This window comes from Capra hircus, chromosome 29 (genome assembly GCF_001704415.2).
Source record: "Capra hircus breed San Clemente chromosome 29, ASM170441v1, whole genome shotgun sequence".
In the NCBI taxonomy this organism is placed as follows: domain Eukaryota; kingdom Metazoa; phylum Chordata; class Mammalia; order Artiodactyla; family Bovidae; genus Capra; species Capra hircus.
The window spans coordinates 42,579,889-42,716,449 of NC_030836.1; the positions used below are offsets into that span (position 1 = coordinate 42,579,889).

Sequence of the window (136,561 nt, forward strand, 5' to 3'; positions counted from 1 at the left end):
AAGCTGCCTAATTGAGGAGCCCACACACTGCAACTAGAGAAAGCCCACGTGGCAACAGCCCCTCGCACCGCAATGAAGACCCGGCACAGCGTGTCCAAAAATAAATAAATGTTTTTTTAAAAAGAACTCTCATCCCATCCCTTCCTGGCCTAATCGCCTCCCAGAGGCCACACCTCAATTACCATCACCTCAGGGGTACTGTTCAGTCGTGCCTGACTCTCTGCAACCCCACGGACTGTAGCACGCCAGGCTGAGGGACGTTACCTAATGACTCACCTGATTCATCAGTGAAAGAACTGGGGCCAGGATGGGCTCTCTCACATCTGATTCAGGGTTGCTGTTCTGGGAGGTGGGGAGAATACAGTAGAGAGATTGAATAGAAGCCTCGGGAGGCGAGCTAGAGTCTGCCTAGTAACGACAGCAGCCCACACACAGCACTGGCTGTCCACCCGGCTCTGTCCAGGCATGTTTCATGTATTACCTCATTATTGCCTCACAAGTCAACCCTGTGAGGTAGGTACTTTTATTATCCCCATTTAACAGATGGGAAAATTAAGGCAGAGCAAGGTTGAGAGGCTTACCTAAGATTACACAGCCGCTAAAGAGCAGCCTGGCAGCAGGGGCTATGCGTTTGCTCACTACCCCCACACAACCTGCCTCTCATGGACTCAGAAGACTGAAGTCCATTCCCGTGTTCCTACTCCCACTGGCAAGGGACCAAGCTTCTCTAGGCTTCGATTTCCTTCTGAGTAAACCTGAGGAAATAATAGTGCCTCTCGCTTGTAAATGTGATTAAATCCACATAGGACCCAGTGTGGGTTAGCCCTGAGAAAAGGCAAGGCGCCTGGGAGTTCCTGTCCGTGTGTAGCTCACATCCTGGTGGAATAATGGATGTATTCTATTCCATCAGTTCTAAGATGCACATTTCTCCATACTCTAATCTCTGAAGTGTCCTAAATTCAATATGAAAAGTGAAAGTCACTCAGTTGTGGCCGACTCTTTTTGACCCCAGGGACTGTAGCCCACCAGGCTCCTCTGTGCATGGAATTCTCCAGGCAAGAATACTGGAGTGGGTAAGCCGTTCCCTTCTCCAGGGGACCCTCCCAACCCAGGGATCAAACCCAGGTCTCCCACATTGCAGGCAGATTCTTTATCAGCTGAGCCACCAGGGAAGCCCCAAATTCAATATGGTGTATGATAATAATGCTTCCCTGATAGCTCAGCTGGTAACGAATCAGCCTGGAATGTGGGATACCTGGGTTCGATCCCTGGGTTGGGAAGATCCCCTGGAGAAGGGAACGGCTACCTACTCCAGTATTCTGGCCTGGAGAATTCCATGGACAGAGGAGCTTGGCGGGCTACACTCTATGGTGTCGCAGAGTCGGACACGACTGAGCAACTTTCATTTCACTTTCAATAATGATAAAGTGCATGATGAAAGATCAGAGAAATCGAGAGAGTAAAGTTCAGTGAGATGGGAGGATCTCTGGTGAGTCAGAGGGCATGCATAGGTCTTGCCACATCCTGTCATCTGACTCTTGACCAGAAGGTAATTCTGGGCTGCTCTCCTCACCCACAAGGTGGCCTGCCTGGAATGGACAAGTTCTGGCTCCCCTGATTGGGAAGAGAAGATGGAGAACAGTTGCAACGGTTCACAGGGGTGAGAATGCAACTCTCCATCCAGCACTTTGGGCTCCCCTTGGCTTTTCCTCTCCTGGCCGTGAGAGGAACTGCTACTCTAAGCCGCTGTGACTCTGCAGCCGGGAATCTGTAATCCTCGCCTTCTCCAGTGGGCATCACAGCGGCCCTGGAGCCCTGCTCCTGTTGGCTGACTTCTACCTGGTCTGGGGCCTGTGGGAGATGCCTTTATTCTTGCATTGGTTTTCACTTGTTCAGGTTGGAAAGTCTGGAATTATCCTTAGCTCTTCTCTCTCACATATCTCCTAAACCAATCCGTCAAAAAAATCCTTTTGGGGACCGCCCTGGTGGTCCAGTGATTAAGGCCCCAGCTCCCAACGCAGGGGGCCTGGGTTCAAGCCCTGGTCAGGGAACTGGACCGCACATGCTGCAGCTGAAGATCCCGCATGCCTGCCGCAACGGAAAGTTGAAGACCTTAAATAAATAAGTTGTTTTTTTTTTTAATTTAAAAAGAAAGAAATCCTGTCGGCTCTATCAATCTTATTAATAAACCACTACTTCACTGCTGCTGCCTTGCTCCGAGCCATGGTTATTCCTCACCTGAATTATCCTAAAAGCCTCCTTCAGGGTTTCCAAATTTCTGCTCCTGCTTTGGCCCTCTACTCTATTCATTTTTTTAATAATTAATTTTTTTAATAATTAATATTTCTTTATTTGGCTGTGCCAGGTTTTAGTTGCTGCTCTTAAGATCTTTAGTTGCAGGACTTGAACTTTTAGTTCTGGCATGTGGGATCTAGTTCTCCGACCAGGGATCAAAGCCCGGTCCCCTGCACTGGAGGCTCAGAGTCTCAGCCACTGGACCCCCAGGGAAGTCCCCCTCACTCTACCAGCAATCTGGCAACCAGTCAGATTGAGTCACTACAGCGGCTCCCCACCTCACTCCAAGGGAAAGTCAAAGCAGCGGCCCACCAGGTCTGGCTCCACATCACCTTTGACAAACCTGGACATCGTATTAAACAGCAGAGACATCACTTGGCTGACAAAGGTCCATCTAGTCAAAGCTACGGTTTTTCCAGTAGTCATGTATGGATGTGAGAATTGGACCACAAAGAAGGCTGATCACTGAAGAATTGATGCTTTTGAACTGCGGTGTTGGAGAAGACTCTTGAGAGTCCTCTGGACAGCAAGATCAAGCAGTCAATCCTGAAGGAAATCAATCCTGAATATTCATTGGAAGGACTGATGCTGAAGTTGAAGCTCCAATACTTTGGCCACCTGATGTGAAGAGCCAACTCATTGGAAGAAGACTCTCCTGCTGGGAAAGACTGAAGGCAAAAGGAAAAGGTGGCTGCATAGGATGAGATGCTTAGACAGAATCACCGACTCAACGGACATGAACTTGAGCAAACTCTGGGAGATAGTGGAGGACAGAGGAGCCTGTCATGTTGCAGCCCATGGGATCACAAAAAGTCAGACATGACTTAGCAACTGGACAACCACAACCTCCTACTCACCCTCATGCTCACTCTGCATCAGTCTCACTGGCCTCCTTGTTCTTCAAACAGCAAGGCCTGCTCCTGCCTCAGGGCCTTTGCATCCTCTGCTCAGAATGCTCTTCCCCCAGATAGCTGCAGAACTCCCTTTCTCCCCTCCTCCAAGTCAGCTCAAATGTCACCTTCTCAGTGAAGCCTGCTGCTGCTGCTACTAAGTCGCTTCAGTCGTGTCCGACTCTGTGCGACCCCACAGATGGCAGCCCACCAGGCTCCCCAGTCCCTGGGATTCTCTAGGCAAGAACACTGGAGTGGGTTGCCATTTCCTTCTCCGATGCATGAAAGTGAAAAGTGAAACTGAAGTCGTTCAGTCATGTCCGACTCTTAGCGACTCCATGGACTACAGCCCACCAGGCTTCTCCATCCATGGGAGTTTCCAGGCAAGAGTACTGGAGTGGGGTGCCATCGCCTTCTCCGAGTGAAGCCTGCACTGAGCGCCTAATTCTGCAACTTGCTTTTCATTGATCCCCCTTAGCTGACTCGAGTTCCTTTTTTTGGCGGGGGGAAGCACTTAATATTAACTACTATGTTTGTTGTCTTTCTTTCCCCAGTGGAGATGTAAGTTCCCCAAAGGTGGAGATCTTCGACTATTTTGTTCACTGATACACCTGAAGAGCTTAGAACTGTGCCTTGCACATATTAGGTGCTCAGCAGAGATTTGTGAATGAGTGAATTTGCAGATTAGAGAGAGGTAAATGTGTGGCAATAATTAATCTCTGAGGAGGTTAGGTGGGTTCAGGGATATGAGAAGATGATATTTGAACTGGATCTTGAAGTATCAATACATCCTGAATTCCAGATGACATAGGTGATGGGCAATTGATCAGCCTGAACTGACTGGCAATTGAGCGGAATGAAGGTGAGAGAGCTCAGTGGCAGGGCACGAATTACAGGGAGGTGTCAACCAGTGATATGTAATTAGAGAGGATATTTACAAGGTTGAGGTCAGATTGTATAAAGTTTTCTTTTACTTTCTTTTTTTTGGTTGTGCCACTTGGCATGTGGAAACTTAGTTCTCCACCCAGAGATCAAACCCATATCCATTGCAGTAGAAGCAGTCTTAACCCCTGGACCGCCAGAAGTCTTGGGCAAAGTTTTCAACGCAGGCTAAAGTCTTTTCCTACTGCCAGGACCAGCTACAAAATCTGTGGGGCCCAGGGCAATTTGAATAGGCAGGGGCCCCTTGGTAAAAATTTCAAGAGGGATAACAGTAGAGCATTATATCAAGCTTCCTGCTTAAGGCCCTTCTAAGAGTGACTTTGTGAGACTGCACAGGTCATAGGCCCACAAAGTCAGCCTGCCTAGCCCACAAGGGAGCTGGTGAGAGCCTTCTAGCAGCAGAGCTGTAATTGGAGCTGGACTTCAGGAAGATTATTCTGGCTTGTCTGGTGGGGCAGGTTGGAGGGAGTCTAGGCAGGGAGACCGGTTAGGCAGCCTTGTGAGGAAGAGGAGAGAATGTAGGATGGGGGCAGGGGCCAAGGGGCAGAATACAGGGATGAGAACTCAAGGGGAACGGAAGCATGCAAGAGGCAGAGCGAGCGTAGTCAAGTCTCCCTGGACAGGGGCCAGGGAAGCCCGCTGAGGGCAGCTCCATTTACTGCTCCAACCCTTTCCCCTTTTTCCTTACTGCAGGGACCCCAGCCTTTGAGGCTATTTCCCCGCCCAGGATTCAGCGGTGAGTCTCCCTTTGGCCACCAGAGGGCAGACTATTCTCATGGATTTTCCGGATGAATTTGGGGTGGGGGTGTGTCCTCCGGCTTTACCTCTTCCTCTTTTTCCCTCTCACCTCCTTCTGTGTTTCTTAATCAGCTTCTTCCTCAAGGGCTGGGTGCCTGAATGGAGCCGAGGTGGAGCATGGAGCGGTGTCCTGGAGTCCCACGCATTTATTAGGACTGTAAGTCATACCTGTTGCCTTAGGAAGTGCGTTCATAGCTACCTCTCATTGCTCTGTCTGGCTGCCTGTTTCTCTGGTTGACTTAGCCAAGGGTTCTGCTCAAAATGCTGGAGCTGGAGTTGGAAGTCAAGTGTCAGAGGTCCAATCCACACTCTTTTCCTGCAAGCTCTTGGGCCTCTCTCTGTACCTTCTGCAGACTCGCTGCTTGAGGTTGGTCTTTGGGTCTTGTGGGGATTCTGGCTTCTGTCTACCTTAAACTGCTGTTGAACCTAGGGTAGGTTTGAGGGGATGGTTTTCCAACATGTCTGGGGTACAATGGGTGGGGACAGCCAGAGGAATCACACCTGCCAGTCTATTCACTGTCCTTGGTGAGGTAGCCTAGGGGGAAGTGAAGAGTGAACTTGGATTGCCACATGGACTTCCTGTTAAAGTAAGGGGCTCTCCAGAGATGAGAGGGACCTCAAGCTTATGAATAGTGACCTCTCTTCATTAATAGGAAAACAGGCCCGTAAAGGGAAGGAACGTCTCCAGTTGTTCATTCTTTGTGCCATCCTGAAGAATCCTCATTTTTCAACCAGTTTCTCTCTTTTATTTTCCCCATGAGTTTCCTTGTTTTAGAAGGGATAAGTGAAATGTGATTAAAGATGAGAATGTCTCTCCTGCCCAACCTCAGAGGGATATTTAAAAAGGGAACTGGCATGACTCAATATTGCCATAGTGCAATGCCGTTTCGTGCTATTTTGAACAATTAGAAGACCTTTTTTGAAAGCAAAAAATAAAAAAGGTACAAATCCAAAGATATTATTTAGAATGTCATCGTGGGAACAAAGGCACGGATTCTTTCAAGATAGGGACATTGAGGAGCTAAACAGAGATATTATGTGATTTTTTTCCCCAAGATCCCATTGCATTTTCACTGCAAAGAGCTAGAGGTAGAATGCAGGGTTGAGGGAATCTCTGAAGACTTTGGCAGCTGGGAGCCAAGGACGTTTACCTGGTGTTTGCCAGGGACCTTGAGAAGCCCTGTGGATTAGATGTGGGGTACACGGATAGACAGAAGCCACGATGGACGACAACAGGAGATGAACGGTAGGTAGACAGGTAATAGACTAACGCTGCATCTGACAGGTGACTCACATGTTGATAGATAGGCTGGATGATAAACGAGATGTATTTAATGAGCTGACTAAGAGGAACGGACACACAGATAGGAAGTTGCTTTAGAACCAAACGATGTCAATACCAGGGCTTAACAGTTTTATTTTCTACTTAGTCAAATAGTAACACGCACACGTGATCTACGCTCCCTGGTCAAGATTTGCAAATACCCGAAAACTGACGGAAAGAAACGAAGAGTCAGACTTTGGGTACCATCCGAGGGAATGACCCGAGGCTCGCCCGATCTCGGGTGTTGCCGGAAATGGCCGACGACTGCCGTCCGCGGCGGGGCGGGATGGGGGCGTGGCCCGCTCCCGGCGCGCGGAGAGGCTTCGGGTGTTTCCGGAGACTGCCGAAAACCTGCTTGAAGTGGGCGGGGAAAGGCCTGTAGGCGTGGCTGGAGTACCCGGAGTCTCTTCGTAGATTTCCGTAAACAGAGCCGAAGCTTGGTCTTCGGAATCGCGGAGCAGCGCGCGTCCCCAGGATTACCTTCTTCGGGTGTTTCCGGAATTCACCAGTAGTCGGTGGCTGGGAGGAGAAGGCGCGCCTCCCTCCCGTTTCTAGCCGCTTCGGATGTTTCCGGCTGCTGCCGGCGGAAAGAGCCGAGGACCGGCGGTGGTGGCGGCCATGTTGGGAGCAGCAGGTCCGGCGGCGGCTGCCTGTGTGCCGGGCGCGGAGCAGTGCCGCTGAGGGCAGGGGAGGAGCGAGGCAGGCGGCCGGCTGCGGCGGCAGAGAGTAGGCGGAGCGGCGCGGCCCGGCCGAAAGGCGGCACGGCCCAGCCGGGGGTCGGGGGGGTGCGGTCCGGAGCTGCTCGGAGCCGGCGCGGCCTAGCCCGAGCGGCGCATCCCCGGGCTGGCGTGAACGGCAGCCCGGCCTCCCCGCACCCCCGGCCGGGGCCCATGCGGCGGGTGCTCCTGCTGTGAGAAGCCCCGCCCGGCCGGGCTCCGCGCCTTCCCTTCCCTCCCTTCCTCCAAGCTTCTCGGTTTCCCTCCCTTGAGATACCGGCGCCATGTCCAGCGCTCGGACCCCCCTACCCACGCTGAACGAGAGGGACACCGAGCAGGTAAGGAGCCCGGAGGGCTCCCCACATTCTTTGGCTGGGCCCCTGCACCTTGCAGAGCCTCCTCCCTCCTCAGCTCTCTTCGTGCCCCGGCTGCCAGCCTGTAAGCCTCGGCTGCCCTGTCATCTGGCTCCTGGCCCCGTACACCTCCCTTCCGCGTCCTGTCCGGGGACCCACCTCGTCCGGACTCCAAGCTGCACACTTGTCTTTCTGCCGACCACCCCCCTTCCCCCGGCCCTTCTCCCTTCACCGCCCTCCTGCGCTCTTCCGTGTTACCTCCCCAGCTTCCTCTTCTCTTCCCTTTTTCTCTCAGGGGCCTTTTTGGTCTTCCTCCACCCACGCTGAAAGCAGCCACCTTCCTGCTCCTAGACCAGCACCCTGCGATTCGCCCCAGATCGTTGTCCACCTCTTCCTCCATCCCTTCAGCCTCGCTTCCCCTCTGCCCGCACCGGTTCTCCCAGTCCCAGTTATCACCCTCAGGGTCCTTGCCCCGGACTGTGACCTCGATCCCTGTCCCCTGTCAGTTCCCCGGCTTTTTACCCTGCCTCCTCCTGTTCCACATTGTGCTCCCCCTCTTGCTTGCAACCCACCAGCTCCACCCTCATCACCTTTCCAAATCTCTCGCCTACTCTTTGCTCATCACTTTCCCTTCTCTTCTCCAGGAGCTCCCTGGTGCCTCGCGCTGGCATTTGTTGCTTCCGTGTTTCCCCGTACAGCTGTCATGCGCATAGTTTTCCCACAGGTTGTCTTCGGGGTTCCAGTCTTCACTCCCTTCACGCTCCCAGATCCCTCATGTTCTCTTCCCCTGGGGCTTGTTTTTTTAAGTTTTGGCTTGGCCTCCTGTTTCTCACTGCAAGTGCTGTACCAAGCCTTCTCCCTGGGCTCTTCCTGCGGAGGGAAAGACTCTCTATTTCAGCCCTGCTCCATTGACACCACCTGTTGCGCGGTCCTTTCCCAGGCCTCGCTTCATCCTGGTCCTCCCGGTTCTGTCTTCTTACACCATAACACAAGCCGGGCGTTATGCTTTCCTGTTTCTTCACTCAGGACCCTGTCTCTTAGTATCTTCCCCTTTGCTTGTTGCCTTCCCGTTTCTCTGCGCTCACCCCATCTTTCTTAGTACCATTCCTCTTGATCAGGATTGCCTTTCATCTCCGTACTCTTTGCCAGCCTTCTTCACATCATATTTATTCCCCCCACGTATGCTCCTGTCCATCCGCTTGTGGTCGGCTAGCCTTTGTGACTCCCGGGGCCAGGAATTTTGCATGCTGTTTTCTTGAGCTGCTCCCTCTCCCCTCATCCTGGCAATCACTGCTATCATTTGTCACCCAAGCCTTACCCTTTTCTGTGTCATCTCACCTTGCAGCCGAGAGGCGTCCACTTTCCACCCCTCCCCTTTCTTTCACCATCTCTGGTGTCCCTTGCTGCCTGCTCTGGAGAGTCCTCTGCCTGTCACACCTTTCCTGGTGGAGAACTTTACTAGGCAAAAGAAAAAATTAACTTGAAAAAAGAGCTCTTCACCCCTGGGGCTTGCAGTGCTCTTTTGCGTCCTTTTCTCTTGTTGCATCCATTATGTTTTCCTCTTGTTCCCTTCTTTCTGGCTAGCGCAATAGAACCATTGTTATATTCTCTTGCATATTAATGCCTCTTGCATATTAACATTAACATCTTAAAATAAATCTTTCCGCTTTTCATTTTTCCAGTGTTTTTCTCTTTTGTTAGCCCCTCAGTGTCTGTCATCTGGACAGTCAGGACCTTAAGAGGAGTTCTGGATAAGTTTTTTCTGCAGTGGTTGACCCTTTCATAACCTGTGGACGGACGGACTGCTTCTAGGGGGTGAAACAGGTTGAGAGGGAGAGATGGTTGAGTTCCACTGTATCACTGGGTTTGGCGTGGGACTGCGGTCTTTAGAAACAGGAGCATGGTCTCCATCTCAGTCTTGCCCTCAGATGCCAGCTGTTTCTCTTCTTGCTGGGAACCACTTTCTCAAGGCCCTCTCGAGGTTACCTGTTCCATTCCTTCTCCTATCACAACCTTTATTTAGCACGTAAACCCTGCTTAACCAGAGGGCTTTCCCAGACTGCTGAGTCTGAGCTGGGAGGAGGAAGCCAAGTGGCTGACGGGCACCCGCAGGCATCTGGGGCGTGGCGGTGGAGCGCCCGCTCTCGGCAGGGCTGCGGGGGCACTGTGCTCAGCAGAGCAGAGTAGCTGAGTGCCTCAGTGCGCTTTCTTTGTGTTGTTTACTCAGTGTACATGTATTCTTGCCACGGTCTTCTTGTGATGTGTGCATTGATTTCCTCTCTTCCCTTCAAGCCTCACACACACCTGAGCATGTTGCAGGAACCTGGTGCTTGCCTCCCACCGATTTTATGATAGCCGAACCCTGTGAACCATTTGGGAATGTAAGCTGCTACTTGATAACTTTGTCCAGAGAACTGGCTGCATACGGTGTCATCTTGCTCCAAATTATGAATTACTCATCCTGTTTCCAGTCTGTGGATTTAGGTTCCCCCAAGCCACTTCATTGCTTCTGCTGTTATTCTCAGGGTAGTCCCACTACGGACTTGATATTAAGTCTTCGCCTTGACAAAACATAGATTTTGAAAAACCTTACAAGCAGATGTGGTATTTTTGAAAACAAGAAAAAAATATGTAACAGCTCTTCGGGTCATAAGGCCAGAGAGGCCTGAAGCACCGGCCTCTTTTGGACTAGATCATGCTACCAGGTGAGACCAGTAAGCTCTCCTTGGTCGTGTTGCAAGTTTAACTAAAGTGGTTGTGGTAGAAGCCTTAATGTTGCGAGATAAAAAGCAAGGGATGTGGTTGGGTTGGTTTCTTCCCCCCAAAGGTCCTCTGTTACCTTACTTAGATTTAAATTATTTAAATTGGTTTCACTGAAAAACAGGTAAACAAACTCTACTGGTTGTCTTCAAACTCCAGTCTCTTCTCGCTCTTTCTCTCCCCCTTTCTTTAAAACATGTGGCTGATGAGAACCTGTTTCTAGGAGCTCTTTGATCACATCTGAATTAAACACACATAGACCCAGAGAGAGAAAATGCTGAAGCATAAAAATAAACCTGGTGTTGCAGAGACATTGCCTGCTTGCTGTCGACTCTGCTTCTAACAGTGAAAGGAGGAGATGAAAGTTAAGCCCTGCCGTTATTGTGATTTTTGTGGCACCTGATTGCAGATATGCTTTTTCACAGTCATAGACTCTTCTGTTTGCAGAAGGAGGGTTGTAACCTGGGACTGGTAGTTTGGGGCATCTGAATCTGTGAGCTGAGCTTTCTGTTCACTTTTCCAAATGGCTCTGTTGGCCTGGAGGCTTGGCAGCAGTGGAAGCAATCAGCAGGATGACTGTTTGTCTTCCAGCCAGCAGCAGCAGAAACAGGCAAGTGCAGAGGGGTCCAGCGTGCAGTGTCCACCTGCCGCTGGCGAGAGCTTTCTGGAATGCCTGGTGGAGGCCTGCATGGCCCCAGGCCTCCCCCGCCTCTGGGCCTCGGGAACCACAAGGGAGAGCTCCTGCAAGAAAGAAGGAGGCTTTCACTGCCAGCCCTGCCTCTGCCTCTGCGCCTGCCCCTCTGCGGTGGGCGAGGGTGGGGGCTTCTGTCGTCCTTCCAGGGAGTGAGTGGCATTGTTTATTCTCTCAGATGATTCTGGGAAGAGGAGTTTGGAAGTCTGGGTGAGAGAGCAAATCTAACTTTGAGGATCCTGTAAAGAACCACTGAGCCACTCCAAACACACATAGCTAGCTCACGGCTCCCAGGGTTGATTCTGCCTGAACGTTTCACTGAATAATCTGGTTTTAGTGTTGTCTCGGCGAGAGCTTGGTCCCCTCTCGTTTCACTCCCTGTCCTGCAAGCTGTGCGGCAAGACCTGTGCTCTGGGTGATGGCTCTGACCTCTGCCCTTTGACTCTGGCGGGGGCCCTTGGTGTTGCTGCCTTCTGGCTAGAGGTGTGGGTGCATTTCAGACCATATAGTCTTTACTTTCTGCTTTACCCCTGGAATGCGGAAAGAGGCCTGGTTAGAGCAAGGACACCAGTGGACCCTGGAGTTCACAGAGCTGCCATACTACAGCCTTCGCGCCTGGCCAAGGCAACTCCCTGGTAAACTAATAATTTCTCTCTAGTCTGTGGACTTTGGGAAGCAGCTAAGAAGAGGGATACAAGGCAGTCATTGAGATTTGCCCTGCTTCAGATTACACGGTGACCAAAGATTGGGCCTGATTTTTTTTTTTTTTTTCCCCAGCATAAATGTCTTAAATAGAGTTGGTGCCTGTGAGGTAGGGAGAGACTGAGAATTTGTTTTCTGAGAGGTTTGCATGGTTAGAGGTCTTGGGAGTCAAAAACCTTCAGACTATACTGCTTCCCCTTTGGACAGAACAACCTCATTCTCAGTGGGCACTTGACCAGGACTAAGCCATGCCTTCATGAACTCTTTCCCACTGAGCGCTTAGCCACCTGGCTGGCATTTCTCTTCTCCCAGGAGCTTCCATGACTCTCCTACATATGTATTATGTCGACCTGAATGAATATTTTATGCCTAAAGTGCAGCTAAGCCTCAGACTTTGTGGCCCATTATCGACAAGCGAGGTGGGGGCTGGGCGCCACCCTTGGCCCCGTGATAGCGTCTCTGCTAAGTGGACTCCCCCCAGCAGCACTTTGAAGCCCATTAATGGATTGGGATGAGGCAGCCTCAGCAGATGGAGAGCGCGAGGAGGGCGGTCATCCTTCATTCTCCGAGGCTGCCTGATGAGGCTCTCCTGCAGCCAATCAGGTCTGGCCCCAGCTCCCTCCGCTTGGTTAAGCTGAAGACTGACCACTGGGCCTCTTCTTTGAGAGGAGTTATGGAAAGCCTTTGGTTCTCTCTTCGTCATGGTGATGCTGCCATTATTTGCCACTTTCCTGTCAAAGCCAAAATTGAGAGGGATGTGGAAAGGGTGGGTGGAGTTTAAACCTGGCCCTTCCTCCTTCAGCAGAAGTTCAGCAAAATAACAAACCAGATAGGTGGCTGGGTTTCCTTTTCTTCATGGTAGATTCCAGCATTTGTACATTTTGCACTTGAAGCTTGGATTCTCTGGGCCTTCTCCCAGCCTTCATCAAACAGGCGTGAGTCACTGAAGTGTTATCTATGCAGGTTCCCTTTCAGTCTCAGCAATGGGAAGAGTAAACCTTTACAAACCCGGTGGGGGAGGAAGCCACCCATTTCCCACTTGTGGCCTGGGAGGAGGCCGTCTGTCCCCATGTTAACTCTGAAAGTTCCCGTCACTCCCCCACCACAGCCCTCTCAGTGTGGGGTATGGAGTTTCCTTGCTTTTTTTTTAGACTTTAAGATGGTACCTCTGGTTCTGAAAAACCACCAGGAGGAAATCTGGCCCATTGATTTCCAGTTATCAGTTGGAGGAGGAGGAATCCCCGGTCCTTCCCTTCACTAGACCTGCCTCTGCGTTGGGCCGTGTGAATAAGCTGGCTCCCTTCATCTGAACTTCTAGAGGGTTTGAAGCTTCCTTGGCCCCTGTGGGGAGTGCTCCTCTCATTCCCCCTTATTTCATTGATTCTCTCTCATTAGAAAAGGGTGAGTGCTCCCTAAGTTGCTTCAGTCGTGTTCTACTCTTTGCGACCCTGTGGACTGTAACCCGCTGGGCGCCTCTGTCCATAGGACTTCCCAGTTAAGAATACTGGAGTGGATTGTCATGCCCTCTAGGGGATCTTCCCGATCCAGGGATTGAACCTGAATCTCCTGCATTGGCAGTTCTTTACCTCTAGTGCAACCTGGGAAGCCCAGGAGAGGGCAAAAACGTGTATCAGTATATTTCATCTTGTGCAGCAAACTAGTGACTTTAGGCTTACAGAGTCATGAGAGTCACAAGTAGGTAGGAGGGAGGGTGAGGTGGACCCTTGGCTCGGTGGATCCTGGGGACAGTGGGGGAGGGGAGGGGTGGGTTCAGTGACTGGCTGCAAGCCACGTTTTTCTTTTTAACATACGGAAGGCGGAGCAGACCAGCGACTTCTCTGTAGAACCAGTCAAGCTGGTTTTGAACTACCTCGGCCTGTTTTCCTCTTTGCTGTTTGGGAAGTTGGCAATTCAAAGATCTGCCTCCTCTGGGCTCTGCTCACTGAGGCATGAGTTTGGGTGATGTCTGTAAACAACCCCCTTCCCTGCCCTGGTCTCTGAGCTGGGCCTCTCCAGTGAGTGGGCTTTCTCCACACGCCATGCTGCTTTCTCTTGGGCACCTTTCACCAGCATCTCGAAGGTACAGCTCCTTTCCTTTGCAGTTCACAGATTGGCAGAAGGCCCTCCACCTGGCCAGGAGGTCTGTGCTTGGCTCCCGGTCTGTGGACCTGGAAGGGAATCTGGACTCCTGCCTCCTGGCTCCTGTGACCTGGCTGCTAAATCCAACCAGACCCCAGACCTTTTGGATTGGTGCATAGGAACTGTCTGTCCAAGCCCACTGGAGAAGAAAAAAGGAGAGAGAATAGGTTTTGGTCTTTGGCAGTTCGACAGGTACTTCAGCCATGGGGAACCGTTTGGTTGTCCTTGGTGGAGGTACCTATAGGAAGCGTGTGAGACTTCAGTCACCATGTGCTGGCATTTCCTGAGCACAGGAGGGAATCCGTCTCAGGGAGGAGACAGTGCGGCTGGACCGCCAGTGCCGCCGATGTGGCGGGATCGTGTCCTCAGTCTCCCACTGAGACAGCCCCCAGGCCACGCCTGCTGGTTGGCGAGTGAAGCCACCTGCAGGCAGTGCTCTAGCGTCTGGCCTTGGCGTGGCTGCAGTGGTCTCGTGGTCTCTCCCAAGCACCGTATGACTGAAGGGTTTTGTTGTGGGTGCTGATGATCCAGTATGCAGGGCACCCCCTTTTTCTCACCTCTTTAGACCTTAGGGCCTGCAGGCTTTCCCTCACCCCCTCACATCCCCGCCTCCTTTCCACAGATGGCCGCGTCTTTGCACGTAGCTTTGGCAGTGTCTGTGGCTTGCTGCTTTGCTTTGCCCACAAAAGTTTGAGGTACTGTTTCTCCAGTCACAGGAAGTGGGGCCCCTCGGGCCCGTTTGGTCTAGCGTAGCATTCTGATTGAGTTGACTTTATGGCAGAGTTGAAAGGGGATCCCAGCGCCTTTGGATTTCCAATAAATGGTGTCGCTGTGGTCAGATTGGGTGCTACGGCTAGAGTTCCTGAGCTGGAATCTTGGGATAGGTCTCGCTGTGACCTTGAGCTTACTCTGTCCCTGTGCGGCTGTTTGTTCTTCTGTAAAGAAAAAGGAGTTATAATAGTACTGTCTTAGAGGTATAGCTGTTGTGAGCATTAAAAGAATTAATGAGTATAAAGCACTTAGAATAGGGCCTGACAGGATATAAAAATTATTGTCATCATTGTTTCAGTTGACCAACTTAATGAATTTTGTCCGTGTGTGTTGTGTGTGAAGTCACTCATTTGTGTCTGACTCTTTGCGACCCCATGGACTGTAGCCCGCCAGGCTCCTCTGTCCATGGGATTCTCCAGGCAAGAATACTGGAGTGGGTTGCCATTTCCTTCTCCAGGGGGGTCTTCCCGACCCAGGGATCGAACCCAGGTCTGCCGCATTGCAGGCAGACGCTTTATCCTCTGAGCCACCAGGGAAGCCTGGTCTGAGCGCCATGCAACTCTAGGTCGCTAGAAGGGAAATACTTTGGATTATCTCTGTGTTGACTGGGGTTCCGTAGGTGCTTTTCTTAGGATTTCTGAGTTAAAAAAATTTTTTTTTTATTTTTAATTTTACCAGTCAGCTATCTGAAAGAAAATAGGATGCAGTTGGAGAGATTTAGGAGGAGAAGGGGATGTCAGAGGTTGAGATGGTTGGCTGGCACCACTGACTCGATGGACCTGGGTTTGCGAAGGCTCAGGGAGTTGGTGATGGACAGGGAAGCCTGACGAGCTGCAGTCCGTGGGGTCACAAAGAGTTGGAGCGATTGAACTGACCGATTGGAGAGGTTTATATACTTTTGAAAGCACTTTTTTTAAAGTTCATGTATTGACAAGATACCAATATTAGGCAGCTTTATTGATTAAAGGAAAAAGAAACACACGACCCTCTGCTGGTCCGTACTTCTGTGTTGTGAGTCGTGGTGGTGGTGGTGGTGGGTGTGCAGTCTCTTCATTGGCTGGAAGGCCAGATCTAGCCCCTGGAACCCCGGCTTTTCTGAGTTGCTGGGATCTGGGTGTTAGAGGAGGCCCCACCTGGTGCCTGGATTGGATTTCTTTCCTCATGTTCCTTTCTTCACGAGCTGTGTCTACCCTTTGGCAGCAGGAGAAAGCTCCCTGTTTCTCTTGAAGACCACATGGGAACCTAGCAGCTGGTGATTTTAGGTTCCTTTTCCACTAGCCGAGGGGCCTGCAAGGGCAGGTTCTTGTTACCTTTGTTGGCTTTTATGAAGTGAGAAGAAAGCCTCCCTTTGGGAACCCTGGGAGGGTGACAGCCATTTCTCAGCCATTCCTGTAGATTTGTGGACTTTGAGTCTTGAGCCGAGGTTTTGGTCTCAGTTGGCTCCTGTTGATGTTCCTCGCTTGCGCCTCTAGAGCCTAAATGCCTTATCAAAGCAGCAGGTTGCTTAGTTCTTTCACATTGCCACTGTGGCGGGGAAGAAAGGTAAGTGTCTCTGCTGCAGGGCTCATCTCAGAATATGTCTTTCACTGCATTTTCCGCTTCCTTTTGACCCTCTGCTGGCTTGTCTCACTTCCTTTTTTTCTGTTCGGTTGCTTTGAACTCTGTCTCTTCCTTGTCACTGTCCTTCCTGGGTTTTCATCTCCGTGTCGCTCTGCCTCACCTGTTTGTACGCCTCTTTTGCGGCCTGGCTCAGAAGGGGAATTTTGATAGTCTGAGATTGCCTTCATGTGTAGAATCCCAGAACCACCCCATCCTTTCTTTCTCCTATTCCTCTGATTTGTGTAAAGTTAAGAGCTCCCTGCTTTGGAAAACATTTTCTTTTTTTGTCTCTGGAGCCACTTTCCTCAGTGAAGCCTGACTTGGCATCCCAGTTTCCCTGGTGAAGGGGTCTAAGCTAGTTCTGGGCAATCAGGAATGCCAAAACTCTAGACCATGTCTTGGGAGAGATCTGAGGAGGCACTTAATACTTTTGGTAACACTGTGTTGGTTCTCAAAGTGTAGTCTGGGGACCCTTGGGGTCCCTAAGACCTGTTTGTTGCTATACAAAACCCAAATAATTTTCCTTGTAACATTAATGCTATATTTGCTCGTTTCACTCTCATTCTCTCCCCAGTAGACAGTGTTTTCCAGAGGCTAAGTGATGTGTATTGACGTTATCACTCTTGGCTAAAAGAGTAGGTGCTGCTTTTCTTTTTTTTTTCAATGTGTGCTGCTGTATTTTTGTTTTTCCTAGAGTTTTTAAGTAAGTTTTAAGGTAGTTCTTTACGGTGTAAATATGGAAGTTTTTGGGGATGAATTCATCACTTCTTCTGTGCTGTTACTAGCTGTCTGTCTGCAGTATACCTGTTGTAATTTCTGTAAACCTCATTACTGTCCAATAAATAGTTATTTTAAAATCCCAACATTTTCCTAGCACCTTTGAAGAAACATGAGAAGTAAGGATAACTTCCAGCACCTACTTGTAAAAACTTTGGGGGAAACTAATAATTCTTAAAATTATAACTTACTTTAGGCTTAATTCTGTTTTATTCTAAAATAGAGGAAAATTCATAGTATTTTTCTTACACTTAAGGATGAATTGTTGGCTTAAAAAAGAAACGTTGGAAGTTTTGCTTTCTCAAACACAGCTGCTAGCTCTGTTTACTGCAGTTAGAAATGTATCAACAAGTGAAAGGGAGGGATCTACTCTGAAGAAACTTGGCAAAACTGTAAACAAGAAATGAAAAAAAATTTAAAAGAAATGAAATCATAATGAAAGATATCTTCTCATCTTTATAGACACTAATAATGTAGCTTATTGTGTGTGCTTTATTCTTAGTGTTTTCATGTAGTATTAGAGTGCCGGTTGGCTTTCCCTGGTGGCTCAGACAGTACAGAATCTCCCTGCAATGCAGGAGACCAGGGTTTGATCCCTGGGTTAGGAACATCCCTTGGAGAAGGAAATGGCAACCCACTCCAGTATTCTTGCCTGGAGAATCCCATGGACAGGGAAACCTGGCAGGCTACAGTCCACGGGGCTGCAAAGAGTCAGACACAACTGAGCAACTTCACACTGCAGCTGCCACTAGAAGGGTACCAGTTACGTTGCAGCTTCATTCAGGAGCAGTCGTCAGAGATTAAAGAGAAAGAAATTACGCGTTTTAAGTGTACATACCACAGTCTCTTTAAAATCCAAAACTTGTTCCAGCGTTTCCAGCTAGAAATGCCAAAGTCACTGAAGCCTCTTACAGGATGAGGTATTGCTTTGTCCAGAGAAGCCCACTCAGTAGCTGAGAGACTGATAAGTTTTGAACAGCTGGGATTCCTGAATGCACACTGGATGAAAAGTCGGTAAAGTTCGGGGCAGTGCCACTTCATGGTACTGTGTTGTTGAATTAAAGATTCAGCTGCAAACATGAAGACTGAGTTAATGTCTTGTTTATAGAGTTTTACTTTCACCTTAGAAATGAGCAGATATATAGGCATGGCTCAACTCGTATCACCACCACCTATACTTCAAAAAATATTTTCTCTTGTGGGAATGCTCAGCAACAAAACACAAGTTGTGGTAAATATGCAAAGGGTTGAATGACTTTTTGGCTCTCACAGTTTTTCCTGGAGCAGCTTTGTTTCCAGGTGCATTGTTGGTACAGAAGCAGCGAGCAGCAGTGAGAACTGCTGGCGCCGTAACATGAATCAGGGTAGGGGCACCAAACTCTGCTGGTGGTAGTCATGGACTTCACTCTATGCGCTTGTGGTTTAAAAAAAAACAAAACTCATTGTCACTGAAGAATGTCCTGGATGAAGCACTGAAAATTGTGTGTTTGGTGTTTTGTTTTGTTTTTAATTAAATCTCAGTCCTCCAGTAAAGGTCTCTGATATTCCAAGTGATGAAATGCAGAGTATCCATGGAGCATTACTGCTCTTTACCGCAGTCCAGCTGTCTGGGGAAAATGCTCTTGTGTGTTGGAGCCAGCCCAGCTGAGCAGATCATTTTTACTTGAAATAACAATTGATGGACAAACTATAGTTATTCATGCGTCAGTGTTTAGTGGACATCTTGAAATTGAACAGAGTGAGCTGTCATCATTGCCGGTGATAAAATTCAAGTTTTCAAGCAAAAATTAGAATTTTGGAAAACTTGGATTTGTCACACTTTTTTTTGATGAGATTGGTGGTAAGATTAATGGAGTATGATTTTTTGATATTGTATGAAATCCCAGTATTTGGAAATTCTGCATAGTCAGTGAAGGAATATTTCCTTGGTTCAGTTCAGTTCAGTCACTCCGTCGTGTCCGACTCTTTGTGACCCCATGGACTGTGACCCCCAGGCCTCCCTGTCCATCACCAATTCCCTGAATTTACTCAAACCCATGTCCATCGAGTCAATGATGCCATCCGACCATCTCATCCTCTGTTGTCCCCTTCACCTCCCACCTTCAATCGTTCCCAGCATCTGAGTCTTTTCCAGTGAGTCTCCTCTTTGAATCAGGTGGCCAAATTATTGGAGTTTCAGCTTCAGCACCAGTCCTTCTAATGAATATTCAGGACTGATTTCCTTTAGGATGGACTGGTTGGATCTCCTTGTTACTTCCTTGGTTATCAGTTATAAGTAGGTAAAAGAGCAACTCAGTGCAAGGTAACCAGTGGATTTTAATGTAAAAGTACACGAAAGATTCATTTGATAAAATCTCAGATTGCACATTGCAACTAGCCTTTAAAAACAACCACTTGTGGAGTTTTGGTCTAGTATCAAAGAAGAAAATCCTCAATATTTGAAAGGCTATTAAACTTCATTTTCCAACTACACATCTGTGTGAAATGAGATTTTTGTATCTTTCACCCAACCTACGGAAACACGCTGAATGCAGAAGCAGATACAAGAAATCTCTTTCGTTAAGCTTGACATTAAAGAGATATCTTGGAGTACAAAACAGTGCAACTGTTGTTATGAATTTCATTTTGTTTTAGAATAGTTTCTGCATTTAAAAAATGGGTTATTTGTGTAAACAGGTAATGGGTTTGTTGTTATTTTAAATGAATAAAAATACTTTAAAAATCAGTTTCAGTTTTTAATAAGGTTACTGTTGATAGCTATGACCCACATAAACAAAAGATCTTTGCAGTCCTCCATACATTTTTTAAGAATGTGAAGAGTTCTTGAGACCAAAAAGTGAGAGAAACCTTTGTTGTAGACAAAACCTGAGGTGACTGTCCCCAGTCTTGGGCTGGCTATCTGCGATGACTTCATAGGGAGCCCTTGTTTGCAGTTCCCAGCCCCTGTAATCATGCCTGCCTGGGCCGCAGAGACTTTGACCCGAGTGAGCTTATTTCTTCCTCCTCCTTTTTTTTTTTTTAAATAAATTTATGTATTTTAATTGGAGGCTAATTACTTTACAATATTCTATTGGTTTTGCCATACATCAACATGAATCCTCCACGGGTGCACACATGTTCCCCATCCTGAGCCCCCCTCCCCCCTCCCTTCCCATTCCATCCCTCTGGGTCATCCCAGTGCACCAGCCCCGAGCATCCTGTATCATGCATTGAACCTGGACTGGCGATTCGTTTCACATATGATGATATACACGTTTCAGTGTCATTCTCCCAAATCATCCCACCCTCGCCCTCCCCCACAGAGTCCGTAAGACTGTTCTATACATCTGTGTCTCTTTTGCTGTCTCGCATACACGGTTATCCTTATCATCTTTCTAAATTCCATATATATGCATTAGTATACTGTATTGGTGTTTTTCTTTCTGGCTTACTTCACTCTGTATAATAGGCTCCAGGTTCATCCACCTCATTGGAACTGATTCAAATGTATTCTTTTTAATGGCTGAGTAATACTCCATTGTGTATATGTACCACAGCTTTCTTATCCATTCGTCTGCTGATGGACATCTAGGTTGCTTCCATGTCCTGGCTATTATAAACAGTGCTGTGATGAACATTGGGGTACGTGTGTCTCTTTCATTTTCCTTCTTCTAATATATACAGCATTGGCCCTGTCAGGTTTTTGATTGTTGTTTTATCTGTGGTTTGTTTATTTCCCCCATTTTTTTCTCTTCATTCCCTGACTTTTTTCTTTTTCTCATTTTCCCTTTCTCTTATTTGTAATTTTTCTCATTTTTTCTTTTTCTGTTCTTTAGTTTGTTAGGTTTTTTGGGGGGGAGGTCTGCCATTGTGTTTTGATTGCATTATAAAAATCAGTTCATCAAGTGGACTTCCTTCAGTCTGTGTGAAGTTGTGGCTTGGAAAATACATTTTTTTTTTTTTCGTTAAAATTAAGTAAGTAATGTTTACATGTAATGAGTTTATTAATGTTCTTTAATTAAATGAATGGAGACATTGGTAGGTATGATTCATATAAACAGACTCTTTTGGGAGATTCAGGTTATTTTTAATACTGCAAAGACTTTCTGAAACCAAGAAGTGTAAGAACCACCGTTGTAGACAAACCAAGTTAATTCTTCCTGGCTTTGTTCGGTTGATTTCTTGGTAATATCATAATTCCCAGAACCTTTTTAGCCCTCACTGGACTCACAAAGGCACTTGCTGCCTTGATTTGCTGTCGTTCTACCTGAGAAAGCTGGTTCTCTGTGACCAGAGGGATTTTGACTCAAGTTGGCTCGTCTCCTCCTATGAATACATAACTTTGACCTTATGAGGGTTTTTAAACAGTTAAATTTTATTTCTTTTAAATTTTGAACTTTGAAGAGTTAACAAAAATAATCCAAAGTTTTTGTATGTTCTTCACCCAGCTTCCCCTTATGTTCAGTTCAGTTCAGTCACTCAGTCGTGTCCGACTCTTTGTGACCCCATGAATCAGCACACCAGGCCTCCCTGTCCATCACCAACTCCCGGAGTTCACTCAGACTCACGTCTATCGAGTCAGTGATGCCATCCAGCCATCTCATCCTCTGTCGTCCCGTTCTCCTCCTGCCCCCAATCCCTCCAGCATCAGAGTCTTTTCCAGTGAGTCAACTCTTCACATGAGGTGGCCAAAGTACTGGAGCTTCAGCTTTAGCATCATTCCTTCCAAAGAAATCCCAGGGCTGATCTCCTTCAGAATGGACTGGTTGAATCTCCTTGCAGTCCAAGGGACTCTCAAGAGTCTTCTCCAACACCACAGCTCAGAAGCATCAGTTCTTCAGCGCTCAGCCTTCTTCACAGTCCAACTCCCCCATCCATACATGACTACTGGAAAAACCATATGTCGACATCTGATATAACCATAGAACATGTATCAAAACTGTTAGTCAGTCTTGGTATCCTTCTGTTAACCAGACAGCTTCAGATCTCATCAGTTTTCCTGCTGGTGTCTTTTTCCTGTCGAGGATCCAGCCCAGGAACCCATGCTGCATTCAGCTGCCACGCCTCCATAGCCGCCTGTCCTTTCACGTCTTCCGTGACGTTGGCAGCTTTGGGGAATGCTGGTCAGTGCTCCTCATTTATGGCAGTGCTCATAGCCTGGTGCTTTGTGTTTTCATTGTGGTCAGCTATGGGTACCAATTTACATTTTTAAGTATATAGTCCAGTGGCATGAAATCCATTAACAATGTAGCCAGCACCAGTATTTGTAGAACTTTTTGGTCATCCCAAACAGAAAATCTGTATCGATAAACAGTAACTCCCCATCTTTCCCTCCCCCAGCCTTCGGTAGCCTTTTTCCTACTTTCTCTGTGAATCTGTTTGCTCTGAACACTTCATATAAGTAGAGTCACACAGTACTTGTCTTTTTGTTTCTGTCTCATGTCACTTAGCATAATGTGTTCAGGGTTTCATCCTTGTTGTAGATTTAATAATTAAGTTTTAAAAGTTAACCTAGATTTTACTATGATGATATGTATTAACTTGATACGTTGGAAGGTAGTTATTAATACACAGTTGTAATGAGTTCAGTACTATATTTTAAATGAATTAATAGATTAACGTTTTCTCAGTTGAAGTTATAATACAGTAGCTCTAATCCGCATCAACAAAAGCTATTTGAGGCCCTTAGTAATAAGAGCATGAAGGGTTTTCCAGGAGTGTGAGAATTGCTGTTGTAGACAAGTAGGGAGTTGACCATCCCTGTGCTTGATTGGCTGGTTACTGCCGATGACCTCATAATGAGCCTTTGTTTTGCAGTTCCCAGAGTCCTGGCTGAAATGCAGGAAGGCACTTGCTGCCTTGGTTTGCAGTGTATCTAGCTAAGGAAGCTAGACTTTAACCAAGTTTGGCTCGTTTCCTCCTCCTAATAGGGGCATTTTCCTTTTTTTTTTTTTCCATTAAAAAAATAATTTGGCTTACTCATTATGACAGTAGTTTGTGTATTTTAAGCTTATATATTGGCTATTGGTCAATTCCAGATTTGAAAAGTGCAAAGCTTGCATAGCCTCTATCCTTGAAAAACCTTGGTACCCCTAATAGCTGAAGGCTGGTCGGCTCCAGGCACCCACTAGGGCCAGAACACCCAACAGTCTGTCCTCAGGGTGGCTGCCGAGCCTCCACACTCGGTTCCTGGTTCTTCGTAGCTTAACTCTTTGTTGGCCCTGTTTCTTAGTGAACCTTGCCTGCCAAACCCCACTTCCATGAAAGTGCTTGGCTTTCCCTTGGAAGAGGTTAAGCGGATTTATGTATGTGACAGCGTGTGGACTTTTATCTTTGCTTGATGAATCTTTAAGAGATACAGTTGCAGTAAATATATTTCTAAACTACTTTATTGTTTTCCACCTTGTTCTTTTGTTTGTATTCATTCTCTCAATAAAGCACCTCTCACTTTTAAAAGCTTCTCTTAGTACCACTAATAGTAGACCTTTGGGCCTCCTCTAATAGTCACTTGGATCAGCTTTAAGCAAATCTGCTTATACTCATCTCATTTGCCCAGGATCACTACTCATCAGAATCATTAAAAAAGTTTAATCAAGTGATTACCTTATATCAGTTTGTGTCTACATATAGACTTGTGGGATTATAGCTCTATTTCCCATCACTCAGCAAGTCCCATAATCCTCTGCTTTTTACACAAAGCATATTTCTTTTTGGATACACATATGGCTTTCACTTCAATTCCCAAAGTGAACTTGATGTGCTTTTTTTCTCTCTCTTCAGCCCCTGGTCTGTATGGAAGACAGACTTTTGCTTTCAAAGGAGATTTGTTCACTCGGCTAGCTAAGGCAGTGACTCAGTGATGGTGCCTCCTGGATGGCCCTCTAAGTACATGAGTCTGTTCCAAGTGGTTGGGAAACTCTTAAAGGCAATAGACTGAGTCTTAAAGAGGAGACAGTGCCCCCACCCATTCCCGCGAGGTGCCGTTTGCTCTGAGGCTAGTGTCTTCAGCTGCCATATCATAACAGCCAGCATTTATTGAGCACTTTGTCCCAGACGCTTGTTTAACTAGCTGTTTTACATTCATTAACTCATTCAATCTTTGTAAGATAGTAGATCTTATTATTTTCCCCACTTTGCAGATGAGGAAACAGAGGCCCAGAAATGTTGAGTAACTCTGTTTAAGGTAACAGACTCATGTAGCCCAGAGTGTTTGTTGGTGTTAGAACAAGACTTTCCTGACCATGAAGAGCACTTTGGCTCTGGCTTCACTTGTGTCCAGGAGTGGAAGATAGATACCTCCGGACTAGCTTCCAGCCGGGGTGGGGCAGAGCACGCCTCCCCCTCCGGCTTCAGAGTCCTGCGTGGTCTCTCTGCCCTCTGAGGCCTGTTGTAGAGATGGCATGGTGTGGAGGTGCAGCTCTCTGGGTTTAGCTCCCTTGTCTTAACAGCTTATGGGAAACTTTTTTTTAACCTTACGATTTAATCCTGGCTTCCGATTTTCCTGTTCATCTCTTCTCGTCTTCTAGAATTCCAAGAACCTCTAGAAAAACCGGAGTCTTAAGACCTTAAATTGGTGACCAGCAAGTAAGTAGCCTAGGACAGTTTGGATTCTTAGATTTGCCTGTCCTGCTTGGTAGCACCTCGCTCCCGCTGCCCCCACCCCCACAAGAAAACTTTTGTTTGTGGACCTTAACTCTGTTTTATCCTTACGAAACTAATATCTTCTTTTTACATGCCATTATGTACCAGCTCCACACGCAGAGGCCCAGAGCTGCTTGCGTTTGGCCTTGACTGCCAAGGTCATGGAGTGCTGTGGCTGGCAGTGCCAGGACCCGTGTGTGTGTGGGACTTGCCGGTTCAGTCCTGGGAGCTGAACTCTGGCCGTCCCGCTGTGTCTCTATCCCGTGGCTTGTGTAATATGCCGCTACTTCCTGTTTGCCTTTGTCAGTCTTTGGATCACTCCTGTCTCCTGAAACTCTGCCTGTGGTCCTCCTAGATTTTAGGAGCTGTTTCTCAGTGAGAGTGAGTCTCTGGGATTTCAGTTAACTTGAGTTTGTAAGTTTGTGGTATGATTTACTTGCATGTCACTCCTGGTATGATAGTGCCTTTTCTTTTATCTTATTAAAGGTTTTGATTTTATTAACTAAATTCTGAAATTTTGAGCTGATTTTTTAAGATCCCAGCATGGGGCAAGGGTAAAGGGGTGGACTGCTGCCTTTGATTCAAGCATCACACTTCCCCACTTGCGCCCCTCTTGCTGCCCCTAGTAGAAGGAGTTCAGCTGTGTGATTGTATTTGTGTTCAAACCTGTTTCACTTTTCTAAGATCATGGTTATGTGCCATTTCTGCGTTATTTTAGAATCCATCCTTTTGTTACAGGGAGAAACCGCGGTCCATGTGAATTATGGTAAGACGCGCGCCCTGTTAAATTTTTGAGTGGCTCTCCCCTGCCCCTCTTCCCGCCGCCAGCACGTTTTTATCTGTCCGCAGAGGTGGCTGCTGTTCACACACAGGTGTTCTGTAGTGATGCGGGCCACTGCTTCCTTGGAGAGCGCATGGCGGTGTTCTCTCGCTAATGAAAAGGCTGTCATAATGGGTTAGGTCCTTAGGGGCTCTGCCCTTCTGCACTTGTATTCCCAGGGAGAAGAGTCTCTCCCTTAATTACCGCACCACGATGGGCAGAGAGGTGTGGCTGCTAATTGATTAGATGGCCATCGTTGGCGTTGGTGTGGAACTGTTGGGTGGTTTTGTTTTTAAATGAAACAGGTGTGAGTCAGGTAAGCGTGTTTTGAAGAGACGGAGATGTCCTTTTATCAGCCTCGTGTCTTTGGTGCCATCCTTATTTTTTAACTTGGTCATGAGAAGTGCTGCACTGACTTTTCTTGGCGCGTTGCTGCTGGTGGCAAACAGTGTCTTCTCCTCTCCTGCACCTCTGGTGTGCTCCCTTCATGTTTGGTGCCATCAGAATCCTTTATTTGGTTCAGTTTTCATTCCCTCCTTCTGTCTTGGAGTGGTTGAACTCTGTTCTGAAATATATTTTTTAAGATAGTGTTTAAAAGCAAACCCCCTGCCTTTCTTGAAACCTCAGAAGCTGGTTGTGAAACAGCCAATAGGGCAAGCTGCCAAATCTACAGTTAAAACCGATCCCTTAATGACAGAATGTCAGACATTGATGTGAAACCTTCATTATGATTGTGGTGTGAGAATTTTTCTCATTAATAAATGTTTAGGTGCTGAGCTCCCAGTTTCACATTTGGAATGCTTTCTGTTCTAAAATTCTGCATAGTAAACCATCCCAAAAGAATCTCATGTGGCTAATCTGCTATCAGCTGTGGGAAAGATTTTCAGCAAGCCAATCCCCATTCTCCTTCACCTATTTACTTATTTTTTTAATTTCGGGAAATGATTTTCTTTTGAGTGAAGTGGACCAAGTCTCACTAGCTTTATCATTTTTAAGATGGAACTATATATAAAATATATAAACAAAAAGGACCTACTGTAGAGCAGAGGGAACAATATAACTGTGTTCAGTGTCTTGCAATAACCTATCACAGAAAAGAATATGAAAAAGAATCTGCACGTGTTTGTGTACACACACACATTTAACTGAATCACTTTCTGTACACCTGAAATATTGTTAAGTCAACTAAACTTCAGGGTTTTTTTTTTCTTTTTTTAATTTATTTTAATTGGAGGATAATTACATTACAATATTGTGGTGGTTTTGCCAGACACCGACATGAATCAGCCAGAGGGGCCCACGTGTCCCCCCGATCCTGAACCCCCTTCCCACCTCCCTCCTCTCAACTTCAGTTTAACAAAACAAAAAGAACTAGCTTCAGAATTATTTTTCTCCCAACAGAGGAGGACTGGGGCTTTAATCTTTATTCCCAGGCCCTGAATTAACTTTGTTTTTTGTTTGTTTCATTTTTAAGACGATACAGAATCTTCTGTTTGTCTAGGGAATTTCTAAGTACTTTCAGGAGTGAGTATTCATTCCTTCTTAGAACCTTCCAGAAGAATTCTGATGTTGCTGGTAGCCTGCTGATTAAGAATACAATTTAAAAACTGATATTAGTGTACAGCAAGCTATAACACTGAATGAACGAATTGATGAGGGAGACCAGGCTTGACAACTGATAACTGGGAGAGAAAAGGATAAATATGTTAACGGGTCTCCTCGGTCACAGCTGGCACTGAGATTCGGGGCTCTGGATACAGAGCTTTAGGAAGTCCTTCCACACTTTCACCGAGAGCACCCTATTCTGTTCTAATGCCAGGGGCATTTTTTTACTTGATTCTCATGACCTTAGCCCCGAACAACTTTTTTGACTTTGTGCTTAAGCCTTTCCTGTATCATCTTTGCTTGTATATTGGGCCTGTCTCTGGTTTCTAGTTGGGGATGAGACAAGGAAGACTGAATGACTGACTGTTCAGTGCATCTCTCCGAGTTGATTTCCTCTTAATCAGCATCTCACGGCTCTCATCTCAGCCCACTCTGTGGGCAGGCCTCCCCATTCATTGGCGTCTCAGGGTTTAGATAGATCCTGGCAGAACTCATGGTCCTAGCTAGAAGCAGGACCTGGGGATCTCTAAATCTCTGAAAAATAACAAAGTCCTGACTGAAATTGCTCTGTGTTCTTGCTACCAGAGGGGCTTCCCTGGTGGCTCAGTGGGAAAGAATCTGCCTGCAATGCGGGAGAGGCAGGTTCAATCCCTGGGTCAGGGAAGATCCCCTAGAGAAGGAAATGGCCACCCACTCCAGTATTTTTGCCTGGAAAATCCCATGGACAGAGGAGCCTGGTGGGCTACAGTCCACGTGGTTGCAAGGAGTTGGACACAACTTGGTGATTAAACAACAAGAAGCTTCTAGTAAACTGGAGGGCATAGGCAGACTGTAACTCTGGTTCCTGGATTTGGTCCTGTGTTAGGTAGTGTGATTTGTGCTTCCCTCTCCTGTTAGATAGGCAGCTTTATTGAAGGCTGGGCCATATTTTATCCTTCCCCGCATCCCTTTCTTCCCTAGAGTCTATTAGAGTGCTTTGCACGTGATCGTCTCTCAATGAATTACTTGTGAAATAAAAAAGAAAAATTACAACATGGGTAGTATTCTTCACTTATTACCGCCCTTGGGAGAGTGTGTCTGTATTGATTTGTGAATCAGACATCTGCCTGTTCAGTTTTTGACCATGTAAGTCACAGGTCTTAATAGGTTCACCTTAATAGGTTCAATAATGACAAAAAAGAACAGCTTTTTCAGGATGAGAGGCTAAGGAGGATGTTTTCCCCTATCACTGGATTGTCTTAAGAACCCAGAGAGGAGACCACAGGGAGGGCGTGCACTGAGTGAGGCCTGTGTGGCTTCCTGAAGTAGGGAGTGGAGCCGAGAGAGCCCTCCCAGCTTTGCTGAGTTGTCTTCTTGCCCCGGACACACAGCATCTCTGGCTGCGTTGTTGTCTCCGGTTATAAATTGGCCTCATCTTCCCCGCTTTTGCAATGGGTGAACAGAGGGACACCGTTGGGAGTTTAGTCCAGGGTTGGAGAGGCTGTGGGGTCTATATCAGAAGACTGTGCAGTTATCTTTAGTGGGAGAGCCGCTCGGGAGCATGGCACTGAAGAACTGGATTCACAGCACCTCGGCACCTTTCTGTGAGCGTCTTAGGGGAGATAGTTACCTTTCGGAACTGACCGAGACCTGTGAAGTCAGGGACTGCGTTTCCCGGCCTCTTGCAGATAGGGCAAGAATGAGATGGCCATTTTCTATTTTCTTCTTGATTCCTTCATCTTTGTGACTCAGGGTGTGAGAGCGCTGACGTCTGCGGCTCCTGGTTTTGAAGCAGTGCGGAGGAGACCAGCTGTGTAGGGTGGTGGGAAAAGGACCTGTTGGACTAGTCTGCTTGGACCCGCCTCCCCTCCCCCCACACTGGGCAGGGAGGGTGAAACTGCTGCTTGCCGGCTTTGCCAAATGGGTTTCTCCTCATGGGTGGGATACCGTGGCGGGCAGGTGGGCAAGCAGGCAGCTCCCCGCCAGGAGCCCTCCACGGAGCCGGGCTGCTAGGGAGTCGTGCTGAGAGGGGCGGGGGGCAGGTGCTGGGCCCTGGGTGTGCCATCTGCCCTGCCAGGGGCTCACCTACTCAGAGCTGCTGAGGCTGAGGCTGCAGGGCCCTCGGGCCTCCTGGGAGGACTGTGGGTCACTGTGGCCACATTCGTGGTGTGCGGAGAGGCAGGGAGTGGTGAGGAGCTGGTAAATTGTGGGTAAGTGAAGTCTCGCGAGGAAGAGGATTCTGGCCTAGGGCACACTGAGTTCAGGGTGGTAGTGTTTCTAAGTCCAGAGTTGTCACCTAGCTTAACTTGAATTTTCTCAGCCCTGGGAGGAAAAGGTTTTCCAGTGTGCAAGCTTGGTGTCCAAGACACGTTAGGTGAGGGTTAGTTACGGACCCAGGCTCTTAGGCAGGCTGACGCAGTGTCAAGACAGGGTCAGGATGTGGTCTTCAGAGCGCGCAGACCGTGCCCACTCCCTGCTGGAAGGCTTGCGAGCACAGAGACACTGCGGGCCCTCACGCCCGCCAAGGACAGGCCCTCCGAGCTCACCGCCGGCCCCTTATGTGCAAGTGGGGAAACAGGTCCCAGGAGGGTCAACGACTGGCTCGAGCGATACAGCCTGTTTGGGTGGTGCTGGATCTAGACTCGCTCTCTCTTGGGGACTTGGAGCTGTACCCCCATTGCTTCACTGCAGAAGCAGTCTTCTTGCTCAGCAGGCCTGTGCAGGGTCTCCCTGCAGCCCTCAGAGCAGAGGGGAGGCTGGGAAAGGACAGGTGGAAGGGCAGTCGGCCCCAGCTCCACATACTGGCCACGAGCTCTGAAATCCTGCCAGAGACTGCGTCTGTAGAGGCACCAGAAGGCCCTGGAGAATGGATTGAAAGCCACGGGCGCCAGCTCTCCAGCCCTGGCCTAGGTTGAAGCAGTCACGTGGAGCAGAGATGTGCTAAGAGTTGTCAGGTGAAGAGTCACTCTGAAAAAGGCAGGAAGACCCTGCCCTTGGCTTTCTCTCATGGATTAGAAGAGCATTTCTTGAAAGCATGTGAGGTGCTGGGCACTGAGGACACGGGGTTGGCTGAAGCCCTGGAACTTCCCTTAAGTCGCGCCCAGTCTCGCACCGGAGAAGGCGATGGCACCCCACTCCAGTACTCTTGCCTGGAAACTCCCGTGGACGGAGGAGCCTGGTGGGCTGCAGTCCATGGGGTTGCTAGGAGTCGGGCAAGACTGAGCAACTTCACTTTCACTTTTCACTTTCATGCACTGGAGAAGGAAACGGCAACCCGCTCCAGTGTCCTTGCCTGGAAAATCCCAGGGACGGGGGAGCCTGGCGGGCTGCCATCTATGGGGTCGCACACAGTCGGACACGACTGAGGCGACTCAGCAGCAGCAGCTGCAGTCTCGCACAGTGGTGAACAAGACAGCAACCTAGAGTTGTGAAGGAGGCCGGCCGTTCCTCAGGAGCCACGTCCCAGTGCAAGAAGGCTGCTGTCCTCAGGACGCCCGGAGTGACGGGCCAGGACCCTGTGAGGGCAGGGAAAACTTCCCGGAGGATGCAATGTCTGAGCTGAGGCTGCCCAGGAAGGAGACTGGGAGCAGAGGATAGAGGCAGTGTTCCAGGCAGGAGGAGGTGGTGGCAGAGGCTGGAGGGCTGGAAGGACAAGAGGAGACAGGTGGCAGGAGCGCAGGGTGAGACTCCCAGAAGGGACAAGGGCAGGGCTGGAGCTGCGCGCAGGGAAGGGAGCCAGCCAGACGAAGGGAAAGTCGGAAACGGTGGGTGGCTCGGAAAACCAGTTTTACATGTGTGTGTGTCCTTCGTGTGTGTGTGTGTGTGTGTGTGTGTGTGTGTGTGCGCGCTTAAGGGGAGCTGTGACCAGGAAGCCGCGCAGTGAGGTTCCTGGTGCTGGTGTCCTGCAGTGATGACTTTGATGTCCCCCACTTGCAGAGTTGAGGAGGGACTGGTGTTTCTACACGCAGCTGTGGGTGGAGGGCAGGCCGTCCAAGGCTTCAGCTTGGGGGCCGGGCTGGCTCAGGACACTGGGGCTTCTTCAGGCTCAGGGCTCAGCCCCCATTTCCCTCTTCTGGTAGGGGAGTGACTCATGGGTCGGCCCTGCCACCGCGTGGGGAGGGGGCTCTGCAGGCTTTTCGGAGGCAACCTGTGGCGGCCGAGGCTCGAGGCTGGTGAGAAAGCGGAAGTACCCGGCGGCCATTTCTCCTGCCCCTCCTGACGGGTGTTTCTGTCGCCCCCGTGTGGCAGCCTTGGGCTCTGCTCCCGCCACGGAGGCGCGTTTCCTGTCCGTGAGAGGGGCCCTCCTCTGTGGCTGAGGCTCTGCCCGCTGCAGCCCGGCCCGCGAGAGGCCCCCCGCCCTCCTGTCCTTGGCAGTCGGGCACAGGCACTTGCGTGGTGGGCCCTAATTTTCAGGGTCGTGGAGATGACCGTGCTGCAAACTAGAGTTCAGGGCATGGCCGGCAAAGTGTGTGAAAGCCGACCTAAGGTTAGCGTGGCCCTCGTCTGCCTCCAGAAGGTGTAATGGGACAGCGTTTCACTTGCTGACATGGTGGCCGTGGCCTTGCAGGCAGCCGGGCTGTCTGCTCTCCTGCCAGGGAGCAAGTTTCGTTCCCAGGCTAGTCCGGCTTTTACTGTTTCCCCTCCTGCCTTTCCCCAGAGACCTTAAACCTGCCTACCTCCTGTTATGTTCTAGTTCTGATAGGAGTACCATTCAGAGTTCTTGGCAGGATACCAGCCCACTTCTCCCCGGGTTGGTCTCCCCTCCTCTTCCCAGCGTGTCAGATGTGTTCGCTCCCCAGAGTTCTCTTATGCAGCTGGCTGGCCCCGTAGTGCCCAGAGATTGGAGCGCTCCTGCAGCGGGAGCCCAGCTGCTTCCCTCCCCAGTTTTAGGGGCTGGGCTTGAAAATAGAGACTCATAATCTCCCTTCCTCCTCCTTCCCCTCCGCCTCCCCCACCACACACTGAGCGCAGAGTGGGACTCAGCCCGCCTCACCGCTCTGCATGGCATGACAGCAGCAATCTGGAGGAAGATTAATGGACGCGTGAGTGTGTGAACTCTGGGGCACGTTACCATCTCAGACTGGCCCTTGGTGGCAGGTGTGGACTCATTCTGGTGTTAGGGAGACCAGGACTCCTTCGGGGAGACGATGACCCAACCAGGTGTGTGTCTGCCAAGGCCACCACCCTTTCTCGTGCGTGGGGAAATGGAAAGTGCTTCTAAATACCCCTGCTCTCCAGAAGAGCTAGGTGGGTGGTTTGGAGAGTTTATTCTTGGAATCCCTTGCAGCACAATATCCCTTTCTTCCCTTAGCCGTGTCCTTAGCTCCTAAGCTGGACTTCCTACCTTCACTTCTCATAGGATGGGCCTATGTCCCTGGCCTGGGTAAACCGTGGGTGGAAGGTTAGTGAAGGAGTCCCTGCTCTTTTGCTAGAAGGAGGAGGTGGGGGAGGGAGCCCAGGTTGCCAGCAAGTGTTTCGTGTCCCTCTCTGGCTGGCTGGAGAAGGGTGCCCCCCTAGCTCCAGTCTGCCCACCTCTTCGGACAGCCAGGAGAGCACCCAAATGGAGACCATCCTCTTGCTGCTGAGGCCCGAGTGCCCAAGGCAGAGAGCAGATGGTAGCCGCCCAGGCCTGCTAAGAGGGGAAGATTGGTTATTTCGGGGCTGTGACAAGCAGCTTCATAGACGAGCACCAGCCAGGGGCCAGTTTCTGCAGTAACCCTGTGGAGAGCCCGGACGGCTGGGAGCTGCGGGGCCACAGGCGCTGGGGCTGACGCCGTCCCCTTCCTGTGTGTGGTGGCTAGTGATGTCGTTGTGAAGGTAACCCCCTGGTCGGAGAGGACAGCCCTGACACCCTGCTGCCGGAGCCCCTGTGCCCTGGAGTTACTGGTCTCCCAATTCTAACTTTGATTCGGGCAAGAAGTGGTCATGCAGGAAGTTCTGTTTTGATAGTTTGACTTCTGATTGGGCATTTAGGCATCTGAGAACTGAGTGCTTTCTTGATGCAAAAGTACCCTGGAAGGCCCTTACTTAAGCCCCATGCTACATAGATCTTGGTTAGACAGAAAGCCTTTGCTTGGACATTAATTTGGGACTGTTAATGGGGTCCTCTGTTGCTCATCCCTCTAATCTCCCTGACTCTTCCCAACCCCCTGCCCCAAAAGCCAAACCTTTTATGCGAAGAACTTCGGGAAAATGGAGCAGTGTCTCAAGGTCACTGGATCATAAGTGGTATTTGGCATAGTGAGCGGGTTTGGTGTTTGGTGAGAGATTTATGCTTTTTATTTGAGCAAAAGATTTTTTTGCGGGAGGCCTCTGTGTTGTATTCCCAGTGCTTGCCCTGTGCACAAGGTTTGCCCCCTTTCCTCCCGGACAGGTCGTTTTAATCCTCTTGCCCATAAACAAGTGCAGCAGAACGTGTTGGGCCAGCTCACATGACCTCGGTTATCTCTTCATGGGCTAGCCAGCATCAGCTTTGGATACCACAGTCACTTGACGTGGTAGAGCTGTCAGGGTCAAGAGGTGGAGATGCCAGGAGAAAGCCTGGGTCTTCCAGGAACGGGAACCAGGAGTGCCTGTGATTCCTTAGGACCAGGTAGGAGAAGTCAGCTCTCATGGCACAGGAGTGCGAAAAGGACAGCCAGACCGTTTCACCCCATCTTGCCTTTCTCATCCCCGGATCCCTACTTCTGGTGTCTCATTTCTCTTTCTCCTGTGTCTCAGATCCTGTCTGCAGGGGCCCAGGACATGCAGCTGTGTCAGGAAACTGCCCCTGAGGCAGACACATGCCAGCTGTAAGATACAAAACCCGAGCCTGAGAACCCCATCTTCCCAAACAGTGATCTTGTTCTGTGTGTGAGGACAGCTGGCGGCAGGAGCCTGGCTGCCACCGAAGGCTGCTGCGTCTTCAGACCAGCGCCGCTCAGGAGCTGGCCGTGTGGCTAGGTTTTCACCCCCACTGCCACTGCTCTGCGCTTCCGTGTCTCACCACGGAAGAGGCGGGGCTCTTGGTACATAACAGTCAGGGGCTCTAGCCACACCGTGTGAGTGTGTGTGTGTGGTTCTTAAATACTGGTCACATTTCCCATTGTGACTGTTAATTTGTAACATTTCCAGTTCCATATACCTGGAAAATCTTGGCAAGATTGTTGACATTGTGTATTTCAAAGCTCTGGTGTACACTCTGGGTTTTCCTAGGGTTGGATGTGTGTGCATTTCAAGTGCTTTTGATCGGGGCAAGTAGAGTGGCCTTTTATGGAAGGGATAAAACAGTTGAGCTGCTGGAGCCCTTTCTGGCTCTGCCAGAAAGCCACGTCCAAGTCCAAGCTGTGCAACTAGATGACCAGAATTTGGTCTTCGACTCCAGCACTCCTAGGCCAGTTCAAAAGATCCATCTCCTTTTTTTTTGGAAAATAGAGAATTTGTGGTAAGCATTGGGTAAAAAGTTAAAACCAAAAGCCATGTCTTTTTCTGGCAACGTGCAGACTAAGTTAGGAAAGCATGTGGAATTACAGTAATAGTAGCTAGCCTGTCATGAGCATTGAGTATATGCCAGGAATTGTTCTAAGTGTTTTGGATGGTGTTGGATGATCCTGACTTTAGCCCTCCGTCTTTTCTTGATAGAACCCCCTTTATGCCTGTGGGTTCTTTGTCCTTGTCCTGGTGGTGGCGTGGACCAGAGAGAACAACAAGCTGGGGAGCAGTGTCCTCCCGCAGCCAGGCATATTCTTCTAACCGGAGGTATCCCAGCAAGGGGGTTGGGGGGGGGTGGGTTGCACTCAGTCTTCAGGTTTTTATTTAAGCCAGCATGCCGATTGGCAGTTAGAGCTGCCCTTCAGGATTTGTTGGGGGAGGATCTGTATCTCTTTTGCAGCCATCCTTTCTTCCCTGCCCTCTCTGAGTGAATTTGGAGGTGGAAAGCTAGAAACTTGGCTGCTTGCCTCCTTCAGAACAGCCAGCATCCTCTTGTCTGCAGTCTGTGTAATAAATAGTGCATCTCACAACGCCCTGCAGTGGCCCCCTTCCTCCCCAGCACCACCTGTCGGTTGATGGCTCTAGTTCCTGAGGGCTTCCACCAGCACAGGAGTCCACCTGCACCAGAGGACCTTGCTCCCAGGTTCGCGCCACAGACGTCGGAAAGCTCAGCACCTCCAGCAGCGTCCTCTGGACCCACATCTGCCTGCCGCCTTGGCCAGGGCTGAACTGGCCTTCTCTGGACTACTCCTTTCTCTTAGAACCAGCACAGAGTCTCTTTCTTGGATTCTGTCTCTGAAAAGATGAATTAACTATTAAAATGCTTTTTAAGAAGGCACTTACAGTGGAAAATGACTGTCACCTCATTTACCGTACTCTCTGCTCCTGGGCCGTGCACACGGATGGCTGGAGCACCCTGGAGTAGGACCGTTGTTGCTGGCAGAAAACAAACGGTTTGGCTTCCCAGGCAGACCCAGGCTCGGTGTCAGCAGCTGTCTTGTGCTTGGTCCCAGGGAGAAACTTGTGCTTTCCAGTCTTCTCCACCAAGCTCCTGACAAATGAGCCCTCCTCTGTTTATCCAGCATGCTAACTAAGGCACCAGCCCAGGCCATGGCCACGCCATGTAGCAGAATTCAGCAGCCTCTGCCCTTGGCCTTGGTTGAGACTGCAGGGGTAGTGATGGGCCCAGTGAGGTAGAAAAGAGGTGTGTCTGTGACTTCAGTTACCAAGCAGGGAAGACAGTTCTAAAAAGTGTTTGCCCCAGCTATGTCAGGGACTGTCCCAGGCTCCCTTCTACCCGCCCTCTCTGGAAGTTCTGCTTGGTCTTCCTTCAGTAGCCCTTCTGTTCCTTTCCTCCAGCCTTGTTCTTCATTTCCACCTGGATTTCTGTTTCCTTAGACCCTCCCTCCTGCCCAGCCACCCCAGATGTTCAAGTCCTCTTATATCAAGCCCTCACTGAGAGTTTGAAGGTTAAGAAACCTCAGTCTCTACTGCCCATGCTCCTTGGAGAGCAAAGATACGTTCCTGTCCCATGTTGGAACACTGAATTCACTTTCCAATTCCGGACTCTGGTTTAAGTGTCATGTTACTTGCTCATTTGTGTCCGACTCTTTGGGACTCGTTGGACTATCGCCCACCAGACTCTGTCCATGGAATTCTCCAGGCACGAATACTGGAGTGGGTATGAATTCTTTCTCCAGGAGATCTTCCCAACCCAGGGACTGAACCCAGGTCTGCATTGCAGGTAGATTCTTTACCATCTGAGCCACCGGGTTTAGGTGTTAAGTATGGTTAATATAGTACTTCAGAGACCGTGTTGGGCCCTGACAGGATGGGCTGGCCTCGTTTGTAACATGTTCCTATGGGAAAAGCTTCCTCCTCGGAATGGAACTTTGGGTAAGTTGGGGGTTTCTTGACTAATACGCTACAGCAGGTTTGTGTGTGCCATGTGGGAGCATTCTCATTACTTGTAGTCACAGCGCTATCTATCACAAAAGTAAGTTGTCTTTCTAGATGCCAAACGCCAAAGATGAACGTGCCCACACCGCTCCCTACCTAGAAAGTGTTCTGGAGAGCTGTGCTCAGCCCCTGCAGTTGTTCTGAGTTCTCCATCCCGACTGATTCGACCCATTGTCAGTTAGCACCAGTTCGGGGGAGCCCTCACTGCTCAGCTTGTTTGTCCTTGCCTGCTTGGGTTTCTAGTGACCTGCTGAAGGAGGACGATAGCCCCTCGACCTGCAGGAACAGCCCTGTGGGCAGCTAATCACGGGAAGAGCAGCTAGTTGGAGTTCAGTGGTCACTTAAGTGGAGCAGCCACCTTGCAGCCTGGCCAGGTGGGGATGGGTGCTGCGAGAGCTGGTGCTGGCTTGGCGGTTTCTGCCCTTGTCCCACTTGAGCTCTGAGCTTGTGGCCACGGCGGCTTCTGGGCAGCAGACTTTAGGCCCAATCTTCTTTCTGACGTTTCCTCCTCCTCCTCTGACTCCCTCGCTGAAACTGGAGGAGTCGGGAGGTAGTAGTTTTTCCACTTTCAGAGGAAGGTGCAGTGGGAAGAGGCACTTGTCTTGTTCAGCACCTTCCAGTGTAGAGCTGGGACCAGATAGAACCCAGAAGGCCTGTTTCCGAGCCTCATGAAGACATTTGAAGGAAACTGCATGGGAAGGGCAGAGAAGCGGGCTTAAATCTGCACCCAGGTAGAAAGGCTGTTGCATAAACGCTGAGAGGGGGTTGGTTTTGTTTTAAGATCTCGTGCTTCCTTTTCACTTTGTGTTGGCAAAAGCCCCAGGAGAAGATGGGGGATTCTGGGAGGAGATGATTATGCTGGTGGTGAGTCAGCTGAGCTCCCCAGCTGCCGTTTTCCGTTCCTCTGCTCTTCTGGAGCAGGAGGCAGTTTGAGGAGGGGTGGGAGGCAGGGTGGGGACGCTGACTTTTACACAGAAATGAGGCAGGCGTGTGTGGATGATCTCTAGGGCCGACTCAGTTTATTGGTTCAAGGAGGGAATACTGAAGCAGAGCTCTCAGTGTGGCAAGCACCAAGGAACTGTCTCCTGAAGTCTCTGTCACGTCCCCAAATCAGTGGCTCTTGGAGTGGCCTCGGCTGCCTTACATTGTCACAGCAGGACACCATGGTTTTGACAGCAGGGCAGTGGAGGGATTGAACGTGGAGAGGCAGAGAGAGCCGTGTGAAGCGGGAGGGCCTGGGGGTTGTGGGGCAGCAGGAAGTTCAAGGAGAGGGAGCCCCCTCTGGGATGACTGGGGGTTGTGGGGCAGCAGGGAGTTCAAGGAGAGGGAGCCCCCTCTGGGATGAAAGGAGCCGGGGGTGGGAATGGGGGGCAGCTGCTGCTCGGCTCCGCCTGCATTCCGAGTCCGTCTCCGGCTCTCCTTGATGACCACCCCGGCCTCGAGCTTCGTGAGAGATGGCGCACCAAGGGCCCTGTCTCCCCTGGAGAGGAGGCTTGTTAGTGAGACTGATGCTCCACGGGTGTCACCCACCTTTGGGGCACCCAGTCTGTGGCCCACTGCCTGCTGGGATGTTGTCTGCAGAGTACACTGATGCGGGTTACTGGTGTAGATCCCAGAAACTGTCAGGAAGGTGCCCCAGCATGTTTTCTTACTTATTCATTCGTACGCATTTATTCACTCATTACCTTACTGCATACTTGCGCTCTGTGCTATAGGCGTTGTTGTGGGCCATGAATCAGACAGACCAAGGGCCTTCCCTGTACGGTGTAGTCTAGTGAGAAGGACGGACAGTAACCAGTCAACTTCAAAGGGCAGTAAACGCCCTGAAAGAGGGGAGAGGGATCTTGCAGCCAGAAGCTTTGATCTTCCTTCCTCTGCCCTTGCTTATCTCCTTGAGGGAGGACGGGAGCAACTTTAGGGATCATAAAGCGGTACCGCTTTTATTCTGTGTAATTTCCACAAGTATTATAAAGCAGGGGAGCTAGGTGCGCTCCCTGTTAGGCACTCAGGGCACACAAGGGTGACCTCTGACTTCTCAGAGCACAAAGAGCGGGGTTAAGGCGTAGAAGCCCAAAGTCAGAAGAGCTGAGTGGGCACAGACAGGGCGCTGTGAGAGAGAGGGAGAGGTCACTCTCAGCTAAGAAGGTGTCTGGATAACTTTGAATAAAGGGATTTGGGATAAACAAGGGATAAGAGGGTTACTTAGATGGACCACTTAAAAGAAGGCGTCACGTGAGAGCCGGAGCCTTTCAGTGTGTGTATCTGTAGCTCTCCACACCACCATTCTGATCCGTTCCAATCCGTTCCCTACATAGCAACCAGGGTGGTAGAGCTGGGGTCCTACCACAGGTCTGTCTGACTCCGGAGGGACACCCCGCACCACTTTTACAACCAGACAGCGTGCTCAAGACAAACTGCTGGGCAAAGAAAAGGCACTTAGGGCTGCCAGGGCACCTCGGCTACCCTGGCTCTTCTCCATCAGCTCCCCACGATCCTATGTCAGGAGAGCCAGACCTTTCTGCTGCAGACTGCCTTCTGCCTCCCCTAGAGCCCTGGGCTGCTGGCAGGCTGGCTCTCCTGTGATATGGAGGAACTAGCTGGTCTCCATGGTTACAGTAACCCACTGGTACAGGAGGAGCCGAATGGAGCGCGAGGCTGGCAGTGTGCGCTCCCCCCAGCCCGTGGCACCGTGTGGCACTGATAAGTTGGCTGTCTCTTGGGCCTCTTCGGAAAGGAAGGGGTTAAGGAGCTGACAAGGACGGGAAGAGCGGGCACACCTTCCTCCTCTGGGCTGCTCTGAGGGCAGAGGCGTGGCTGCCTTCTCATTCACCCACTTCTCCTGGCAGGAGTGGTTTTATGTTAGGAAGGAGGGTCCTTTTTGTCTGACAGCCTGGCCGCGGTAGGAATTTAACTTTTCCTCATTCTAGAAGGAATACCAGCTTTGCCGCACTTGTAATCAAGTTCTTAGAGATTAGAGCTCTTCTCAGAGCTCAGAGAACCCCTGTAGATGGGAAACAAAAGTTCCTGCCTGAAAGTGAAGCGAGATCACAGAAAACATGGCGGACACCTTGCTGCTCACCAGGCTCCATGGCCAACACTGGCGTGGACTTTCTTATCTCCTCTTCACACTAATCCTGTGAAGTGGGAGCAGCTAGAATCCTCATGTCTAGAGGTCTGGCGGCTCCGAGTGTTCTCGCTGGTGGTGGTCTGAGCTGGTAAGGAGCAAAGCAGGGCTCCCAGCAGGCCCGGCGCCCCCCGAGCTCTGCCTTGCCGTCCACGGGTGCATCGTGAGTCTCATGTACAGTCCCCGTCCTCTCAGTCTCTTGGAGGCAGAAGCCAAATCTCTCTGGACTTTGTAAACGGGCTCCAGCGGTGGGCGCTCATTGAAGGTGTGCTCAACAGGCAACAGTAGTTGGAGACTGAGACAGAGACCAGGCCCCAGGCGAGCGGATGCCCAGGGATGAAGTGGTAGGGAAACTTCTAAAGCTCTGGTTGCTCCGTAGAATGAATCCGCCGTGTTTGAAGAGGAGCCCAGCGTTTCAAGTGACTCAGAAGACAGGAGATTTGAGGGGTGCTCCTGGCACGCTGGCTTCTGTGCATGAAGGGGTGTGAGCTGGAGGGTGGCTCAGCTCGGCACTCACTGTGGTCAGTTCTTGCCCACCAGACTTCCAGGCAGACCCTGGCTCTGCCGTGGCTGCCGGGAGGTGCATGGACCCCTTGTGCGGCCTGGGCTGCAGTGCCCGTCTCCCACCCTTGGGGTGAGACTTGCAGCTCAGACAGCCAGACGACAGCCAGCCGCCTTCCTTTTGGCTTCGCCTTGGTCGCAGGCTCTGCTGGCCTCCTTTGTTGGGGAGACATCTACCCTGGCTCGGAGAAGGGAGCGGTTTCATACAAACCCACCTCCCCTCTGCAGTGGAGTGTTAGGGGATTGCAGGGGTTCCTCAGGCGGAGGGTCGCAGTTCACGGTGGGGGTGCATCCAGGCCCTCCACCCGTCCGTGCTTGCCAGCCTTCCCAGAGCTCTCCTACCCAGCACGCTCCGCTGGCTTATTGACTCTTGGCAGTTGAGAGGGACAGTTGCTTAGGCTGAAAGGGTGCAGAGAAGGCTCTTGGGTGCCGTGAAGGAGGAAGGGTGAAAGAGCTCGTGCTTTGCCCCATGGCGTGTCAGCTCAGTCCTCCCGTCTCTCCCACGCGTCTCTGAGGTCAGTGCTCGGTACCTCCTCAGTTTACAAAACTGTCACTGCCTCCCACAAATGCAGTCAAGGAAACGATCCCTGCGTCACATCGCAGAACCCTGGAGGCTAGAAAATGAAGCTGTTTGACCCCACTCTGGCATCTGAGCGGAGGGGCAGGCCTGACAGCCCAGGGTCTGGAATAAAGCCTAATCTCTTCCACTGAGTTGAGTGCCCACTTTGAAGGAGTGAGAGGAGGGGGTGCTGTGAAACAGTCCCCAGCCCCCAAACTGGCCTTAACCAGACATTGGCGCTCCTGCTGTCCCAAGCACCTTTCCTGAATCTTCGTATCTCTCCCTCCTCTTAGTCTGTGAACAAAGAACCAGAGACTTCTGCTGCTTTGGGGAAAAATAAGAGCAGATTAGTCTTCAGGAAGGGTTGAAGGGAAGCTGATAAATGCAGCCGTGAGGAACAGCAGAGTGCTGGAGTGGGCACGAAAGCACTGGGCCCCAGGCCCAGCTCTGCACTGGCAGGCTGGCCTTGGGCAAGTCTCTTAACTTCTGTGCTTAAATTTCTCATATGTAAAATGAACATGCTAGGTTTATGGTGTGGAGAACACAGGATGTACGTGCCAGCAGACGGTAGTACCAGGGATGTCGAATCTGTTGACCAGGGCTATGCAGAAGGTGAACACGGAGTAGCGCCGTCTGCCATGTGTCTGTGCCAGGTGCTGTGAGGGCACCGGGAGCTCTGCCCTTGCCTGGAGGAGTTTATGGCCTCCTGGCATGAGCGCTTTAGAAAGAGTTGCCTAATGGGAAAGATGCTGGCCTAGAGTAGTGGAATGAATGCGAAGTAGATCTGGCAGCCAGAGGAAAAGTCAGCACCGGAACCCAGAACACGGCAAGGAGGGCTCAGCAGGCGCCTGGACCGCTGGGGCTTGGCCAGAGGAAGGTGTGAGGAATGGCTGCCCCTGCTGCGCCCGGGCCTGGGGGAGCCTGGAGACGGTCTTCCAGAATCGGGGCTGGAAGGAATTAGAGAAACGTTTGGTTTGTACCCAACCTTTGGGCAAGATTTAAGATGAAACATCTCATTGTCTATCAGTGATGAAGCTGCTTCATCTAGAATCCATAGACCTAAGGGGCTTCCTAGGGTTCCTGAATCTCCTGTTACGATGTCCATATCGCTCCATACAAGTGGAGTGTGCATTTTTCTAAGGGTGAATGCTGCATTTTGTGAAGTAGGACGTCCATCTGCCACTGTTGGACAGCTGGTCCTGCTCCCCCCCCACCCCCACCCTTGGTCCTGATGGCGGGTTTGCCGCCGCTCTCTGGGGCAGCCTGTCTGATTCACACGGAAGCCCCCCCTCTGCTCGCAGATGTGAGCCCCTACCCAGGTCTCACCTGCTGCAGGTGCACTAATGGCTTTATGACAGCCTGGGCTGGAGTAAGTCTGCTCCTCACCCTCTCCCAGCTGTTACCCAGCAGAGCACCTTGGGGAGGGTGGGGCAGCCCACTTCCGGGGAGGGGGAGGGAGGAGGAAGTGGATCTAAACCCGCCTCTTTCTCTCTCTGTCTCCCTCCCTTCCCGTTCCCCTCGGGCCCCTTTCCTCCCACCTGGCTCCTGGGTAGTGTCCGAGGACTGCGTGGGCTTCCTGGCCACCAGGCCCCGGCCTGCACGAAGCCACGGGACTCTGTCCCCATCCCTCTCCTTGCCAAGCCCGGGCTTTCTCTGCTAGTGGTGGTTTCGGTTGCGACACAGTCCGGGTTCCCAGAGCCGCTCGGCCTGGCTGCTGCGCTCTTTTTCATTGAGGAGGTGGTGGAAGGTGTCGCCTGCTTCAGCTGAGTAAGGGTGGCTGGCGGCGCCAGCAGCCCCCGCCCTGGGCCTGGCTCTTCCCGGCCTCTGTACTTTGCCCTCGCTGCCTGACAGGTTCTGCTCTGGGCTCTGCTGAATGGAAGTCGCTGGTAGTCCTTGTCCCTTTCTCCAGCCGGGTATGTTGCCCCCTGTTTTTGTTTTGGTTTTTTGCTGTGGAATTGCCCCCTCCTCTTTCATCCCTCCCACCCCACACACAGCACCTTTGAGGAATTGCTAAATGGAGCCGGGCACTAACTAGTGCAAGGCACCTTCCTGGGAAGAGGCACGGGCTAAGAAACGAAGAGGGGGAATCCCCAGGGAAGAGTCGACCCTCAGGTGGAGTCAGCAGGCCTGGCCAGAGTGAAAGGAGCGAACGAGACAGGCCGAGGCCCCGGGTGGGCGCACGAGTGCCACGGTGAGGGGAGACGGTGCGGGGACGGCCCCCGGGGCCAGTGCCCAAGGGGCGGGTTTCCTCCGTTCCGCAGGGCCCAGGCGCACTCTGCCTCTGGCCCAGGAGCGCCTGTCGCCCTTCCCAGCTTGGCCCCTTCCCGGCCCTGGGGAAGTCTCGGGACACTCGAGGCCAGCCCTGAGTGCAAGGCCCCAAAGCGTGAGGTTTTCTCGGGAGGAACTGCTGGTCAGAGCCTCCAGCGTTAGGGAAGGGGCCCTGCCTACCTGAGTCAGCGCCGGGCCGCTCAGGGTGGAGGCTGTCTTCCGGGCGAGTCTGGCAACACGCCTAGGCTGGGTTCTGAGATCCCAGGTTGAAGGGCCCAATGGATAGAAGATTGTTTTTCTTCATCTTCATGCCCTGAATTCTGCCCTCTTCTCGAATGAGGACCCCAAAGCTGCTTAGGCCCAACTTCTCAGTCAGGCCTGCTAAGTAACCTGCGTGTTTTGCTATTTGGTTCCAAATCCTACCGCCCAGGGTGACCCCTCGTTCTTTCTGAAAGCTGCCTGAGGGCCATGGTGTCCACTTTCAGCGGACTTCTGAGACCTTTGGGGCCTGCCCATTCTGTGGTGTGGGCCAGAGCTTGCAGGATGTCGTGTTCCATGTCTGTGCACAAGGAGGATGGAGGTGGGGGGCAGAGCGTGGTTCTGGCCAGATCCTGTTTAGTTGGCCCAGAAGGACAGCCAGTCGTCAGCCTCCCACCTTGTTGGTGAGATCTGTGTCCAGGTTACATGGGCCTAGTCAGAGCCGTGGAAGGGGCCCTGTCTCCATGGTCGCACCTGCACCCCTGCCTCTACTTCAGCCTCCGAAGAGGCCACCGGGCTCAGGGCCCTGGTCCAAGGAACGTTTCCTACTGAGGACTTTTCTCTTCTCCCCCCCTGCACCCTCTCCTCACTCTGTCCCTCATCCTTGCTGTGGGAACTGTGTCTCAACATGGAAGAGGGAGAGGGGTGAGAGAAGGACTGTGTCCTTGGCATCCGAGAGTTGAGTGGTTTTGTCAGAAAGGGGAACGTGTGGCCTGTAGAGCAGGGGAATCAAAGAACACACCCCAGCGTTTTCTGCTTGTTTGGGACCCAGACAGGCGGAACCTTCTCTTTGAGTGTCCTGGAGACCTCGCTTGGAACTAACCCTTTGCAGCTGCCCTGGCGAGTCCCCTCCTGTGAAGGCAAAGTGGCTGATGCCCAGCTGGGACCTCTCCCCAGCAGGGACATCTCCCCAGCGGGGGGACCCTACATCTCTTGGCCTCCATCTGAGCTGCAGCTGGATCAGGAGGACTTGACTTAGATGTGAAAGTCTTGTTGACCATGAGACTTCTGGCTCTGCAGACAGGCTGGGTAGCATTTGAAGTGAAGTGAAAATCGCTCAGTTGTGTCTGACTCTCTGCGACCCCATGGACCGTAGCCTTCCAGGCTCCTCTGTCCATGGAATTCTCCAGGCCAGAATACTGGAGTGGGTCACCCAGCTGTTCCTTTCTCCAGGGGATCTTCCCAACCCAGGAATTGAACCCACATCTCTCTCATTTCAGGCGGATTCTTTACTGTCTGAGCTACCAGGGAACCAAAAATAATGGTAATCGTGGTGGTTCTTTATTAAGCATTGGCTAAGGCATTTTACCTGTTTTTCGGAAGGACTGATGCTAAAGCTGAAAATCCAGTACTTTGGCCACCTCATGCGAAGAGTTGACTCATTGGAAAAGACTCTGATGCTGGGAGGGATTGGGGGCAGGAGGAAAAGGGGACGACAGAGGATGAGATGGCTGGATGGCATCACTGACTCGATGGACGTGAGCCTGGGTGAACTCCGGGAGTTGGTGATGGACAGGGAGGCCTGGCGTGCTGCGATTCATGGGGTCGCAAAGAGTCGGACACAACTGAGCGACTGAACTGACTGAACTGAAGGCATTTTACATGTTTTCTGTCACTTAATGAATGTGAAATAGGACTGTTTTATCACCACTTTACAGATAAGAAACTAATGCTCGTAAACGGGGGGAGCCTGACCTAGACCCTTGGCCTGTGGGACGGAGCTCCTCGGCACCCACTAGACCATCTACTGGTACCCGCGCGTGGGAGCATCCCGTGTCGGTCATCTTTTAGGATTTCTTCCTGCCTTGTAGTAATGTCATCTCCCTCTTAAGGACGTTGTTGATGATAGTAAAGTTGACGTGTTGAGTGAGAGGCAGATTTGGGACCTGGACCCTGGTGGTCTGTCTCTCCTCCTGTACTCTTAGTCACGCCTCTCTGTCCCAGTGTGGAGGGCGTTTGTTGCCATTCTGTGAAGATAGTGTGCTGCTGAGCCTGGGAGTGAGGAGTGGGGAGAGGGTGCTGGCCAGCTGTGCCACGCAGAGCAGCCCCAGGGCTGAGAAGCATGGAGGCAGAGGGGCCGAGCTCAGGATGGGCAGTTGGACGCCCAGATTAGCTTCAGGGAGCGAAGGACCCAGACCCTCAGGTCGACACTAAATGCTCATTCCAAACTCTGAGGACTTGGTGACTGCCAGACTCCTGCTGCCTTTGGCTCATATCCTCAGAAAATAGGGGCGTGACCAGAAACTTAGGAGGTGAATTAGAGGTTGCCAAGGAAACTTTTCCACCCATCTTCCTCTCTCGGAAGTGGGGGCAGAGGGAGGGTTTTCCTTGTTCGTGGCCGCTTAGGGCTGAAAAGCAGCTGGCTGGGGAAGCATGCTCCTTGCTGAGGAACCCTGGACAGTTCCTTGGGTGGTAACAAGTCATTTCTTTGTGGTTTTTGAGGGTTTCACCGAGAGCCAGAAAGGACTGTGAAAGAAAGAACTTTGAGGCATGCTTCTTTGGTCCCCCTGCTTGCTTCCAGACTGTATCCTCGAAGCTTCCAGGGCAGCTCTGGACGGCTCTGGGACAGGGCTCTGGCTGCCCTTGACCCGCGTGGTGCTGGAGTGGTGGCACCGGGTTCTCTGAAGAGGCAGATCAGGGCTCTTGACCAGCGTTACACCAGACTCTCAACAGTTTGATTGAGATGTAACTCACATCCCATACAGTTCACCCTTTAAAGTGTACGCTTAAGGGGATTTGAGTAAATTCATGGAGCTGTGTATCCATCACCACAGTCAGCATTTTATTTAGAATTTTTTTCATTACCGCAGAAAGAAACCTCAGCCCATAGCTGTCATCCCTAAGGCCCCTCCCCTTAGGGAAGGCCCCTCCCCTTAGGGGAGTCCCCTCAGCCCTAGACTCATCTCTTTTTTCTGTCTTTCTGGATTTGCCTACTCCAGAGTAGGCATTTCATATAAAGCGAATTGCACAGCCTGCAGCCCCTCGTGGCCAGCCTTGCTTGCTTAGCATAACGTTCTCGAGGTTCATCCCTGGGGTAGCATAGGTCGGTGCTCCTCCTTCTTTCTTTGACTGCCCATGAATATTCCACTGTGTGGATATTTCACAGTTTGTACGTCCATTTGTCAGTTGAGGGGCATTTGCGTTGTTTCCACTGTTTGGCAGTTGTGAATGTGGGATATTATGAACGTCCATGGGTGTACAAGTTGTTCTTGGGTGTGTAGCTAGGAGTGGATCACTTGGAACTCTACATTTAGCCCTCTGAGGACCGTACAGGTGTTCATACAGATGGATGTTTTCATCTGGACGGTGCCTTTTTTGTGTTATGTGTATGTGCCTGTTGGTGCCAATTGTTGTCATTTCTGCTTCCGCACACCCTTATTTGAGCTAGGGGATATCTAAGGAGGGCCTTGCTCAGATCATCATTCCATGTTTTCATTGCACAAGTGTTCATTGAGCATCTACCATAATCCAGTCTACCTAGGTGCTGGGTTGTATCAGTGAATAAATGATACGTGCCCGCCCTCGTGAGCTTCCATTCTTGCAAGATAGACAACAAATCAACACAAAGTCGTACGCAGTAAAGACGAATGTAAAGCCCTGGGTGCCGAGTGCCTTGCAGTAATTTTGACCACATTGCCCCTTCGAGTGTTCAGTTTGGGCCTGATTAAAGTGTGAGCAGGCCACAGGGAGGGCAGTAGGCGGCGCTCCCCTACACGAGGAGGAGGAACTGTTGGGCTATTCACGGGGGACGTAGTCCAGAGAGTGGAGCCGGGGATGGGATGGCTCGTGGTAGGATGTCAGCACTGGACCCTGGGCTGTGCTCGTTTGGAGTGGAGCGGGGCTCGCTCTCCCTCTCCTCTTACTCCCCTGCCTTATGACTTGCTCTCTGCATGCCTCCCTGCCCCCCTACCCCAGCCTCTTAACAATTTTTTGCAGAGAGCTAAGGGCCAGGGTATGGGGATCTGAAGGGTGGCACACTTCAAGGTGTGCGTGTTTCTACCCGGCAGCCCCCCTTGGGACACCTTGACAAGCCCAGCAGTAAGTCCAACATGCTGCGGGGCCGCAACTCAGCCACCTCTGCTGACGAGCAGCCCCATATCGGCAACTACCGGCTCCTCAAGACCATCGGCAAGGGTAACTTCGCCAAGGTGAAGCTGGCTCGGCATATCCTGACTGGGAAAGAGGTGAGCGCCGGACCTGGGGACACGGCAGCATCTCCCACTGTTGATACCCCAGCAGTAGCGGTAGGGCTACTCCCCAAGGCAGCCTTCTGTTTATCAGGCAGAAACGAGATCTGAAAAGAGAGGCATGCTCAGAGGGATAGGCTACGAAGATGGCGGAAATATGGAGGGAGAAGCAGATTCGAATCCTGACCTTAGCGTGGCCAGAGAGATAATCGTGGGCTTTCTTGTCTCTTGTGCAGGTGGCTGTAAAGATCATTGACAAGACTCAGCTGAATTCCTCCAGTCTCCAGAAAGTAAGCTCACAGTGCACCCTGTCCCTCGCTAAGCCTTTGTCAGGGGTCGCTCGTCTGCTGATCCCATTTGGACCTCCTCCTGCACCCCTGGGCTTCCCAGGTGGCACGGTGTAGGAAATTTGGATTCAGTCTCTGGGTCGGGAAGATCCCCTGGGGAAGGAAATGGCAACCCACTCCAGCATTCTTGCCTGGGAAATGCCAGGACAGAGGAGCCTGGCGGGCTGTGGTCTGTGGGGTCCCCGAGTCAGACATTATTGAGCACACGCGGGCGCGCGGAGCCCTGGTTCAGAGTCTCCAGTTATTTCGTTGCCCCCGCCCTCCGTCTCCATGGCTCTGCTCTCTTCAGGGTTTTGTAGGATCCTCTGTGCTGACTTCTGCTTGGGCTTCCTGGCCTCAGACACTGGCTCGATAGAAGTCTTTCTGCCTCTTCCCAGCCCCTCAGCCTACCTGTCTGACCTACCTCCTGCATCTTGTTATTTTCTGGCTTGTGACCAGCCTGTATGCACAAACGCGTGTATACAGCTATTACTCGAAACATAAGCAGTTGCTTTAACATCTGGAATGATGCAGGGGAGTGGCTCTAAGAAGTACAGGGATAAGAGGAGGCAGAGAACCTGCCCCTGGATTCTGGGCCAGCTCCATTTCAGAGAATGGGGATGGAGGGCTGGGGTTTCTAGAAACTGAACTCCAGTTTCAAGCCTCTGATAATACATGCAGATTAAGGACAGGTACTCCCAGTTTTCCTTCTCACTTTTAGGCTCCTCCTGACTAACAGTTGGCAAAGTAATTTGCATGTAGTCTTTTGCTTCCCTTGATGTACAGTGGAAACTGAAGTCTTTCTAGCTGGTCAAGGAACCCTCCAGGTGGCACCACATATGTAGGAGTGAGGAAAGAAGGCTTTCATTTGCAGAGGAGGGACAGCTTACCAGTGACTGTCGGTGCAGAGCCAGGAACAGCCCCCCCGCGCGCCCCCCCCCCCCCCCACCGCCTGGGCTCAGGCAGTTTAGAGGAAGGAAGAAGTCTCCCATCGGGCTCCCAGGAAGCAGCCCCTTTTCAGCTCAGTCAGATTTGCTCATTCTCCAGATGACCCTGGCTCAGATTTTCTGACCTTGATTAACCCAGATCTTTTGATCTCATGGCAGATTGAGCTTTCCTTTTCATGAGCACATTGTGTTAGTTGGGTTAGGAGAGGGTATAACCTCATGCTAACAGAGCCAACTACAGCGAGATTGGGAAGCTTGGGGCTCGGGGTTGGGAGTTGTTACTAAGAGAGACACTCACAAAATTAGTGTGGGTTGAGGCGCCATGACACACTGACGGCCAAAACCAAGGTGTTTCCTATTGTTTTTGGTACCCCTGGGATCCCCTCACAGTTCTTTGAGTCAGAGGAAATGTGGCTGTCATCACCAGGGCTTCCCTGCTGGGAGCTTTCCGGAAGGAAGGGAAAGAGGGCTACTCTGGACACGTTGGCTCAGACCCCACAGAGCAGAAGCCAGCCTGGTGTGGGCCATTCGGTCCTTGGAGCATCTCAGGCTGCCCGCGTCGGCTCGGCCGTCCTGTCTCCCACTTGTCTCTTCTCCCTGCCTCTTCCTGACTGGCTGGAAGACACCAGCACCAGACAGATGTCCCTTCTAACCCACTCCATGGCCAAGGCCAGACTGACTCTGGCCAGATCTCTCTGTTTAAATTTGATCCCAGCAGCAATCCCTAAACGACACACCTTGAAGAAGCTGGCCTCTTCAGGGCTCTAACCAAGCTCAGAAAAGTCCACGCTCTCCTAGGAGGGCACTCTGCAGGCCCAGCGAGTGCCCTCAGCCCCATTTCAGTGTTGCTCCCCACTCCTGCCACTGAGCTGGTGTCCAGGACTTCTTGCCTCTTCATCCGCTTTATCTCCTGGGCCAGAGAAGAAAGCAAGGAAAAACCTGGGCTCTAACAGGAAAGGGGAGTGAAGGTCAGAATCAGGTTTTCAAGAGTTGGAAAACCTCTCCCATTTCCTTTCCAGCTCAGGAAAGCTCTGGGACTTCATCAAAGGGGAAAACAAGATAGGTTCACTTTCTCCCCATAAAATACAGCCTAAATCAGGTCTCCATACCTCCCCTCAAAAAACAAAAACAAAAACGCAGAACAGCCAGTTCCGCCCCTTGTGCAAGTGGGAAGGCCTAGAAGTTACCGAAACCCCACCCCCAATTTTCTGGCCCCCGCAGAGGGGATGGGGTTCATTTCTGTCATTTTTCTTTATGGAAATGTATGGTTTGGAGTCCCTGATTTTGTTTCACAAAGAGAGCGTGAGTGTGTGTAGGTGGATTTGATTAAAATTGGCATCAGCTATATATAGGAGTGGCTTCTTCTGTCACCACCCTGAGGCCCAGGAGAGAAAGGCGTACCCACGAGTGCCGAGCCCTCTGACTTCTGTAAGTCAGAAGACAGTAGGGTCCCCCTTCAGAGCTCCCTGCCCTTTCACGCAGACCACACTGGAGTCTGCTTTGTCTGTGAACTGTAGAAGCAGCTCAGGTTCTAAATATTCATGTCCATGGGCTCACACTCCCTCCTTCGGAGGCACCCAGCCAAAACCGTCTGCTGCTGGGGGGCTGGATCTGAGTAGACAGCGCCTGAGGGCACAGCTGGCTCGTCCGGATGCTGCCCCTGAGGGTGCAGGTCGGGAGAGCCCCGCTGGCCTTGTGCTGACCCTTCTTGCTCTCCTCCCGCCTCGGGTCCTTCTCAGCCCCTGGGAACGGGCGTGGAAGAGGTGGACTGCCAAACTGTTTCTTCACCCTGCCTCTTTGCTTTTTCGGAAAAAGCATCCTAGTGATGGATCTGTTTGGAGGGGACCTGAGGGGAGCAAGCTGAGCAGGCATGACCCCTGATGCTATTTTATTTTCCAGCTGTTCCGTGAAGTAAGAATAATGAAGGTTCTGAACCACCCCAACATAGGTGAGGACCGTCGTTGTTCCTCTCCCCCACCGCGCGACTCCAGTTCCCACATGTAGTCCTCCTCTGCAGTCCTCCTCCCGGAGGCGTGGTGCCAGCCGGAGTCCGGAGTCTTCCAGGACGCCTCTGGGGAGGCCCGGCTCAGTCCGGCTCTGCCCCTGGAGCTCAGGGCTGTCCTTAGCGGTGTGGCTGCCACGAGGGGAGCTTGTCCTCGGGAGAGTAGGAATGAGAGGGGAGGAAACGTTTGTTCTGAGGATGCCCCTGTGCATGTCGGGGCTCGACCTGTGACCCCCTGCTGCTGCTCTGACTCAGAGCTTGGCCCTTGCTCTTGCAGTTAAGTTATTCGAAGTGATCGAGACTGAGAAAACGCTCTACCTGGTCATGGAGTACGCCAGTGGAGGTAGGTATGGAATTGCCTCTTGCTCCTGTGTCCCTGCCTTCCCCAGCTCCAGCCAGCTCTGATGTAGACCCCACTCCTGTCACTTGCAGGAGAGGTGTTTGATTACCTAGTGGCTCATGGCAGGATGAAAGAAAAAGAGGCTCGAGCCAAATTCCGCCAGGTGGGTGTGACTCCCTCCCTGGGCTGTGGGCCCAACCTCTGCTCGGGGGGTTGGCATGCAGGGAGTAGCTGCCATCTCTCAGCAGCCTCGGAGGGTCGTTTGGGCCCTGCTTATCAGCGTGGCGGGCTGGAAGCCGGTCGCCGGGTGGCAGCTCCGCCAGCCCGTGCGGCCGCCTCCGGGCTGACCCCTCTTCCTTCCTTTCAGATAGTGTCTGCTGTGCAGTACTGCCACCAGAAGTTCATTGTCCACAGAGACCTGAAGGTAAGGCACGCTCTCGCCTCCCGTGTCTGAGTCAGGGCTGGGCCGTTCACCTCTGTGGACAGTGGCAGAACCGTGACACCCGGATGTTCAGGGAAGCTCTAGCCTGTAATTTTTTTGGAGATGATGAGGAAACCCCTAGGGCTGCTTCTGACACAGGCCTGTGTGACTGGACTTGGGCTTCCATTCCCGCCAGCGAGTAGAGAGCCTCTGCCATTCCACCTCTTCCGGTGTTGCCAGGCCTGGCAGCCAGCCGAGGAAACAGGGTTGACTGTCCCACGGCTGCATCACAGGTGCTTTGCAGATGTGAGCACTCCCATCTCTGTCCCTCAGACGTTAGTGTGTGGGAGACTACCTCTGGGTCTTCCCTGCCCAAGTCCTCGCAGGTGACCACGATTAACCCAGGCCTGACAGGGACGCTTTCCACAGCTCACAGCCCTCAGCCTTCAGATCCCAGCCTTCATACAGCTGTCTGTGTGAGGAGCGGGCTTTGCCACCCTCCTCCAACCCAGCCCAGAGTCTTCACACATCTTGGAGGCCGCCCTGGAGTTGGTGGGAACAGTACTAAGATTGAAGATGACTTCCTGTTTTTTTCCTTCCGTTCCCCTCAGCTCCTTCCTGTCTGGTGCCTTGGTGTGGTCCACTTGGTTCCCTGACATTTTCCTTCTTACCTCCCAGGCAGAAAACCTGCTCTTGGATGCTGATATGAACATCAAGATCGCAGACTTCGGCTTCAGCAATGAATTCACCTTTGGGAACAAGCTAGATACCTTCTGTGGCAGTCCTCCTTATGCTGCCCCAGAGCTCTTCCAGGGCAAAAAGTACGATGGACCCGAGGTGGATGTATGGAGCCTGGGAGTTATCCTGTACACACTGGTCAGCGGATCCCTGCCTTTTGATGGACAGAACCTCAAGGTGGAGTGAAGTGCAGGCTTAGATCATTTGAATTCTCATTTCTTCTCTTGGCCGCTGGTCTTGTCCCCGACCTCTCACCTTCACTGCTTTTCCACATTTTTCCTGAGCCAGAGCTTCAAAGGGCTTACAGAAGGTAGCAGCTATTAAAAGGCACTATATACCCAGCATCATAATCTCAGCTCTTCTCTTGAGAGCTGGGATAAATTGTATGTTTGTTCACCTCTCCAAGGCACTCAGGATTGCAAGCCTCCGGCTCCTGAAGCCCGAGGGCGTGGGGTGTCTGACAGCACCGCCTCTCTAGTGAGGGGCCTTGTCCCAGGCCCTCTGCCTCTTTTCATATTTCGTTTCTATCTGCCTGGACAGTCAGACTCTCAGGAGCCTGGATGTTAGGTTTCTTAAACCCTTGTCCTTGGGTGATTTAAATTTCCCTCCTACAGGAGCTGCGGGAGCGGGTACTGAGGGGGAAATACCGTATTCCGTTCTACATGTCCACAGACTGTGAAAACCTGCTCAAGAAATTTCTCATTCTCAATCCCAGCAAGAGAGGCACTTTAGAGGTGAGCAGCCTGAGACCGTCTGGCCAGGTCCTGGGTCCCAAGGAAACCTCCAGGCTGAGTTCTCCCCCTCTGCCCTTCTCCTTCCCTTTGCTCCCCAGCAAATCATGAAAGATCGGTGGATGAATGTGGGTCACGAAGATGATGAATTAAAGCCTTATGTGGAGCCACTCCCTGACTACAAGGACCCCCGACGGACAGGTGAGGCTGTGCTGGGCAGTGAGGTTGAGGCTGCCTGGGACTCAGGACCTGCCTTAATTGTGTGCCCTCCCGTGCAGAATTGATGGTGTCCATGGGTTACACGCGGGAAGAGATCCAGGACTCACTGGTGGGCCAGAGGTACAACGAGGTGATGGCCACCTATCTGCTCCTGGGCTACAAGAGCTCCGAGGTGCGTGCCCCCGCTCCATCCCCGTGTGTGCTGTCCTCTGTCAGCAGCAGCCCCTTGCTTCTAGTGGCTATTGAGGGCAGACCTCATCTCCGAGTAGCTGTGTGGCTGTACTCTCTACTGACTGATTTTAAGCCCCACCTCTGGGGTGGCGCTAAGGCCCCTCTGGCCTTTGCTTTCTCTGATCGCCATCAGTGGTTCAATAGGAAAGCTGATGGGGTCGGGCCTGGGTCTGGGTTACCACACGGTGAGTATATTTGGTTCATTCTGTGTTGGTTAGACAGGGTCTCGGTCCATCTGGGTCAGTTCTTTGTTGCCCCCAGGCGTGTTTCCATATGTTTTGTGTCTGTGTCGAGAAGTCTTGGGATTCCTGGGTGCTTTGTGTCTTCCAGGAGCCGTGAGTCTGTGTTACTTCTGCTCTGTGCTCATGTCTGGGAGTGTGTATCTGGGGGCCTATACGTCCATCCTTCACATCTGTCCATCTGGAGGCCTCGTGATTGTTGCTCTGCTTGTCTGGGTCACCATGTCTGCACCTGAACCCATGGGTCTCTGTGGGAGTCGGGTCCTGCTTACCATCTGTGTGTCCCACTTGCACGCACGTGTGGCCTCCCTGTCCCCCTGGTGGTGTCAGACTCCTTTTCTTTTTTTTTTTTTTTTTTTTTTAATTTTAAAATCTTTAATTCTTACATGCGTTCCCAAACATGAACCCCCCTCCCACCTCCCTCCCCATAACATCTCTCTGGGTCATCCCCATGCACCAGCTCCAAGCATGCTGTATCCTGCATCAGACATAGACTGGCGATTCAATTCTTACATGATAGTATACATGTTAGAATGCCATTCTCCCAAATCATCCCACCCTCTCCCTCTCCCTCTGAGTCCAAAAGTCCATTATACACATCTGTGTCTCTTTCCCTGTCTTGCATACAGGGTCGTCATTGCCATCTTCCTAAATTCCATATATATGTGTTAGTATCAGACTCCTTTTCTTGATTCTTAGCCTGCTCAGGAGGTATTGGGGGATGTCTCTGAGCCTGAATGCTTCTTTTTGCGTGCGCGCGCGTGCCCGAGTGTGTGTGTGTATATGTGTCCGTGTCCTTCTCTGAGAGCGGGGGTCTTTGTGGGGAGGTTGGTGTGTCTTTGGCTGTTTGTCAGGGTCTGCATTGCTACTTGTTTTTCTCTGTGTTTATCTAAACGCACTTTGATCTTGCAGTGGGTATGTCTCACGGGAGCCCAGGTGGATTTGTGTCAGGCAGGAACGTGGCGTGGAGGTGGGCTTGTCCACAAGCAGCTCTTCATCCCTCCCTCTTGTGTTTTCGCAGCTGGAGGGCGACACCATCACCTTGAAGCCCCGGCCTTCAGCTGATCTGACCAATAGCAGTGCCCCTTCCCCCTCCCACAAGGTACAGCGCAGCGTCTCCGCCAACCCCAAGCAGCGGCGCTTCAGCGACCAGGGTGAGTACTTCCGAGAGTGGCAGGTGTGGGGCACACCCCTCTCCGGTGGGTTCTGGGGGCTTCGGGTGGCACAGCCGAGTTTCAGTCCTGTTCAGCCCTTACTAGCATGTCCTTGGGCAGGTCACTGCAGTACACTTCCCTCACCCTGTGAAACGGGGTTGCTGGCCACACGGTAGGAAGCATGAAGCGCACGGTGGGTGTTCGGCGGGCCGCCCTCGCCCTTACGCGTTCCCACCGTCCCTCTGGCCCAGCAGCTGGCCCTGCCATCCCCACCTCCAATTCCTACTCTAAGAAGACTCAGAGCAACAACGCAGAAAACAAGCGGCCTGAGGAGGACCGGGAGTCAGGACGGAAGGCCAGCAGCACAGCCAAAGTGCCTGCCAGCCCCCTGCCTGGCCTGGAGAGGAAGAAGACCACCCCCACGCCCTCCACGGTGAGCCACGCCCCTCCCCCTCCTGGCCAGCCCCGCCCCCTCTCCCAGGCCCCCACCCTGCCTTCTTGCTGTGGGGCCTGCCCTCTCCAGGCAGCTCCTTCCTTAACCAGACCCGGCTTCCTTTGGCTGCCTACCTGACCTTCCCTCCTGGGCCACTTGTGCTTACCGTAGAAAACCCTGCCCCCCAGAGTCAAAGCAACATCCTTTCTCCCCGCCACGCCCCCCACCATTGCTCATGGTAGAAAGGGGAGAAGGGAGCTGGATTTGTGACCACTTTGGTTTTCTGTGATATAGCTCTTCCCCTTCTTCCCCACAGAACAGCGTCCTCTCCACCAGCACAAACCGAAGCAGGAATTCCCCACTCCTGGAGAGGGCCAGCCTTGGCCAGGCCTCCATCCAGAATGGCAAAGACAGGTGAGCAGGCCTGGGCCCTGCCTGCCGTGCCCCCCGGAGCCGCTCCCCCAGCGGTGACGTCTGTCAGCAGCACCCTCCCCTCCCGCTCCCTGGAGTCCCGTCCTGGCTCTGTCCAGTCCAGCCGTACACACGCCAGCACCTCCCTGCTCCCCCCTCCATCTCCTCCTCCCTGTGCTCCTGTGACCGCTTCTTGCGGGGTACCCAGTGTGACTCCATGACCATCTCAGCCACCTTCTTGCTCCTTGACCGCAGCCAGGGCATGGCAACTGTGCTGTTCTGGGCATCAGTGCCCCAGGGACCCCGGCTCAGGGAAGAACCCAGAGATGCCCACTTGAAGGGCGCACACACTGAGGGTGACTCCAGCCGGGCCTGTGAGAGCAGAAGCCCCTGACCTTGACCGTCGGTGTTGATCTCCTGGCTCCTTGTCTTCTGAGCTTAAGGAAAACTCCCCTTAGCAGCACCCTGCTCTTTCTGGCGACAGCACGTCCTTGTTCTTGGAATTCCTAGGAGACCAGTGCAGCCCGGGGGCAGTGGCCTCCTGTCGGCTTTCACGCCCTGCCCTCCGCTCCGCAGCCTTGCCTCCCTGGGCTCTGACTTGTGCCCCATTGCTGCTTCTGGGCCTGACATGCATCCTGCCGAGGCTCCCCTCTGGCCCTTCCCGCCCCGCCCTTGCTTCCTAACCAAGCCTCCTGCCCCCGCCCGCCCCTAACCCAGGCCTCTCCGCTGCTTTTGTCTCCTAGCCTAACCATGCCAGGGTCCCGGGCCTCCACGGCTTCTGCTTCCGCCGCGGTCTCTGCGGCCCGGCCCCGCCAGCACCAGAAATCCATGTCGGCCTCCGTGCACCCCAACAAGGCCACTGGGCTGCCCCCCACGGACAGTAACTGTGAGGTGCCGCGGCCCAGGCAAGTGTGGTGGGGCAGCTGACGCACCGCTGCCCTCAGCCTGTCCCCCTCCGCCCCCCACAATTTCTTCCCACCTGGGGGTCCTGCTTTGTTCTTATCATCTTAGCCGCAAGAGGCGGCTGTCTGCTGCAGCCGGGAGGTCGAGGGAAGCAAAGTAGCTTACGGCCCTCTTCTCCTCCAGTTCTCCCTCTCAGAACAGACATGCCCGAAGCCGCCCCGAGGCTCCAGAAGGAAGCCTTTTTGTTCTGAGCCTTCCTGGACTTCCCTAGGACCCGGGGACAGTCAGCATCACAGGGACTCAGCCCTTGAGGGTTGGTCAGCATTGTCCCCTGGAGGTTCCAGTCTGCCGAGCTCCCAGGGAGCTGCTCCTCTCCAGCCTGTACTGCTCTCCACACACGAATCCTTCCCTGCCTCCCTCCCTCCCCGAAACCATCTCCTCCCCACTCCCCCTTACTGGCGTCCTCAGTGGTCCCTTCCTTCTGTGTCCTCTGTGGTGGCTGCCTCCCTCTGCCCTAGCTTCCCCTTCCCTTTTCCCACCCCAGGGCGCTCCAGCCACTGGCGGGGCCGCCGCCTTGTGCCCTGATGCATTTCCCCCACCCCCACCTCTTTTCCCACAGCACAGCCCCCCAGCGTGTCCCTGTCGCCTCCCCCTCCGCCCACAACATCAGCAGCAGTGGTGGAGCCCCAGACCGAACTAATTTCCCCCGGGGTGTGTCCAGTCGAAGCACCTTCCACGCTGGACAGCTCCGGCAGGTGCGGGACCAGCAGAATTTGCCCTACGGTGTCACCCCAGCCTCTCCCTCTGGCAACAGCCAGGGCCGGCGGGGGGCCTCGGGGAGCATCTTCAGCAAATTCACCTCCAAGTTTGTACGCAGGTGAGTAGGGGGCCTAGGGCAGCAGAGAGGGTGAGGCCAGGCCCTGCACCTGCCTGGGGGAGGGGATGAGAACACCTGGGGTTAGAGCTGGGAGTAGGTCCCTAGGGGGTTAGAAGCAGCCTCAGGAAGCCTAAGAAAGTGAGTCTTGTTGGCACCTGAGGCGCTCAGACCTGTCCATCCCTCTCAGGCCTTCCCAGCTCCTCATACACACCCCTTGTTCTCTGGCCCAAGCAGATGGCCGATGCCGCCTCCTCTCTAGGAGAGTGTGAACTCAGATGCTAAAATAAAAGCCCCCCTCTTCTCTCCTGGGTTCCCATGGAAACTTATATTTGGTGACGCAGCTGCAAAGTCATGAGGCCTGAGCCAGGCTGGGCCGGCAAGGAGAGTTTCTCCTGGTCTCTTGTCTCCCCCCGTTTGACCTCCTTGCTCCCCACCCAGTTGGTTTTGTCTGTCGCAGCCATATTCGTCTGCTGGGCTGGACGGGGTGGGGTGGGGGTGGAGCAGTGTGCCAGGATGAAGGCCACGATTTAAGTGACTGCTGGGGGCCCAGGGTGGCTCCCACGCAGCCTGCTGCACTCTGAGGCTTTCCAGTGTGGGAACCAGGGTGGAGATCCTCTTCATGAGGTTTCTCACTCCTGGCCCCTGATGACCCATAGAAGCAGCGTTCCTCCTTGAGGTGCATCCAGCAGCCGGCCTCGCGGGGTGCTCCCTGTCTCCATCTCCCTGCTTCCTCAGCCATCTTAGCGAAGCTCAGGATACAGCAAGCAGGAGGCTTGGAGAGAGTGGGTTTGCCTGCCCTTCCTCCGTACTTTGTTCCACTCAGCTAGCGCAGCCAGGCTGGGCCCCTTTCCACCTCGGCATACAGCTGTGGGGCTGCAGGGTGGGGCATGAGCAGATGGGGGTGTCTGGGACTCTAGTCTCGCTGAGCGGCTCTTCAGAAAGTGGGGGTGACCCTTGAACCTGTAAAGCCCACTCCCCACCTGCTTATCCACATACCGTCTTGTTGGTTTTTTTTTTTATTTCTTTTTTTATTTTGTCTTTTTTTGTTTGTTTTTTTAGAAATCTGTCTTTCAGGTTTGCCAGAAGGTAGGCGTTGAGCCCGCTGTGTGTGTGTGTCTGTGTCCTGCCTCCATCACTAACGCCCCTCTTTGGCTCTTGCGCCCTTCTCCATCTGCTAACCATGTCCGTGTAGCACTGTCTCTGCCATCTTAAAGGGAAGACGACGGCCTCTGACAGGGTGGCCCACGAGGCCACGTTTGCCCACTGAGGGCAAATGGCTCTGAAAACAATGGGCCTGTCCCCCAGCGAGGGGGACCTTCTCAGGGAATTCTCCCTTTAAGATTGTCTCCTCCCCCTGGCCCCCTACCCCGGGTTTTGGTCACAAATTGTGATGGGCTCCTCTTCCGGCCGTTTCCCGTGTCTGTGCATGCGCTCTGAAGAAGCTCCACCCGGGTCAGAAGTGTGTCTGGGATGGTGTCTCACTCTGGGTCTCCTGGGCCTCCTCTTCCCTGGTGCCCTGAACTGCAGGTCCTCTGGGATGGCAGGACTTCAGGGGCGCTGCAGGGACACCAGGGTGTCCAGGCTTCTGCCTGACGCCTCAGGCCGGAGAAGCCTTTGCCTCTCGAGCGGGGCACAGCACCCCCTTCTGGCGGCTCCGTGGAACAAGCCCAGCCCTCCCCCACCCCAGCAGGCCTCGGGCCTCCAGCCTTTGCTGGGCGGCTGGAGCTGAACATCCTCTCTGGGCTGTGTTCTCCAGTTTCGGCCTGTGGCTTCCTACAAGCCAGGAGCTGGGCCGTCCTACCCCTGCGCCCTGGCAGCAGAGGGAGATCCCCCCGCACTCAGGCACCTGCCTTCCTGGGCCAACTCCTGGCTCTGTCGCCCCCAGCCCTGCCTTCGTCCTGTCTGGAGGCCTGGGTGGGCCGCATACCAAGCTGAGGAGCAGGTTGGAGCCCTGGTTCCCCAAGGCCGGCAGCCCAGGCCCTGCCCTGGGGCGGGGACACCTGACAGGCACCCGGTGCCCGGCTGACAGACGGCCGAGACAGGGTCTCCAGGCTTTCCCCCTTCCGCCCGCCGCTCCCCACCCAGCTCTTCAGTGCATGGCTGGCTGTTGACTCATGGGGCCCCAGTGGGGGCCTCCACCCCCGGGGCAGGAGCCAGTGGGGGCCTCCACCCCCGGGGCAGGAGCCAGTGGGGGCCTCCACCCCCGGGGCAGGAGCCAGGTGGGGCCCGAGAGCGCAGCCAGGCTCCTTCCCCTGCTCGGCGCAGGCGCCTGCTCGCCGCGCTGGTTGCGTTCGTGCGTCTCGTCTCTGTGTCCTTTTACATGTACCGCTGCTGCGCGCTCTCTCCTCCGTCCTTGCTCTCCTCCGCACCCCCAGTTCCCCGGCTCCAGGCACCCATCTTCCAGCCAGGAGCTGGAGAAGCCGCTCAGCGGGGCCAGACCTCTTCCCCACCCACCCTCCCAAGGTGTCTGCCCTGCCCTGCCCTGCCCTCCGTCTCCCTTCTGTATCAGCAGATGGCCTGGCAGGCAGGGGAGTTATAAAAGAAAGAGGGAGGCAGGCCTGTCTCCAGCAGGCCTCAGGGCCCTTCTCCCCCCAATCCAGCCCCAGACACTGAGCCCCAGGCACACTCCCAGCAGGTCTTAGCCCTTTGAGCCTCCTGAGATAGGCCTCTATTTATCCCCTCGCCCCTTCCCTCTAAGAGGACCGCGGTTCTGAGACCCAGCCGTGGGCCCCTAGAGCAGGAACCCCCTCCCCAGAGCCCTGCCTGTGGACTGTGTGCTCCATGAGCGCCCGCACGCCCACACCCTCCTCCCCGGCTCCTCGCTGGCACAGATCTCCGTGTGGGGAGGGCCAGCCCCCCCCCACCGTGCTGGGCTCCCTGTGGGAGAGGGACGGTCAAGCTGCCAGCTTAAGGGGCCACGGGCCACCGAGCCTCACGGCCTGCCAGTGATGGGCAAGTGGCCTTCTGGGCTGGGGTCCCGCCCACCCACCGGTGGCACCTCCCCGGACCCGCCCTCACAGAGGTCCCAGCACTAAACTCTCCCTCGCTCTGTTTTTTGAGGAACCTGAATGAACCTGAAAGCAAAGACCGAGTGGAGACGCTCAGGTGAGAGAGGGCTGGAGCCAGCGCCGGCCCCGCGCGGGCCACCGGGCTCGCCGCGAGCCTCCTGCTCCTCTCTTCCTTCTGCCACACGGCTCTTCCTCCCGTGCTTCTGCCCTGGCCCCACCCTTGTGGGGCCTCCCTCTCCTCAGAGCACCCCTCACCCCTACTGCAGCAGGTGTGGGCCCTTCTCCTGAGATCCGGTGGATTCTGGAAGCAGGAGCCTCAGGTCGGGTGGTTGGGGCTACAGACTCCCACCCACGGACAAGGTCAGCTCTCGTGAAGCAGCCACTTCTCTCTGTCCGGTCTGTGAACTGCTCAGGGCTGCTGTGCAGTGCGCCCCATTCTTCCCCGACCCAATCCTCTTCGAAGGAAAGCATGGAGCTGTCAGCTCATCACCCCTGGCCAGGGGCTGGCTTCTCCTCCCTGCTCTGCCCTGAGACGGGGGTGCAGGACTGCCCATGCTCCTCGCCCCGCTCTGCTCCCCGGGCCAGCTCTAACGCTCCCTCTTCCAGCACCGCTGCCTCCGGGGCACCCTCCCGCTGTCCTCTCTGGTCTCAGGGTCCATCTACCAGGGGGGTGCTCCCGTGGGTGGGACACCGCAGCCCCCGCCTGACGCCCACCTCTGCCCTCTCAGCAGACCTCACGTGGTGGGCAGCGGCGGCAACGACAAAGAGAAGGAAGAGTTTCGGGAGGCCAAGCCCCGCTCACTGCGCTTCACGTGGAGCATGAAGACCACGAGCTCCATGGAGCCCAACGAGATGATGCGGGAGATCCGCAAGGTGCTGGACGCCAACAGCTGCCAGAGCGAGCTACACGAGAAGTACATGCTGCTGTGCATGCACGGCACGCCCGGCCACGAGAACTTTGTGCAGTGGGAGATGGAGGTGTGCAAACTGCCGCGGCTGTCTCTCAACGGTGTTCGGTTTAAGCGGATATCGGGCACCTCCATGGCCTTCAAAAACATTGCCTCCAAAATAGCCAACGAGCTTAAGCTTTAATAGGCTGCCAGGAGTGGGGGGCGCGGAGGCGGCCAGCTGGACTTCGCTGCTGGGGCCGGCGCTCCGCCCGCCCGGGCCAGACTGCAGAGATGGGTCGGTGTGTCTCCCCTGCTGGCACTTCCCCCCTCCCCGCCCTTCTCAGTTTTTTCTTCCATGTTTGTGGGGGATGGGAGATGGTTCTCTCCCCCTCCCCACAGCTACCCCTGCCCATAGAGCCCCCCTTCCCCCCTCTCTCCCACAGGAGGCAAAGGAAGGGGAGGGAGGGGGTGGGGGGGGCAGGGCTCCCCCTCGGTACTGCGGTTGCACAGAGTATTTCGCCTAAACCAAGAAATTTTTTATTACCAAAAAGAAAAAAGAAAAAAAAAAAATTTCCCAGCGGCCACCTTTCCTCCCTGCCCCATTGGGACAGTCGAGACTGGATCTGTGGGGTTTCCCGGGAGGGTGGCTCAGGGCTGGAACACTCTCAGGCAAGAGTGGTGGAGTTCCCTGTCAGGCCCTCCGCCAGGCCCACTTTGGGCTTCTCCCCTCTCCTCTCCTCCTTCCCCTCCAAGCAAACCACCAGAGGTGGCCTTCCCCTGACCTCAGGCCCCTGGGCTGGAGGCCTGGGCGGCTGGGGGCTGGGGCGGGGGTGCCGCGCAGCCCAGAAGCGGGGGGCTGGCGGCGGCCTGGGGCTGGCAGGCTAGGCGTGGGGCTCGGCCTCCCTCCACACTGTATCCTCTGCCCCTCCTTCCCCAGAGGCTGGGCATTTCCTTCCACAAGCTGCTGTGGGGACATTTGTTCCCCTCCTCAAAAAGTCTGTGCCATCTTCTCCCACCCCCTCCTGGGTAGAAGGCGGGGCTGACCCCAGGGCTGGGAGGGGAGGGGACCGCAGGGCAGATGGGCTCCCGGCCCCCAGGGGCCGCCCGGGCTGCTAGTCTCCGGAATAGGGACGACGGCATCCTCCTTTCTGGGAGGGCCTTTGTCTGAAAGCACAGCCCCCTCGCCGGTCCTCTCCCCACTGCCCCTCTTCACTGGCATTAATCTGGGCACCAGCTAGCTCCGTAGCAGTGACTTCCCTCGCCACTCATCTCGGCCTTGCCTTCTCTTCCTCACACTGTCGCCCCTCCTCTCAGGAGACACTGCCCCGGGCCTCCAGGGCCGCCTGGCCGAGGCTTCGGAGGGCAGCAGGGCCGGGAGCCTCTGCCCTCCATGGGGTCGGGGGGCAGGTAGGCCACGGGCCTCGCAGCTCGCTGACCCCCGCAGCCAGGGTGGGAGTGGCTGGTTACGGGCGCTTGGCTGGTGGCAGCCGCTGCTTCCCTTAATTTATTTCTCTGCTGTTTCTGTTCTTGAGAAATTGGGGGAGGGGGTCCTAACCAGAGGCTGCCTCTACCCTCACCTGAGTTGTACATTTTTTGTGATGGGTTTTATTTTTTATTTTATTATTTTATTTTTTTTTTGATTTATGATGACTCCACCCCTACTCATCACCCCACTCCCAGGCCTGGCTCCATGGCAAGTCAAGCCCTTGGGTCCCAGGAAGGGGCCTTGCCAACCTCAGCCCTCCCGCCCCAAGCCCTGACCGTGGGCTTCGGCTCCTACCAAGGGCTCCCCCTCCCTCCTTCCCTCCCCCTTCCTGCCCTATGGAACAGCCCGGGTGCTCCCAGGGGCCCGGAGGGCAAGGCTTGGCTCCCAAAGGGGGTGGTGGCTGGCGGTGGGGGGGTGGCTCCCAGGCAAGGTGGCCCCTCCCCACCCAGCCCCCCTTCCTGCACTTAGTTTCTCCTCTGGATCAAACACGTAATAAAGAGAATGTTTGGAATCTGAGCTGCCTCCTCCTGTTTCTCATCCCAACTGGGCAGGGACCCAGTCCCCATGGGCAAGATATGGCCCAGCCCACCTGCCTTGCTGGGGAGAACTGATCGCTGTTTGGGCCCTGGAGAAGGGACAGCGCTGGGTGGACCCATGGCCCTGACAAAGACACTAAGCCTGGGACCCTTAAACCAAAAGAAGATTCAGTGAGCTTGAAGGTTTTATTTTTAAAAAACATTGAAAAATAAACCCATGTCTGCATATGTTCCCAACCCTCCTTACTCTATCTAGGCTGGTGGGCAGGGGGGCACCCTCAGAGCTCCTCAGCATCCCCACCCGGCTCCTGAAGACAGGAGAGCTAGCTCTCTGGCCCCAAGGGACCTCTCTGCCCACCTCCCCCCTCCAGTGCCCTCCCCGCCTCACCCAGACTTATTGCTACAAGAAGAGAAAGAGGAAGAACAGCCAACACGTGAAACTGTCCTCGCCCCCAGCCCCACGCTATGGTCTCTACCCCCTACACGAAGGGCAGGACCAAAGGCCAAGCCCTGGCCGCTAAGAGGCGGCCATTCCAGTCCCAGCCAGGAAAAGAAAGTACCCTCAGGCCAGCTCACAAGGCCCCAGACCCTGGCCGGGCTTGGCCACCGGAAACAACGTGCAGAACCCACGGGGCCAGCTGTGCCAGGCGCGGCAGCCCTGGGTCCTGAAAGACCTGGCGCGACCTCTAGTCCCTTCTGTCCTTGGTGAAGCCGGAGGTCCCCAGGGACGCCCAGCGGAGGGCTTCTGGAGCCTCTGGTTGGCGGAGAGCCTCGGGGCTCAGAGCGAGGGTGCCGGAGGCTCCAGTGGGGCTCCAGTCAGGGTGGGTGGGGGCTGAGGGCCAGGGCGGGCACTGTGGCGGGAGGCAGCCAGGGCAGGGCGGATGAGAGGTGGTGGCGGCTGGTTGGGGGCCAGCCGGGGCTGAAGGAAACGGCCCTGCTGGAGTGGGGGTGGCTGGCGTAGCAGGGTGGGGGCCGTGGGCAAGGGTGGCCTCAGCAGTGGGGGTGGCTGGGACAGCGAGGTGGGAGGTGGAGGAGGGGGCGGTGCAGGGGGCCCCGATCGGGGTCCCGACGTGGAGACGGATGTGATCTGGACCTGAGAGGAGACAGAAGGGTGAGAAACCGGGTTCGAGCACACCCTCAGCCCATCTTTAAGGACGGAGGTGGTGGTTCCTCTCCTCTCTCCTCGCAGCACTTCTCTCTCCCCTTCTCACCTCATCATCTTCCTCTAGGGCTGGGGCTGGCAAGGGAGCCCCTCTCCTAGCCTCCTCCATGGGGACCGGGGCTCCAGGGGCCCCATCCTGCTCGGCCTCCCACTCCTGCAGCACCTCCTCCAGATTGAAGCGGCGCCGGTAGCTCACAAAGAAGGTCTTCACCTGGGTCAGAGTCTTGTTCCCAATCACCTCTGCAATAGCCCCAAAGTCTTTGCCATACCTACGGATGGCTGCAAGGGTCAAAAGGGCAGCAGAGTGTGAATACCGCCTTAGATCTAGTTACTTCCCTGATCCTTCCCCTCTGCCCCAGCTCCCTGGGGGGAAGGAGACACTCCTGGGGCCCTCTGTTCTCTCCAGAGCCTCACCCACCTTGTACAGCCAAGAGCTGCTCATCCGTGGTCCAGCGGGAGTTGAACTTGGTATTGGCCTGCAGAGCAAGGGATGGATCCTTGAGACTCAAAAACAGGGGAACAGAGGGCCTGCTCTCCAAACAAAACTCCCCTTTCTTGCTCTGCCACCAGACAGAGTCCCTCCTGCCCCCCAAACTTGAAAGAGCAGCCTCACCTCAGGGGGGCGGAGTGGATCAATACCGCCCTCCAGGGCTTGGCGGAGGCTGCTATTGGTCTGCTTCATGCTTTGCACCTGGGAAGGTAAGTCAAGAGAGGGCCGTCAAACTCCACGCCAGGAGGCCATCAATAGCAACCCTCACCCAGCCATCTACCTCATCTCATCGCTCACAACCATTCAGTAGGGGAGACACTGGGGTTTGCCCCTTTTCAAAGACCAGCGTTATTTATTTATTTATTAGTGACCAAAACAGAACATCAAGTTACCCAGAAACCCAGAGGATGGAGAAAATGCAGGCTTGGCAACCACACAACCTCCCTTACAGCTCAGCTGCCCCCAGTTAAGAGTCCCCAGCTGCCAACTGTCCCCTCTCACAGCTCCTCCTTCCCCTGGGCCCCCTACCTGGCGCTTGAGGGAGATGAGCTGGGAGTCAAGGCCTCGAAGCGTGAGGTTGGCAAGGTCCGGGCTCCCTGACACTGCGGTGAGGCCCTCAGGGCTCAGGTACATGCCTTTGGGCGGGCGCCTCCGAGTTCTCAGCGGATGGTGGCGGTACTGGGAGCCCTGGGCCTCCTTCTTTCCTGGGCCCGGCCGGGCATTCAGGGGCCGAGAGGGCAGAGGCTGCCAGGGAAGAAAGAGGAGGTGAGCAGTGCAGAGCCCAAGGAGAGGGTGGGCCAGCGGGCAGGCCAGCAGAGCTCTGCACCCTCACCTCTCTCTTGGGGTCTCCAGCGTCCGGCTCCCCCTCACTCACGGCTCCTCGTCCCTCTTCAAGCTCATCGCTGCTTACAGGGGGGCCAAGGAGTGGGTGAGGGAGGGGCTAGGGGCTGCAGGAGCGCTGTCTACCCCCACCCACAGCTTCCCCAGGCCCCGACCTATCTTCCTTGTCCTTTCGGCCCCCAAGCCGCCGAGCCTGTCTGTCCATCACACTGGTCCGGCTGCGGGTCTTCTTCCAAGAGTAGTAATACTTCACCAGGCTAGGAATCAGCTTGTCAGGCAGCTGGGGGCAGGGGGCAACGCCAGAGGCTGGAGCCCACCTAAGACTCCAGGCCCCGGGAAGGCTTATCAGAAAGAAGGGCCCGAGGAGTGCCGACAGGGGTGGAGGGCTTTACCATCTGCTGGATCCGCTGGAAGCACTTGCCATGGAAGCCAAAGGCCTGTTCAAATAGGACCTTGTCCTCCACCGTCCACTCATCCGGGAATGGGGTGAAGTTGGCCAGGTCAGCCAGCGACTTCTCTACGTCGTGTTTATGCCACAGGAGCATGCCCAGTGCCTGGCCCAGGAGAGAGGAGGACTCGGGCTCAGCCGCCCTCAGCACCGTGCTGTCTCCTCCCTGAATCCCTGCGGGGCCGAGGCTCACCTGCTCGATGTTGTAACCGTGCTTCTCCTTGGCCATCGCAATGTACTTGTCAACTGCAGAAGCGGGAGGAGCCAGCTCTTGGAGGAGGGGTTACAACTCCTAACCCAGGCCTGTCCAGACAGGGGTATGCCCCCAGGGACTAGGCCCCTGACCCTGAGCCCCAGGGCAGGGGTTGAACCCACATGTCTCAGCCTCTAGCCCACTTCTGAGAAGAGCTGGCCGGCAGCGGATAGGAGAACCAGGCCCCCAGCTCCCAAGGGTATGCATGAACCCAGGATCCCACCCCACTCACGCTTGGCATCTGACACACAGTGGTTGGGGGACCACACCAACATCCCCTTCAGCTCCTTGTTACTGTAGCGTGCGGGGCTCTCTGAAAGGCAGAGGACAGAGGACACCATCACCCAGGTGGCCCTGGCCTGGACCCAAGGCCAGAGGGCAGCGGAGTGAGGCCTGTGAGGTGAGGCCCAGAGGGAAAGGAGGCGCAGAGGACCAGACAGGAAGGCAGAGCAGGAAAACTAGCCATGCCACAGGGCCGGCCACCCACCCCCGCCTGTCCCACCAGTGGGCGCCAGGCAAGGGCTCCCTCAGGTGGGGCCCAGGGCCAAGCCACGGGCCCCCAAGTCCCCTCCCTTCACAGCCTGTCCTGCCACTCACCAGGCTTGCACTCCGGAATTACGGCCTGGTAATTGGTTCCAACGCGGATCATGCTGTCTGTGGAGCCAGGGGGAGGCAGTCAGGACTCCAGGGAGGGAGGATGGGAGGATGGGAGGATGTGGCGGGGGAGGTGGCTGGCCTGGAGTTCTTCCTGACCACCCAGGGCCCCCATCTTCCAGGAGGCTCACTTTTCCCTGATCATCTCCTCAGTTACCCTCAGTCACAGAAGCAACTGGAAAAAGGAGAGACCTTGCCTAGCTATAGCCCTGGGGCGGGGGGAGGGGGGGGGCGGAATACGGGCCAGTTTTAAAGCCCAGGTCCAGCAGAGCCCTTTGTTCTGACTTAGTGGGGGGGCGAGGGGGGTTGGAGGGCTGCCCCTAGACCTGGACCACAGCCCTGCAGGGAATCCAAGGCTCCTCCCCACCACATGAGCCTCAGGGCTTGGTGTGGAGGTGTCTTTCCAGCTCCTGCCCCGGCCAGACCTCACTCCTCTGCAAGGTGGTAAGGTATGAGGAGCCTAAGCTGTGAAAGGGAGGGACGCCTGAGTACCTCGGGGGCTGAGGGCAGGGAGGGGGCAGGCAGGACTGCCTCCCCGGCAGCGAGGGGCCCAGCCTCCAGATTCCCTGTGCCGGCTTGGGGAGAGCAAAGCAGAGGCTCCGATTCAAGGAGGGCAGGAGCCATGCCTAACAGTACCCCTGGGGTCGGCAACTCTCCCCCGCGCGCCTCCCCCCGCCCCGGGCCGGTGCGCCTTTAACCCCAGGCTGCCGGGCTCACCGTGCGAGTGCTCCTCCTCGCTGCTGTCATCCTCCGAGTGCGGCTGTCCGCCGTTGGGCGCCGTCTTGGCCCGGCTGCGGGACAGGATCCCGGAGCCCGCGCTCGGCTTCTCCATCACCGAGGGCATTACCCCCGCCCAGCCGCCCCGGGGGGCGCGGGAGCCTTCGCAGAGCCGCGGTGGTTGCCGCGCTCGCCCGGAGTGCCGCGCCCGGCCCGGCCTGGAGGGGTCGCCACTGAGGCTACGAGAGCCAGGAGGTCAAGCGTGGCTAGGGTCCGGCGGAGCAGAAGCCCAGCGGGCAGCCCGGCGCTCTCCGCGACCCCCAGAGGTGAGGGCTTCAGAAAAGTTTGTGTAGAAGTGGGGTACGCGGGGGAAGAGCCGCAAGGTCCGGTGCGGCTGCGGCGCGCTCGCTCTGTACGCCCCCACGGAATTGGGGGCTCCCCGGAGAAGTCGGGGCAACCTGCCCTCGGGGCGCCGTGGAGCCCCAATTGCCCGCCTGCCCACGCAGTTCAGCGAGCGGGCGCTGCGGCGCAACTGCCGCCCGCCCCCGCCCCTCCCCGCGAGCTCCGCGTCTCTCGGCTGCACCAGGATGCCCCAGTCCCCGGGCGGGGACCCCTGTCCGGACCAGACCCCCGCCTGCGACGGCAGCCGGCGGCGGCGGGACGGCGCGCACGGCGCGCGGCGCTGGGGCAGAGTTGCCGGGAGGCGGGGGAGCGCAGCCGCGGGCGCCGCCTCGCACCCTAGCCGGCGCGCTCGCTCGCTCGCTCTCCCCGGCGCGCTCGGGCTGCTCGCTCGCCCGCCCGCTCTCCGCCGCCGCTCGCTCCTCGCGCACACAATGAAGCTGCTGGCAGGGAAGTAGTGCCGGCTGCGGCCTCAGCACCCCTCCCCCAGCCGATGCCTCCGCCAGCTGAACATCTGGCCCTGGGGTGGGAGGCAGGGCCCGGGGGGCGGGGCCTGGGGGCCGGGGCTAGACCTCCGGGGGGTGGGGTCAGGACCCGGGTGGCGCGCGCTTCCCTCTGCCTGCCCCCGGGACTTGCAGACTTGCCCCCCAGGGGGAGACCCTCTGCCCCCCCCCCCACTCCCAGGAGTAGCCAGGGGTCAGCCCCACCCACGCGCACACCAGCCCCACACGGCAGCGGGTTCGGGTTACCGCCGCCTGCCCCGGGGGCCCTGAGGCCGCCTGCCCGCCCGCCCGCCCGGGTGGAGCCCAGCTTTTCCTTCCATTTCCCTTCCTGCCAAGGAACTCCCCGCCCCCCCCTTCCGCAGAGGGGACCCCCCCACGCACACACACATCATGCGCCCTTGGGGGCCAGAGCGGATGGGAGGCCGGACAGGCGAGGATTGAATTCCTCCAAGAGCTACCGGGCCAAGGAGCCTGGCTTCTGGTGTGCATCTGTGGGTCCCCAGGGGTCACCTCAGTTCCCTTAAACGGCTGCAGTGCGCACCCCAAAACAGTGGCCCATGGGGTTGCGGGATGGGGCGTGGGAAGTGCAGGGGAAGACCTGGACTGCAGAGTGGGGGGGAAGCTGGGGGTCTGTCCTCCCCGCCCCCTCCCACGCCCGCCTCGAGTTCACTGTCATCCCAGCTGGGAGGAGAGCCCCCTCCCCCAGGACGAGCACGGGCAGAGTGACAGACCGGGAAGCGGGTAGCGCGGCACAGACGGAGAGGGGGGAGGGGGTGGGCAGAGACTTTCAAAGCCAGACCCAGCCACCCTGCCAGGCACACAAAGAGCCAGCACACACACCGGCGGCGGCGGCTCGGAGCCTGCGAGCCGCGCCGGTGCCCGTCCCCGCCGCCCCAGGCACGTGCTGCGGCGCACACAGGCCGAGGCCCCCTCCCGCCCGCGGCCCCTCCCACCCGAACCCCGGACTCCCAGACGCACCTCCGCCCGGGCACACCCCGCTGTGCCCAGGCTGAGCCGAGCCGGCGCTCGCACCCTCCTCTCCCTTCCCTTCCCTTCCTCGGCCACTCTGTAATCAGATTCCTAAATTTAGAAGCAACCCCGGGCCCAGCCAGGGGTCCCCGCCCCCACACGCTGCCTGCGGCCAGCCGGCCGGGGTCCTGCGGTCGGGCCACGACCCGGCCGGGGCCTCCAGGTCCCGGGGGCTTCTGAGGGCGGCTGGGCAGAGGCAGGCCCGACCCCACCCGGCTGCGGTGCTGTCGGGCCACAACTGGGGCCACCCAGCCGGCGGCCACGTTGCCCGCCACACCTCCGGCCAGAGCGCTGGGGCCTTTTTCCTCCTCTTAAATCATGGGTTGGGCACCAAGCCCCAGGGTGGGGAGGTCTGGATAGAGGAGAATGAATAGGCCGAGGGCAGGTCTGAGCTGTGAGGTAGGCTACAAATGAAAAGAGCCTCCTCAGCCTAAGCCCTCCTGAGTGGCAGGGTGCCACCCCACCCCCAGCACCTCCAATCTTTAGGGAGCCTCTCCTCTCTGTCCCCTCCCGCCTGGCAGGCAGCCAGGGCTGCTCACAGCTCTCTCCTATGATGGAGTCTTCCATTTTGCCCACAGCAGCCCCCCATTAAGCAGGGCCTCGGCTGAGTCCCCTAATTCCCCCTTGCCTCTTTTCCATGCTCATACTCAGGGTCCAGGGCCCAGCATCTCACCTCACCCCCAGACCTCAGCATCATGCTCTTTCTGGCCTCCCTCCTCCCAGGCTGCCCCAGGTACCCCCAGCCACCAGCATCCTGCCATCCTTTGCACCCTGCCCCCCATAAGGAGGTAGCTGTATTCTCACTTCTCCCTGGAGCCTGGAGCTCAGGGCCAGAGAAGATTCTACTCTGGAGGTGGGGGCAGGGAGAGAAGGCTTATGCCTTGGAGTTGCAGAGGAGTGGGGGAGTCTGCAGACCCTGGTGTGATGAGGCTTCTGCCTAGGAGGTGGGACACCACATGGGAAGGGTATCCTAGGAATTTGGGGATGATGGTGGGGGCCACGATGTCCAGAGAGGAGGTGCATTCCTAGTGAGCAAACCTCCCCAAGGGGCATCCTTGCAGGCTTAGGAGGGGGAGGGGCAAGGCCCCACCCTCCCACCTGCTGCAGCCGCCCCCCCTCCCCAGCTGGCCCCCTCTTTTGTGCAAAGCCACACAAAGGACAAGGGGCCCCGGCCGGCCTGGCCATCTGCTCCCAGCAGCCAGAAGGCTCTTAAAGAGACAGCACCCCCTCCCTGCCCCGGGGCTGTAGGGTGCGATAGAGCGGGTGCTCCAATGGAGCCTGGTCTCAGCAGTACCCCACATGCCGCCCACTTTTCCCTGGCTCCCCCAGCCCCAGGTGAGAAATCCTCCTCTCCCAGAGCACCGAGGTGCCACGTGGCTTAGAACGCAGGGGTGTGGGAGGGGGAGCAAGGAGGCAGCCAGGGACCAGCGCCTCCTCTCCTGCCTTAGGCGGAGGGGCTGGGGGAGCTCAGCACTGGGGTCCCTCGGCTCCCTGAGGCCACCTCGGAGCTTTGTGAGGGCCACCCGTCTCCTGGAGTGCCCTCCCCGCCGGGGAGCTCCCCTAGCCCTTCCTCAGGGAGGATGCTGGTGCTTGCATTTTGAGGCCTGCAGGCCGCTGGGCAGGAGCCCAGTGATCTGATCCGGGCACATTTGTTTCCTGCGTTTTCCAGTTGAGGAAACTGAGGCTTGGCACAGCCCCCACAGGGGCCTCCACGAAACTAAAGCCACAGGCTGTGTCTGAAGGCGGCCTCCTGCCACCCACCCAGGCCAGATAAGGCTCCTCACCCTGAGATCTCCAAGAAGCCAGAGCCTTTGCCACACTGCTAGGGATACAAGTTTACAATATTTGTGTGATTGTTTATTTCTCCACTGTTTCCCTGCTGAGCCACCGGCAGGGATTAGGTCCCCTGTGTTCACTGCTGTGTTCTCAGCGCCTGGTATATAGTAGGCACTCAATATTTGCTGAATAAATGCCAGAAGCCCCCAAATCCTTCCTCTTCACTGTTCCTCTGTCCTCTGCGTGTTAGGCATCTCACCCTCTCCCTCCTCCTCGAGGTGAGGCAGAGGGGACAAAGGTCGAAGCGGGATGCTGGGAAAGAAAAGGAGGGTGACCTTGAACAAGCCATCAGCCTCCCCTCTCCCTCCTCCCAAAGGCGGGGGCAGCTCCAGCCAATCCTGAACCCCTAGCCCTGCCAGACAGACTGGGACTGTCCTGAGCTCTGGCCAGGCCAGCCTGGCCGCTGCGGCGTGGTGCCTGGGACCCTGGCCAGGCCCTCGGTGGCCACAGCCAAGGGGCTCCGCTTGGGGAGGGTGGCAGGCAGGCGGGCCCTTGGGTGGGGGAGGGAGGGTGGCAAGATCTCAGGAAAAACCTGGCTGAGCAGCCGGGGGAGTTGGACAGGAGGCCAAGGGAGATGAAGCTGGGGAAATGGAGAAGGTGGGCTATAGTGCTGAAGGAGCATGGGGGTGGGGGTGGGGCTCCCTCCAGGGCCCCTATCCCCTCAACCTGCCCAGACAGGACCTTGGTTCCTCCGTCCCTCCCAGGGGGCCCCCTGCCCCCCTGGGCCCACTGGCAGGCTGTGTGCCCCAGGCACTGCCCTCCTCCTCTCTCGGTCCTGGTAGTAACCCCCTGAACAGGCCCACACTCCCACCCGGGGTTGTGAAGAGACTGGGAGGTGACAGAGGTGACAGTCCGGTGCTTGGCACCGCCTCGGCACTGTGGCCGCGTGAGGAGGGCAGGGAAAGGAGACCGGCCGGCGCATCTGTGAGCAGCGCTCACCGAAGCAGGAGCAGGCAGGAGGTCAGCAAGGAGAGACCCCAGGCTTCCTGACACCTGCGCCGAGGAAATCTGACTCCCCCCAAGCAGAGCAGGGATGAGGGTGGAAGATCAGAGAGACAAGAGCAGGCGATGGGACCCACGAGGGGCAGCTTCCAGACCTGGGAGCCACCCCTGTTCCTCTGGAAGCCGGGAAAGGAGCCTCCTCCCCTCACCCTAACCTGGGCCACAGCTGGCGCCCTCTGGCGGTGACAGCGTGGACCAAGGGGGCCCACCTCAGCCAGGCCACAAATGTCTTCCCAGGGAGTCTGAACACCAGCCCCCTGAGAAGCCCACTCTCCGGGGTACAAGGGCATGGGGTTAAGATCCTCCAGGACTGACTGAGCTTTCTATCCAATCCCCAGGACCTCCCCGTGGCCCATACCCCCTAGAACCACCCAGAACAAAGTGGGGTGGAGCCGAAACCCCTGGAGAAATGGCCAAGGAGAGGCAAATCGCAGGGAAAGTGCAGGAGCTCCCTGCCAGCCAGGAAGCTCAGACCCAGGGTGAGTCCTGGCTCTGCTTCTTGCTTGCTGTGTGGCCCGGGGTGAGTTACTTGGCCTTTCTGAGCCTCAGGTCCTCCATCTCTCTGAGGGAACAGTAACTCTGACCTCATCTGATTGTTGGGAAGATCCAACAAGCATCATCTCAGATGGCATGTCATTCAAGTCTCCATCAATGCTGGTTTCCTTCTGAAACAAGGGTCCCCTCTTGAACAGGCCCCAGCAGAGCTGGAGAAGCCCCTCACTGCTCTGTGAGGCAGCCCGTGCCCTGTGGACCAGCTGAAGGCCATTGCTATGTGGCATTCCTAGGCCTCTGAACTAAAAGCTCTTCCTCTGTGACATTTGACCCTTGACAGCCTCCCTCTGACTGCTCTTCCGTTCCAGATTCCTACCTTCAATGTGATCTCTCCATGGAAATAGAGCTGGAGAAAGATCCTCCGATACTGCTTTGGTCAGGCCCCACTCTTGCTCAATAACTTTCCATGGTTCCCTATTGCCTTCTGGGCAAAGTGGAAACTTCTCTCCCAACCCAGTACTCAAGGCCTTTCCAGCCTGTATCTGATCCAGCTGAACAGGTCTGCTCACTACTTGCTGAACCCTACCCAGAATACCCCATCGCCCCTGCAGACCCTGGCCCACTCACTTGCACAGCCCCTGCCTGGCCGGTCCCTCAGAACTGCTGGCTCCTGGTGGCCAGCTCTGCTCTGACATGGCCCATCCAGGGCTCCTGGCTTAGCTGTGAGCACCCCTCCTGCCCCTGCTCAACCTCCCCTGTTCATGCTCCCCTTCCACCACCCCAGCCACTGCATGGCTATTAGCCCATGACCTGGCCTCCAGCTTCCAGAGGGCATTGAGGCCTCTGGGAGAAACCCACTCCAAGGCCTTGCCTTTGTACCCCAAGATTCTACTCCTTTCCTCTGACCTCCAGTTGCTGGTGTACCTTCTCCCTTCAAAGCCAGCCTGCCTCCCAGGCTCTGCATCTCCCAGACACACACATACACACACACATACACACACACTCACACACACACTCCTGTGAGTACTCGGGGCCTAGTGCCTAGGTTTCATTTGGCCCTCGTGGTTTCGGCTTCACCCCACTTTGTTCTGGGAGGTTCTGGGGATTGAATAGGGCTAAGGCCCTTCATCCCAAGACATTCCCATCGCCCGTGTACACCAACATGCTAACACACAATCATCCCTTCAACCCAAGTTCACCTTTAGCTACCTTCAACTGGGCTTCCCTGGTGGCTCAGCTGGCAAAGAATCCGCCTGCAATGTGTGAGACCTGGGTTCAATCCCTGGGTTGGGAAGATCCCCTGGAGAAGGGAAAGGCTACCCACCTCAGTATTCTGGCCTAGAGAATTCCTTGGACTGCATGGTCAATGGGGTCACAAAGAGTTGGACACGACTGAGTGACTTTCACTTTCAGCTAAAGCTATTGCTGCCTTTTTGCTCTTTTAAAAGCTGGGCTTCCTAAAAAAGGCTGTTCACAACCCTCCATCCTTGTCCTCACCTCCCACTCAATCCGCAGCCTGCTGCAGGGTTCTGTACCCCTTGACCACTCCACAGAGACTGCTCCTGCCAAGGTCACTAGTGGCTGTCACCTGTAAATCCAAAGGACTTTGATGGGCCTGGACTCAGTCCACCTCTGGGCCAGACAGACAGAGAGGACACGAGCTCCCAATTGACTCCCATCCTCTCTGCTGCCAAACCCTTGCTGGTGAGCATTTGGTCCCAGGCCACACCCTTAACCCCCTGGGCTGTGGACACTGCAGCCTCCATCTCTAGCCCTGGCCTCTGCCCCTGGCTCTGGACCCCATACCCTACCAGCTTCCTTCTGGACTTCTGGGCTCAGTTTTCTCTTAGACACCACAAGTTCAACCTGCCCAAAATAGATTTGAACTGTGGTGTTGGAGAAGACTCTTGAGAGTCCCTTGGCCTGCAAGGAGATCCAACCAGTCCATTCTGAAGGAGATCAGCCCTGGGATTTCTTTGGAAGGAATGATGCTAAAGCTGAAGCTCCAGTACTTTGGCCACCTTATGTGAAGAGTTGACTCATTGGAAAAGACTGTGATGCTGGGAGGGATTGGGGGCAGGAGGAGAAGGGGACGACCGAGGATGAGATGGATGGATGGCATCACGGACTCGATGGACGTGAGTCTGAGGGAACTCTGGGAGTTGGTGATGGACAGGGAGGCCTGGTGTGCTGCAATTCATGGGGTCGCAAAGAGTCGGACACGACTGAGCGACTGAACTGAATCTTTCTTGAGTCCAATCTAATCAAGTCAGCCCTCTGCTTTTCCATATCCTTTGATAATCTCCTTCAAAACCGGGCCTCCTGACATCCCTTTCCCTTTTGCCTTTCTCCTTTGGGGATCCATGTGGTCCTGTGGAGTTGATCCCACCCCAGTGTCATCCCTGGGTATCATGATTGGTTCCAAAGTGGACTAGAGACCTAAGCTGGCCCAAACAGCGTGTTACAAATATGGACGAAGGCCAGGAAGCTGAGTCAAGAGGGCACCAGGAAGAGATGGGGAAAAACTGGTTTCTCAGTGACTTCAACTTCACCTGAAGCCATGGTACCGCTGAACTTTTTAGTCACGCGAGCCAATACCTTCCCTTGATTGTCTGAACCTGGTCAATTTCAGTTTCCCATCACTTGCAACCACAGCTTCTGAAATAACACATCTCTCCAGATCACCCTGCTTGGACTTACAAGCCAGCCACGCCCAGCCACCTGCAGTTCCCTTGGAGTCTGTAGATTCGAGTCCTGACACCAGGCTTGCTGCTGCTTTCCTTGTTGACTCATTCTCATTTGCCTTGTAAAATGAAGCTCAATTTCACCCAGTCTAGGTCATCTGCCCCTCCCCATCTCAGCACTGATCACACTCTAATGTAATCACACACCTGTTTTCCTGTCTGTCCCCTCCTTGAGGTTGCGAGTCCTGAGAGGGCAGAGCATCTGTCTTACTCACCTGTGGCCCTCTCACTGCACAGGTGCCTACACTGCCAGGTCCCAAGAAACCACTCCTGTCAAATTTCCCCTAATTTTACCGACCTATTAGGAGCCCCTTATAGGCAAAGATTTAAAATAACAATAGAAAGCGCCAACTTTTGTGAGTACCTATTATTTCTATTTTCACAGCTATATTCCCCAGACCCTAGATTACAAGTACATAGTAGATTCTTGATAACTATTGTTGAATAAATTAGTGGATGAATAACAAACAAATGGAATGCTCATAGGTACCAACCGCCGTGTGCAAAACGCTTGTCTAACTTGTCTCATTTTCCCCTACAGTAACCCTATGAGGAAGGTATTCTAATTATCTTCATTTTGCAGATAAGGAGCTGAGGCTTCAGAAGATCACACAGCTTGAAAGTGGCAGAAATGGGGCTGGTTTCAAGTCAACTGATGCCGCAGCCCTGTTTTTCATATCCCTGAGTCCACATCGTTCCAGTTACCATGCATTTGGCTGTGCCTGGGGGACCCGCCACTTAATAGTGCTTTGAGCAAAGTAGTGCATGCATGAACGCTAAGTTGCTTCAGTCGCGTCAGATGCTTTGCGACCCTGTGGAGTGCAGCCCACCAGGCTCCTCTGTCCATGGGATTCTCCAGTGAAGAATACTGAAGTGGGTTGCCATGCCCTCCTCCAGGGGCTCTTCCAGACCCAAGGATCGAACCCATGTCTCTTATGTCTCCTGCCTTGGCAAGAGGGTTTGAACAAAGCAGATATTTTATTATTATTTCTCCTAAGAAGTGTGGAGGTCAGTGTCACCACTGACAGTACTCAATGGTTGCCAAGGCCTCAGGAGTTTCTCATCCCTCAGCTTTGCCTCTTCCACACATCAGAGGATTTCCCCTTATGGTCACCAGCTGGCTGCACCTGCTCCGGGCATCTCACCCTCAGAGGATGCTTTCCAGAGAAGGAGGGGAGGGACACACAGCAGGGGCTTTCTCCTTGGCATGTGTCTTTTATCAGGGAGAAAAGCCTTTTTCAGGAATTCCTGAGCATCCCTGTGCCCCTTAAACCAATCCTGGGCAAAGGGGCATAGGAGTCCCATGCGTGGACCAGACCCATTACGTTTGTGTATGATGTTTGTACCCATCGTGGTACAGCTGCCATGAGATCCAGAGAGCTCCACCCATCACCTCAGCAGTCAGCAGTCAGGCTCTATTAGCAAGAAGGAAGCATGGCTGTTGGATGGACAGGCAATCTCGCCCCCTGCCCCTCTCCCTATACCCCAGACACAGCTCTCTCCATGCCTTGGAGCATTCGGAACTGCAAAAGGAGGAGGGGGTTGCGGTTCTCTTCCTCAGCAGCAGACATGGATTATGGCCCTAAAGTCACAGCCTCCGGGTGCCCGCATTTCTGAGGATGAAAACCAGCAAAGAGGACTGCAGTTTCTGGTGGAGAGCAGGGTCAGTGGACCCAGTGGTGAGTCAGCAGAGATGGATAACCTGAAACAGACAGACAAGTTGATGGATTTTGAACTGTTTGTAGGTTAGATGTGTGCGACCACGCATTCAGCAAGTGTTCATTGTCCATCGTCTCTTCTGACTCTCCCTTCTCCGCAAAGTCTTAACTGGCCCAGGTTGTCTGGGGGCTGCTGATGAGGACTCTGAGTCTACACCTGGCTGCACAGACAGGATCCCAGAGGGGATTAGTAATGTTTGCCATGGGCACGGGATGGGTGGCTGGGACGCAGAGAGAAGGAGAGAGTCCAGGAAACAATGAATTATGGAAAGACTGTGACCCTAGAAAGGGGGCCCTAGGGCTTTATAGGTTTAGTTGTTGTTCAGTCGCTAAGTCGTGTCCGACTCTTTGTGACCCCATGGACTGCGGCACAGCAGGCCTCCCTGTCTTTCACCATTTCCCAGAGTTTGCTCAAACTCATGTCCACTGAGCTGGTGAGGCTGTCCAGCCGTCTCATCCTCTGTTGTTCCCTTCTCCTGTTCTCAGGCTTTCCTAGCATCAGGGTCTTTTCCAATGACTCAGTTCTTTGCATCAGGTGGCCACAGTATCTTTATAGAAATAATCAAAATGAGGTCCATTGCACCTGAAAATATGTGAGTTATTTTCAAATGTCTTTTGATATCGATCTCTAACATAACTCCACCGTGATAAGAAACAGTCTCTGTATGATTTCAATACCTTTAGACACTCAAATTTTTGCACCTCGTCTTACGTCCCTGAATAGGTTCTAGTGTTTCCTATAATCTATGGGAACTTGAATAGAATGTGTATCCTACTGTTGTGTGAAAATTGTTTAAATCTTAATTATGTTAAATTGGTTCATAGTGATTTTCAGGTTTACTATATCCTTCTCTTGTTGCTCAGTTGCCCATCTGTGCCTGACTCTTTGTGACCCCATGGACTGCAGCACGCCAGGCCTCCCTGTCCCTCACCATCTTCCAGAGTTTGCCCAAATTCATGTTCATTGCATTGGTGATGCCATCCAGCCATCTCATCCTCTGACGCCCTCTTCTCCCTCTGCCCTCAATTTTTCCCAGCATCAGGAACTTTTCCAATGAGCTGTCTGTTTATATCACATGACCAAAATCTTGGAGCTTCAGCTTCAGCATCAGTTCTTCCAGTGAATATTCAGGACTGATTTCCCTTAAGATTGACTGGTTTGATCTCCTTGCTCTCCAGGGGACTTTCAGGAGTCCTCTCTAGCACCACAGTTTGAAGGCATCGGTTCTTTGGAATTCTGCCTTCTTTACAGGTCCAGCTCTCACGACAGTAAATGACCGATGGGAAGACAATATATCTTGACTAGATCCTTCCACTACTCTGTATATTCATTCTATTAATTTTTGAGAGCTTGATATTGAAACTCCAACTAAAAATCTTAATTTATCTACTTAAAAAATAATTGTAATATACAGCGGAACTATATGTAACCTTGTTCTGTATTTTCCAAATCTCCTGTAAATGTGTTATCATATTTTCATAATTAAAAAAATTAACATTTAGAAAAGGTTTATTAAAGTAAATGATAAAATTATGGATAAAAATTAAAATGAGGTCAACAGGGTGGGCTCTAATTCAAGATGACTGGTGTCCTTATTAAGAATGGAGAATTTGGAACAGATAGCCACATATAGGAACAGCATGTGATCACGAAGATGGCCATCTACAAGGGAGAGAGGCTTGGACATCTTCTCACAGTCCTCAGAAGGAACCAACTAACTCTGGGACATCCCTGGTGGTCCAGTGCTTAAGGCTCCACGCTCTCAATGCGTGGGGCTGGGGTACAATCCTTGATCAGGGAACTGGGTCCCACATGCAGCAACTGAGTCCACAGCACAGCCAAATAAATAAAAAAATAAATCTCTTTTTTTATTTTAAAAAGAAGAAATGAACCCTGCCAACACCTTGATTTTGGACTTCTGGCCTCCAGAAATGTGAGACAATAGACTTCTGTTATCTCAACCACCCAGTCTGGGGTGCCTTATTACAGCAGCCCTGGAGAGCTGCTAAATGGGGCAATGGCCTCTGGGCTCAGAGGTGTCGACAAAGACCTGAAGAGGCTGTAGGCCTCCAAGTCAGGACATCTCACCTGCTTTCCACCTGTACATCCCTCTCTGGCCTTGGCCTCTTTGACTATCAAAACTTGATGACTGCCTGGCCCTCTCCCAGCCTTAAATCTAGCTACCAGTTGTTGCCTCTTGTTGACTTCTAATGCCAAGGGTGGGGCCTGTGGACCTCAAGTTGAGAGCGACAAGCATGACATTTAACTGCCTTGTATTAGTCAGGCCACAATAGTGCTGTGTAACAAGTGACCCAAAGCTTCTGGGAGTCAGAACCTCAGAAGTGACTGACTGTACTGGGTGGTTTTAACTCTGGGTCTCCCATGGGGTTGCTACCAAGAGGTTGGCTGGACTTCAGTCTTCTGAAGTCTTGACTAGTGTGGGACAATCCTCTTCAAGGTGGCCCACTCACTTGCCCAGCAGCTGAGAGTTGGCTGTTGGTGAGAAGCGTCAGCTCCTCACCTCCATGTTACTGCTTGAGCATCCCGACAGCATGGTGGTTGGCCTCCCCAGAGGGAGCCATGCGAGAGGCCAAGGCAGAAGCTTGGTCTTGAGTTTCATAACCTGGTCTTGGGAATGACACAGTGTCACTTCCGAAGTTCAGTGTTGGAGAGGCCTATGTAAGGGTATGAATACGAGAAAGTAACGATCACCAGGGGCTTCCCTGGTGGCTCTCAAATTAAGAATCTGCCTGGAAATCAGGAGACCTGGGTTCGATCCTTGGGTTGGGAAGATCCCCTGGAGAAGAGAATGGCTACCCACTCCAGCATTCTTGCCTGGAAAATCCCATGGACAGAGGAGCCTAGTGGGCGACAGCAGTGGATGGGGCTGCAAAGAGTTGGACACAACAGAGCTATTAACACTGCTGCTACTAAGGATCACCGGGGCCATCAGAGTGCCTGGCAGGATAAGAGATCTGGTACTAGACAGGATTCTGGGGGCAAAGGGTTGTGAAGGAAGAGTCTTACAGATTGAATTTGGGAAAGATGGAGCCTTGGGAGTACATTTGTGTCCCACATACCACAAACTGGATGGCTTAAAAACAGTAGCAGTTGATTTCGGCCAGGGACTTCCCTGGTGGTGCAGCGGTTGGGAGTCTGCCTGCCGACGCAGGAGACACAAATTCAATCCCTGGTCCAGGAAGATTCCACATGCTGCACAGTAATTAAGCCCGTGGGCCGCAACTATGGAAGCCCATGCTCAGCGACACGAGAAGCCCCTGCACCTCAGCTGGAGAGTGCGCCCTGCTCATCGCAACGAGGGAAAGCCAGGACCCAGCCCCAAAGACGCAACGCTGCTGCTGCTGCTGCTAAGTCACTTCAGTCATGTCCGACTCTGTGCGACCCCATAGACGGAAGCCCACCAGGCTCCCCAATCCCTGAGATTCTCCAGGCAAGAACACTGGAGTGGGTTGCTATTTCCTTCTCCAAGGCATGAAAGTGAAAAGTCAAAGTGAAGTCGCTCAGTCACGCAACGCAGCCATAAGTAAATAAATAAGAAATAAATTTAAAACTTTAAAAGGTTTTTGGCCAAAAGTCCGAAATCAGGGTGTTGGCTCAGTTGGTTCCTATTAGAGGCTCTGAGAGGGAATCCATCCCATACCTCTCTTCCAGCTTCTGATGACTCCTGGAAACCCCTGGTGCCTTTGGCTTGCAGCTGCTTCCCACCACTCTCTGCTTCTGTCTTCATATGGGCATCTTCCCTCTGTATGTACGCCTCAACTCTTCCTCTCTTCTCTGTTGCAAGGACACTAGTCCTTGGATTTAGAGCCAATCCTGGATCCGGGATGATCTCATCCTGAGATCTTTAACTACATTACATCTGAAAACATCCTATTTCCAAACAGGGTCACATTCGCAGGTGCTAGGAGTGGACTTGGATGCATCTTTTTGGGGACTTTATTCGATGCACTTTGCTTCCCAGGTGGTCCAGTGGTAAAGAATCCGCCTGACAATGCAGGAGATGCAGATTCCATCCCTGGATCGGGGAAGATCCCTTGGAGTAGGAAATGGCAGCTTACTCCAGTATTATTGCCTGGAGAATCCCAGGGACAGAGGAGCAGGGCGGGCTACAGTCCTTGGGGTCACAGAGTCAGACACGACTGAGTGCCTGAGCACACACATTCAACCCACTACAGGAGGCCTCTCCACGGAGGGGCTGATTGATGCCATGAGTTAGTAGCTCCATCTGCTTTGGCTCACGTGTCACCTCTAGGGAGCCTGCTATCTCTCCTTTGTGCCCCACGGCGCCTGTGCCTGCCACCAGCGCTGCACCATTATTCCTTCAATGAACATTTACTGAGCACCTGCTCTCTATCAGGCACTGAGCTGGGTGCCAGAGGTTCACAAGCTCAGGTTGCCAAATTTAGCATGCGAAAACCTGGAACACACAGAAATCTGAATTTCAGATGCAGAGTGAGTTTAAGTTTGCCCCCATATTGCATCTGGCAACGCTGACAGCAGCAGAGGAGAGAAACCCAGCCTTCAAACTGCAGGAAGTTACCATCTTATAGAGGAGATGGCAGGGTGCAATGGGGAAGAACAAGGCATCAGGAGACCCAGGGAGTGCGCCGGGCCGGCGGGAGTGAGGGCAGCGAGAGAAGCCTTCCCGCCTGCAAGCTGGGACCCGGGCTGAGGAAAAAAGAGGGTTTCCCCAGGTGGAGAACGGGACCCTGGCCGAACATGGAGATGGCCATCTCCAAGGGCTTTCACTGGCCCACCAGCTGCTCATTTTTGTTTTTAAAGGGTGATGTGCGGTGGCACAGATGCCAAAGAAGAGTGTTTCAAGGAGAGGGGGTGAAGGATACACCAGATGTTGCCTGGACGTCCAGCAAGATAAGGACTGAGACGTGTCGCTTGGAGATAGCAGGGCTGCTGGAAAACGTCCCCTGGGAGAGGCTTCCGTGGAGTGGCGGGAGCAGAAGTCAGGCTGTGACGGGGAGAGTGAGCAGTGTGAGGAGAGGAGACGTAGAGACAGGGAAGGCCACTTTCTGCGGAGGTGTTTGGGTGGAGGGAGGCAGAGAGCAGGGTTGAAGAGGGCTGGGGGAGGGACGGGTGACTGAAGGGAAGGACCCTGAGGGGAGGAGGCTCAGCTCTCAGGTGGCAGGGAGGGGAGGGTGGAGCACCTTCAGATTCTTTTCTGGTCTTTTTTGGTGGGGGGGTGGGGGGGAAATGAGAGATTCTCCTTGACAGGGTAAATAAATAGATGGGGACAAAAACGGAAACAGTGACAGACTTTATTTTCTTGGGCTCCAAAATCACTGTGGATGAAGAATGCAGCCATGAAATTAAAAGACACTTGCTCCTTGGAAGAAAAGCTATGACAAACCTCGACAGCATTATTAAAAGCATAGACATCACTTTGCCAACAAAGGTCCATACAGTCAAACCTATGGTTTTCCCAGGAGTCATGTAGGGATGGGAAATTTGGACCATAAAGAAGCTGAGTGCCGAAGAACTGATGCTTTCGAACTGTGGTGTTGGAGAAGACTTTTGAGAGTCCCTTGGATAGCAGGGAGGGAGATCCAACCAGTCAGTCCTACAGGAAATACACCCTGAATATTGGAAGGACTGATGCTGAAGCTGAAGCTCTGGTAGTTTGGCCACTGATTCAAAAAGCTGACTCATTGGGAAAGACCTTGATGCTGGAAAAGATTGAGGGCAAGGGGAGAAGAGGGTAATAGAGGATGAGATGGTTGGATGAAATCACCATCTCAATGGGCATGAGTTTGAGTAAACTCTGAGAGTTAGTGAAGGACAGGGAAGCCTGGCGTGCTGCAGTCCACGGAGTTGCAAAGAGCTGGATTTGACTTAGCGACTGAACAACAACTCTTTGACCAGCTGATCACCAGGTGCAAAGTCTGCCCGTCCATCTCCCACTGGGCTGTGGGGGCTGTGACGGCTGCCCTCTGGGTAGGGCTGTCTTTCAAGGCTGTTCCCCAGCATAGAAGACTACAGTCTAGGGCAGCCCCCAAGCCTCCATTAAGCACCTGAGCGAATGAATAGCTGGGGGCAGTTGAGGGCTGTGAGTGAGGAGGGCAAGCGGCTGTCTTGGGAGGAAGGGGAGTCCAGGAAGGAGGTGGGAGGGGTGCAGGGCCTGGGAGACAGTACGTCCATCCTGAAGGTCAGAGGAGGGTGAAGGAGGTGGCCCAGGCTCCCTGGTGAGAGCTGGAGGGTGTGAATAAGAGCTTAGACAACAGCCTGGTCCCTAGGGGCAGAGGTTTGGCAGTGAAGGGCAGGAGGTTGGGAGAGATGGACTTTTGTGGCGATTCCTCTCTTGCCCCAGGCCATGCCAGATGCCTTGCAACCTCTCATCTTGTTTAATCTCATTAATTCTCACCAGTAGCCCTGGAAGATGATGTTGATGATGATGACTGCTGTTGGTGGTCTCACTTTATAAATAAGGAAACTGGAGTCACTGTACCTGTCAGCTACCAATTGGCACTTACCAAGAGCATTGCCAATGACCGAAGGACAAAGGCATTTGCCCTCCGCCTCGACAGAGATTCCCTGTAGCTCAAACGGTAAGGAATCTACTTGTGAGGCAGGAGACCAGGAATCGATCCCTGGGTTGGGAAGTTCCTCTGGAGAAGGGAATGGCAACCCACTCCAGTATTCTTGCCTGGAGAACTCCAAGGACAGAGAAGGCTGGCAGGCCACAGTCCGCTCGGTTGCAAAGAGTCAGACTCATACTGAGCGACTAACACACACCTCTACCTGTGCTGGTATAGCCGTTGACCTTCAACAACCCCCGAGGGAGTTCAGGGTGGAGTGAGGCGCTCTGTGCTCCAGGGAATCTGGTGGGACAGGTCTTTAGACAGTTGGATGTTTTTCGAAACAGATTTTATGATCTCAATCCTTGCAGTCTCCTCATTTTTAGAGAAGCACTAAATCCTTTCATGGTGACGTCAGATCCTCATGAATAACAACAAACCTTTTGAAAATGGGTGCTTCATGGTATTGATCCCCCCTTCACCAAACTCTTGTATATTGACCTTCCCCCACCGCCACCATGGAGCAGCCTCTCAGAGCTAAGATGCTGCCTCCAGGGTTGCAGTCCTCATTTTGACCCAAATAAAACTTAATTCACAACTCTCAACTTGTACAACTGTACTTCCCTGGTGGCTCAGATGGTAAAGCATCTGCCTACAATGCAGGAGACCCAGGTTCGATCCCTGGGTTGGAAAGATCCTCTGGAGAAGGCAATGGCGACCCACTCCAGTACTCTTGTCTGGAAAATCCCATGGATGGAGGAGCGTGGTATGCTACAGTCCATGGGGTCGCAAAGAGTTGGACGTGACTGAGCGACTTCACTTTTCTTTCTTTCTTTCTAAAGTCACAAAAGATGGAAGTAGCAGAGAGGATGTTTAAACCCAGGCCAGTCCGATTCCAAAGCAAGCTCTGTCCACCACCCAGGGAGACCAAGGAAGCTCTGAGCAGGAGAGAGCCTATAATTGGGGCAGCCCCCAGGGAGAAGGACACTGCTGTGGGGCAGGAATAGGGCACCGGGCCTTCTCAGGTCTCCTGAGGGCCTAGGTGATATCACCTCCCCAAGGGACTACTGGGCTCACCTCCCAGGCCTGGTCTGGTGTCCAGCAATCTCCGGCAGCCTGGAGCGGATGGACCCAAGAGTGAGGAGTGGCCAAAGAGACAGGGCATGGGGTATCATGGTGGCGGGGATCCCTGAAAGAGCTGACCGTGAAGTTCAATGTGGGTGAGGACACAGAGAAGCCAAAATAGGCTGGGGGGTTGCACTCTGCCCTTCCTCCCTCTGTGGATCCCCTTACCCCACCCCTGCAGGCGTCCTTGGCTGGCAAATACTCTTTCCTCCCCCGGAAACCTCCTTACCTCCTCCTCCTTCAAGGGCAAGTTCAGAAGCCCCCTCTATCTACCTTGACCACCCTTCCTCCCACCCTTAGTTCCCTCTCTGGTCCCTAGAGTGCTAGAAACCAGATTTTCTGACCCAGGAATGGGATGCAGGCCTAAGATTTGTTCATTCTAGTTTACTGACATTCCCTCTACGGTCTCACCCAGTCTCATCCAGCTTTAAATACCATTCATACCTGACGCGCTGAAATTGATATCTTCAGGCTGGACCTCTCCCCTGAGTTCCAGCCTCTGATTACTCCACATCTCCTTGTGAATGTCTAAAAAGACATCTCAAACCTGACGTGGCCAAAACTGAAGTCCTGGTCTTCCCCTTCCCCATCCACCTTCCTCCTTTCAAAGTTGTCTGCATCTCAGTCGAAGGCACTCCATTTTTCCAGGAGCACAAGCTAAAAACCTTGAAGATGTCTTGGTTCTTCTCTTTCCCCCACACCCCATATCCAGTCCATCGGGAAGTCCTTGGATCTTCCTTTAACATGCGTCCATGTCCTGAGCCCTTCTCCCACCTCCACTGCCACTCAGCTGGGGCAAGCACCATCACTCTTGTATGGATTACAGCGGTGGCCTCTGCACTGCCCTGCCGTTGACCTGGCCCCTACACTCTTCTCAACCCAGCAGCCAGGCGGTCTTATGAGCACATAACCCAGGCCTTCTACTCCTTCCAGACTCTCTAATAGCTCACTCTAATTCCAGCCAAAGTGTTTTAAAATCTACAAGCCTGGGCTTCCCTAGTAGCTAAGTAGTCAAGAATCTATCTGCCTGGAGACACAGGTTTGAGCCCTGATCTGGGAAGCTCCCACATGCTTCAGGGAACTAAACCCACGCAGCACAACTACCGAGCCTTTGCCCTAGAGCCGGGGAACCGCAACCCCTGAAGCCTGCGTGCCTCGAGCCTATGTTCTGCAACGAGAGAAGCCACTGCCGTGAGAAGCCCGCACACTGCAACTGGAGAGTAGCCCCCGCTTGCCGCGACTAGAGGACAGCCTGAGATTCAAAAAGGCTCAGCATAGCCCAAAGTCAAGAAATAAGTAACATTATCTTTAAAAAAACCCCTACAAGCCCTAAAGAATCCACCTCTAACTTGTCTGATTTTCACTTCCCACCCTTCTCCCGCTGGCCCACTTTGCTCCAGCCTGCTGTGCGGCTTGAAGTTAGTTCCTCAAACATTCCAATCGTGCTCCTGCTGGGGAGTTTTGGACTACCTGCACCCCCCAGCCTGGAATGCCCTTCCCCTAGATGGCCTCCGGACTTTCTGCCTCCCCTCCTTCAGATCTTGACTCGAATGTCACTTCTTGTTTGCCTTCTCCGAACGTTTTAGTTAAAACTATAAGCCTGGGGACTTCTCTGCTGGTCCACTGGCTAAGATTCTGTGCTCCCAAAGCAGGGGGCTCAGGTTCCACCCCTGGTCATCGAACTTGATCCCACTAAGCGTTCACATGCTACAACTAAAGATCTTGCAAGTCAGGACTAAAGATCCCGTGTACCACAGCTAAGACCTGATGCAGTCAAATAATAATAAATATTAAACAAAATAAAAACAAATTTTGACTTTCCACATCTGTCTTCCCTGTTTCGTTTTCCTGCATATAATGTGTATCATCCAACATGATATGTATGTTACTGGTTCACTCATTTCGTTTATAATTTTCCTATTCCTTCTAGAATACAGTTTCTATGAGGGCAGTGCCTTTTCTGTTTGTTGTTTTCTTTGCTGCCTGCAACAGTGCCTAGCACATGATGGGCACTCAACAAATGCTGCTTGAGTGGCTGTTTGGGGGCCACCCCTGTGCTGTGCTGAGGGAAGGACAGGGAGTAAGACCTGACAAAGCTTATGAGGCTTGTCTTGGGTGGTGGTTTTCTGATTTCCATGAGTATGACCCTATCTGGGGAGCTCTTAGAAGCAAATATTCTGGCTCCAGCCCTGGAGATTCTGGGGTAGGCCCCAGGGCCTGCACAGTGCACAGGTTCCCCAGGTGATGGTGATGCGGGTCAAGCGGTGGTCACACTGGTCTGCTGGGATAGACTGAAATGAACGAAGTCCAGGACGCCGGATGTCTCAATTTCACATTACCTTCCACTCCCCAGTAAACATGCCCACCTCCCCTCTGAAGTGTAAGTTCTGGACTGGGACGGCACGTTGTTTCTTTCTGCATCCCCTGGGCTCCGCATAGCCTTAGTAGAGTCCTGTGCTGTGCTTAGTTGCTCAGTCGTGTCCGACACTTCGCGACCCCATGGACCATACCGGCCGGGGTTCTCTGTCCATGGGGATTCTCTGGGAGCAATATTGGAGGGAGTAGCCATGCCCCCCTCAGGTATGGTCCTGCTGCTGCTGCTGCTGCTGCTAAGTCGCTTCAGTCGTGTCCGACTCTGTGCGATCCCATAGACAGCAGCCCACCAAGCTCCGCGGTCCCTGGGATTCTCCAGGCAAGAACACTGGAGTGGGTTGCCATTTCCTTCTCCAATGCATGAAAATGAAAAGTGAAAGTGCAGTTGTTCAGTCATGTCCGTCTCTTCGCGACCCCATGGACTACAATCTACCAGGCTCCTCCATCCATGGGGTTTTCCAGGTAAGGGTACTGCAGTGTGTTGCCATTGCCTTCTCCGGTATGGTCCTAGTCAGTGTTTATTGAGAGAGCGAATGAATGGAGGATGAATGAATGCTTAGAAGATAGATATACAGATGAATTAAAAAGAAAAAAAAGTTAGATGGATGAATGACTCTGGTTAGAAAAGGGATTTCAAGAGTTCACGATCTAGAAGGTGGAAAATGTTCCAAACACCTCTCCTATGCCCGAGGGTTGTAGGAGGGGCAGGTATTTCAGAGGTCTTGACGTGTTTGGTCGGCTGGGAAGGTGGCTGCTCAGCGGATGACCGGGTCAGGCGGAGGAAACGCGCAGGCAAGCGCAGGGGCGGCGTTGCCACTCACCAGGCTGCCCAGCAGCGCGCTGCCCCGAGGGCTGTGAAGCCGTTGCCATGGTTACAGACACAGCCAGGAGAGAAGGGGGCGGGCCCGGGCTTACGTCATTCCCAGCGCGACGCTTGCTCCGCGCCTCCCGCCTCTTTCTGGAGTGCTAGACCCTCGGCCCGCCTCCCAGGCTCTCCACCTGCGCGCCTTACCCCAGCCCGTCCCTTCGCGGGGCTCTGCGCCGGCGCGGTTCCCGCCGGGGCGCGCTGGGGAGCCCGCGAGGCGCATGCGCAGTAAGGGCCCGCCGCCGCTCCAGTGTCGCCGCTACCGCCGCCTCCCAGCCGGCAAGTGTGGGAAGGAGGAGCTGAGCGCCACCGCCGCCGTTGTCGCCATGGGGGTGAGTGAGGCAGGGAGAGGAGACGCCAGGGCTGGGAGGGCTCCCCGTTCCCCTTGCCACCCCCGTGCGCCCCCATTGTTCCTTGAACCCCCTCTCACGTGACCCTGACCCCCTCCGGCCTCACGTGACCCCCCCTCCCAGCCCCCACATGACTCGACTACCTCAGTCGAGGTGTCCCCACGCCCGGCCCAGCCCTGGAAATCTCCTGGGGAGCCCCCTCTCCGGGCCCCACCCCCTACGGTGCCCCCCGTCTCTCGCGTCGCGCCCGCCCCTGCCTTCCTCTAGGATCTGTTATCTTCTTGGCTCCCACCCCCCATCCCCGAGCAGTCCCTGGGTATCCCCTACGCCCCCGGGGGTCACCCGTCATCCGGCTGTCACTAGCTTCGTGGCTTCCCATATCCTAGGCCTGCACTGGCTCGGAGGGAACCGAGGCCCAAAGGAAACGAGGCACCCAGCCAAGGTCACAGACAGTGACTGGGGGCCAGACCCTGACTCAGGGCTCTCGAATCCCCGGCCTCAGCGCTTCCCGCTACTCGGTGAAGCTGGTTTCCCCAGGATCTTTCGAATGTCTCCACCAGGTTCCTCTTGCTCCAGAAACATTCTTTTCCTTATCGACAGAGGCTTGCCTTCAGGGGCTTCCCAGATGCACGCAAGTGGGTCTTATTAGTTGGGTTGCTAGTGGTATTCACACCGCAGGTGGTTTTGCATGGGGAAGCTGTGCAGAAGCTGAGCAGGGGGCGGTGGAAGGGCCCTGGTGATGGCCCCAGCCCCGGATGGATAGTGACCACCTGTTCCGCAGAAGGCAGTCTAGAGGTGCGTTTTATGCCTTTCCCGGGCATGTGCTGATAGAAGGTTGGGCAGAAGTTACTCGCGTGTTTCTGTGAGTTCACCTTCCTGAAGTCCTAGTTTGAGCAGCACTGGTCACTCTCCTGAATAAGTAACTGGCCCTCCCTGGCACCACGTATCTTATTAGTTTTTACACTAAATTTCCACCACCTTTAGTGAGTCTTCACTCTGGAGCCAGAGAAACTCCAGTTCCAGCCTGATCTTCCTGGCAGCATGATGTTGTGCCAGTGACCTGGCCTTTGTGGATTTGAATTTCCTCATGGATGTGATGAGGATGATACCTTCCCTTTGAGACAGATGTGAGGATTAAATGAGATAGTAAATGTAAATAATCACATGGCTGCCTCTTAAATAAGGGCTGTTATTTTCCCCTGTATTCTCAGCCTTCAGTTTTCTAAAATAGATTTGTGCTATTTTTAACCCATTGGGTTTGTCCCTACAGTTATTAACCTAGATTTTTATCCTCTCCACTCAAATAGTTATTGACTGAATAAATCAACTTGTTAGACAGAAATGGTTGTCTTACCCATGTCAGAGCACTTTATGTAATCCATGTCAAAACCTATTCATTGTGTTTCAGCAAGGACTTTTGGACACTGTGCTTCATGTGTAGAAAATCAAGTCTGGAGGCCTTAGGCATCTTTAACCTAGATTTTAGTGAAAGGTCCCAGGCCCCATCTTCTGTTGAAACTGAGTAAAATCTTGTGTCCCTGGTATTACTTGGTGAATCTGCCCAGCATCAGCCATTCCAGACTGAGCAGAAAGCAGCAAGCATAACATGCCATTCTGTTCAACACTTCCTCATTGGCTGAGTTGAAACAGCGGGCCTCAGAGATCCTGAGATCCTGCTGCTTCCTCTAGGGCCCCAGTCTTATTACTCATACGTTACAGATGTGTTTCTCAGAACAGCCCCTACCTGGTTGGTCTCTTCCGGCCTAAAGCTCACTACAAAAGAGAGATTTGAATTTTCCTCCCTGATGCAGAACCAGAACCCTCTCGTTATCCTCATTCTTTATGAGTGGGGGGCTGTAGACTCCCCACCTCATGTCGGAAGGGTCATGGTTCCTAGTCATCGCCCTCCAGCAGAGCGCCTTGCTCCATATGGCGGTCTGGCTGCTGGCTGAGGGAGAGGGGGCCTCAGGTGGAGCGCCGTTCTCTTCATAGTTCTCTCGCCCTTGCTGCCACACAGGTGGTGTCTGAGGAATTAGAATTTAGAGCTCTGTCTCGGGCTTCCCTGGTGGCTCAGCTGGCAAAGAATCCACCTGCAATGCAGGAGACCCTGGTTTGACTCCTGGGTTGGGAAGATCCCCTGGAGACGGGAACGGCTACCCACTCCAGTCTTCTGGCCTGGAGAATTCCATGGACTGTATAGTCCGTGGAGTTGTAAAGCGTCAGACACGACTAAGCAACTTTCACTCACTCTCTTTGCCAGAAACAAGTTTTTTTTCTGGATTCCTTGTGGGATGGAAGCCTTAATACTGAAAACCTAAAGGGTACCAAGGCTTTTTTCTGAAAGGTGCCTCCTGCCCCCATGTTGGTGTTTTTTAATTTCACTCTGTGACCCCTCACAGTCAGAGAGCTACTATTATGCCCAGCAGTCTTAGAAATGCCACTTTGAGGGACTTACAGGTGGTCCAGTGGTTAGGACTGTGTTCTCACTGCCAAGGGTGCAGGTTCAAGCCCTAGTGAGGGGATTAAGATCCCACAAGCTGCAAGGTGTGGCCAAAAGAGAGAGAGAGAGACTGCTTTGATAGAAATAGCAAGGGGAGGAGTTTGACGGCTGCATGTGAAAACAGCACTTGCATCAGTTTATTACAGCAAGCATCATTTACGTTTAATTGATGGACGGAGCATGGACTTTGGGGTTCAGACCTGGCTTTGAATCTTGGAGGATTTATTCAGCAGGTGTTTATGGGTACTAGGTACTTGTGAACAGAAATCCTTACAATAAAGAATTTTTGTATCTGGTATAGTATATCCTTTTTTTCCATCGCAACAGCCCCGTGAGGTAAAGGAATCGTTAGCCCCGTTTTATGGATAAACTCTGGGAGTTGGTGATGGAGAGGGAGACCTGGCATGCTGCAGTCCATGGGGCTGCAAAGAGTCAGACACAACTGAGCAACCGAACTGAACTGATTGATAAGGAAACTGTGGTTCAGGGGAACTGAGTGACTTGTTGGAAAGAGAGTAAATAACTTGCCCAAAGTCACACAGCTATTAAGTAAGTGGGAGGGCTGAGAATCAAATCTGGGTCTCTTGACTCAAAATCCCACACTCTTTATTATGTAAAGCTCCCTTGGGAAAGACACTTAACCACAAGGAGCTTTACTGTTCACTGTGCTTATTTCCCATTTTAATTAGGAGACTTTTCCTGTGTCCCCGCAGGATAGTCTTACCTCCACAAGGCAGGACAAAGCTAATTGGAACAGTAGGAGACCACTTTTCCTTGCATGTGCTCGTTTCGGGGGAGGGCTCTGCCTGTCTGGCCCAGCCGGCCGTAGCTTGTCTCATACCTGGTGTGCAGGCAGCGAAGCGCTTAAGGGGCACTTTCTTTATCCACAGTCTTGGGCCACAGCGGCCTGGAGCTCCAAGAGCCGCCTGGCTCACCTGTTCCCCTGTGTGAATGAGCCCATAAATCTGGAGGCCCAGACCTGGCCCTCCTGCTGCTTGTGCTTAGGAATTGCTTACTTTTGGCGCTTAAGAATGAGACGCTATGGAGGGAACCTAGATTTCATTGCCTTCTGGGTTCTGGACGTCACACGTGCAGTACCTCTGATCCTTCAGCTCTGTATCACTCTGGGAGAGAGCTAGCGTGCAGGGTGAAGGCAGGGAGCTGGCCTCGACGGTGAAGGTGTGTGGACTTCTGGCCTAGCCTTGCAGCTGTTCCGTTAGGCCGGCAGTCAAGTCCCCATTTTCCTGGAGGTGGAGTTCCTTTCTCAGTTGCCTGGCCTGTTTGATGCCAAAGCGCATGTCCTTTCTGCCCCATCGCACAGCCCTGGTGATCTTCAGCCTCAGGTTTCCCTGTTCTTTATCCCTACCTCAGTGTGGAGGTGGGGTCTGGGGTGGTACTGTGTGGGCATGTCACGTCAGCTGCCACGATGCCAGAAGGGTAATGAGGAATGCGTCACCAACCCAGCGGCTGCTTTGGGGGCTCCCGAGGTCTCATCTTGACCTTATCCGAACAGAGCCGAGAAGGTCCTGGCCACGGGTAGGCTCTCCCAGTGGGAGACAGCGTGGCTGGGGGGACAGATGCTAACTCTGCAGCCCAGCCCCTGGGATTGAGTCTCCCTTTTGCCATTTGCTCTCTGGGGAACTCTGAACAAGTCACGACATCCCTTTGAGCCTCAGTTTCTTCTTGTGAAAGTGTTCTGCAAGATGAGTATCTCAGTGTTGTCTTGAAACTCAGATTCCCAGAGGGGAAAAAAAAAGGATGCTCTAAAACCTCTCTGTGGTAGAGAGGGGCTAGTTCATCCCCAGATCCCAGCGTCATGAAGACAGTCTGCTCTCTTGTTTGTTCCTTCCTCCAGGGAGGTAAGAAAGGGGCTCCAGCCCGGCTTCCTGCAGTGCCCAGCCTGCAGCTGGTCCACAGCCGGTGCTGGGCGAGGCTGAACCTAAGAGAGCCACCCCTGTGAGCTGGTATCGGAACTCGTGCCTCCTGCTTGCTTGTGCAGGAGTTAAGCACTCATTCCTGGAGGAACCGAGGGTAGAGTTTATCTGGCAGTTGGGTTTTTCAGCTCACCCTTTCCTGGGCTGTGTCCCAGCTAAGGTGGAATTGGAAGTAGCAAAATGTCTCACTGGTGAGGTCAGGAAGTGAGGGGTGGGGTCAGACGAGGCCATGTGGCTGGTGAAAAGCTGAGCCGTCTTCCCAGTGCCTTGGGGTGATTGAGGAGGTGCCTGTGCTGCTCTGCCCCTCCTTGGAAGTGAGAATGGGAGGTGTCGCTTATTGGTCACAGGCCGCAGTAACCCTCACGGGCTTAATACTTTAAAGGAGGTATTCAGGACCGTGCTCATCAGTTGAGGGAAGGAGGCTCCAAGAATGGCTGTGGCTTGTCCTAAGACCTGAAGGGAGTACAGGGCAGAAAGAGGCTTTGGACAAGGGCTGTTGAGCTTTGGGCTCTTCTCCCCAAGTTTCCAGTTTGTTTGTTGGATCGTTCTTTGGCGGTGGTGCGTCGTCGTTGCTGCGCGCAGGCTCTTTCTAGTTTCGGGGAGCAGGGCCTCCTCTTCATCACTTTGCGTGGGCTTCTTGTGGCGGTGGCTTATCTTCTGGGCTCCGCAGCACATGGGATCCTGCCGGAGCAGGGCTGGAACCCACCTTCCCTGCGCTGGCAGGCGGGCTCCCAACCACTGGACCCCCAGGGAAGCCTACCAGTTTTTACACAGGGTAAGAGGGGAGGGTCCATGTAGACTTGAGAAAACCTCATGTGACTCTCCAGACCGGATGTGCTCCTTTTGGAGGTATGGGCGGGGGGCGGAGTGCGGTTCGTGGTTTGCTTCTCTGTGTATGGACAGCCGCCCCTGCAGCTTGGCTCTGCTGACCACGTGTCAGTGTGGCCTCTGTCCCCAGGTGAACTCCTTGGGGCCCTTCACTCTGTCTTTGGCGTCACTGGGTGTTAAGTGCGACTGCCACTCACTGGCCTTGCCTGTGCAGCCATTTCTGGGAGCAGCTCAGTCTCCTTAAGCTGGAGTGTCTCAGGCCTCGCTTAGAAAGGGACCTACCTCCCCAGGAGGCTGTCCCCAGAGCAGATCTTTGTTTCTTGAAGCCTGAAGACACTGAAAAGGCTTTGAATAAATTTATACTTAAGAGCAGCTATCAGCAGCTGCCTCAGATGCCATTGCCTTCCTGAAACCTGCCCTGAATGTGTCTAAAATTACTTGTTCCTGCCTTAGGAGGGAATGAACAAATGAATATTTATTAGGCAGCTGCTGAGGTGCGGGGCTCTGCTTCAGTTATTGCCCTGTGCTCTCACTGAGTCCTCACGGTGACCCAGTGGTTCTGTGGTCAATCCTCTTCCTGGTAGGGAAGTGGAGAAGTCTAACGATGCTCCCACGGTCTCATGACTGGGAAACGCTCAGGTCTCCAGCCAGACCTGAGTTCCTGCTGCTGAGACCAGGCACGCGAATCAGGGACCGGCCCTCAGGGTCCTCAGAGGGAAAGTCAAGTCCCGTCTTTCGTGGGTCACTGCCTTCCAGCCCACTCTGCTTTTCCCTCTTGCAGAGGAAGTCAAGCAAAGCAAAAGAGAAGAAACAGAAGCGGCTGGAGGAGCGAGCAGCCATGGATGCTGTCTGTGCCAAAGTGGACGCCGCCAACAGGGTAACTCTCCCCTCTCCCAGTCTCTTCCTCCTGCAACTTGAGCTTGGTTTTAAATTTGACTTCTTTTGGCGCCACCCTGTGGCAGAACAGAGTTACTATGCATCGGCACCTCTACTGCCTCCTTGCTGTGGTGGGGTTGGGGTAGGGCTTTGGACCAGCCTGGCTGGAAGCCTGGGAGAGTTGTGAGGAGGACCAGGGATGGACCCAGGCGTGCAGGGAAGTGTGGAGTCAAGAGAAGGTGGCTGCTTCTCTTTGTGGGTCTGTTTCCTTACCACTGGAAAAGTGTCTGGAAAAGTTTTTACTAGGGTTTTGCATCTTGGGGAGGAAGCCTCCCTAGTAAAATATGGTATAGTCTTCTCATTCTTGCCTTCAGACATTTACTGCCTGCCTGGGAGGGGCCACAGGTTTTGTGTGCACTGGGGTTTGCAGCAGCCTGGTTTCAAGGGGCTGCAGTCAGTGGAGGAGTAGCCGTGATTCTGAGCACCTGAGGGGCCTGACTGGGAGCAGCTCAGCTTTCCCATGAACCAGGAGAGATCTGGGTCACCCTTCCTGCTGCAGTTCACATTCCAGGTTTTGTTGTTCTTTTAGTCCACTCAGTAAACAGTCATATTTCCAAGGATGTGGCCCAGGGACATGATTGTCCATCTTGGATTTTGACCAGGGAAGGTTAGTTGAGGACTTCGTAGAAGGACATGAGTGGATCAGGGGACCTCTCTTCTCTTGGCCCAGGTGAGCACTGAGCAGGTTTTAGGCCCGGAGGCCAGTGTTTTAGTGTTAGGCAGAAAAGGTTCTTCTTTCCCGTGTCAAATGAAGCTACGGCTTTGTTGGGCCTTCTTCCTACACCCTACACATGACTTCAGAGCTAAGACAGATGGTGGGTCTGTGTGAGGGCTGCTCCTGGGCCGGGGAGCAGTGCCTCCATGTGGGTCCACGTAGGGTGGAGCTGGTGATGGCCAGGCCCACGCTTGTGCTGTGTACTCCCCTTTTCTTTCCCTCCACAGCTTGGAGACCCACTGGAGGCTTTCCCAGTGTTCAAGAAATACGACCGGAATGGGTGAGTGTTCAGCGTTCCTACCCGTCCTCTCCTTGCTCTTTAGGAATTCACCTTTCCAGAGTAGGTGTCCTCAGACTTCCGTTTTCTTTGTTAGTGAAAAAGCAGAAACGATGGCTAGTGTTCTGCTGATACAGATCCCTCCGTTAGGGTACTAGAGGGGTCTGCGGATGAGCGCAGGTGGTCTGATCTCAGACTGACGTCTGTGTGGGACTTGGCCGTGCTCTCCAACCGAGAACCACAGAGCGGAAACAAACTTGAGAAATCATCTGGGCTCATTCCCTCGTTTTAGGTAGAGGACCGAGCCTCCGAGAGGCTAAATGAGAGTCTGAGCTTGAGGAGCTTCTCCCTGACGGCTGAGGGGACTTTTCACTCTCATTCCAGCGCTCCTTCCCTGAATATATAGTATAATGGTTAAAAGCCACTTAGGGCTTTGTGACCTTGGACAAATTCCTTGCCTTCGCTGTGTCTAAGTTTTCGAAATGGGTGCTTTGCCCACAGAGTCATCGGAAGGATTGCGTGCAGTGTTAGTGCCCGGAACACACTGAGGCTGGACCAGAGGGAGCTGTTATTACTCCTGTTCTCTTCCCTAATCCAGCTCACTGCTGATTCTGGATTAAAGCTCCCCTCCCCTTTCTGTTGCTTTGGCTTATAAAATAGGTACCAGAGATGCTATTGGCTCAAGAAAAAAAAGGGGCTATGATTTTACAGAATCATCACCATGGGTTTGAATCGTAATGATGCTTCTTATTAACCATATTTGGTTAAGTCGACATACTCTTTGAGCCTTATTTTTTATTGGTTAAATGGAATGATGATGCCAAACTTGCAAGGTGGTTTTAAGGATCACAGAGTATATCCAGCACTGTAAGTAGGAGCTGGTGTCAGTATTCTAGTGAATGGGATAAGACAAGTGTAAATGTGTGAGTTGCGAGGAGAGGCTCTAGTAGGTAACGCTGCGTTTGCCTCGCATGGCTGTGTCTGAGTTTCATAGTACCACGTTAAGGTATTCTTCCTGTCTGTGATCAGATGTGGTACAGCTCCTCCCAAAGCTGCATCATCATTCAGATTCCAGGAAGTCCTTTGGCATAGTTTGGCTGTGACAAACCTAGGCAGTGCATCAAAAAGCGGAGATGTCACTTTGCCAGAGTGATACAGTCAAAGGTCCGTATAGTCAAAGCTATAGTTTTTTCCAGTAGTCATGTACAAATGTGAGAGGTGGACCATAAAGAAGGCTGAGCACGGAAGAACTGATGCTTTTCAATTGTGATGCTGGAGAAGACTCAAGAGTCCCTTGGACAGCAAAGAGATCAAACCAGTGAATCCTGAAGGAGATCCACCCTGAATATTCATTGGAAGGACTGATGCTGAAGGTGAAACTCCAGTACTTTGGTCACCTGATGCTAAGAGCCAACTCATTGGAAAAGACCCTGATGCTGGGAAAGACTGAAGGCAGGAGGAAAGGGGGGCGATGAAGATGAGATGGTTAGATAGCGTCACTGGCTCAATGGATATAAATTTGAGCAAACTGGGAGATAGTGAAGGACAGAGGAACCTGGAGTGCTGCAGTCTGCGAGGTTGCAAAGAATCAGGCACAACTTAGCGACTGAACACCAACAGAGATTCCTTACTGTGATCTCAGTGTTCCCGCCCCGCAGTCTCATGACTTCCAGAAACATGGGCCAGCTCTGAAGCAGGCACTGCCAGTTGACTCTGGGCTCATTTGGTGCCTGGAATTGTGTGTGATTTGTGTGGCTAAGACTGTACTTTCATGTGCTTAAAGAAGTCAGATTAGTGGAGAATCAATACTCTCCAACCGGCCTTCGGAAAATTGATAGGTAAGACAGATGCAGTGCTGTGCTGGGTCATTTCTGACCACTACATGGCCAGTAGTACAAAGAAAGAAGGCTCTTCAGAGCCAGGAGTCCTGTATTCACATGGCCGAGCACACATGTAGCTCATACATTGCGCCAGTCAGCAGGGGTGATGGCGGCTTCCAGGGGTGATGTCCTCCGAGGAGTCAAGTCAGTCCTTTCAGAATGTGGTGCTTCCTGGAAAATGTGATTTCACAGTATGCCAAAGAGTTTAACTGTAATTTACTTAAGTCATCTAGAAGTAAATAGCAGATCGAGGGAGTTCCCTAGCAGTCCGGTGGTTAGGACTCAGAGATTTCACTACTGTGGCCCGTGTTCAGGCCCTGGTCAGGGAGCCCTGCAAGCTGCCTGCCATGGCCCCCCAAAAATAGATTGATACCTTAATGCCTCATTGATTAGTTTAGGGAAACAGAACTTGGAGTGAACCTGAACCCTGATGCATTCTGTTGGTCAGCCGAGACCATCCCTGTGGCCTCAGAGGAGGCAACAGGCAGGACTCCTCAGGGGGAGGGGGTTGCAGTCTTCCTGAAGGGCCTGAGGTCATCCAGCCACTTTTGCAGGCAAGATTGGAAGATAAGAATGAAGGGCTCCCATGGGTGCCCAGTGAGGACTTGATTCAGAAATGAAAGCAACAGGAAAAAGGCCTCAGGGCAGGAGCTAAGAGACCAGAGAAGACTCGGGTGTTTATAACAAAGTAGAGAAGAATGGGCAGAGAGAGCAAAGAGGTAGCCGAGAGGGGCAGGAGTTGACAGAGTGTTGAGTCTGATAAGGACGGTGTTGGGGGGCAGCAGGAAGCAGGGCTTGTGGTCAGGATGGTGGTAGGCTGGTGATGACAGTCGTTAATCTCAGCCTGAACGGCTTCGTTCCTTCGCAGGCACCTTCTGTAGTCCCGTCCGGGCTCAGCTTTTCCCTGTAGATGAACTGAGACCAGGCGCGCCTCGTCAGGCTGTCCGGGCAGCGGGCGGTGCTGGGGCTGGCGCCGGCTCCAGACGCCTCCTCTCCTCTTGCAGGTTGAACGTCTCTATTGAATGTAAGCGCGTGTCCGGCCTGGAGCCGGCCACCGTGGACTGGGCCTTCGACCTGACCAAGACCAACATGCGGACCATGTAAGCACGCCTGGGGCGGAGGCCGGGGTGCCAGCTGTGCCCTGCAGAGTCGCTGTCCTGACTGCCGCTGTCTCCCAGGTACGAGCAGAGCGAGTGGGGCTGGAAGGACCGAGAGAAGCGCGAGGAGATGACGGACGACCGAGCCTGGTACCTCATTGCATGGGAAAACCGATCGGTGCCTGTCGCCTTCTCTCACTTCCGGTTTGATGTGGAGTGCGGTGATGAAGTCCTGTACTGGTAGGGGCTGCGGCGCGGGGGTGGGCAGGGGGAGGAGGCGGAGGCCACACGCATGTCTGGGCCTGGGCCAGGCCTCATGGACCCTGCAGGCTCACCCTGCTTTCCTCCCCCAGCTATGAGGTGCAGTTGGAGAGCAAGGTGCGGCGGAAAGGCCTGGGGAAGTTCCTCATACAGATTCTGCAGCTCATGGCCAACAGGTAGGGAGGGGGTGGGGCGTGTGTGTGTGTGTGTGAATTCCCCATACAGATTGTGCAGCTCGTGGCCAACAGGTACCGCTGTGTGTGTGTCGCTCTCGGGAGGAGCTGCCTCTGCTGTACACCCAGCAGGGGAGGTGGGGACAAGGCTCACAGGAATGTTCTGGAAGGGTCTGGAACCTCCCTGCCCTGCCGTGACTCCATGTTTGGTACAGTGGGCCCAGGGCAGCAAGCAACCCCAAGGGCCTGTTCTGTGCATCTCCACTGGGGCGCGGAGGAGAAGCCAGTCAGGTGGGGAGCAGCCTCGTCTCAGAGGGCGGCAGTGAGACTACCGAGCAGGGCTCAGGAGCACTCCCAGGAGCAAGCGGGAGACGGCAGGCGGAGACACGAGAGAGCCTGTGTGATTTAGCACCTGTTTCTCCTTCTGGAAGGTTCTCTCTGCTTCCTTCTCAGCACACAGATGAAGAAAGTTATGTTAACGGTATTTAAGCACAATCATGGCGCCTACCAGTTCTTCAGAGAAGCGCTGCAGTAAGGAGCTGGGCCTGGTGGGGGACCCTCTGGGCGGCGGCAGCTGCCGGCCCATGTCTTTTTCCCTGTCCTGGCCCCCCTCGTCCTGACACGGAGTTCCTGGGCCTGAGGTCCAGGGGGCGGAGGCTGGGGGAGATGGTGTGGGCGCGCCTCCGGCTTGGTCCCCTGCCCTGCTCCTGAGCCCTGACTCCTGGGGTGAAAGGCAGTCAGCCACCCCCCACCAACCCTTTCCTCCTGCCTGCCTGCAGATTTGAAATCGATGACTCTTCCCCAAGCATGTCCGGTTGCTGTGGGGAGGACTGCTCCTATGAGATCCTGAGCCGGAGGACCAAGTTTGGGGACAGCCAGCACTCCCATTCGAGTGGGCACTGTGGCGGCTGCTGCCACTGAGTCCGAAGCCGGAGCGCACTCTCCAAGGCCTGTCCTCTCCCCGGTCTCACGCCACTTGCCAGGCGGCCTCCTCAGCCCCGACCCTGGGGAGGGGTGGTCCGCCTGCCCCCCTGCTTTCCCGTGGAAGGGCAGGCTGCCCGGAGGGGCAGCGAGGAGCCGGGCACCCGGGGCGTCCTCTCACAGTGGCTGCCTTCTCACGTGGCCCTCGGCCCTGAGCGTGGGGCTCTGTGACCTCCCTGCCGCCGAATTCCTGACAAGCCCCCTCCCCGCCACACACACAGCTGGACGAATGGAGCGTTTATTCGCAGCTTCGTGAAAATCCTGGAGCCCTGGGTCAGGGTCTGGCTGGTTCCCAAAGAGGAATGGGCTCGGCGTAGGATCTTGTGCCGAGAGAGGCTTCAGAGTGGCTCCTCCTGTTCGGTGGAGGGGACGCTCGACGGAGACCCCTGGAAGGCCTTTTGTGTCACAACTCCGGGGAGCAAGGGTGCTCTTCCTGGCTGTGCCTTTGTGGATCCGCAGTTAGAGTGGAGTTGTCCCAGGGACCAGCTGGCTCTGGGAGCCCGTGGTTGTCAGCGAGATGCCGAGGGGCCGGGAAGCCGCGTCAGTGGGGCCTGTGCGGGAACCAGGGCTTCTCTGGCTTCTGACCAGGCTGCATCCCGAGCTTGGCCCTGTGATCTCAAGGTGGTGGCCCGAGGTTTTTATCTATAGGAAAGAGCTGGAGCCCGGCCTGCTCATCTCCATCCCCTCGGTGCCTCTCTGCCTCTCGCCTGCCCCCTGCCCCGATCTGACTCTCAAGGGGGAAATAACATCAGGGAGCCCCTCGTCTTCCCCCTTAAGGCCCCTCGTTCCTGCCATATTTAATGCTGTTTCCTCTCATCTTGGTGCTGTTAGCTCTCTGAGGGTGGGTCTCCTTCCCCACCGCCATCCCCCCTGCCCCCCCAGCCTTCAGAGAGCCCCCAGCCAGCAGCAGGCCTGCCTGCACCCCCAGCCTGGCCCCTGCTCCCTCAGGGAGGCCCACCCTGGTTGGCAGCACAGGACGCGGCCCCGCAGCTGCTCTTCTCCCTGGTGCCGCCAGTGGTGGCAGGTGGGCGGGGAAGCCGCTTCCTCTCTCGTGGGGTGGACAGGGCATGGGGTCAGAGCTCAGGCTACCCCTCATCCCCAGACCTTACTCCCCTTCCAGGGAAGAGAGTGACCAAATCCTTATCCAGGAAAAAGCACCTGCTGCCTCCCCTGGGACAGCCTGGAGCTCTGCCTTCCAGAGCATCCCAAAGGTCCTGCCTGCGGAGTGTTGCTCCCAGGAGGTTGGTCAGTGCTTCTGACCTCAGTCCACTCACACCCCAGCCCCTGCCCTGGCTCAGGCCACCTGTGCAGGCCCTTCTCCCCGAAGCTGCTCTGGCTTCTCCCAGGCTCCCGCGTGTGCGGGGCTGGGGCACACAGCCTCCCCACTGAGTGCTCTGCGATGCTCTTGACTGGCCAGCGGTGGACATAGCACTCCCTTGGAGAGGGCCCCGTACCTTCACATTGGAGCAAACCCACCTTTGCCACACTCCGCTGGCTCCCAGCTTTGCCCCACTCGGCTGGCTCCCAGCAGTTTGTACCCAAAGGGGAGGGTTTTCATTGCTGGGAGGATGTTAGAGGGTTCCTTCCAAGAATCGTGAAACAACGGAAGCATATTCAGGAAGAGCTTTTCCTTTGATCCCTGCTGTCTGTCGAAGGACACACAGAATGATAAACATTCATCATTTTAGAACATGGATTTCTGATAACCTCCCACTCACAGGGCCCCAGAGGGACCCCAGTGTAAATCCCACATAAAGGGAGGGAAGCGTCCATGTCTCTCTCCCTTCACTGGACACCTGGCACTGAGCCCCGTTGGTCAATGGACACTGGTGTGGGCCATGCCTGTCTAGCCGCCTCTGCCGCCACCCACAGGCTGCTGGGGATGGGGGTCAGGCTGGGCAGGGAGGCAGAGCCTGAAGCTTGTAGGTCACCCTGTTGCCGTTGAGCCTGTTCAGTTCTCAGCCATCAGTCTCCATTCCCGCAAGGTCTTGGTTTTAAGAAGCAGCAGGTCTTGTACCAGGCTTTCTGGTTGGTTGTTTGCTGCTGCCCAGTCGCTTCAGTCGTGTCCGACCCTGCGACCCCATAGACGGCAGCCCACCAGGCTTCCCCCATCCCTGGTGGTTTGTTCGGGGCATGTTAAAAAATATTAATTTGAGACTTATTTTTTAGTTGTTTTCCACTCTATTTCAGGTTATTTTCATTAATGTCAGATGTATACATGACGTGTGTGGTTCTTTTTAACCTTTCCTGTTTTTTTTTTGTTTTTTTAGAGGAAACTTTGGAGATAAAATGCCTTCTTGATATATATATATATATAATTATTTTTTTTCTTTAGCAACTTGTTATCACTGGAATCAAAGGGAAAAGTGATCTTTTTCTTGCATTGGTTGTGTTTGTGTGTCACAAATAAAAGACACTTTGTTCAGCTGCTGGGACGGCTTCCTGGTGCTGAGGTGCCATAGCAGTAAGGGCTCAGACCACCCAGCATTGGATCTAAACTCTCGGGGCACGTAGCTGTGATGGCCCCACACCTCTTCCTGTGAAGGAAGCCTCGGGCAGGGAAAAGCCCAGGGCATTGGTGGTGAGGAGCCAGTCGTGGAAACAGACCACCGAATGCATATGTTTGTGCCACTTCTCAGAAGCCCAGGGCAGAGGTCAAAGGTCTTCTGAAGGGTGCCTGCTCTGCACGCTGGAGAGAGTCCCAGGCCAAGTGTTGTGACATTTAACGTCTGCAGGCAAACATAAATGACAGAACATGTGTGTGGGAGTTGACTAGAAGAGTGCGTTGGTGTTTCTTTGACTTAACTGGGGTACTCGGAATATTCTTCGTCTCTAGAAAAGATCCCGGTCCCCCCTTCACTCAGGAAAGACAGAGGCCCAAAGGAAGAGTAACTCATGTCAGGCCTGACGGCAGGAGAATTAGGAGCTGGAGGAGGCTCAGGCCTCTTGAGTGTGACAGACGGAGCTGTGCGGCTTCTCCCAGGCGGACTCCCACTGAAGCTTGTCCCAGGGAGCAGGGGCAGGAAGTGGGCCAGGAGCCAGGGCTCAGAGCGCTTCCCGTGGACGCTGAGGGCCAGCCTCCTCGTGTTGCTGCCCGGCGGTCACCTCTGCCGGAAGGTGGAGAGGGCGGCCGGGGTGGAGCCCTGAGCCGCCGAAGTCTTCGCAGTCTGGCGGGACAGCGATCTGAGGAAAGGAGCAGAGTCAACAGCTGTCTCATAGATGCCCCATGTTAGGGCCTCAGCCCTGTGGGTGGGGGCACAGCTGGGGATGGTGGGTGCAGCTCCCTTACCCTGGAGGCATGAAGGAAGGCATCCTAGCCCTTGGGGAAGGAGAGCATTTTAAATGCTGGAGCATCACTCGGCAGCCTTCTCATGAGATGGAATTCTGCCTCCACAACCCCACGCCCTACCCCCAAGTTCTTTGTTCCTTGAAAGTGAAAGTCACTCAATCATGGCCGACTCAGCGACCCCATGGGCTATACAGTCCATGGAATTCTCCAGGCCAGAATGCTGGAGTGGGTAACCTTTGCCTTCTCCAGGGGATCTTCCAACCCAGGGATCAAACCCAGGTCTCCTGCATTGCAGGTGGGTTTTTTTTACCAGCTGAGCCACAGGGGAAGCCCTTGTTCCTTGAAGGCTGTTGTAATCCCAGGCAGGAATTCCTTGGAGTCACTGTACCCTTGCTGCAGAGTAAATGCCCAGATCTAGAAGGATTGGAGGGGCCTCCCTTTGCTGCCACTTGCCCCGTCTGCCCTCCACACCACTTTCCTAGGTAACAGGACTTCCTCTTTGGTCCTCTGAGGCAGCTGCCCCCACCCCTACCTCCATCTGCAGCTCAGACTTCATCATTCCAAGTGGTACCGGCTGGAGCGCCCATCCCCCCTCACCGCCACCACTTCAGTGAGCAGATAGAGCAAGAGGTGCAGTTGCAGGATGAGAGGTCCTCAATTTCAGGCAGAGCCTGAGCTGGTCTGAAAGTTTCCCCAGTGTGTGAAACCTGGTCACCGATGGTTTCTACCACCAGGCTTTGAAAGTGGCTGCTTCAAACACAGGCAGGTTTATTCTAGTTTTTTCTGCTTTTCCCTCTTCAAAAGTATTAACAGGTTGTTTCTCATGAGGTCAAGGGTCTAGGGCGATTGGGAAGATGCTGCCGAGGCACCTCGGAGACTGGACAGCCCGATGCCCTCGCACTGTTGCTTGGCTACAGTGGGAAGGAAACGCATCTGGTGATCCCGCGGGATGCCAGCAGCCACTCACCCTTGGTCTTCACAGTGCTGAGGGCCCAGCAGAGTCTGTATCTGTGTGCCTTGGTCCATGGCCGTGCTCCCAGACAAGATGCTGTGGGCATGCAGATCCTTGTGGGTGTGCACGTCACGCTTCACGATGGAGTTGTGGGTTGTCTTGGCCCTGGTGGACTCCCTGTCTGGCAAAGCCGACACCTACAGGTCCTGGCCAGTAGGGCCGCTGTCTCCTGAGGGAGGCCTGCCTTTTGTCCCATGCAGGGAGCTGCCTAGAAAGATGGGGACTGGAGCTGAGAAGTTCAGTATCAAGGCATGTCTGCCCTACGGGGGCAGGATCACCCCCAGTGGAGGGCTGGAGGAGGGCCTTAGGATAGGGACAAGGCCAACAGTGATGACCTGCCTTCCAGAGGAGGGGAAGCAGCCGTAGTCATCTCATGCTCAGAGTCCAGGGTCACAGACCCCAGGTTTCCCTCAATGTTCCCTGAGTGATCTCCTGCCAGAGCCCGGGCTCCAAAATCCATGGCCCAGGTTAGCCCCCTCCAACCCAGACCCTCTGCCCAGGGTGGGGGCATAGCACCCGTGGGGGCCCTCTTGTGGGGCATCCGCATTTCTGCATCGCCCGGCTCCTGCCTGTGCCATGGTGGACAAAGTGAACCCTGAACACCATCACTTGGGGCTGTGGGGCTCCCTGCCCTGAGAAGCCGAATGTCTGCTACAGGTTGGCAGGAGAAGGGCTGCCCTGTGCACAGGGTCGGACACCCCAAGTTTGGAGAGAAGAGATCCTACAAAGGGACCAGGTGAGAGGACTTGGAGCTGCTAGCAGAACGAGGTTGGGGCTGCAGCCGTGAGCTGAGGCCTGACAGCTGACCTGGGGGTGGCTGCAGCTGCCACGGGTGCGGCCTGCCCTCCTCCACACCAGGGTTCTGTGCTGCAGGGTGGTCCTGGCCTGACATAGGAGAGTGCTGTTGTGAGGGGTGGGGTGGGGAGGGGGGCTCAACCACCCCACCCCCCACCAGTGGTGATGAAACAGTAGCTGCACTCAGCAAGGATCTTCATGAGGGTATCAGTAGGGTCCCAGCCCTCCTGGCCCAGGCGCTGGGTTTCGAGGGGCAGTACATAGCCCTCAGGTGGGTACGTTGTGGGTGCTGCCATCCCTGGGACCCAGTGTGAGCCTGGGGGTGGGTTGCACAGTGGCTTCAGACAGCTGGGGAGGAGGCGCCAGGAAGTGGCTTGTACTCCCAGGGCAGCCCATGTTCTGAATGTTGGCTCCAAGGAGCGGGAGGGGTGGGGAACATGACAGCAGAGGGGGCGGGTGTCAGGGATGGGGGCTCTCGTGCAGGGCCTCAGGGTCTTTGGGGGTCTGGCTGTGAGATGGGGTGTGGAGAACAAGGAAAAGACTCGGGGACTTGCCCAGGGCTGCAGGTCAGAGGTCAGCTGTCTGGAGAAGGAGAGAAGGCCCAGGGTTTGGAGTAGTAAGTCCAGGCAGAGAGGTCTAGATGCAGGGTTGCCACGTGGCAGGGGTGAGCCTGGGGGTCCCCATGGGTGTGGCCAGAGGCATAGCCTCAGCAAGGGCTCGGATGCCCCCTACATGACAGAAGGTTCAGTGTCTTGTATATGACCTGGGCGGTCCTCAGCTTGCTGTTGACCTTCGAGTTGAGTGGGGCCTCCAGTATTCTTGCCTGGAAAATCTCATGGACAGGGGAGTCAGGTGGGCCATAGTTTCTGGGATCGCAAAGAGTCAGACACAGCTGAGCGTGCACGGCAGCACAGCCCATGTGTGTATACTTAGAGGCACACACATACATTGGTGAGCAGTGCCTGGTGCTCCACCCAGGCCACATGCGGCTTGCTGTGGAGGCTGTGGCACACACATCTCCCTGTTGTCCAAGGTGGGGGTGTTGCGCTCCGTGGGGTGCTTGAATGAAAGGATGCTGTGCTTGCTCCAGGCTTCTTGCCCACATATGAGTCCATCATGATGTCCTAGGGAGCTGGGGAAGGAGGCCTTGGGTGTGTTTGCCGGGGGTGCCTCTAGCCCAGTGGCCCTACTCCCTGGGGTATCAGTTTACCCATCTGTACCACAGGGCAGGGGCGGTGGCAGACAGACTTGATGACCTGACTGCCGTGCCTGCACAGGTGTGGGGGACCTTCGCCAAGCCAGAACCATTGCCACACACCAGCTGGCTCATCACTCACTCTTGGCCGCTGACTGTGGGTGGCCCCCCCACCCAGCCCACAGCCTCCTTTTGTCTTGGCAGCTGTACCTGTGCAGCCAGCTGCAAGGAGCCTGGGCCAGGACAGCCGTGTCTCCCTGGGGAGGGGAGCGCCCCTGCCCCGCCCCCGTGTTGCTCCGCCCCTGACAGCTGTGTCCTGGCCTGGCCCTGGATGTCTGGCGCCCAGTGACAGCTGTGCCCCAGGAAGAGCAGATGCCCTTTCGGTACCCTGTCCCACCCCCGCCCGGGGGGCTCCTTGTTCCTTGTTGAGGGCAACCCTGACCAGAGCTGGCTCCTCCTACCCCTTCCCCACCACCTTTTTTTTTAATTAGAACTTTTTTTAAAAAATTGAAGTATAGTTGCTCTACAGTGTTGTGCCAACCTCTGCTGCACAGCGGAGTGACTCAGTTTATACACCCTACGTTCGTTTTCATAGTCTCTCCCATCGTGGTTTATCACAGGATGTTGAGTCTAGTTCCCTGGACCTTGCTGGTTATCCATTCTAGATGCAGTGATTGGCATCTACCCACCCCGGACTCCAAGCCCATCCCCTCCCTCTTGACAGCCACCAGTGTCCGTGTCTGTGAGTCTGTTTCTGTTTTGTGGACAGGTTCACGGTGTCACGGTGTTTTAGATTCCACGTAGAAGTGATATTGTACGGTATTTGCCATTCTCGCTCTAACTTACTTCGCTAGTACGATGGTCTAGAGTTGCACCCATGTTGCGAATGGTATTCATTCGTTTTACAGCTGAGTCCTTTCTACCCTTTTTTGCCTGAAAACCCCCATTTTTAATTTCTCTGTGTGACCCCTGGCAGTCATAGAACTACTGTTAGGACCGGCAGTCACTGAGATACCACTTTGATAGTAATAGCGAGGGGAGGAGTCGACAACTGCCTGTGGAAGCAGCACTTAGATCACCCTTTGTAGCAACAGGCATCCTATACATTGCAGTGACGTAGTGGAGGGAGCATGGACTTTGGGGTTCAGACCTGGATTTGAGTCTTGGAGGATTCATTCAGCAGGTGTGAAGTGAGTACCTGCTGTTCGCTGAGTGCTGGGTGTCCCTTGGCACATAAAGCAGGTGTGACAGCTCCTCTGACTCCGGGCGCATACTGTCTGGTGGGAGCGGAGAGACAGGGCGGCTAGAAGACCTCTGAGAATCCTGCCCATGGGCTCTGTGAGCCTGCAAGTTACCTCACCTCTCTGTGCCTGCTTTCTCAGCAAAGAAGTAGACACGCATTCCTTGCTGAATTATTATAAAAATTAAATGCCCACCCTCTCCTCAGACCCTCCTCCTTTGGACAGTGGGCCCTTCCTGAGCTCTACAAAGGCCTCCTGCTGCTACCCCCACCCTAGGGAGACAGTCCCCACAGGCCTGTAGAGAGGCCACCGCTGACCTCAGCTAGAGCCCTGGGGTGGGGGTCCCTTTACCCTCTACCCCTGGTGCTCAGAGGGCAGCCCTCACTTGATGTGCCAGGAGGGGAGTTCAGGTCAGTGGGGTGGCTGGAGCTGTGCATATTTGGGGGGCAGGCGGCTGAGGGATTTATGCCTGCTGCCCCACAGGGCTGAGGCCTGACCTCCTCCCCAGGACTCGCAGCTCTACTAGAGAGAGCAGTTGTTGGGCCAGAGCCTTTAATGGACAGGGGCCAGGCCTGGGATGAGGTCACTCAGTGTGTCTCTAACTTGAGTATGGCCAGTAGGGTCTGGAGTCAGCCCTGGGATGGGGCATCTGGGATCTTCCCAGCCCATACATGACCATCAGGACTGGGGGCCCAGATGGGGACACGTCTCAGGAGAAGGGACCAGCTCTTCCACCTGCCCCTAAGGCTTGGGATCTATTCTTACTGCTCCAATCAGGGGAGCGGGTGGGGTGGAGGGACAGCTTGGACCCATGGATCAGAGCCAGGACTCAGGCTAGGATCTCTCGGTCTCGTTGCAATGCGGGAGAGATTCCTAGCAATCTGAGCAGAGTGGGAAGTCCTGGGAATGAGCCCTGTCTGTGCAGGCAGCACGGTAGTTGCCAGGGTGTCAGAGGAGATCCGTGCCTCCCAGAGAGTCTGTCACTCACAGGCAAACTTCCCTCACTGGGCCAGGGAGCCCCCTCTCCATGCTTGCTTATTCTACTGGCAAAAGAAGCACCACAGGACTACCAAGAGCCTCCACTGCGGGGGCTGCAGGCTCGATCCTGACCTGGGAACTAAGATACCACATGCTGCCGAAAAGAAAAGTGCCCAACGTGCAATCTTGAAAAAAGATTGCAGCAGAAAAGGACCATTTCCCACTATCTAGAGTGTTGAACCACTGTTCAACCCTTGCATGAACTAGTGTGAACCACTATTCACAATTGTGTGTCCAAACAGACTTTTACCTATGCATATTCCTAACTCTAGGGATTTTTCCCTTTGTTTTAGAAAAGCAAGCCCCTATCACACTTTATGTTTTCTTTGCTTCTTATTTGTTTTAAAACTTTTAAAAACGGAAGCATAACAGGTATTGTAACCTAATATCAGTATCAGCTTGTGCTATAGCGTGCTTAGTTGCTCAGTTGTGTCTGAGTCTGCAACCCCCATGAACTGTAACCCACCAAGCATCTCTGTCCTTGGGGATTCTTCAGGCAAGAATACTGGAGTGGGTTGCTGACGTGTAACAGCTGAGCTATTTCAAATCCTAAAAGATGATGCTGTCAAAGTGCTGCACCACAATATACCAGCAAATTTGGAAAACTCAGCAGTGGCTACAGGACTGGGAAAGGTCAGTTTTCATCCCAATCCCAAAGAAAAGCAATGCCAAAGAATGCTCAAACTATTGCACAATCGCACTCATTTCAAATGCTAGCAAAGTAATGCTCAAAATTCTCCAAGCCAGGCTTCAACAGTACACGAACCATGAACTTCCAGATGTTCAAGCTGGATTTAGAAAAGGCAAAGGAACCAGAGATCAAATTGCCAACATCCATTGGATCATAGAAAAAGCAAGAGAATTCCAGAAAGACATCTGCTTCATTGACTACACTAAAGCCTTTGACTGTGTGGATTACAACAAATGTGGAAAATTCTTAAAGAGATGGGAATACCAGGCCACCTTACCTGCCTCCTGAGAAATCTGTATGCAGGTCAAGAAGTAACAGAACTGGATGTGGAACAACAGACTGGTTCCAAATTGGGAAAGGAGTACATCAGGGCTGTATATTGTCACCCTGCTTATTTAATTTACATGCAGCGTACATCATGCAAAATGCCGGGCTGGATGAAGCACACCCTGGAATCAAGATTGCTGAGAGAAATATCAATAACCTCAGATATGCAGCTGACATCTTATGGCAGAAAGTGAAGAGGAACTAAAGAGCCTCTTGATGAAAATGAAAGGGGAGAGTGAAAAAGCTGGCTTAAAACTCAACATTCAGAAAACTAAGATCATGGCATCTGGTCCCATCACTTCATAGCAAATAGATGGGGAAACAATGGAAATAAAGACAGACTTTATTTTCTTGGGCTCTAAAATCACTGTGGATGGTGACTCAGCTGCCTTACTTACCTCTCCCAGACTCTTTCCCTCTCTCTGATGGAGGTTCTGAAAGAAGTCACATCACAGGGTCCATGAGGAAAGCCCTGGAACAGAGCACAGAGGTGCCTGCTTGACAAACGTTCACTCTTTCCCTCTAGCTGCCAGTGGAGGAGGGGAACATGAGATTCCTCAAGGGAGTAACCCACGGGACCACAGGAAAGTCCGTCCCTTCCCAAAGCCTCTCCAGGCCTCTTGCCTGGCCGTGCTCTAATCTGGATGTTATTGCTTTGTTCACTGGACAAAGGGCTGACAAAGCCCCGTAGGGCCGCAGGGAGGTCCCTGTCCCTTCATCCTCCCAGGGGCAGGCAGCTGGGGCCTGGGCCTCCCAGCTCTGTGTTCTTAGGCTGTGTCCCTTGGGATGTGGTGGGGGAAGTGCTTAGAAGCATGTGTCCTGGGCTGTTTGCCAGGTTGCAGGCCAGAACAAGGGCATGGGGCCTGGTAGCTGGGGGGAGGCTGGACTGAGACTGCTGGACATTAACAATACCCATGAGTAGGGTGGGGGAGAGGAGGGGCAGAGAAGGGCCCTGGAGAGCTCAGGGTCGGGGAGCCCACGTCTCCAGAAAAGGCTCAGGCACAGCCTACCCTCTGGGGCATTCTGGGTCCAACCCACCTTTCTGTGAGCACCCCTCCCTGCTCACATGGGGCTGAGGCTTCTCCTACAAAGCCTGTGTTTTCCTGGCCTCTTGCCACCTCACTTCATCCCCATCCTGCTATCTTTGATGCCATTGACCCCGATATCAAAACTGGGACTTCTAGAAATTCTTTTTTACAGCAGCTTTCATGGGTTTAAAAGCATGGGTTTTGAAATGGAGAGACCCGCCCTGGAATCCTGGCTGGGCAGCCTTGGAGCCCTATGAATTTGAGCAGGTCACCCAATTCTTCAGGCTTATTTTCTCACTTGTAAAACATTTGAAATAATAATAGCACCTCCGTTGCGACATTTTTGTCAAGGTGGAATGAGATTATACAGTTAAGGCCCAACTCAGTGACTAGCCCCTTACCCTCTTTCCTGTTCTCCTCTGTTCAGTCTATTGCAATTCATAAATATTCTCTAAGTGTGTGCCAAGCCCTTTGGAGACAGTAGTGAACCAGACAGGCTCTGCTCTCGGATGGCCCCCACCCTAGAGACGAAGACCGCTCCTGTGGGTGGTACTGTCACGGGGCTGCTGGGCACAGACGTGGCATCAGCCTGGGGTGGCCAGGGAAGGCTTCCTGCGGCAGGGTCACCTGTCACTTCCTACCACATCACGGCACTCTCAGTAACTTCTCATCAAGTGTTTGTCTTTTGTCTGCCTCCGGAATGTCGGCTCTGTGATAAGGGAGTCCTTGTTCACTTTGTTCGCTGTGTGTCTAGAACAGTTCCTGAAACACAGTAGGGGCTGGCAAACATTTGTTGAATAAAGTAAGCTGTGTCCATAGGTGGAGGCCTGGAAGTGAAACTGTGTGAACTGGGACTCCCACCAGATTGGGACTTGAACTCACATGTTGGGACTCCAGCTCAGCCAAAATGCAGGCTGGGACTTGAGTCCATGATCTTGTAACTAAGATCACACACCAGGTTTCGGGGCTTAATGAAGCTCAGGTTCTTGGTGTCTCATCACAGAACGAATTAAGTGAGAGACAAAGTGATAGGTAAGAAGTACATTTATTTAGAGAGAAAAACACTCCATAAACAAACTGTGGGCCATCTCAGAAGGAGAGGGTGACCCCAGGGTATGCGATTGTCGTATTATAGGAGTGGGTAATTTCACAGGCTAATGAATGGGAGGAGTATTCCAGCTATTTTGGGGATGTATGTGGGTGCTCAGTTGTGTCTGACTCTTTACAACCCCATGGACTATATATAGCCTGCCAGGTTCCTCTTGTCCATGGAATTTTCCCGGCAAGAATACTGCAGTGGGTTGCCATTTTCTCCTCCAGGGCATCTTCCTGACCCAGGGATCAAACCTGTGTCTCTTGGGGAAAGGGTGGGGATTTCCAGAAAGTGGACTAACACCTGCTTTTTGACCTTCATAGGGACTTCCCTAGTGGCTCAGATGGTAAAGCGTCTGTCTACGATGTGGGAGACCCAGGCTCGATCCCTGGGTTGGGAAGATCCCTTGGAGAAGGAAATGGCAATCCACTCCAGTACTCTTGCCTGGAAAATCCCATGGACAGAGGAGCCTGGTAGGCTACAGTCCATGGGTCGCGAAGAGTCGGACACAACTGAGCGACTTCACGTTCACGTTCTTGAAACGGTCATGGCACCTGTGGTTGTGCCATTTAGCTTGCTGATGTGTTACAATGAGCATATACCCAAAGTCTAGTGGAAGTTGACTTGTCCACAATATTGGAACCCATTTGGTTCTAACGGTTGTCTCATGTCCTCTGGCTATGTCATTTTTTAAAGGTCGTGCCCTGCCACCTTCCCTCCTGTTTCAGAAGTAGAAGTTGGAGTGGTGAAAAAGGAAGGCTAGTTAGGTTAAGTGTTGAAAAAGTGTTCATTAGAACCTAAGATACAAAGAAGCAAAATGCTTTGGGTGGGAGGGCCAGAGAGCAAGGAGAAGGGTGAGGAATACTTCCAGATGAGGGTGGAAAGTAACATCCAGAAATTGAGACTTTGTTTAGTATACAATGAGGAGCCACAAAGATTTTAAAGTAGGTGTTATGTCTTGGTTAGGAGGGCTTCCCAGGTGGCTTGGAGGTAAAGAATATGCCTGGCAATGTAGGATACACAGAGATGTGGGTTTGATCCCTGGGTTGGGAAGATCCCCTGGAGAAGGAAATGGCAACCCACTCTAGTAACCTTGCTTGGAGAATCTCATGGACAGAGGAGCTTTGCAGGCTACAATCCATAGGGTCACAGAGTCCAAAACGACTAAGCAACGAGCATGCACACGTATGACTTGGTTAAGGACTTCCCTGGTGGTGGATCAGTGGTAAAGAATCAGCCTGCAATGCAATGCAATGCGGGAGATGCAGGTTTGATCCCTGGGTTGGGAAGATCCCCTGGAGAAGAAAATGGCAACTTACTCCAGTATTCTTGCCTGGAAAATTCCATGGACAGAGGAGTCTAGCAGATAACAGTCCATGGGGTCGCAAAAGAGTGGTACACAACTTAGCGACTAGGTAACAAATGGCTTGGTTAGATTTATATTTAAAGAGAAGGGAGGAAGCTCTTGGCTGCTACTGCATGGAAACTGGAATTGGACAGGAAAACTGTAAGAGTTCATTTAGGAGGTTAGTAGCTCTTTGGAGACCAGTTCAGTTCAGTTCAGTCGCTCAGTCGTGTCCCACTCTTTGCGACTCCATGAATTGCAGCACGCCAGGCCTCCCTGTCCATCACCAACTCCCGGGGTTCACTCAAACTCATGTCCATCGAGTCGGTGATGCCATCCATCCATCTCATCCTCTGTCGTCCCCTTCTCCTCCTGCCCCCAATCCCTCCGAGCATCAGAGTCTTTTCCAATGAGTCAACTCTTCGCATGAGGTGGCCAAAGACAGTAGTGAACCAGATACAGGCTCTGCTCCGGTTAGTGCCAGGCGGTCAGAGTCCTGGCGGGGGCAGGGGATTTCTAAACAGAGACTTAAGTATGAATGGAGGGAGGAGTCAAGAATGCCGCCCAGGTTTCTGGCTTATGTGATTGGGTAGCTACAGTTGTTACTCAACAAAGATTGGCTGCCTTGGAGGCGGGGCATATCCGAAAGCAACGCCCCTCTGTGCCCCGCCCACCGGCGGTAGGATGGCGTCGATTGGCTGTTTCGAGGAAGGCGCCAAAAACTGACAGGGGCGGTGGGCGGTGTTTCCTTACGTCACTTCCCAGGGACTTCCGGGTCGCTGTTTTCCCAAGCCCCTACCACTCCGGAACTTCCGGCCAGGGCCGCCATTTTGACTTCGCGACCTTGGACTCCAGCTGCGCGTTACCTGCAGTCTACTCCGTGCCGTCATGTCTGTGCTAACTCCGCTGCTGTTGAGAGGCCTGACAGGCCCTGCCCGGCGGCTCCCGGTGCCGCGTGCCCAGATACATTCCAAGCCGCCGCGGGAGCAGCTCGGGACCATGGTGAGCGGGCCGGGAAGGGCATGGGAGATGCTGCAGGCGGGACTGAGGGCCCCGCGGCAGGTTGGGGGCCTGCCGAGTCTGGTGCGCTGCACCTCGCGGCTCACAGCGTAAAGGGGAGCAGCTGGGCTGGGCTGGGCGTCTGGGGAGCGACAGTCTGCCCCAGGGTCTCAGGTCAGACCACGTCAGTGCTGCCCTGTCGCTTCCTTGCTATGCAAGCTTCCTTAGCACCCCCAGCCCCGAGCGCTCTGAGCTTATTTACACATCAGCTCATTGGGAGATGTCTGCGGGCTGTCAGCACTGTCGTTGTTAGTAATATTTGGGGGTGGGGAAGAGGACCCCAGCAGGCTTTAGTAATTCCGAGAAACGTGGGAGAGTTTAACCCTTAATGACTTGCACCTGTTTGGCTCTTTTCTGCGTTTGCCTCAGTGGCAGTTCTCTGCCTTGAATGCGAGTGTTCAGAATCCAGGTTAGTGGGCTTCCATTTAGGCGAAGAGCCCAGAGAGCGCTGCAGCGGTGGAGGAAATAGTGACTGTAACTGCAGTCGAGTGCTTGCTGTGTGCGAGGCACTGTGCTAAGACTGCTGCGCTGGTCTCCTTCAGCCCTCCCAGTCACCTCCAGAGAGGGCCGTTATCTCCATTTCCTGGCTGAGAGAGCTGAAATTTAGGAGCAGTGTACACCAATTCAGTGGACATGAATTTGGGCAAAGTCCAGGGGATGGTGAGGGAAGCCTGGCGGGCTGCTGTCCATGGGGTCGCAAAGAGTCGGACACCACTTGGTTCCTGAACAACAACAACAATTGACTTGTCAAAAGTCACCTCCAGTGGCACAGAAGGAATTTGAACGAAGTATGACTCCAAGTCGTGCCTTCCTTAACTGCTTTGGGGGATATGCAAGTGGCTGTAAAAAGTCTTAGCTCTAGCCCCAAAAGTTGGGTAGGGAGAGGTTTTTAAGACAAGGAAGGAGAGGTGTATTTTGGAGTTATTGGTCTGTGCAAAGTTCCTGGTGTGAAACAGGCCAGCTTCGAAGCAAGATTAGATCCTTGTCCCTCTCCCTTCGCTTTGTAACCTGGGCTGACCCCTGCAGCCATATCTGATCCTTTACCTTAAGACCTAGAGTGGCCCTCCCCTGGAGCCTGAATCTCGATTCCTGGAGCGAGTTCTCTGCTGTCTGGGAAGATTGCTCGGGCTCTGAGGAACTTAAGGGAAACCTTACTCTGGGGGTTTCTTTTTTCTTGTGCTTTGTGTAGGATATCGCCATTGGGCTCACCTCCTGCTTCCTGTGTTTCCTCCTGCCTTCCGGCTGGGTCCTGTCACACCTGGACAGCTACAAGAAGCGGGAGTGATGGGAGCTGTCCTCTCCCTCACCCCGAGACCTGACCGCCCCGGCCTGTCCTGATCACGTCTGCTGCGTTCCTGGCCGGCCTCCCCTGGACCATGTCCTTCTGTTACAGTGACCTCTTCTGCAGTCACGACGTCTTGATTTCTCCACGGTGACATCCTGGGACCACATGTATCTGAAGAAGGCCCTGCTCAGTAGGGCCTCCCCTGTAACAATAAAGTCTGTTTAAAGCGTGCTTCAAGGGGAATCCCCTGGTGGTCCAGTAGGGTCCAGTAGGACGCTGCGCTTTCACAGCGGGTGGGGGTGGGGGTTCGACCCCTTGGTGGGGAACTAAGATCCGCAAGCTGCACGGTGTGGCCAAAAAATAACAAAATTATTAATAAACGCCGCTTCAGAAAGTCGCCATGCCTTCAGCCTGGGCTCCTGCCTCAGTCCTTGAGTTGAGGATGGGTGTGGAGAAGAGGCTGCACAGCTCTGCTGGCCCATTGCGCTTCGGTAGGTCACGTGTGCTCAGCCTTACTCCTCCATGCCTGAGAGTGGTGCTTTCCTTTCTTTAAAGGTTTGCTGGCCTCCGTGGAAGACACACCCCGTTGTGGTCTGGCAGACTTTCTCGCTCCCCCTCTAGCTCCCTTGGTTGTGCCAAGTCCAAGACTGTCTCAATGTCTCTCCCAGCAGGGCCAGCTCTGTGGCTGGAAGCCCCTTCTCGGTGGGCTAGCTGTCCTCCGTCCCTGGGTTCTGGCCGTTTCCCAGGTGCTCGTTGCCCTTCCTGGGTGCTGCTGGGCCAGGTTACAGTATCTTGCATTGTTAGGTCACCCTGGGGCCCCTTTTAGCCCCATGTCTGTAAATGCTTATGCACTGACCAGCTTCCTCGTTCTCCCTGCCTGCCTCCATGTACCCTCCCCTCCTTGACTTGGAGAATTTGCTGCTCCTCCATCCGTTCCCAGGGTCCTTCCTCCATGATTCTTCCTGGGGGCATCTCCTTAGCTGGGACAGGTGCGTGAAGCATGCCCCACTGAGCTGGAACTCTGCCGGCCAGTTTCTGAAAGGAAGGCTGTGACCCGCTGGGTCCACCCCTTTAGTTCTTCTCTTTGCTGGGGTGGCATGAATGATTTCTGAGCAGACACAGGCTCAGTGTCTCTTGTGGAGCTGCTAGATGGTGGGCAGAGATGCCAGGTGAAAGCGGAGGGGCCGTGGGTGCTTTAGGCCCTGGGTGTCGGAACAGGCATCTCGCCAGCCCCTTCTCAGGGCTCGTTTCCTGATTTATGTTGACAGGAGCTGCAGGGAGGCCCTGCTCACCCTCCCTTACTTAGTCTTCCTGGCCTTGCGCGGTGTCCAGTGATGCCTGGTTGCTGTGGGCACAGGTTAGGCTGGGAGCCTTGGCTTTCTGTGGTGCTCCACTGCCCTGCCAAGCAGTTGATTTCAGTGTCCCTCGTTTTTGTGCCGCTGGATCCCGAAGGGACACAGTGGTCCCCGTGGCCCAGGAGGGCTAAGGCCCAAAGCTGTGCATCTTGAACCGCTCCTCGGACTGAAGGGAAGCCAGTGGTTACAGGCCGGATCTTCAGGACCCTTGTCTGAGAAAGCCCTTAGGAAGCCCAACAGTCCTTGCCGCCCTTGTGCTCCTGCGCCTGCTGGGCGCAGCAGTGAGCTGAGTGGGCAGGGTCATGGACTTGGGAGTGGATGGGAGGGTTTAGGACGTGAGCTGTCATGCTCGGACCCCATCTTCCCCTTGTCCTCAGTGTAGCCCCTGGGCCTTAAACCTGGTCACCGTTCTGTGTCCTTTTCACTGCTAACCAAGTCAGAGGCCCAGGGGCCAGTCTATGTAGCAAAAGCAAGGCTCCCTGTGCCCCCAAACAGCATTTTCTGTGTCTATAGATCTCTGTCGGATCCTGGGTCCGGGTGGGGGTCTGTGTCGTGGTGTGCACGGAGCAGGTGGGGGGTTGTGGAGGGAAGGGTGCAGTCATGGCAGAGAACATAACATCAAGCACAGTGGACCAGGAGTCAGGAGGCCTGGGTCTGAGGCCTGGCTTGGCCGTTTACCACTTGACCTTGGCCAAGTCAAGCCTCTCTGGGTCTCAGTTTTCATGACTCTTAAAGTGAAGGTGGTGTTGTGGCAGGAAGGAAAGTGTCCTCCCCAAAATGTCCGTGCCCTAATCCCTGCACCCTTGTGACTATGTTACCGTAATGAAAAAAGTGTGATAAAAATCAGACATGCTGATGTGGGGGATTAACCCGTAGGCTGAGTGTAGTCACACGGGTCCTTCAGGTGGACAGGCAGAGATGCCCCTGCGGACTCTGCCTGCCTTGGGGCTTTGAAGATGGAGAAGGTGGGCTGTGTTCCAAGGAACACAGTGGCCTCTAGAAGCTGGGAAGAGTTCTCAGTTTACAGCCAGCAGGGACACAGGACCTCAGACCCAGAGCTGCAAGGCACTGAATCCTAACAGCCTGCGCGAGTGGGAAGCAGACTCTCCCTCAGAACCCTGGATGGGAACAGAGCCTACAGATAACCTTGATTTCAGTGTGATGAAACCCTCACCAGACCTCTGACCTCTCACACTGCAGAACTAACCATTTGCGTTGTTCTAAACCACTAACTGGTGACTAGTTTACAACCGCAGTAAGGAGCTGTGAGTCCTGGTCCTGGGCGGCTGGATCCTCTGCAGACTTGAGGCGAATCTCAGTGTGAGACATCTGCGGGAGACAGGCGTCCGAACAAGCACGGGTGGTGCGAGTCCGATGGGTGGTGCGAGTCCGGGTGGGGGTGGGGGGTCTCTCTACGCAGCCTCTGCCTCTGCTCACTTTCTGCCTTAGGTGGTGTGAACCCTGCAGACGGGTAACAACTTACCCGGCAGCCCCCGCTCAGCCTCATCAGCCTGGCTGCGCCATCAAAGCCTCGCTAGACCATAATTTTGGAGCCGGCTGCCTGTGCATGGCTGTATATTCCCGCAGTGGCATCTCCAGAGGTCCATTTCCAGGCTGGGCATGCCCCTACTCTTCCCACCCGGGCAGCTGCCTAACTCCTAAGCCTATCTTGGAAAGGATCGCCGGGGCCTCGTCTCCCGCCCACCTTGAGGCTTTCTCCTACCCACGATCCCTCTGTGAGGATTGCGGCTTTCCCACGGCTTGTGCCACGTCCTGTTGCCTGGCCCCCTTCCCTGAGAAGCTGGGCGGGCCTGGAAGCCATGTGGCTCTCTAGGGCCTCTGTACTGTCCTAAAACTCTTCGTCTCTGGCTGAGGTCACAGAGTCCTGGGTTCTGCATGGGGTCTCTTATTCCAGTGGAGAGAATGCTATGGTCCTGGATACCTCGCCTGGACACATCTCGAGCCTGTGAAGAGGCATCTGTGCCAGGTTGGGTCTGTGGAACATAAAGTCCTAGGCTCCTGCCCATCACCTTTGTGACTTTCCAACAGCAGCCTGACCCCAAGCAGCAGTGCTGCCTGTTCCGTGATAGGCCTCGGGAAGCGGGACCAGCAGTGTGTGACCATTCATTTCTGGGTTTGCAGATTGAAAGGCAGAGGTGAACATCTGGAGCTGGTGATTCCTGGCAAATATGCTATTGGGTTTTAGGTTCTTCAGGATGGAGAACCAAAACTCGAAAATGGTAAAAAGTATCAAGAAAGATGGAATGAGGGTAAGAGAATAGTTAGTTATCACCAAATTGACATGGAAAAGAGCAGGGCAAGAGTTGACCATCCTGAGACTGGATTAAGAGCCAAAGCTTCCCCCGGCCTGACAAGAGGGGGAGGGTGGGCAGCAGGCAGGAGAGCCCCTCAACTACACACCCTGCATCCATTGAGGGTGGAGATCCGTTCTTTCAGCCCCAGACCCTTGTGTTGAGGGAGGCATTTACTTGGCGTTGGCAGCATGGCCGCAGTCCAGCACTGGACCACAGACGGATTCCTTCTCGCCCTCCAGAGCAACTGTATTCTCTGTCCCCACACGAATCCCAATCCAGCTCCCCTTTGCGTGCTCCCCATCCACCAGACTCCCTTAGTCAAAGTAAGGAGGTAAAGGTGGAGTTGTCTTACAGCTATTTTCAGGATTTTGTAAAGCCAAAATAGAAATCATGCTTTTGTCATCGACTGCTCCTCGTTTGGTAATACCAGTGCTACTGACTGAGGGCTTCCCAGGTTGCTCAGCAGCAAAGAATCCACCTGCCAAGGGAGAAGATGCAGGAGGCCCGCGTTTGATCGCTGAGCCGGGAAGATCCCCTGGAGGAGAAAATGGCAACCCACTCCGGTATCCTAGACTGAAGAATCCCATGGACAGAGGAGCCCAGCGAGATACAGTCCACAGGGTCGCAAAGTCGGCCACGGCTGAACACGGCATGCACAAGCTACTAACTGAAGCTCCACCTGGCAGTTCCAGGTTGCACTGGCAAAACTGGGAAAAGGAATGAACAGCTTGTGTACTCTGGGTGTGTGTTGCGCTAAGTGGCTTTAGTCATGCCTGACTCTGCGACTATGCGCGATAGATAGCCTGCCAGGCTCCTCTGTCCATGGGAATCTCCAGGCAGGGATACTGGAGTGGGTTGCTATTTCCTCCTCCAGCGGATCTTCCCCACCCAGGGATTGAACCTGCACCTCCTACAATCTCCTGCATTTCAGGCGGGTTCTTTTCCACTAGTGTCGCCCGAGAAGCCCCGTTTGGTAGGAATGGGATCCAAATGGGTAGCCCCTTTGCTTCCTTGAATTTCGAAGCAAACACAAGGATTGGTGACCTAGGAAATAGTAATTTGCCATGTTGCTGGGGCACAGACTTGGCATGTGTAGCGTTGCTGTGAGAGCGCCACTGTGGGCAGTGTGGTGAGCCCAGGCACCAACTGTCCCTACTCCAGGACTGGATGTAGCTCATGAAGATATTCATCCTATTCTGCACCTGTATTATCATGAACGGAGGGATGATTGGGGCTCAGACACGGCCTCCTCAAGTGCTAAGAGACCACTGTCATATCATGAAAAAGGCCCTCCATAGAGAAAGGCAAGAAAACAGTACCCCTGAAGGTGACTTCTCCAAATAACTGCGTCTTCAGCATCCAAGGCCTTGACACTTTTTAAGTTTTAGTTTTAGATAATTCACAGGTGATTTTAACAGAGTACACAGAAAGATCCTGGGTATCCTTTACCCACTTTCCCCCACTGGTAACATCTTGCGTTTGAAGCTACAGTACAGCATATTCCAGGATCTCCATATATATTCAAGATAAAGAGCACTTCTGTCTCCACAAGGATACTTCTGTTTCATTTTTATAACCACATCCACTTCCCTCCTGCCCCCGACTCAACCCTTGGGAACCAGGAATCTGTTTTTCATTGTTGTCAACTTCTATCTTAAAAAAAAAAAATCCTGATTTTCTCATAACCACAAGGGCAGAGAGTCCAAAGTTAGGTCGACCCCGAGGGACGTGGTCTCTCGGTCAGAAGCAGGACACCAAAGCCCGCTCGGAACCGAGACTCGGTGGAGGGGGGCGGTGAATTCCCAGAGCTCGGATATTAGCAGAATTCCCGGTCTCCTCGGCCAAGTGATCCTCATTGCATTCGCCTGTCTTGAGTTCTGGAGCCCGCAGCGGGAATTGCCTTCCGTGATTTGAATTTCATTTTCCTGCTTATCTCAATAATACAATCCGCGTTTCAAACTCAAGTGAAAAGAAAACTCAAGTGGCCCCAGGAAGCTCTTATCACCACCTGGCACATTGGGAGCCTGGGAAGATGGAACCGAGCAAGTGTGCGGGAGGAGGGCGGGCGGGGATTGCCTTCACTTCCCCGGCTTCCGTCGCTGCCGAACGAGACTGTGAGCCCCTCGGGTGACTACGCCCGAGGGGATCCCGTTGCTAGGGGCGTTACCAAGGAGGGGCCTCGAGGAGGGGCTGTCTTCCGGGGGGAGGCCGACTAGTAACCCGGAAGCGGTCGGCAGTGCGGCGCTGTTTAAAGATGGCGGCGGAGGAACCTCAGCAGCAGAAGCAGGAGCCGCTTGGCAGCGACTCCGAAGGTACCGACCAGGGGAGAGCCGCCCGACCTGGGCTAGCGGGGGCGATGCCGGATGGCCGGTTCCCGAGGAAACCAGGGCTGGGGCGGCTGGCGGCGAAGCGAGCGGAGGGCCCCTTCCCCCGCCTCCGCCGCCTCCCCTCCCCCTCACAATGGAAGGAGCCGCCGCCGCGACCCCTGGCCGGGCGGGCGGCGGCAGAGAAAGCGGGCCGGGCTGCGGCCCGCGACTCTTCCTTGTCGCGAGCTCCTGGGGCGGGGCCTAGGCCGCTCCGCCCCCCCACCCCCCGCCCAGCCCCGTCCCCGCTGGGCGTCCGGCTCCCGGGTCCCCGGCTCTCCCGCCCGGGACCTGGCAGTCAGGCCCAGGCCTAGTCCGGCCCCGTCTAGTCCGCCTCCTCCAGAGCGGCCCGAGCCCGGGAGGGCGTCGAATTACCCCGGGCTGCGGAGCACAAAGGACTGGGCGGGCCGCTGGGGATGCTGCGGGCCGCCCGGGGTTGTGAGCGGCCGTAGGTGTGTGCCCAGGAGGGCAGCGCCCTTCGTTTCCGGTAGAGTCCCCTCTCCTAGCCTCGCAGCCCCTTGCTTCCTGTCTCGGCATAGTTTCCTTAGACCCCTGAAGAGTTGGACCTCTCAAAACGGTCCCACCCTCTTCTTTTCACCCCTGAGTTAGACACTGGGGACTGAGGAGGTCACTAGGGTTGGGAGGGATGGCCCAGTTGCAGTGCAGTGTCGGGGGTGGGTGGAAGCCCAGCTGAGGCCCCGGGCTGCTCAAGATCAAAAGGATTGGCCTTAAAAGTCATTTAGCACACAGCTCCCTCTCTAACCGCACACTGAAAAACAGCTTTTGGGGACCTAGACCCTCCTCCCCCACCCCCCCCCACCCCCGCCCCCCAAGGGACTGGTTTAGGATCCTGTAAGTTAAGAAAGAACCAGAGCCAGGATTCAGGTCTCCTGGCTCCTCACCAGTGGCTGCTTGGCATGGGGCCCACAGGGTGGACCCGCCCAACTCAGTGATGAGTATTGAACTACACCTCTTAAGGTACCACCTCCTCAGGGCATCACAGTGAAGGGAGGAAGGTGGTGCTATCTGTCTCTGTTCACAGCTGATGATGAGCCTCTGCAGTGAGGTGCCAGGGGAGTTATTGTGGCAAAGAGCCCAGGCTTTGCAATTAGACAAACCTGGGTTTGACCACAGGTCTTCCTCGTCGTGACTTCGGGCAGGTGATTTCACCTGTCTGCGTTTTTGTTCTTTGTAAATGGGCACCACTACGAATACCCAGGATGGCAGGTGGAGGAATGGTGTGACTGAGTAAAGCAAAGCGCTCATCTAGCCGAAGATGGTCTGCTTCCTCATCTGTCTTTCCTCAATAGACCTGGCTCAGGGGCCTTCCAGGCTGCTCGGAAGTGATGTTAGAGAGCAGGGGGAGAGGGCTTGTTCGAGCTGGAAGAGTGTACCCTGGGGGGCGATCACCTTGGCCTGCTTACTTTATTTTCCACCATTTATTTATACTTATTTGGCTGTGCCAGGTCTCAGTTATGGCATGTGGGATCTAGTTCCCAGACCAGGGATCAAACTCAGTGTAAGATCGGCCCCCGGGGGCCATGATGGGCCGCCCCTTCCCTCCCTAAGGAAGGGGCCTTAGCCACTGGACCTCCAGGGAAGTCCCTGGCCTCCTCCCTTTAAAGATGAGATAGCTCATGCCCAGGAAATGGAAGGACTTTGCCAAGATCCCACAGTTAGGGTGGAGCAGGGCATGACGCATGCTTCCAGATTGCACATCTGCTCTCCTGGCCCGTTCTTGTCCTCGGCCCAGCTTCCTGGAGTGGGGAGAGCCAGGGCCCACTGTAATCCTTGGCCTTCTTCCTTTTTCCAGGTGTTAACTGTCTTGCTTACGATGAAGCCATCATGGCTCAGCAGGACCGAATTCAGCAAGAGGTGAGTGGCTGTGGCCAGTGGCCTTACTTTGGGGATACATTGGTTGGACTGAGGCCTACCGTTTGTCTTTACTGTGGAAGTTCCCTCCTCCCCAGGCTGAGCTGATACTAGATGCCTTTGGGGGGGAATGTGTGGTCCATGTGCCGCTGGGTGACTGGCCCAGCCACTCTCAGCTAGATGTTCGGGCTGACAGGTGTGGGTCACTCCATTTGCCTGTCAGAGTGTAATGGATTCCCCACCCCACAGATTGCTGTGCAGAACCCACTGGTCTCGGAGCGGCTGGAGCTCTCTGTCCTATACAAAGAATATGCTGAGGATGACAACATCTATCAACAGAAGATCAAGGTGGGAGCCTGGCCAAGGGGACAGGGAGAGCCCTCGGGTAGGGGCAGGAGCCTGGCCATTTTATACCTGCTTGGCTGGGCCTGGCCTCAGAGGGGTGGATGGTTGGGGAGCCCTCTGGTCACTGGTTCACAGGTTGGCAGAGTCTGGAACCAAAAAGACTTTGATTCAGATCCTGACGCTGCCACATGGCAGCTGTATCCTCAGCAGCTCCTTCGATGTCTCAGAGCTGTGGAGACCTCAGCTGTGAAATCGGGGTGATGAAAGCAAGGGTGCTTGTGAGGTTGCAGGAGACGATGCCTCGGGGGCCTGGTGCTGGCTGTGGGGAGCTGGTGGTCTCAGTGTTCATGGTGGGGCTGGTGGGCGGGGGCTGGCTAGCGGGGGAGGGTGCCAGCGGAGACAGTCTTGCCCCCTGCTTCCGTGGAGAGGCAGGCAGCACTGGGGAGAGGGGCCCCTGGATCTTCGTGTAAGGCCCTGCTGCCTCTCTTAGAAACTGAGGTAAGTCCCTTAACCACTCACTTCCTTCTCTCTGAGCTGGGGGTTTGAAATGTGACCGTGTGTGTACACAGCGTCTCCTGGGCACAGCCTACCGCTGCTGCTGCTAAGTTACTTCAGTTGTGTCCGACTCTTTGCGACCCCATAGATGGCAGCCCACCAGGCTCCACCGTCCCTGGGATTCTCTAGGCAAGAACACTGGAGTTGGTTGCCATTTCCTTCTCCAATGCATGAAAGTGAAAAGTGAAAGAGAAGTCGCTCAGTGGTGCCTGACTCTTAGCGACCCCATGGACTGCAGCCTACCAGGTTCCTCCTTCCATGGGATTTTCCAGGCAAGAGTACTGGATTAAGGTGCCAGTGCCTTCTCTGGGGCACAGCCTGAGGGTTTAGTAAATGCTACTCCTCCCCGCTCGCCCCCAAAATCAGAGCTGCTTAGAATCTTCCACCTGCAAGATTGGCCTTTGGGGTTAGCCATTTGAGGGGCGAGGCAGGTAACCCAGGTGACTGGAGGTGGCCAGGTCAGGCGGTGAACAGTGGCACTGCAGCCCGGCTCCGCCAGTAGCAGGTGGTGGAGCCTCATGGGGCGAATAGGAGCATCCGTGCCTGTCACTCCATCAGTGCTTCCGAGACCAGCCAGAAATCATTTTGTTGTAAAATCTCCAGACTCTTGAGAGTTGGCAGCTGATTGACATTTAAAGTGGGCCAGACAGCGCATGTGCAGGCCAGAGCCCGCTGCGTGTGGCCTGTGGGCCCCTCTGCCCCTGCTCAGGGTGCTCACGGTTTACCCTGGAGGCCTCTGGAGAGAAGAAGGCCCTGGCTCTGGGGCCTGACAGACCTGATGTGGAGTCCCGGCTTCCCCCCACTGTGACCTTGGGCAGCACACTGGCCTTCTTGGGGCCTCTGTTGGTCTGCCAGCTCTGCGTGGGGAGACCTGTCTCGTGGGGTGGGCGTGAGGCTTGCAGGAGAGGACGGTGGCCAGGTGTGGAGCCCAGCGCCTGGGAGGCGGTGGGTCCCTCCTCTTCTCCGTGTGGTGGGCTGGCGGGGCTCAGGCCTGCCTGTCACACAGGGCCACCCCGGGAAAGTGGACAGGCCACGCCTCTTGGGTTCTTCTCGAGTCAGTCGGCAGATGGTCAAGTGTCAGCTGTGTGCTGTCTGGACAGGAGGCCTGCCCCGGCACCCGACACCCCACCGGGGCTGGGCCTGAGCCCCTCTTAGCTCCCTGGGAGGAGCCCAAGCGCAGACAGCAGGGCCCTGGCTCCTGTGTGCCCTGGCTCCTCTGTGAAGTGGGCCTCTGGGGAACACGTGGGAGGATAATGGGCCTGGCACAGGGTAAGTGCTCAGAACAGTTCTGGTCGCGGCAGGGATTTGGGCTCTTTGTACACATTTTGTCCCATTTTGACACTTACGAGCACACACTGGGGGCCAGGCAGTTTTAGGCTCTGGAGATAGTGAGGACCACAGCTGCCAAGTCACCATGGCGGTTCAGAGTGGAAAGACAGCCATTAAGGCAACTCACACGTATGGCAGAGGTGGTGAGTGCTGTGGAGAAAAGTCAAAAGTGAAGCTGGCTGAGGAGATGGGGGGCGGGGATTTGCAGGTTGACCCAGGGTGGTGTCTGATGAACTGAAAGAGGCCAGTGAGCAAGGCGGGGGGGCCATCCGGGCAGAGCCGGGGGGCGGCCGGCGTGGCGGGAGCAGAGTGGATGGGAGACGCCGGGCTTGGAGCCGAGAAGGGATTCGGAGGGAGCCGCGTTTACTGGGTTTCTGTGGTTGCTGGTGCCGTGGTGGGGAGAGACTGGGCAGTGAGTGAGGTGCGGGCAGGGAGACTGTGTGGAAGCCTTTGCGATGAAACCGGCCCTAGATGGAGCTGGACGGGGCAGCGGCACAGCCCACGTGAGGAGAGACGGACGCAGGCAGAGTGGCAGGGTCTGCCCTGGGTAGCTGGGGGCATTGAGGGCGGAGTCTGCACGGCTGGGAGGGTTGCAGCTGAAAGGTGGGGAGCTGAGGAAAGGCAGGGAAGGCCAGAGGTCAGAAGCCGCCTGTTGGCTGGGCAGTTCAGAGGCGGTGCAGCCCAGGCAGTTGAGTGGAGGGGGAAGACGTGGGCGGATGAAGAATTACGTTTAAATCCCAGGAGGTCAGGAGACAGCTGATGCCGGGCTGCCCCAGGCCTGAACAGCTTGTGCTGTTCACGCAGCAGGGACTGTGGATGGTCCCTGGCGAGACTGTCTTCTGGCAGGTGACACATGGGTCTTGAAGGAGGGGTGTGTGGTTGGGTGGCGGCCGTGACCACTACGGGTAGGTGAGGAGGGGCAGCGGTGAGGGCATGGAGAGGAGCGAAGAAGGGGGTTTGCGTCACCACACCTGTGGTGCAGGGGGACGCTGCTCGGCAACGGTCTGGCGGGAGTGGGTCTGACCCTTGGACTTAGGAGGGCATCTGTGACCACTAGAGAAGAAGCCGGCCGGGCTTGCGTTCCCGGCAGAAAGGAAACGGAGACAGTGGCACAGGCCGCGTCAGGAGCAGTGCTGCCCTGCGGGAGAGCAGAGGGGCGGGGCGGTGGCAGCAAGGGAGTTCATGGGGAGCAGAGCATCTGTCTGTAGGCGGCGGGGCCAGTGGGTCTGGAGAGAGAAGCTGATGATGGGGAGCGGGGGCGCAGGCTTCAGGAACAGTGTCCTGAGTCCAAGGGAACACGGCTCTGGGAGCAGCCTCGGACCTTCCAGGGATGGAGAGTGAGGCCCTGGGGGGGCAGGGTGCCGTGGGGATGACAGCTTCTTAGTGTAAGTCCTCAGGAAGCACGGTCATCGGGAAGATGACTGGCTGGGGGCTTAACGTATGGGGAGAAGGCATGAAATAGGCGTCAGGAGGAAGGGGAGGGTGCTCAGGCCCGGGGAGTGAGGCCAGGTTGCCGGACAGCACCAAGGGCCAGACCCCCGACTCCTGAGGGGAGATTGAACAGACAGGAGGAACTCCATTGAGCTGGGGAGGAAACTGGGAAAGAGTGAACCAGTACCTGTGAGCGGGCAGGGCAGGGGTTAGATGGAGGTGAGGGGGGCTGTTTCCCACCCCAGGACTGTGCAGTGGGGGCCCCCAGCGCGGCGCTGCGCCATGTACACTCACTTGTTTGCCCTGGATCTCTCAGAGTTTGAAAGGCTATTCACTGGAAAAGCTGCTTCCGTCAAGGACCCATTCAGTTGCCTGGTTTTATGAAACAACAGCCCTTTAGGCCCAGCAGCATGGCATGCCTAGTGGCTGATGACCACTTTGGTTGGTGACCGATGCAACCAGTGTGTCTATAATTCATGTTCCTGAGGCTCTGGGGCTCCCAGCAGCGGGTTGCCAAGTGACCCCCGTTATCAGAGTCAGCAGCCAAGGATGGCAGGAGGCTGTTGTGGTGTGACCTCTGTTGGGGGCATTTCCTGGGCCTGCCCTGGTTTCCGCCGGATGTTGATGGGCACGTGGTGGGGTGGGGGCTGCCTCTCCGCAGGACCTCCACAAAAAGTACTCATACATCCGCAAGACCAGGCCTGATGGAAACTGCTTCTATCGTGCTTTCGGATTCTCCCACTTGGAGGCGTTGCTGGACGACAGCAAGGAATTGCAGCGGTGAGGAGGCGCTCGGGGGAGGTTCCGTGAAGGGCGCGTGGGCTCCCTCCTCCCTGTTGGTGGCTGGGAGGTGCGGTTCCCCTTGAGGCCCAGTGATGGCCTGGGCCCTGCTGGGCCGGGTCTGCCGGCCTAGGAGCCCGTGGCGCCCTCTTTCCCACCCGTCCACAGGTTCAAGGCTGTGTCTGCCAAGAGCAAAGAGGACCTGGTGTCCCAGGGCTTCACTGAGTTCACAATTGAGGATTTCCACAACACGGTGAGGCCAGCTGCCCTGCCGCGGGGTCGGCCAGGGTGGCGGGTGGTGGCCTGGCGGTGGCAGGGATGACCTGTCTCCCCTGTCTCGCCCTGTGTCCCCCTCGGGTGCAGTTCATGGACCTGATCGAGCAGGTGGAGAAGCGGACCCCCGTGGCCGACCTGCTGGCCTCTTTTAACGACCAGAGCACCTCGGACTACCTGGTGGTCTACCTGCGGCTGCTCACCTCGGGCTACCTGCAGCGCGAGAGCAAGTTTTTCGAGCACTTCATCGAGGGCGGGCGGACCGTCAAGGAGTTCTGCCAGCAGGTGCTGCCCCTCCCCGCTCCTCAGCTGTGGGCCCTTTTCCCTCGAGCCCCGGGGAGGGCCCAGGTGGTGGGGGCCCCGAGCGCCCCCTGAGCCGCGCTGTGCCGCAGGAGGTGGAGCCCATGTGCAAGGAGAGCGACCACATCCACATCATCGCGCTGGCCCAGGCGCTCAGCGTCTCCATCCAGGTGGAGTACATGGACCGCGGCGAGGGCGGCACCACCAACCCCCACGTCTTCCCCGAGGGCTCCGAGCCCAAGGTCTACCTGCTCTACCGGCCCGGACACTACGACATTCTCTACAAATAGGGCCGCCGGCCGCTGCCGCACCGCCCGCCCCTCCGCCAGGCGCTAGACGTGTACAGAGGTTTTCTTGTGGTTGTAAATGGTCATACTTCACTCCCCCACCCCTTCCCTGTCACACGACCTCCCGTGTTTTATTAAAGGGGACGCTGGTGGTGAGCCGCGTGTGTGCGTGTCCCTGCTCGGCTGCTGCCCACCTGGCTGCTCTGTGTCTGGCTGCCCCCTTCCCCTCAGGTGGGTTCCTTTCGGCCTTTCACCTGTCCACCCCCAAACCTCCCCGCCAGGAGCAGTTTTGAGGGGTCTGGGCCTCTCGGGGACCCTTCCTGGTTATGGGGGTTCTGCTTCCTTTCCTTCAGGCCGCCATCCCTTCCCTGTTTAGCTGGCCAGGGCTTTAGCTGCTCCCTCCTGGGCCCTGCCCCCACCCTGCTGTCCTGGCCGGAGCCCCCGCCACTTGCCTTCGGTCAGGGCTCTGCGTGGTGGAGTCCTGGGTGGAGAGGGACCACGTGGTGCTGCAGCCTGGCTCAGGGCAGGCGGAGGTGCGGGGGGGCCCCAGGGCGCCCCAGCCAGTGCCAGCCAGGCGGGGGAGGGGCAGTCCCCCAGCCTGTGCGTGGTCCCGTCCCCAGGCCCAGCCTCCGGTGGAGCGGGGCGCTCCAGGCCCCCGTCCTCCCGCTCTGCTCCCCTCGGCCCCCTGCCTGTGCCTGCTTTGCACCCCATTGCTGCACTACCTTCCTTCCTGCCTTCACCTCGTTTCTCACCCCCGCCCCCTCCCCGGCACATGTCGGGTCTCAGCCCCCAGGCTGTGAGCTTCTTGGGGGCAGGCCCTCAATAAACGTGACGCGCTGCTGCCCACCTCTGCTGTCAACCTCGTGCCTCCCCCTGCCTGGTTCACCGAGAGCTCTCGCCAGCCCCTGATGCCAAAGCGGCTGTTCGCACCTGGGCTCCCTCCCTCACCCCCAGCAGAGCTGGGACAGTCGGAGCTGCAGCAGTAGTCTTTATTAGGCTCCTGACGGGGCGGGGGGTGTAGGGAAAGAATAGGGTGGCCCCGCCAGGCCCCACTGCAGGCTTTGGAGACTTAGAGCTGGGAGCGTGGTCCGGCAGGCCCAGGGGAGTCTGCAGGCAAAGACGAGAGGTCAGAGCAGTGGCCCATGGGCTGCCCCGGCCTCCCAGGCTGCCTCCCTGGCTTCCTTCCCTGCGTGGGGGTGAGCGGGTGTTAGTGGGCATGAGGTTAGTGGGCAGCCACACAAAGGGCCAGGCCCTGCTTACCAGTCCTGGTCAGGGTGGGCAGCATCACGCTGGAAGGCAGAGGACAGTGAGAGCCTGTCCTGGGTGGACGGGGCGGGACAGGGGCTGGCGGGGGCGCGGTGGGGGCAGGAGGCACCTACCGACCGGGAAGTAGTGGGGGAGGCGTTCTCGGTAGATGTTCTCGTCCTTCTCCAGGAACACGCAGATGATCAGCCGGTCCACCTGCATCAGGACCTGCTGAGCCTGGGCGGAAGCGATTGGCTCCCCGGCTCCTGGGCCCTAACTACCACCCTCGCCGCTGTGGGGTTTCCCCTGCCCTGTCCTTGGGGCACACTTCAATCTGGGTTTAGAGCTCGGACTACAGAAGGGGCTCGTGGTGTGATGTGCACCCCGCTATCCCCTTCTCGAAGCGCCTTGTGCCCTGGCCGTAGAGGAGGAAAACAGGCCCGGAGTAAAAGAGAACGCAGAGAGCAAGCACGAGGCTAGAGCCCCGAGTGCCCAGCGCTCTGCACACTCCTTGGAGATGACGGGTGGTGCTGGTCACATGCGCCCCGCCGCCCACCTCCGTCCGCTCCCTTCGGCCGGACCCAGGCCTCACCTTGTCCTTGTGCTGCTCCAGCCACTCGCGCAAAGCGGTCAGCACTACCTCGGCCGCCGCCTCGTTGGGGTAGCCTGCAGACCAGACCGCGGGCCCCAGTGAGTCTCGAGCTCCGCCCCTCGCCGCTCTGCCCCGCCCACTCCGGCCCGCGCACCGCCCATCTGCGCCCTTCCTCTCACTCACCGAACACTCCAGTGGAGATGCAGGGGAACGCCTAGGAATGAGGGGTAGTGAGAAGGGACTGGGGACAGCGTCACTCTTCGCTCCGCCTCCCGCCAGGCCGCCCCCTACCCCGCCCCGCCGCCCCTCACCGCCGAGCGGAGCCGGTGCTCCAGCAGCAGGTCGAGGCTGCTCAGGTAGCAGCTGCGGAGCTCGGCAGCCTGGCTGGCGCTCGGCTCTCCGTGGGCGATGGGTCCCACCGTGTGGATGACATCTGTGGGAGGGGGTGAGGTCAGACCGGCCGGAGCTCCCGGCGGTCTTCGGCTTTCCCTCCTGCCGGCCTGGGCCCTGGTGGTGGTTTAGTCGCTAAGTCGTGTCCGACTCTGTGACCCCATGGACTGTAGCCCGCCAGGCTCCTCTGTGCATGGGATTCTCCAGGCAAGAAGACTGGGGTGGGTTGCCATTTCCTTCTCCAGGGGATCTTCCCAACCCAGGGATCGAACCCAGATCTCCCGCATTGCCGGCGCATTCTTTACCAGCTAAGCCACCAGGGAAGCCCCTGGGCCCTGGAGGAGACAGGAAACAAGCACCCTCCTGCCCAAATTCTGATCTTCCCCGGGTAGGGACCCCACCCATAATTCACACCTGCACAGACAGGCCAGCCTACGCAGGCCCCCACCCCACATCTGTCTGGACCAGGCTGAAACAATGGCCGTTGTTGCCTCCTTAGCTATTCCCCTCACTCGGTCCTTGCCGCGCCCAGCCTCTGCGCATGCCCTCCGCACACCTGCTTCCTGGGATCTGAGAGGAGGGGCCAGGTCCTGGCACTTAAGTGCCCCCGGAGGAGGCCTCCAGCAGTTCTGTCGGGGGTGCACCCCTAATCCCGAATTACAGTAATTACGCAAGGCGCCCCGTCTGCACCCCACGGGGTGGGGGTGTCGGGGACTCACACTTGGCCGGCAGCCGATAGCCACAGGTGATCTTGGCCTTGCCGGTCTCGCAGTTCTGCAGGGTCCGGCACTCGTCGGTGAGCAGGGGTCCGGCGGCTCGGTGGATGCAGCCGTCCACTGCAGGGAACCGGGCAGTGAGTGGTGGGGCTCCCAGCCACCCGCTGAGTCCGTTTTACAGAGAAGGCCGAGGCCCACGGAGGGAAGACTCCAATCCCTGGGCTGTGCCGGGACTCACCCGGCCCCGAGCCTTTCTCCCGCGGCCTCCAGACGGTCCCTCACCCCTCCACCCTCTTCCCGCACCCCCAGTCCCACTCTTGTTTCACAGCTGGGAAAACCGAGGCGTAGACGGGGGCCAGAGCGGGCCGCGGCGGGAGCCGGCGCAGACCCGCCGGCAGGGGTCGCGACCCGTCCACCCTGCTCTTTCCTGGGCGCGCGGCAGGGGCGCAGGCGGGGCTGGGGTCTCCCGGGTCAGAGGCGGCGCCGGGACTCGGGGGGCGGGTCCGAGCGACACGATCCGCAGCCAGAGCCGGACAAGGGGGAAAATCCGCCCTCCCGGCCGCGGGGCCCGCTGCCAGTCGCCACCTTCGCGGGAGGAGCCTGGGATCCGAACGCCGACCTCCGAAGGCGAGGCCCTCTCGGACCCGCTTTACAAACTCTTGGTGGTGGTTTAGTCGCTAAGTCATGACTGACTCTTGCTACCCCATGGACTGTGGCCCGCCAGGCTCCTCTGTCCATGGGATTCTCTAGGTAAGAAGGCTGGGAAATGAAAGTCGCTCAGTCGTGTCTGACTCTTTGCGACCGCAGGACTGCACAGCTGAGCCACAGGGGAAGTCCAGGAATACTGGGGTGGGTAGCCTATTCCTTCTCCAGGGGATCTTCCCGACCCAGGAATCCAACCGGGGTCTCCTGCATTGCAGGTGGGTTCTTTACCAACTGAGCTATCAGGGAAGACTACTGGAGTGGGTTGCCATTTACAAACTCTTAAGACGGTGGCTCAGAGGGTAAGGCATCTGCCCGCAATGCGGGAGGCCTGGGTTCGATCCCTGGGTTGGGAAGATCTCCTGGCGAAGGAAATGGCAACCCACTCCGGTACTCTTGCCTGGAAAATCCCATGGACGGAGGAGCCTGGTAGCCACCGTCCATAGGGTCGCAAAGAGTCGGACACGACTGAGCGACTTCACTCACTCAGTCACTCAAGACTCACTTTACAGACGCGGACACTGAAGCCACCTAGATTGAGGCTGATCCCATGGGGGCCTTCCAGCTAGGTCTTCCAGCTCCTTCCTGCACCGCGCGGGAGGGTGGTCCAGGCCGCGCAGGTGTCTCCGGGCGTGCACCCAAGCTCGTTAACAAGTCGCCTCGTTAGTGCATCCGGCTTAATTGGGGCCGGGCCTGGGCTTGTTTATCCGAGGGCGGCTCTAGGGCCTCACCAGCGACCCTGGGGACCCGGATCCAGATAAACAAGTCGTCGTGGGCGCGGCGGGAGGCGTGGAAGAGACGGTTCTTCTCCCTGACCTCCCCCCGCATTGGCTGCAGGGCCTTGGCAAGCCCTTTCCCCTTTCCCAGAGCGCACCCTGCCTCATCAGAAATACTGGGGCAGTGACCACTCCCCGCCCCCATTCCCCAGGAGAGTATCACGCACCTCCGGCAGGTCTCCAGCTCCAGCTGCACCTAGGCCTGTGCCAGGGGCTTCTTGGACACTGAGCTCAATGCTCTGCAGCAGGAAGTACTACCATTTCCCCATTTCACAGACCTCAAACTGAAGGCCTAGTTGCTTCATTACAGCCCCACCCTCAAAATCTGCACTCAGGACCAGGGCCGCAGCTGAACCAGGCCCGTGGCTTCTGTTTTCTTTTGTGCCTGTGAGGCCAATTAAGCCTAATTCTGAGACTTCACCCAGAGATGGTACCAGGTGATTTCCCAAGCATCCTAGGAGCTGGGGTGGGGGCGAGGGGTAGAGGAACTGGGGGATCCCCGGGAGGGAATCTGGGACTGGGTCCCCTGCCACCCCCTCTCATGGGCAGGGCTGAGGGCAGCTGCAGCCCATGGGAGGGAGCAGAGGGTGGGTGGTGTGGCACAGTGGGCGTACATCGTCTACTTGTGGTGTGTCTGTTCTGGGGGCGGGGGGTACCACAGAGCCACCCAGTGCCATGCGCAACAGCGGGGGCTGTGGAGCTGGGCAACCTGGGTTCAAACTCTGCCAGTCACAGATGTGTGATCCAGGGCAGTTAACCTCTCTGGACCTCAACTGCCCCATCCGTAAAATGGATAATATGACTACCCACTTCATAGGAATATTGGCAGGATTAAATTAATTCCTGTAATGTGCTTAAGCCAGTGCCTGGCATGAGTGAAGGCGACTTGAGTATTGGCTGTTACTAGGACACTGAGGCTGTATGGGCCTGTACCCGACCCGTGTACACCGGGAGTGCGGTGGGAGGCGGCGTCCAGGGCATATGGGGTGAGCACGGGAACTCCCGGCCCTGGCACAGTGGTCTCATCCACTTGGCAGCAAGTTGCCTGCCATCTCCCAGTGCTGTCCACCCTGCTGGTGACCTTGGCCCGCAGTGGGGGGCCGTGCGGAAGTGGAGCTCAGCGAGATCTGTTTCAGGGACTTAATGTTTCCTGCAGAAGTGGACAGGCCTGCAGCCAGGCCTTTGGTGCTGACCTGGGGGCATGAGGTGGGAGGAGGCGGGAGGAACTGGCGCCGACAGAGCCCTTGGACTGGAGTCCCTCCACCCCCCGCAGCATCCAGAACAGGGCTGGGCCATATGACTCCCATGACAGCGCCCAGCGAGGCGTTCACCCAGAGCAGAGGTGAGGGTCAGGCTCGAGGTTCCCCCCTTGCCCACCATCCCCCCAAGCCAGAGCCAGCCTGGCCCCCTTCTGTCCCCCTTCCCCAACCACAGGGCAGGGCTGTGGCTCTCCCGTCCCTGAGGAGGCCCCCAGCCCCACTGGCCTTAGCTACAGGGCAAAGGACTGCCCCTTCTCACGCCTCCCACCATGACCTGCCCCTCCCCTGGCTCCGACCCCCAGGCCCTGCCCCAGCTATTAGGTAGGGCTAAGCTGAGCCCTGGAGACCGGAAGCAGGAGGCTTCTGGGGGTCCCATCCCTTCCTCCCCCCTCCCCACCTGACTATCATTGGCTGTTATTAGGACAGTGGGGCAGCTGGGCCTTGGGCCTGCCTGGTAGGGGGGTGTCCCCAGTTCATACCAATTGACCCTCAGAACCCTTCCTGGCGCCCTCAGCCACATTCCCCCAAACCTCCTACTTGACCCCGCCCTACTTCAAGACAGCAGAAACCCTGGGGTCTCTGCTGCAGAGCCTGAGCCCACATGGGCGATAAGGCCTCCCTTGGGGGCCTCTCCACCAGTCTGGGCGGAGCCCTTCCCCTGCGAGGAGACGGCCCTGAGGCCCGCGCCGCCTCCCTCCGCAGCCTCCTCCTCACTCCTCCTGTTTAAGCGCCCAGATTTTTATTGCTGTTCTTCTTCAGTCACTAAGTCGTGTCTGACTCTTTCATGACCCCATGGACTACGGCCCTCCAGGCTCCTCTGTCCCTGGGAATTTCCAGGCAAGAAGACTGGAGTGGTTGGCATCTCCTCTTCCAGGGGATCTTCCCGACCCAGGGATCAGACCTGCATCTCCTGCACTGACAGGCAGACTCTTTACTACGGAGCCGCCAGGGAAGCCCCAGCTCCCAGACACGGCTCCTTAATTTCAGCCTCTTAGTGAGCAAGGCGCTGAGCCGTATACATCCACCGTCACATTTGATCCTCACAGCCTGGCTGTGCTATTGCTTTTCTTGCTTTAGCAAAGAATACACAGAGGCGCAGAGAGGGTGAGAGACTTGCCCAAGGTCACACAGCTGGGCAGCTCTACTTCCTCGAGAGCCACAGCAGGACCCGTCCCCACTGTTCCTACTCTGAGCTGCCCTTCCACGCTGGCTGGCTGCTGTGTGCCCTCCTCACTCAAACACTTCAGGAAGGCGTCCTGCCTGCAGCTACTGTCTCCACCAGCCCCCAGCAGCCTGGCTCCTGGCCCCTCCCCACCTCTGCCCATCCCTCTCCCAACAGAGGGGCTGCTCAGAGGACCTCTGGTTGCTGGGCGGTCTGGGGGCTCTCCCCTTGCAGACCGTTCAGCTGCACCCACAGGCTGACCGCTGGCTGTCTGCATCCAGCCCAGCAGGGAGGCTTAGGAGACCTGCTCTCTTCATCCTCCTGCCTCCCTGATCCCTTCTGCCTCCTTCCCCATCTCCTCAGACGCTGCTGTCCGCAGACCTCGTCTGTCTCTTTTCTGTTCCAGCCCTGACTCTCCACCCAGGTCCAGGTACGTCCCCCAGAGAAGGCCTGCCACCCTGCCTGGAAGCCCACCCCAGCCTCCTGCCATTGTTGCGGCCTCCACAGCCCTGTTCTCAGCCTTCAGGAGCATCAGCTCAGACTCAGGGCCTTCCTAGCAAGGCCGGGGCCGGCAGGGCATCCAAAGAGGGCAGGGGCTGGAGCCGGGCCTCGGTGGAGCCAGCGGTGGCGAAGCAGGCAGGCTCCCGTGGGGGCCATTTGCCAAGGCGCTTAGGATATGTTGGCTGCTATTTAGGGTGCTGTAATATTCATGAAGGGAAGATTAGATATTTAAATTTATTCAGCAATAAATGCATCTCAGTGGGGGAGCATTCCTCATTCTAAACAAACAAGCAAGCAGGGGCTAATTAATTATTTACAGGAACACAAGGAGGGCTGTGGCCTGGGGGAGAGGAGGGCAGCTGTGCCCTGAGAGAGGACAGGGGACCCTGGCTAGCCCTGGGCCTGCCCCTCCGTTTCCCCTC

General features: G+C 54.8%; 6 protein-coding genes across 22 annotated transcripts in view; 4 read left to right on the plus strand and 2 right to left on the minus strand.

The window, feature by feature from the left end:
- On the plus strand, positions 5,064-63,039 carry MARK2 (microtubule affinity regulating kinase 2). 15 transcript variants are annotated; one of them, XM_018043188.1, is made up of 19 exons: positions 5,064-5,082; positions 46,988-47,164; positions 47,404-47,457; positions 50,340-50,388; positions 50,720-50,785; positions 50,875-50,945; positions 51,150-51,206; positions 51,882-52,118; positions 52,556-52,675; positions 52,774-52,873; positions 52,951-53,063; positions 54,383-54,515; positions 54,767-54,948; positions 55,265-55,362; positions 56,103-56,264; positions 56,882-57,139; positions 58,199-58,225; positions 60,200-60,244; positions 60,876-63,039. In XM_018043188.1, the coding sequence occupies exons 2-19, from the start codon at positions 47,030-47,032 to the stop codon at positions 61,237-61,239; spliced, it is 2,271 nt and encodes a 756-aa protein (XP_017898677.1). In that variant the 5' UTR covers positions 5,064-5,082; positions 46,988-47,029; the 3' UTR covers positions 61,240-63,039. The 15 variants fall into 15 exon arrangements, with proteins under 15 accessions (XP_017898677.1, XP_017898671.1, XP_017898680.1 ...); XM_018043182.1 differs by lacking the exon at positions 5,064-5,082 and adding an exon at positions 6,672-7,303 and having other exon boundaries at positions 60,879-63,039; XM_018043180.1 differs by lacking the exon at positions 5,064-5,082 and adding an exon at positions 6,679-7,303.
- RCOR2 (REST corepressor 2) lies at positions 63,227-68,435 on the minus strand. 2 transcript variants are annotated; one of them, XM_018043196.1, is made up of 12 exons: positions 67,624-68,435; positions 66,850-66,906; positions 66,485-66,565; positions 66,193-66,245; positions 65,944-66,105; positions 65,707-65,831; positions 65,544-65,613; positions 65,240-65,455; positions 64,835-64,912; positions 64,640-64,697; positions 64,271-64,500; positions 63,227-64,152 (listed from the first exon to the last, which is right to left on the minus strand). In XM_018043196.1, exons 1-12 carry the CDS (start codon positions 67,748-67,750, stop codon positions 63,838-63,840), a joined length of 1,572 nt encoding a protein of 523 aa, XP_017898685.1. In that variant the 5' UTR covers positions 67,751-68,435; the 3' UTR covers positions 63,227-63,837. The 2 variants fall into 2 exon arrangements, with proteins under 2 accessions (XP_017898685.1, XP_017898686.1); XM_018043197.1 differs by lacking the exon at positions 64,271-64,500 and having other exon boundaries at positions 67,624-67,857.
- On the plus strand, positions 88,368-102,971 carry NAA40 (N(alpha)-acetyltransferase 40, NatD catalytic subunit). 2 transcript variants are annotated; one of them, XM_018043312.1, is made up of 8 exons: positions 88,368-88,593; positions 94,655-94,750; positions 95,752-95,804; positions 98,686-98,781; positions 98,860-99,018; positions 99,132-99,215; positions 99,666-99,743; positions 99,992-102,971. In XM_018043312.1, exons 1-8 carry the CDS (start codon positions 88,483-88,485, stop codon positions 100,131-100,133), a joined length of 819 nt encoding a protein of 272 aa, XP_017898801.1. In that variant the 5' UTR covers positions 88,368-88,482; the 3' UTR covers positions 100,134-102,971. The 2 variants fall into 2 exon arrangements, with proteins under 2 accessions (XP_017898801.1, XP_017898802.1); XM_018043313.1 differs by lacking the exon at positions 99,666-99,743.
- LOC102188021 (cytochrome c oxidase subunit 8A, mitochondrial) lies at positions 114,045-115,988 on the plus strand. Its single transcript, XM_018043314.1, has 2 exons — positions 114,045-114,249; positions 115,496-115,988. The coding sequence occupies exons 1-2, from the start codon at positions 114,136-114,138 to the stop codon at positions 115,589-115,591; spliced, it is 210 nt and encodes a 69-aa protein (XP_017898803.1). The 5' UTR covers positions 114,045-114,135; the 3' UTR covers positions 115,592-115,988.
- OTUB1 (OTU deubiquitinase, ubiquitin aldehyde binding 1) lies at positions 121,464-129,642 on the plus strand. Its single transcript, XM_005699842.3, has 7 exons — positions 121,464-121,573; positions 123,438-123,499; positions 123,746-123,844; positions 127,818-127,936; positions 128,105-128,189; positions 128,300-128,494; positions 128,602-129,642. Exons 1-7 carry the CDS (start codon positions 121,516-121,518, stop codon positions 128,797-128,799), a joined length of 816 nt encoding a protein of 271 aa, XP_005699899.1. The 5' UTR covers positions 121,464-121,515; the 3' UTR covers positions 128,800-129,642.
- MACROD1 (MACRO domain containing 1) overlaps positions 129,768-136,561 on the minus strand; it is a 194,768-nt gene continuing 187,974 nt past the window's right edge. The window contains exons 5-11 of the mRNA XM_018042913.1: positions 131,743-131,859; positions 130,945-131,066; positions 130,817-130,847; positions 130,634-130,707; positions 130,176-130,257; positions 130,057-130,085; positions 129,768-129,903 (exon numbers count right to left, since the gene is read on the minus strand). Of these exons, the coding sequence (XP_017898402.1) occupies positions 130,081-130,085; positions 130,176-130,257; positions 130,634-130,707; positions 130,817-130,847; positions 130,945-131,066; positions 131,743-131,859 (431 nt within the window). The 3' untranslated portion in view covers positions 129,768-129,903; positions 130,057-130,080. The remainder of the gene's footprint in view (positions 129,904-130,056; positions 130,086-130,175; positions 130,258-130,633; positions 130,708-130,816; positions 130,848-130,944; positions 131,067-131,742; positions 131,860-136,561) is intronic.

What these genes read in the sequence shown, in the direction of transcription:
- LOC102188021 (XM_018043314.1), top strand. Translation starts at nt 114,136, where the DNA reads ATGTCTGTGCTAACTCCGCTGCTGTTGAGAGGCCTGACAGGCCCTGCC. An exon ending in GGGAGCAGCTCGGGACCATG is followed by an intron (nt 114,250 to 115,495) that starts GTGAGCGGGCCG and finishes TGCTTTGTGTAG; the next exon opens with GATATCGCCATTGGGCTCAC.
- NAA40 (XM_018043312.1), top strand. Translation starts at nt 88,483, where the DNA reads ATGCGCAGTAAGGGCCCGCCGCCGCTCCAGTGTCGCCGCTACCGCCGC. An exon ending in AAGACCAACATGCGGACCAT is followed by an intron (nt 98,782 to 98,859) that starts GTAAGCACGCCT and finishes GCTGTCTCCCAG; the next exon opens with GTACGAGCAGAGCGAGTGGG. An exon ending in CTGCAGCTCATGGCCAACAG is followed by an intron (nt 99,216 to 99,665) that starts GTAGGGAGGGGG and finishes CTTCCTTCTCAG; the next exon opens with CACACAGATGAAGAAAGTTA.
- RCOR2 (XM_018043196.1), bottom strand. Translation starts at nt 67,750, where the DNA reads ATGCCCTCGGTGATGGAGAAGCCGAGCGCGGGCTCCGGGATCCTGTCC. An exon ending in CGAGGAGGAGCACTCGCACG is followed by an intron (nt 66,907 to 67,623) that starts GTGAGCCCGGCA and finishes CTGGCTCCACAG; the next exon opens with ACAGCATGATCCGCGTTGGA. An exon ending in ATCCACTCCGCCCCCCTGAG is followed by an intron (nt 64,698 to 64,834) that starts GTGAGGCTGCTC and finishes CTTGCTCTGCAG; the next exon opens with GCCAATACCAAGTTCAACTC.
- MARK2 (XM_018043180.1), top strand. Translation starts at nt 7,250, where the DNA reads ATGTCCAGCGCTCGGACCCCCCTACCCACGCTGAACGAGAGGGACACC. An exon ending in GCAAGAGAGGCACTTTAGAG is followed by an intron (nt 52,676 to 52,773) that starts GTGAGCAGCCTG and finishes TTTGCTCCCCAG; the next exon opens with CAAATCATGAAAGATCGGTG. An exon ending in CCACCCCCACGCCCTCCACG is followed by an intron (nt 54,949 to 55,264) that starts GTGAGCCACGCC and finishes TCTTCCCCACAG; the next exon opens with AACAGCGTCCTCTCCACCAG.
- OTUB1 (XM_005699842.3), top strand. Translation starts at nt 121,516, where the DNA reads ATGGCGGCGGAGGAACCTCAGCAGCAGAAGCAGGAGCCGCTTGGCAGC. An exon ending in AGGACCGAATTCAGCAAGAG is followed by an intron (nt 123,500 to 123,745) that starts GTGAGTGGCTGT and finishes CCCACCCCACAG; the next exon opens with ATTGCTGTGCAGAACCCACT. An exon ending in TTGAGGATTTCCACAACACG is followed by an intron (nt 128,190 to 128,299) that starts GTGAGGCCAGCT and finishes CCTCGGGTGCAG; the next exon opens with TTCATGGACCTGATCGAGCA.